The sequence below is a fragment of the Thamnophis sirtalis genome, unplaced genomic scaffold (genome assembly GCF_051295495.1).
Source record: "Thamnophis sirtalis isolate CommonGarterSnake01/CBP01778 unplaced genomic scaffold, rThaSir2_p1.2 scaffold_2, whole genome shotgun sequence".
NCBI lineage: Eukaryota > Metazoa > Chordata > Lepidosauria > Squamata > Natricidae > Thamnophis > Thamnophis sirtalis.
In genome coordinates, this window is record NW_028261382.1 from 44,431,602 (window position 1) to 44,573,938 (window position 142,337).

At 44.8% G+C, this 142,337-nt stretch overlaps 5 protein-coding genes across 7 annotated transcripts; 4 read left to right on the forward strand and 1 right to left on the reverse strand.

Annotated features, from left to right (window-relative positions):
* The first annotated feature begins 3,784 nt into the window (after window positions 1-3,784).
* On the forward strand, window positions 3,785-33,749 carry ATL3 (atlastin GTPase 3). Its single transcript, XM_087705245.1, has 13 exons — window positions 3,785-3,865; window positions 16,918-17,135; window positions 19,049-19,192; window positions 20,301-20,405; window positions 22,115-22,165; window positions 22,401-22,457; window positions 23,744-23,836; window positions 24,085-24,223; window positions 25,120-25,247; window positions 27,283-27,339; window positions 29,269-29,340; window positions 30,244-30,689; window positions 31,360-33,749. Exons 2-13 carry the CDS (start codon window positions 16,929-16,931, stop codon window positions 31,427-31,429), a joined length of 1,569 nt encoding a protein of 522 aa, XP_087561371.1. The 5' UTR covers window positions 3,785-3,865; window positions 16,918-16,928; the 3' UTR covers window positions 31,430-33,749.
* A 3,005-nt stretch (window positions 33,750-36,754) lies between these two features.
* LOC106550446 (uncharacterized) lies at window positions 36,755-57,513 on the forward strand. The gene is made up of 10 exons (XM_087703442.1): window positions 36,755-36,763; window positions 39,488-39,550; window positions 40,356-40,397; window positions 41,784-42,018; window positions 42,915-43,156; window positions 43,733-43,795; window positions 54,527-54,679; window positions 55,470-55,572; window positions 56,543-56,811; window positions 57,445-57,513. The coding sequence occupies exons 1-10, from the start codon at window positions 36,755-36,757 to the stop codon at window positions 57,511-57,513; spliced, it is 1,248 nt and encodes a 415-aa protein (XP_087559568.1).
* Window positions 57,514-60,764: 3,251 nt separating this feature from the next.
* Window positions 60,765-80,639, forward strand: LOC148048720 (phospholipase A and acyltransferase 3-like). Of its 3 annotated transcripts, none has more exons than XM_087705247.1 (5): window positions 60,765-60,895; window positions 66,721-66,809; window positions 74,133-74,235; window positions 75,958-76,226; window positions 78,234-78,359. In XM_087705247.1, exons 2-5 carry the CDS (start codon window positions 66,753-66,755, stop codon window positions 78,333-78,335), a joined length of 531 nt encoding a protein of 176 aa, XP_087561373.1. In that variant the 5' UTR covers window positions 60,765-60,895; window positions 66,721-66,752; the 3' UTR covers window positions 78,336-78,359. The 3 variants fall into 3 exon arrangements, with proteins under 3 accessions (XP_087561373.1, XP_087561372.1, XP_087561374.1); XM_087705246.1 differs by lacking the exon at window positions 60,765-60,895 and adding an exon at window positions 62,456-63,095 and having other exon boundaries at window positions 78,234-80,639; XM_087705248.1 differs by lacking the exons at window positions 60,765-60,895; window positions 66,721-66,809 and adding an exon at window positions 67,566-67,758.
* A 12,811-nt stretch (window positions 80,640-93,450) lies between these two features.
* LOC106544348 (uncharacterized) lies at window positions 93,451-109,460 on the forward strand. Its single transcript, XM_087705249.1, has 6 exons — window positions 93,451-93,555; window positions 97,476-97,578; window positions 99,032-99,300; window positions 105,772-105,874; window positions 107,688-107,956; window positions 109,178-109,460. The coding sequence occupies exons 1-6, from the start codon at window positions 93,493-93,495 to the stop codon at window positions 109,274-109,276; spliced, it is 906 nt and encodes a 301-aa protein (XP_087561375.1). The 5' UTR covers window positions 93,451-93,492; the 3' UTR covers window positions 109,277-109,460.
* A 31,840-nt stretch (window positions 109,461-141,300) lies between these two features.
* Window positions 141,301-142,242, reverse strand: LOC106544358 (olfactory receptor 6N2-like). Its single transcript, XM_014060609.2, has one exon. The coding sequence runs from the start codon at window positions 142,240-142,242 to the stop codon at window positions 141,301-141,303; it is 942 nt and encodes a 313-aa protein (XP_013916084.2).
* Window positions 142,243-142,337: the final 95 nt, after the last annotated feature.

Sequence of the window (142,337 nt, forward strand, 5' to 3'; positions counted from 1 at the left end):
TGGGTAGAGTGCAGTACTGCAGGCCACTTCAGCTGACTGCTATCTGCAGTTTGGCTGTTCAAATCTCACCGGCTCAGGGTTGACTCAGCCTTCCATCCTTCCGAGGTGGGTAAAATGAGGACCCAGATTGTGGGGGCGATATGCTGACTCTGTAAACTGCTTAGAGAGGGCTGAAAGCCCTATGAAGCGGTATATAAGTCTAACTGCTATTGCTATTGCTATTGCTAAGGCTAATTCTGCCCACAGTCAGGAGTGACTGCCCCCCCCACCTTTAAATGAATTGCCAAAACAATTACTGGATATTTTCTGCAAATGGAACCATCCTGTATGTACTCTATGGACCTGCAAAATATAGCTCCCCCCACCCCACTATAATTAAGTCAACACTGGTGTTTTAGGATTCCCACAGTCAATCCCTGCCTGCATTTTTGTGAATGACGCAATTCCAACAGCAAAAAAAACAACACGCTCCAAACCACATGTCCACTAGAGGGCAGCAAAGAGGCAAAAAACCCAGCTTTTGCTGCCATAGAGATGTACAGGTAGTCCTTGCTTAACGACCGATCGTTTTATGACCATTCAAAGTTGTGACAGCCATAGAACAGAAAGTGGCTATTGAAATTCTCTTCAAATAGCCAGAGGAATGTGTTGCATTTCTGAATGGCTTAGGGAAAGTTTGAAGAAAACTGGGCTGTTCTTTCACCCAGAACTCTACGGCAACATTTTGGATGGGTCCGAATGCCATCACTCTGTTTAACAACTAATTCCCACAACACTGTCAAATAATTCACTAAGTCTGCATTACTATTCTTCTTCTCTTCCTTCCTAGTATCTCTCTCCCCACTTATGACTATAACCATGATGTTTGTATCTTTAAATTTTATATTGTTTTATTTGCTTCCTAATATAATTTGATTGCTTACGAGTAACCTATGACTGTCATTAAGTGCTGTATCTTATGATTCTTGATGAATGTATTCTATTTTATTTTCCTTTATGTACAATTGCTTATGCACCAAAGACAAATTCCTTGTGTGTCCAATCACAGTTGGCCAACAAATTATTCTATTCTATTCTATTCAATATTGTATTGTATTGTGTCCTGACCCCCCCTCTGTACGGTGAGTCATGCTGACACAAGATTACTGCTAGCCAATTTATTTACAGAAATTAACATACTTTGACAGCAACCCAGACTTCCACAGATAAGAAATACACACAAGAGCTTCTCCAGCTTTAGTATAACGGTTGTGTCCTGCAAAAGGTCTCCTCCCAAAGTCTCTTCTTATATACACTCTTGGGAGGAGCCTAATCACAACCACCTGGCCCCAATCATCTTCTATATCTCCGTAGTTGCTGCCGGCGCTTATCTGCCCGTCTTTACCTGGCGTCCGGGACAAACTCCCTTTGGCTTTCACTGCTGCTCCATGCCTCAGGCGCCTTCTGGTGGCCAACCAGCCTCTCTGGTCCCTGCTTGGAGTCTGAACCCTGTCCAGGGTCCTCTACATCTTCCAGAGCTGACTCATAGGGTCCCTCGCTATCAGAGTCTGTTGGCAGCTCCAACGGCTTCTGCTGGGCCACAACAGTATTGTATTGTATTATACAATACAATAGCAGAGTTGGAAGGGACCTTGGAGGTCTTCTAGTTCAACCCCCTGCCTAGGCAGGAAACCCTACACCACTTCAGAGAAATGGCTATCCGGCATCTTCTTAAAGACTTCCAGTATTGGGGCATTCACAACTTCTGGAGGCAATTTCTATTCCACTGATTAATTGTTCTCACTGTCAGGAAATTTCTCCTCGGTTCTAAGTTGCTTCTCTCCTTGATTAGTTTCCACCCATTGCTTCTTGTTCTACCCTCAGGTGCTTTGTAGAATAGCTTGACTCCCTCTTCTTTGGGGCAGCCCCTGAGATATTGGAAGACTGCTATCATGTCTCCCCTGGTCCTTCTTTTCATTAAACTGGACATACCCAGTTCCTGCAATCGTTCTTCATATGAAATAGAAATAGGTACAAAAATTGAATTAGTCTAATGAGGATATATTTTTTTCTTTCATTCAAATCCCTGCAGCTTTGTTGGCAAGGTTCTAGTCTATCCTATCCTATTTAATATTCTATTCTATTCTATTCTGTTCTTTTCAATATTCTAATCTATTCTATTCTTCTAATCCCGCCATGGGCCAGTCATATTCTCTCAGCCTTAGGAAGCATGCAATGACAAACTATTTCTGAAAAACCTTGCCAACAAATCCAGCAGGGATTTGAACGGAAGAAAAAATATCCTTATTAGACTAATTCAATTTTCTGCACCATATTCTATTTCTATTTCACCCCTGCATAAACTGAAAATTAAGGAAAGGGGCTATGTTTACATAAATCCATGAAACTTCCCCCCCCCCCACACACACACACTACCAAATGGAATGAGGTGATGATGAAAACCCAGCCAGAAAGTGGCTATTGAAATTCTCTTCAAATAGCCAGAGGAATGCGTTGCATTTCTGAATGGCTTAGGGAGAGTTTGAAGAAAACTGGGCTGTTCTTTCACCCAGAACTCTACGGCAAAGTCTAAAAAGTTTTTTTTTTAAGAGACTGGGCGCCTTTGAAACACGCCAAACCTGTTTCTTATAAAGCATTATGAAATGCAAGAAGCAAGACAAGGATAGTCAGCTTCCCAAATTCTACAGCTGGGATATCGTAGTTTCCAAAACAAACTTCTTTTTGTTTACTATAGGTGGTGGTGGGGGGGGGGGGGAGAAATCCCCTATTTGCATATGTTTGGATTTCAGCTTTGCATCTTTAATGACCATCAAAGTTCCATTTGCAAAAGAAATGTAGGTGCAAATATAAGGGATTTAATTATATATTATTGCACAACCCATTTGTCTGAAGTGGTATAGGGCTCCCTGCCTAAGCAGGGGGTTGGACTAGAAGATCTCCAAGGTCCCTTCCAACTCTGTTATTTCTATTCTATTCCTATTCTCTATTCTATTCTATTCTATTCTATTCTTGACTCTATATTCTATTCTATTTGCTTCTTTTTTTACTCTATATTCTATTCTATTCTCTCTCTTTTTATTCTATATTCTATTCTATTCTTTTTGCTTCTTTTTTACTCTATATTCTATTCTATTCTCTCTTTTTTTACTCTATATTCTATTCTATTCTATTCTTTTTGCTTCTTTTTTACTCTATATTCTATTCTCTTTTTTTACTCTATATTCTATTATATTCTTTATATTTTACTCTATTCTCTTTTACTCTATTCTTTCTTTATTCTCTTTTTTACTTTCTATTCTATTCTACTATTCTATTCTATTCTATTATGAATCCTAGTCTAAACTGGAGGTAATCCACTGATTCACTGATCAATTGATTGAATGATGGGAGGGGGGGGCTGCTACCCCTCCTCCTCCTCACTCCACGCTTCCCTTCCCATTGGGAAAAGCATCCTTAGGAAAAAAAAGGCCTCCAAACGCAGCGACTCTTATTCCCTTGCAGGCTTCATGCCCATTGCAAGAAGGCGGGACTCCATCTCCCGAAATGCCCTGCGCCAGAGCCAGCCCGGGGAATTAAAAAAACCGCCTTCTCGCGCGTCCTCTCGGGAGTTGTAGTTCTCACCGCCTCACCCCCCCAGCATGAGCGTCCCCAGGCGGACCACATTTCCCGGCGTGCCTCTGGCGAGGAGCTCTTTCTCCCCTGCTCTCCTCCTGCCTTCTTTCTCCCCGCGTGGTGCCGGCTCCGCCTTTGGCTGGCATGGCCATGGGGCGGGAAGAAGGGCGGGCGGGAGGCGGCGGCTGCAGCTCGGTGTCATTCCTTCGGCTGCGGCGTTAGCATCGGGGGCTCATCAGGCTGGAGCTGGCCGGTAGGGACCCTTCCTCTGGTTGCAGTGGGCAGCCTCTCTATTGCACCTTCCTTGTTTTTGGGGGTGGGATGGGGGGGAAAGAAATGCAAGCCCCCCCCTTTTCCCATGGGGGGGGGGAGAAGCGGTTGGAAAGATGCCCCCTAGTGAGTATGCAAGGTGCTCAGCCACCCCCACCCCTAATCCCCAGCCCAGGGACAGTAGAGGGAGACCCACACGCCCCTCCCCATTTCCCAATGCAATATTCAAAGCAAAGAATGCAACAGCTGGCCTTGTGCCAAGTGGGTTGGGGATGATGGGCTTTGGGGGCCCAAGCATCTGGAGGGGGGCCCCTATTGCTTCTTGGGGGGCTGGAAGAGTTCCCTTGCAATGCATCAATTTTTGGGAGGGGGGAGCTGTCTAGATTATCATTCCTTCCTTTAATTGCAACATTTCTGCTTCGTTGTTGTTGTTGAGGTTTGCAAGAAGAGGCACACAACTACAGCTGATCCACAGGAATCACCTAATGCTCATTTGGGGTGTGTGTGTGAGTGAGAGTGAGAAGGGGAGGTGAGGAAAGGCAGGTTGTTTTGCAAACTCAGCCATCTTGTGCTACTGGGAAAGAAATGCCACGCCAAGGGTTCAAGCCATCCACCCCCTTATCGCTCTTACCTGGCTGAGATTCCAGATGGCAAATTGCTCCGTTATCATGATTTCAAGGAAGGAAATCAGACATGGATCCCAGAGGAGGCAGTGCAATTTCTCTTTGTGTGTGTGTGTGTGTGCATTTTTCCATCTTCCTTTGATGTGGGCCTTGTGGCATTTATTTTAAAAAAGAAAGAAAAGAAACAGAACGGGATTATTATTGCATTGGGGATAAGTATCTGCTCCAATTTAAGGAATATGTCCAAACACCTGAACCGGTTTTCCCACATGTTTCTTCATCCGGGGTCTGGTTTCAGTTGTAGGATCGGGTTGAAATCAGTTGGCAAAACTTTCTGTGGCTAAGCGCCACACTGAATTTTTGCCTCGTTTTATCATCTTCCTGGCCACTGTTGTTAAGCGAATCACTGCAGTTGTTAAGTTGATCACACGGTTGTTAAGCGAATCTTGCTTGTCGGGAGGACGCAAATGGGGATCGCGTGGCTTCTGAGCCATGGGCCAAGTATTTGAATTTCGATCGGCTGCCGAAGTGTGGAAAAACGGTCATAAGTAATCTTTTTCCCCAGTGCTGTTGTAACTTTGAACATTATTATTTCATTAACCGTCATTAAAATGATGGTTGTAAATCAAGGACTACCTGTAGTTCTGAAGTCAGCTTGGTCCTCTCCAAATTGGGACCCTCCGAATGGAGTGTGTAGCGAGCATTGTCTTGACGGTGGCTTGAACGGATGGGAAAAATAGAAAATTAATATAGATTATAAATTGTTTCAACTTCTGCCTTCAAAACAACACTATAGAGCACTACACACCAGAACAACTAGACACAAGGACAGTTATTTCCCTGAATGCCATCACTGCTTAACAACTAATTCCCACAACACTGTCGAATAATTTACTAAGACTGTATAACTATTATTATTCTCCTCTTCCTTCCTAGTATCTGTCTCTCCCCACTTATGACTATAACCGTGTTGCTTGTATCTTTCAATTTATATTGTTTTAATTTGCTTCCTAATACGATTTGATAGCTCATTAGCAACCTTGACTATCACTAAGTGTTGCATCTTTTTATTCTTGATGAATGTATTTTATTTTTTCTTTATGTACGCTGAGATCCTGTGCACCACAGACAAATTCCTTGTGTCAATAAAGAATTCTATTCTTTCTCACCAGCTCAAATGTTTGGGTTTTGATGGATTATGTAATTAGGTGTCTTGTTTCAACCGCCTAAAACCTAATTTCAAAGCTGTACTTAAAATTCTATTTTATCTCCCTCGGTATTTCTCAACCTTAGCTACTTCTGGGAGTTGAAGTCCACGTAACTTAAAATTAGCCACCACTGAGAACCGTTGATCTAGACTGACTTGAGCTACCTTTGAAATGTTTTATGGAGCCCAGCGCCTTAGCTGGTTGTAATTTGAGACTTTTATTTCTTGCAAGGAGAATAAAACACTAGTGATTCATGACGGACAAAGGCTTCAATGTTCCCTTCGAGATCAGAAAGAGAAATACCTCTCGATCTCCCCACATTTTTTTTTGAGGAACCAAAACTTTGTCCATGCAAGGAGCTGCAGTCCCATCTCAAGCCATCTTGAGAAATCAGCAAGGCTTTTCCTGTGTGTGGCCTTCTCAGCTTGACCACAGAGGTGTGGTCAAAGAATGTGTATGTTTCTCCCCCATCCTCCAAATCTTTCTGTCCTCAAGCCACGTTAAGGTCCACCCTAGGGAGTGGCCAAGAAAAGCCATGCTTTGCCTCATTAGAAAGCCGTTTCTTGGATCCTATCATTTTTGGCGTGGAGCCTACATGGATAGGGACACTCTACCTCTAAAGCCCAGTTTATTTATTCTATGTCCCAACTGCTGTTGAAGATAGCTGCACCCATGGATGCTGAGATGGGCCACTCCTTTTTTTTCAATGCATGGTGTGGATGATTCTGTCTGTTTTGGATTTATTTATTTTTATAGTTATAATGTACACCGAAGACGGCGTTTAATTGCATTGTGCGATGTGCAATGACAATAAACTAAACCAAACTTTTTGCAAGGAATAACAAGCCCACCGGCACAAAAATTAACAGAATAACAGAGTTGGGAGGGATTTTGGAGGCTGCCTATCAAACAAAAGATTTTATTTCAGGCAAGCGGTTGCCCAATCTCTTCTTAAAAACTTCCAGCGTTGCAGCAACCCAGAACTTCTGGTGGCAAGTAGTTTCGCTGATTAATTGTTCTAACTGTCAGGAAATTTCTCCTTAATTCCAGGTTGCGTCTCTCCTTCATTGGTTTCCACCCATTGCTTCTTGTCCTGCAGAGAACAGTTCGACTCCCTCTTCTTTGGGGCAGCCCCTCAAATATTGCAAGATTACTACAGTATCGAGCCACCCCCCCATTAAACTAGCCATATTCCCAGTTCCTGCAACCGTTCTTCGTGTGTTTTAGCCTCCGGCCCCCTAATCCTCTTGGTTGATCTTCTCCGCGCTCTTTCCAGAATCTCAACATCTTTGTTTTAATAACGTTGGCGAGCAAAACTGGATGCAGCATTCCAAGCAGGAGTCTTAACCCAAGGCATTATTACAAAAGGCGGCATTAACACTTCACGTGATCCTGATTCTATCCCTCTGTTTGTTTCCTAACTCTGCTTGCAAGCTGGGTTAAAAAGGTCCCGCCGGTTTCTCGAATGCTGGTGGAGCAAATGAAAATAGTACGGAATTGTTGTTGTTGTTTTTGTTGCTTCAAGGAAAACTCCACGTTTGCTGGAGTTTTTCTTTCTGCTCCACCATGTAAAACAGGACAGGGAGTGGTCTTGATGAGGTCTGACTCACTGTATCCAGAGGCTGGCGCTGGCAGGAGTCTGTGGTATGTGAGTGGATTGTGCTTTTTGGCTCGGTTTGTGTGTCTCTGTGTGTGTGTGTATGCCTTCTTCCTTTCACGGGACTTTCAAAGGAGTGTGCAAAGGCCCTTCCCAAAGTTTCCACAAAACAATTTCTTGAGGGAGGTCTGGATTCCCAACGGCCGATGCCATGTCTGCTTCCATATATATATATATATTTAAAGGAGGAGAGGGAAAAAAAGGAGAATTTTCTCAAAATTTGGCCTCTTTCCCAGCTCTTGGTGTTCCGGAAAACTGAAAGGAAGGAGAGGCATTTTAATTCGGTAGAAGTGATTTTAAAAGCCTTGTGCCCTGTTTAGAGGAATGGTGCCCTCTGGTTTGAGAGCCCACCACTCCTAAACCCAATTCTTCTCCTGCCTTATCCGTTGTTGACGGTCTTTTGTGTTCTCCTTCCGCTTTAAAAAAATATTACTCGATTAAGTCCTCTATTTAGGACTACGACTGAACCTCACGTTTGTTGCTAAGCGAGGCAGCTGCTAAGTGAGTTTTTACGACCTTCCTTGCCACAATTTGTCAAGCGAATCAATCTCAGTTCAGTTTGTGGAAGAGTTGTTAAGTGAATCTCTTGATATGACCTATATGACATGCATGCCATAGGCTCACTGTTCTGACCCCCCCCCCTCGTCCCACACCAAAACACTCCAAGCCAAAGATACTTTACGGAATTTATTCACAGACAGACAGGTCCTTGGCAGCAATCCAACACAGATAAGCCTCGGCAGCAATCCAGCCTGCCAGGCTCACAGTACTGTTCTCCAACATTAGTTCATGCATTGACTTCTGCAAAAGGGGCGTGTGCACAAGCAGTCCTTTTATAGTCTGGAGAGGAGCCTAATGACCACCAGCTGAGTGCAATTACCTCCTGTAACTGCGCAACTGTTCCTGACGCCTAGTAGCTCTTCGATGGCGTACATCCAGGAACAACTCGCTACTGGCATCCAGCTCACTCTCCCTTGTCTCCTCCCCACTGGTCCAAGGCTCAGGTGCCTCCTGGTGGTGTTGGAACCCTGTCCAGGGTCCTCCAGAGCCGACTTATAGGGCCCCTCGCGGTCGGAGTCTGGTCGCAGGTCCAACGGCTCCTGCTGGGCCACAACAGCTCGCCATCATGGGCCTATAGAGTTTCCCGCTTAAACAGCCAGTTGGACACTCGAAGATCTTCAAGGTCCCTTCCAAGTCTGTTTCTTCTGTTATCAAGTCCGTCTATTTAACTCTGGTCATCATCTTCTTCTTCCATACACGTTTCCCGGCGTTAGGCACCTCTGAACTAAATCTTTGCCAAACCTGGCCAAAATAAGGATTATTTGAGCTTAGCCATGCGTATCTCGAATGACCTTAGTTAACAAATGGAGAGAACGTGGGCCAGAACTGCTTCACGAAGCCAGAAGGTTCAGTCTGTTCTAACCCAGGTTTCCTTTAAAAAGCAAGAAGCAAAACCCCTTTTATTTACATGACTGTGAATTCCTTTCATTCACAGTCAGCGAGGCTTGGCAAACAGCCTTTCAGAGGAATCTTTATCCACACGAACCTTATCTCGCTTGGAGAGCTGCCAGATAACTAGCTTCCAAACGCAGGGCAAGGCCACACTTAGTCTCTTATAGTCACAAATGCAACTTTCCACTCTTGAAAGGACCGAAGAGACGAATTGTCTCCTGCAAACTCCACTCCCCGTTTGCTCCTCTTTTGTCTCCTCTGGGAGGGGCCAATCACCTCCAAGGTGTGTGGCTTTACTCCCAAGTCGACTCTGCTTTCTGAGTTGTTCTTGTCTTTTGGCTGCTCTGCGCATGCACACACTGGGAACAGGCTCCACCTGTTCCTCTGCCTCGCTGCTGTCTATCTCCTTCTCTGCCTCCGACGCTGAGCCCTCGTCCGAGCTTTCCCCAGACTCCAGGACTGGCCCATGTTCCTCCCCAACCTCCTCACTATCCAAATCTGTCCGAATCAACAGGGTCGACCAATGAAGTGACTACGTTAGTTGATTCCTGGATGGATGGATGGATGGATGGATGAAATGGACGGAAATATTTTGGGCTTGGCCCACATTTTGAATGTTGGAACGAGTTGTTGCTGGTTGAGTTATCTCTTTGATGGCGGTTACACAACCTCGAGAATAGATTTTATCGAGTTAGAACAGGTGTCGTTGCAACCAGAAGTAACATAGGGGAGAGCTTCCTTGAAATCGGACACCCCCTAAAGAGCTAAAATTGCCACGTTCCACCTTCCCAGCTCTGGAGGTGCAAGATTTTCGCAAAAAAACCCAAAACACCCTGGGCTTTCCTTCTGCACAACCTCATTGTTTCTGGTTGTGAAATGAGAAGCCCAGGCAGGCAACTGGAGCTATTAGCGAGGATGAAATATTGATGTTCCAATAAAATGGTTTGTAGGTACAATTTGTACCTACAATTTGCGATGATGAAAACAGCTTTCATTTTGAAGATGGATAAAACATTTTTTTTTAAAAATGAAAAACACTTTATTTATTTTTTTGCACAATTATCCCCACTGAATTTACGCTCCGGCTTCACGCTTTTCGCAAACAGCCCTGCCTTCCATTGAGGATCTGTGTCGCACGTAGTCCTCGACGTACGACCCCAATGGAGCCCGGCATTTCCGTTGCTCAGCGAAACATTTGTTTCAAGTGAGTTTTGCTCCATTTTACGACCATTCCTTGCCACGGCTGTTCAGTGAACCACTGCAGCTGTTCACTTACTAAACCTGGTTGTTAAGTGAATCGGGCTTTCCCCGTCGACTTGGCTTGTCGCAAAAGGGGATCACACGACCCCAGGGTAGTGGGGGGGGACACTGCATCCGTCATAAATAGCAATAGCAGTTAGACTTATATACGGCTTCATAGGGCTTTCAGCCCTCTCTAAGCGGTTTACAGAGTCAGCATATCGCCCCCAACAACAATCCGGGTCCTCATTTTACCCACCTCGGAAGGATGGAAGGCTGAGTCAACCTTGAGCCGGTGAGATTAGAACCGCTGAACTGCAGAACTGCAGTCAGCTGAAGTAGCCTGCAGTGCTGCATTTAACCACTGCGCCACCTCGGCTCTAAATGTGAACCAGTTGTCGAGCGTCCGAATTTTAATCACGCGACTGAGGGGGAAGGCGCAACGGTTGTAGGTGTGAAAAACAGTGGCTTTTTTCAGGGATGCTGTAGCTTCGAACCGTCACTAAATGAGCTGTTTTAAGTCGAGGACTCCCTGTACTGCACAAACCAGAAGGGGGGCTGAGAAAATATCTACAGACCTCTCGCATCCTGGACATGAATCTATTTCAACTCCTTTCTATAGAGCATCGCATGACAAAATAACCAGCTATAAAGATTTCCCCCCCATGCTATCACTCTGCTAAACACTTAATTCCTGCAGCATTATCTCATTTCTCTTTTTTTCCCCCTCGTTGCTCCTACTATCTTCTTGTATTAGTTTCTTAATGATTTATCAATTGTTTGTAACTTACGATTAATGATTGTAACTGTGATTTATGTCTTATATCTTGCTATTTATATGTACCCTGTGTTGTGGCCTGCCAGCAGATTCGGACAGTGAGGAGGGTTGGGGAGGAACCTGGACCAGTCCTGGAGTCTGGGGAAGGCTCGGATGAGGGCTCTGGGTCGGAAGCACAGAGGGGGCCAGGGCCGTATGCCAGTTATCAGCTGCCTTCGGAGTCAGACATCAGTGAGGCAGAAGAACAACTGGAGCCTGTTCCCAGAGTGCACATGTGCAGAGCTGCCAGAAGACAAGAACAGCTGAGAAATCAGGGTTGACTTGGGAGTAAAGCCACAGGTGAATGGCCCCTCCCATAGGACATAAAAGAGGAGTGAAAGGGGAGTGGAGTTTGCAGGAGACCATTAGTTCGCTTCATTGGTTCGTGACTCTCCGAGCCTCCTGGCCAAGTTGTGCAGAGATCAGCCTGGCAGCTCTCCAAGCCAGATAAGGTCTGTGACTATAAAGTGGGCTTTTTCAGGAAACAATTCATTCATTAAGATTCGTTTCAGGAGTGTGAAGATCTGTCCGTGAACCTCAGAGACTCTGTGCCCAAGTCTTTCCTTGCATTTGGACAATATTGACATGGCAGCTTTCCAAGATAGATAAGGTCTGTGGTCATAAATACGCCTTTGAAAGACTGTTTGCCAGGCCTTGGCTGAATGTGAATGAGAGGAATTCACATTCGTCTAATAAAAGGGATTTTGTCTGGACCAGGAATCGGCTTCGTGCTTTTGAGGGGAGCCTAGGTCAGAATACCCTGTGTGTTTATGCACCGAAGACAAATTGCTTGCGGGTCCAATCACCTTTGGCCAATAAAGAATTCTATCTCACACTATTATTTCCTTTACGATTGGAACAGCAGCCCCAGTAGGTGCAGAATACTCCTCCTTTTGCGCCCTGCTGCTAAGGGGGGGGGGGAATATCAATTGAATTTGCTCCCGTGAGAATTCATGCTTGGGAGAGGAACGGCTGGAAGGATGCAAACCATCTCAGCGATTGTGCTTTTCCTGGAACTCCGTCTCCGTTGCCACGGCAACGGACCGCTGGCAACACTTTGGAGCATCTAAGGATGGGATCGGCCTTCGAATGGATGCCCTCCTGAGCGTGAATTCCCCCAGTAGAAGAAGGAACGGGTGGAGGGGGGGGGAGCAGATTGGGAGACCGTATTTACGAACGACGATTGTACAATTTTGATAGAATCTAGATCACGTGAAGCGTTAATACCACTTTATAAGGCCTTGGTAAGGCCAATCCTGCATCCAGTTTTGGTCGCCGTGATGTAAAAAAAAGACGTTGAGACTCTAGAAAGAGTGCAGAGAAGAGCAACAAAGAGAATTAGGGGACTGGAGGCTAAAACATATGAAGAACGGTTGCAGGAACTGGGTATGTCTCGTTTAATGAAGAGAAGGACTAGGGGAGACATGATAGCAGTCTTCCAATATCTCAGGGGTTGCCCCAAAGAAGAGGGAGTCAAGCTATTCTCCAAAGCACCTGAAAGAAGCAACGGTTGGAAAATAATCAAGGAGACCTGGAATTAAGGAGAAATTTCTGGACAGTGAGAACAATGAACCTGTGGAACCGTTTGCCACCAGAACTTGTGGCCCACAACCATAGAGCGTGCACCCAGAGCGGCCACTGCCAAAAGACTCGGTTTGGAAGCCGCGGAAAAAGCCAGACTGGGATGGTGGCGGAGGTGCCCTGGCGCTGTAATGAGAGCTGGGCCATGCTTGGTGAGGCTGTGAGGCAGGTGAGCGAGAGCGGAACAGCCGCTCGCGCAACCCCCCTCTCCCGCCGTGCAGAGCGCCATTCACTGGCATATGGAAGGCGCCAAGCCGCTGGAGATGGGTGGCGGCGAACAGGCGCTCACGCGGCTTGGCGATACCCCTAGGTCAGTGAATGGCGTTGTGCCTGGCTGGAAAGGGGGTTTGCCGGGTGGCTGCTCGTGAGTGTGGTCGCTTCATGGCTGTTTTTTTGCGCTGCTGTGGCAGCGCAACACAGCCATTTGCCCATTAGGCTGTGCCCGGCTCTTTGGGAGCCCGCTCGCAAGAGAGCAGCCGCACGGCAACCCCAAAACAATAAACCCTCCCCCCATAATAAAGCCCAAGCCATATTTTGTAGGTAAAAAGAAAATAACACTGTGTAGTATTTTCAGAGAAACACGGTAGGTAGGCAGGTAGGTAGGTAGGGAGGGAGGGAGGGAGGGAGGGAGGGAGGGAGAGAGAGAGAGAAGAATTGGTTGATGCATAGATAAATAAATGATAGAGATAGAGATAGATTAATAAATATAGATAGATAGATAGATAGATAGATAGATAGATAGATAGATAGATAGATAGATAGATAATTGGTTGATGCATAAATAAATAAATGATAGAGATAGATATGAAGATAGATAATTGGTTGATGCATAAATAAATAAATGATAAAGATAGAGATAGATTAATAAATATAGATGATAGATAGAGATAGATAGATAGATAGATAGATAGATAGATAGATAGATAGATAGATAGATAGATAGATAATTGGTTGATGCATAAATAAATGATAGAGATAGATATGAAGATAGATAATTGGTTGATGCATAAATAAATAAATGATAGAGATAGATATGAAGATAGATAATTGGTTGATGCATAAATAAATAAATGATAGAGATAGATTAATAAATATAGATGATAGATAGATAGATAATTGGTTGATGCATAAATAAATAAATGATAGAGATAGATATGAAGATAGATAATTGGTTGATGCACAGATAAATGATAGAGAAAGAGATAGATTAATATAGATGACAGATAGATAATAGAGAGAGAGAGAGATAATTGGTTGATGCATAGATAAATAATTGATAGAGATAGAGATAGATTAATATAGATAGATAGATAGATAGATAGATAGATAGATAGATAGATAGATAGATAGATAGATAGATAGATAGATATAACTCCAGGGCCTTGCTATATAAATATCTCTTAATTGGTTTTTCAGGAATGCAGAAGATTGAACTGAATGCATTATAAAAAGAAAATCAATAAAGTACGCTTATTATGGTCTGTTGCACGCTCTTAGTGGCTCATCACAAAATTGTTTTTCTCCAAAATGCTTGCAAACGTTTTGAGACTGGCCAGATCCCCACAATGTAAATATCAACATTATTTACATTGTAAAACGTTGTGTAGTTACAAAAGAAAGCCCAGAAAGTAATTTCAGCAAGCTCAAACAATCCCAGGTGTTTTATATAAGTTGTGGTTTTTTGGGGCGGTGGTGGGGAAGAAATCACGACGTTGAAATGTCCTTGTTTGGCCAAGCAAGGATTCATGTTTGGGAATGTAAAAGGTTTAGACATGGAAATAATATCACAGTGGAAGAATTTGAACAGTCACTAAACAAACTCTCGTAAAGGTAAAGGTTCCCCTTGCACATATGTGCTAGCCATTCCCTACTCTAGGGGGCGGTGCTCATCTCCGTTTTGAAGCCAGAGAGCCAGCGCTGTCAGAAGACGTCTCCGGGGTCATGTGGCCGGCATGACTCAACGCCGAAGGCCCAGGGAACGCTTTTCCCTTCCCACCAAAGGTGGTTCCTGTTTTTCTACTTGCATTTTTTACCTGCTTCCGAACTGCTAGGTTGGCAGAAGCTGGGAGAAGTAGCGGGAGCTCACTCCGTTACGGGGAGCTAGGGATTCGAACCGCCGAACTGCATACCAGGTGTTTTGACAAAACACTTAATCATTCCCCTGGCTCAGCTGATAAGGGAGGAGAGCTTGTGGCTTAGAGGTTAACATAATTGCCTAACATGTAAAAACAGCCCAAGTTCGAATCCCAGTTAAGGGTATGGCTAGCTGTTGAGAGCTAAATAGCTTGAAATAGATCTATACTAGTCTCCCTTCATTTATTTATCGGCAAAAATGGAACACAGAATGATTATTTTTCTGCCTGGAAGGCTCCTGGAGTGGGGGGTGGTGGTTTTTAATAATGCCTTTTAATTTTTTATTTTATTTTTTCATTTCTGTAAGCCGCCCGGAGTCCTCTGGGATTGGGCGGCATAGAAATCCAATGAATGAATGAATGAATGAATGAATGAATGAATGAATGGGTTGAAAGGCAAAAGGGAAGCAGTTTGCTCCCTCCCATATTTGGGCATCACACACACACACACACCAATGTACCTTCGTTTCTCCCCTTGAAAAAGCTCTTTATACTGTTCAAATTCTGGAATAAATAGTTATACGCCAATTGCCAAGCATTTGAATTATTAATCACGTGACCACAGAGATGGTCCCAGGGGTGAAAAATTAGCATCCTGAGTTGGTTTTTTTCAGTGCCATTGTCCTTTTCGTCACTAAACGAACTGTCGTTAAGTTGAGGACTACTTATACGTGTATTGGTGAATGTTGCCCATCCTTTTCTTTTTCTTTCTTTCTTTCTTTCTTTCTTTCTTTCTTTCTTTCTTTCTTTCTTTCTTTCTCTCTCTCTCTCTCTTTCTTTCTTTCTGAAAATTTTGAAGAACAAACTTTTACAAATATTTGCTTCCCTCTCCCCCCTTCTCCCCCCAAACCACCCCCAACCTTCCCCCCCCCCCGGATTTCCCAGAACCAATACAAGGTATAAATCTTTTAACAAAAACATTCTAAAATAGACTTAAAAAGAGATTAATATCATCATTCATTTGAGCTTTAACTCCTCCTTTCTAGGCTTGCTCTAAACAACTTATATCATTCCTAGTTTCTTTCTAAGCTATCTGAAATTTCTTAGTCTCATATTTATTTTGAGTATAATCAACCCATCTTCTCCACTCCGGTTTATATCTCTCGTTTGTATGTTCCTTGAGATATGCAGATATTTTAGCCATCTCAGCTAAGTTTGTTACTTTCAGTGTCCATTTTTGAATAGTAGGCAAATCTTCCTTCTTCCAGTATTGCGCCACCAACAGTCTAGCTGCGGTTATTAAATGCAAAATCAGGTTAATCTCTACAACTGTACAATCAGTAATTATGCCTAACAAAAATAACTGAGGGGTATTATCCTTTTTTTGAGAATGTTTTGCATAATCCACCATATTTTTATCCAAATTGCTTTAGCCTTTTTACAAGTCCACCATATATGAAAGTAAGTAGCATCAGCACAATCTCTCCAGCATTTAGGTTGTAAGTTCAGATACATAGAGGCCAGTTTTTTAGGATCTAAAAGCATCTTATATGTACTCAATGTAGAGATATTTTAGACTGTGATTGTCAAAAAGTTATACCATGTATGGGCTCTGGGAAGTCGGGGGGGGGAGGGAAGGGAGGTGTGGATCTAGGGGGAGGGGGGAAGGGGGCAAATATAATATGTGTTAAATTTTAAAGCATGATTGCACTTGTATACTGTGGCTTTTTAATGTTAGTGTCAAAACAGAACAAACTGAATATATTGGAAGGTAATAGAAGTATACCGAAGGGAGGAGCTGAGTGAAAGAAGAAGGAGGGTGGAGAGGGTGAGAGAGAGGAGGAGGAGAAGGAAGGGAGGGAATGGATTAAGAGAGGGAGTGATAGGGTTAGGGTTAGATGGAGGGGGAGGGGAAGTAGGTGTAGAAGGGTATGAGAGAAGGAAGAATGAAAGTTGGAGGGGGTTGAAAGAGGGTGTATGGTGGGCTAAGGCGGTATATTGGGTTTGTATTGTAGGGGGCATTTTCTATAAAAGTGAGGGCTGTGTTTATTACCCAATGTTATATGCCTCGGTTATGCACAGTAAACATGTGATTGTATAGAATGAAATGGAAATAAAAAAGACTTGTGGACGAAAAAAAAAATAAAAATGAAAGAGAATATAAAGCATCTTATAAAAGTTTTCTCTCAAATTTTGGGCTTGTGTAAACATTACATTTCTCACCCAGGTCTTTTCCCATGTATCCAACATTATTGGTTCTTCACAATTTTGGGCCCGCTTTATCGTACAGTCTTTGACTAATTCTGTTTCCGAATCCATTTCTATTAATGCATTATGTAGTCTCTTCATATGCATTGAACCTTTCTTTCTTTCTTGACCTCAACAGGAGGAGATGCCATGGTGGGAACCAAGCCGGGTCCGGTCCAGATCGTCCTGGTTCACAAAGAAGAACATTCCTTTGAGTTGGACGAGAAGGCCTTGAGCCAAGTCCTCCTTCAAGATGCCATCCGTGACCTTGACGTGGTGGTCGTGTCGGTGGCGGGCGCTTTCCGCAAGGGAAAGTCCTTTCTGCTGGACTTCCTTCTGCGTTACCTCTACACGCAGGTAAGATTGGCTTCCCCTTCGCACGCAGGAGCAATGCCATATTTTGGCTGTCTTGCAGGATGAGCATTATATATCTTCGGTGCCCTCGTTGTCGTTGTTAATTCCTGATTGCTACGCACACCTGCCATCCCTGATTGGAAGCATCCTGTGGTTGCCCGCCAGCAGAGCTGGCAGCAGAGTCGGAGAGTGAGGAGGGTTGGGGAGGAACCTGGGCCAGTCCTGGAGTCTGGGGAAGGCTCTGAGGAGGGCTCTGTGTCGGAGGCAGAGAGGGGGCCAGGGCCGTGTGCCAGTTATCAGCTGCCTTCGGAGTCAGAAATCAGTGGGGCAGAAGAACAGCTGGAGCCTGTTCCCAGTGCGCGCATGCGCAGAGTTGCCAGATGAAGGAAGAGCAGGGGTCGACTTGGGAGCAAGGCCACAGGTGGACGGTGAATGGCCCCTCCCGGAGGGAATAAAAGAGGAGCGAAAGGGGAGTGGAGTTTGCAGGAGAGAATTAGTTCGCTTAATTGGTTCGTGACTCTCCGAGACTCCTGGCCAAGTTTTGCAGATATCGGCCTGGCCGCTCTCCAAGCCAGATAAGGACTGGGGGATTCTGGGAATTGAAGCCCACCTATCTTAAAGAATATTGGCTGGGGAATTTCGGGAGTTGAAGTCCACACACCTTAAAAGTTGCCAAGGTTGGGAAACACCTAGAGAGAAAGAACAAACTGTGTTTGAATCCCGATGCCGTTGCCTATTTTCTGCAATTCAGCAAAGGGGGGAGCCACTTTCCAGTTAGAAAGTGCGACTTTTAGCAAGCCTTGGCTTGCCGCTGGTTCCTTCGCAATCATTTTATACCAGGGTTGCGTAAGAGCTTTCTGTTAATACAAAGCTGCTATTTTGCTCCCATGACTAACAGTAAGAACTCAGGGATCAGCGACTGGGATCCAAATCTTATTTTTCATTTCTTTCTGATCCTGCCTCTTGCGGCCCCAAAGATATACACAAATCGTATTTATCACTCCGAGATTTCTGCCAAGTAACTTGCTCATTTGATCGAAGGTTCTGGTTTGCCTCCCCCTCATCCACATTTCCTTCCCCATCCAATCTTATTTTCATCTTATGGAGTCCTGAAAAAAGTTTTTCCCCTCCAAGTTTTTTTTAATTTTTTTTATAAATATATCAAATCAATGCGTGAACCATGTGGCACCCGGGCGCCTTACAATATAAACAAAACAAATTAAGTTAATCATAATTATTACATTCAATCAACTTACATATTTCTAATAATAGTACTCATCTATTTTTAGGTTGCAATCTGTCATTGATTATTATTCCATGTTTTCTCTTGTTATTACTTTTATTTTATTACGTAAAAGTGTAATAGCAATAGCAATAGCAGTTAGACTTATATACCGCTTCATAGGGCTTTCAGCCCTCCCTAAGCGGTTTACAGAGTCAGCATATTGTCCCCAACAACAATCCGGGTCCTCATTTTACCCATCTCGGAAGGATGGAAGGCTGAGTCAACCTTGAGCCTGGTGAGATTTGAACCGCTGAACTGCAGATAACAGTCAGCTGAAGTGGCCTGCAGTACTGCACCCTAACCACTGCGCCCCCCCTTCTCTTATTTTTAAAAGTTTTTAAACTCCTTTTTTATTTTTTGTAATAAAAAAAAAGAGATTTTTCTCCACCTCCAAGAGAAAAAAAAAAATCTTATCTCAGGGAAGAGAAAATTTTTTTCCCATTGAACCAACAAACTTCGGGGGTGGATTCAGATTTCAGCGCTACGCTGCCCTGGGACGATGGGAGTTGTAGTCCCTTTGGTCTGGGACATCCTATTTCAGAAAATCTGCCCGGAGGGATAATAATCAAAGGGAATTTTGAGTCTTGGAGGTTTTGGAGACCTAATTTTGACAGTTTTTTCCCCCCTACAGAAAGAAGACATCAACAATGATTGGCTGGGGATGGAGAATGATCCCTTGACGGGATTTTCGTGGCGGGGGGGCTCCGATCCCGAGACCACCGGCATTCAGATCTGGAGCGAAGTCTTCATCGTGATGAAGCCCAACGGGAAGAAGGTAAGAAAAAGCAGGAATGGTTACGGAGGGGAAAAAGGAAATGCCATCTTGCAGAAATAGAACGGAGCATCAGGGTAGCATGTCCCCTGGACAAAACAGAGTCACAGAATTGGAAGGGACCGTGGAGGTCTTCTAGTCTAACCCCCCCTGCTCAAGCAGAAGACCCTCTGCCATTTCAGACAATTTTACTGTCCGGTCTCTTCTTCAAAACCTCCAGGGATGGAGCGCCCACATCCTCTGGAGGGAAGTTGTCAGGAAGTTTCTCCTTAATTTCCAGGTTGCACGTGATTCTGCCGGTGTGCCGGTTTTCATTTTTAACGTAGTAAATTGTTGAAAAATGCAACCTGTATGAACCAAAGCAATTTTTGAGATCCTCCGTTGTTTTTTTAAAAATGGGAAGGGGATTTGAAGACCAAGCATTTTAAAAGGACACGCTTTTGTTAATGTATTTGATGCATCTGCTACAAAAAATCACTTTGTCTCGATGAGAGGAAACGATATTTGAAAATTGGAAAAGATATTTGACCTCAGGAAGGACATTTAGGGTTGTCTCCCACCCACCCCCCTCTGACAGAGAATCCCCTTACTCAGCTAATTCTGTAGATGGGACCGATTGGCCCAAGCTGTTGAGGACACGTGATGACCAATTCAGAATTTGAGATGCACGAAAGTCTTTTGTAACCAACTGATACACTTTCTACAGTATGTAAAAAAGGAAGATTTTACGTGTTGTGTTTGTTTTGGAAATTAAAAATAAAAAAACTTTATAAAAAAAAAAGAATTTGAATTGGATAAATAATAAATGAATAAATGTACCATACCAATAGTAGATTTTTTTCAATGTGGTGGAAGTTACAAGCAGGAGAGAAGAGTTAGTTTCATCTCAAGAGTTCAGAGCAGACGGAATAGTTTCAGTGTCGATTCTCAGCACAGACTCAGATCTGTTTAAGCCCGCATTGGTTGACGGTTGCTATGTCTATTCATTGGCTGACCTTGTTCCCATGTCTCTCCCAGTCATGAATATTCTGACAACCTTCCTCTTGAAAATTCAAGATCTGTATTCCAACAATAAATGGTAAATATTCACAAATTTGCCTCTTGCTTGCAGGTCGCTGTTGTGCTGATGGACACCCAGGGGGCCTTTGACAGTCAGTCCACCGTCAAAGACTGCGCCACCATTTTTGCCCTCAGCACCATGACCAGCTCCGTTCAGGTGAGCAGCCGTCCGTTCCCTTGTTAGGAAGTCTCACTGTTTGCAGCTGGCCATGATTGGCAAATGAGGAAAACTAGCCTGGGGTCCCACCAGTGTGGGAAGTTAGCGGAAGGTCTCGCTGCCCCTGGAGACTCAGATGTCTGTCTGCCTGCCTGTATGTCTTCATCATCTGTTGGTCTGTCTGTTCATCTGTGTGATCTCTTTACCAATCTATTATCTATCTAGCCATCTCTCTCTCTTTCTCTCTCTCTCTCCCTCCTTCCATCACCTGTTGCTCTGTCCATCTATATCTATCTCTGTCTGTCATATATCATGTCTCTCTGTCTGTCTATCCATTTTTATCTTAATCTTTCCATCCATAATCTATCCATGCTATATGTCTACCTATCATCTACCTACCTAGCTACCTACATCTATATTCATCTATCAATCTATCATTATCTATATCTATCTATCTATCTATCTATCTATCTATCTATCTATCTATCTATCTATCTATCTATCTATCTATCTATCTATCCATTCATCTATTCATTTTAATCTTAATCTTTCCGTTCATAATCCACCCTATATATCTGTTTATCATATCATCTATATCACATCTATCTATCTATCTATCTATCTATCTATCTATCTATCTATCTATCTATCTATCTATCTATCTATCTATTCATCTATTCATTTTAATCTTAATCTTTCCGTTCATAATCCACCCTATATGTCTGTTTATCATATCATCTATCTATCTATCTATCTATCTATCTATCTATCTATCTATCTATCTATCTATCTATCTATCTATCTATCATATATCTAGCTATCCAATATCATCTGTCTGACTACTATCTATCTATCCATCCATCCATCCATCCATCCATCCAATATCATCTGCCTATATCTATCTATCTATCTATCTATCTATCTATCTATCTATCTATCTATCTATCTATCTATCTATCTATCTATCTATCTATCTATCTATCTATCTTTCTAATCAATATCATCTGTCTGTCTATCATCTATCTATCCATCCATCCATCCAATATCATCTGTCTGTCTATCATCTATCTATCCATCCATCCATCCATCCATCCATCCATCCATCCATCCATCCATCCAATATCATCTGTCTATCATCTATCTATCTATCTATCTATCCATCCATCCATCCATCCATCCATCCATCCAATATCGTCTGTCTGTCTGTCTGTCTGTCTATCTATCTATCTATCTATCTATCTATCTATCTATCTATCTATCTATCTATCTATCATCTATCTATCTATCTATCTTCTATATCTGTCTGTCTGTCTGTCTTATCTATCTAATCAATATCATCTGTCTGTCTGTCATCTATCTATCTTCTATATCTGTCTGTCTATTGATTTATCTATCTATGTATGAATCAATCAATCAATGAATCAAATTCTTTCCATCCACTCAACCGTTTTATATATGCCCATCTCACATACGTACATGATTCTGGACAGCTTGCAAGATTAAAACAAAATGCCTAAAACCCAGAAGCATCGTCAGCCTACAATCATTAAGACAATACAGATAGTTTTTGATTCACAACCACAATTGAGGCTGGGACTTTAATCGCTAAGTAATGTGGTTGTTAAGCAAGTTATGCCCAATTTTGCGGCCCTTTTTCATGCTGCGGTTGCTAAGCAAATAATTGTGTACACCATTTCTTTCCTTTCCAGATTTACAACTTGTCCCAAAACATCCAAGAAGATGACCTCCAGCAGCTGCAGGTTGGCAGGAGTGTGGGATCTTTTCATGCTACTGGCCCTCAGCTGAGTATTTACTGGCCGGATGCCCTTCCTGTCGCCAATGCGGAACTTTGTTCAGCAGATATTTTCTCATAGTGCCCAGAACGATAGGATCGAACGCCCTGCCTCTTGATTGTGAGGCAAGAGCGCCACCTGGTGGCCATGCCGCCACTCCATGCAACTGGTCCTCAGTGTTGCTTTCTTTCTCTTTCCGCAGCTCTTTACCGAATACGGGCGTCTGGCCATGGACGAAATCTTTCTCAAGCCATTCCAGGTATGCATTCGGTCAGTTGGGAGTGAGGGGAGGGAGTCTGCCTGGACAATCTCGGGCTCCCATTTATAATTCACCTGTGGAACTCACAGCCCCAGGGTGGAAAAAATAAAAACTTTGAATCCAAGGCAAAATGAGCATGAGGCTCTTCTCCAGGGAGTCCTTCTTCCTTCTCATCAGGTGGAACAAAGTCTTTGAGTTTCCTCTTCAGGATCTGTCCTTCTAAAGAGCAGCCAGGGTGGATCTCCTCTAGGACTGACTGGTTGGATGGCCTTGCAGTCCAAGGGACTCGCGGGAGATAGATAGATAGATAGATAGATAGATAGATGATAGATAGATAGATAGATAGATAGATAGATAGATAGATAGATAGATAGACAGACAGACAGACAGACAGACAGACAGACAGACAGACAGACAGACGATAGATAGATAGATAATAGATAGATAGATAATAGATAGATGGATGGATGGATGGACGGACGGACGGACGGATGATAGGTAGGTAGGTAGGTAAGGGACTCAATACAGGAGTCTTCTCCAGCACCCGAGTTCAAAGGCCTCCGTTCTTTGGTGCTCAGCCTTCCTTATGCTCCAACCTTCACAGCCATCCATTGCCACTGGGGAAACCTTGACTAGATGCACTTTTGATTGGCAGGCTGATGTCTCTGCTTTTTAGGATGCTGTCTAGATTCACCATCACTTTCCTCCCCAGGATCAAGCCTCTTTTAATTCCTTGGCTGCACTCCCCATCTGCGGTGATCTTGGAGGCCAGGAAAATAAAATCTGTCCCTCCATTTCTTCCCCATTTATTTGCCGGGAATTGAGCGGGTCAGATGCCATGATCTTAGTTTTCCTTCCCACTCTCACGGCCTTCCGAAAGGCTACCAAAACCTGGCTATTCCGGCAGGCCTGGGGCTCTTGACCTCATGAAATGAGGTCCAGCCCCTCCTAGATGGAGTGCATGAAGTGATTTTTTAATCTGTTTTTTTTCTCTATTTTTAAAAATTCTTTATTCTTTTTAAATATGTATTCTGTAAGCCGCCCTGAGTCCTTCAGGATTGGCCGGCCTATAAATTTATTAAACCTTAAACCTTTTCTTAATGCCAATTTTTGCACTCTCCTCCTTCCCCCACATCAAGGGGCTCTTCACTTTCTGCCATTTGGGTGATATCATCTGCGTATCTGATATTTCTCCGGGCAATCTTAATTCCAATTTTTGATTCGTCTAGCCCCCGTTTATCTCGGGGTGCAGAGTTTTAATCTGAGCCTCTTCTCTCTCAACGCAGACGCTGATGTTCCTGGTGCGAGATTGGAGTTTCCCATACGAGTATGACTACGGCTTGGACGGGGGCATGAGTTTCCTGGATAAACGCCTGGAGGTGAAGCAAAATAGAAACAACGATGAAAACCCCAGAAATTCTGCGCTAGTGTCGAGTTCAGTGTTTCTCAACCTTGTCAACTTGAAGATGTCTGGACTTCAACTCCCAGAATTCCCCAGCCAGCGAATGCTGGCTGGGGAATTCTGGGAGTTGAAGTCCAGACATCTTCAAGTTGACAAGGTTGAGAAACACTGGTCTAGTTGGTGTTGAATCCATCCTCTGAATTCTCTTCCCTTTTATGCCCCAAGGTGAAATCTCACCAGCACGAAGAGATCCAGAACGTTCGCAAACATATCCACTCCTGCTTCACCAACGTCAACTGTTTCCTCTTACCTCACCCGGGACTCAAAGTGGCCACCAGCCCAAATTTTGATGGCCGTCTGAACGGTAAGGTTTGGAATCTCTGTGTTCTGACCGAGGCTTCCCGAGAGCCTGAAGCCAACTCCTTGTCCCGACAAAAGCCCCTTTTATCCATTGACGGTGAATTCTGCTCCTTCACATCCAACAAAGTCTTTCAAGGGAGGATTTACGGTCACAGACCTTATCTGGCTTGGAGAGCTGCCAGGCTGATATTTGCAAAACTTAGCCAGGAGTCTCGGAGGGTCACGAACCAATGAAGTGAACTAATTGTCTCTCCTGCAAACTCCACTCCCTTTTCGCTCCTCTTTTATTCCCTCTGGGAGGGGCCATTCACCGTCCACCTGTGGCCTTACTCCCGAGTCGACCCCTGTTCTTTAGCTCTTCCCTTCTCCTGGCAAGTCTGTGCATGCATCTAATTTTCCCTTGCCAGCATATTTTGCCCTGTCTCCTAAAAGGCTTTCCCGCATAGCATTACACTCATGAATGCTATGCAATATTGTAGTTGGACATGGTGGCTCTGTGGCTAAGATGCTGAGCTTGTCGATCAGAAAGGTCGGTAGTTCTGCGGTTCGAATCCCTAGTGCGCTCCCATGACTTGACCCAGCTTCTGCCAACCTAGCAGTTCGAAAGCAGGTAAAAAATGCGAGCAGGAGAAAAGGAACCACCTTTGGTGGGAAGGGAACAGTCATGCCACTGGCTCTTCGGCTTTGAAACGGAGATGAGCACTGCCCCCTAGAGTCGGGAACGACTAGACTAGCACAGATGTGCGAGTACCTTTTATATTGTAGGTGATGCTATTACTTACAGTAATAAATGTCTTGCCTGTGTTTTATAAGGCCATAAAACAATTCACAGGGGGAAAAAGAACTCCATTCTCATTGCATTCTTCCTCTTTTACCTTTCTCCTTCCCTTTTTTGCGCAGACATCTCCAACGAATTCAAGGACCAGCTGAAGCAGTTGATTCCGTTTGTCCTGGATCCTAGTCAGCTCTTAGAAAAGGAGATCAACGGCTCGAAAGTAACTTGCCGAGGCCTCTTGGAGTATTTCAAGGTATGTTTCATCACACTCTTTCTTTCACCGAGATCAAAGTCAATATATAAATAAATAAATAAAAGATATTGAGACTTGCTTGGCCTGGCAGTCTGATTTAATTAGTGTATTTGTTTAAAATGTTTCTAAGTAACTTTTAAAAAAATATTTTAATTCAAACATCATCTTCCATTAAGCAATGTGTGTCGTCTGGGTACATATACTTTGTGCAAATATTTTATACAGTAACAATTACAACTTACAGCCATATTTATTATTTTATCTATTCTGAACTTAATCCTAATATATGCCATACCTAACACCGTAGCAATCCTCTTCTTGACTTAAATAACTTTGTTAAAACATTTTCTCTCTTTCACTCTTCTTGCTTTTTTTCCTCTTTTCATATTTATTCTCTAACCATGGATAAAATAATGGCCATGTATTATAATAATCAGATTGGTCCTTCTCTTTAATTTCAGGTGTTCACCTATTCATTTCTGCACATTCTTAATATTTTCCTAATCGCGTTCTCATCCATAGGGATATCTTCATATTTTCAATTTTTGCGCAAATACAATCCTAGCTGCAGTTATTAGTAACTCTGAGCTGCAGTCTGATCTGCTTTGATTTGGATTTGGGGCAGGTCTGCACAGAACTGAGGAGAAAAAAGGCCAAGAGTTTGCTAGAATTTTAAGAAAGCAGGCATTCGGAAGTCACGTGTTTTTAAGAGTTAGCCTCTGGTTCCTAAATGGCTCATCTCAAATCCTAGGGTGGGGGGGTGGGAGGACAAGGTGGAGAATCCCTGGACAGGTGAAGTTTCCAGAATTCAAAAAATCTTTTCCTTCTGCAAAGTCCTGAGTCAGGCACCAGTAGGAACTAAGCTTTTCAGATTTCTTTCTTTCTTTCTTTCTTTCTTTCTTTCTTTCTTTCTTTCTTTCTTTCTTTCTTTCTTTCTTCTTTCCTTCCTTCCTTCCTTCTTTTTTTCTTCCTTCTTTCCTTCCTCCTGCCCTCCTTCCATCCCTCCCTCCCTCCTTCCATCCCTCCCTCCCTCCCTTTTGCTTTCCTTCCTTCCTTCCTTCCTTCCTTCCTTCCTTCTTTCTTCCTTCCTTCTATCCTTCCTTCCTCCCTCCCTCCTTCCATCCCTCCCTCCCTCCTTCCATCCCTCCCTCCCTCCCTTTTGCTTTCCTTCCTTCCTTCTTCCCTCCCTCCCTACCTCCCTCCCTTCCTTCCATCCCTCCTTCCCTCGCTTTTGCTTTCTTTCCTTCCTTCCTTCTTCCCTCTCTTCCTCCCTCCATCCCTCCCTCCCTTCCTCCCATCCCTCCCTCGCTTTTGCTTTCCTTTCTTCCTCCCTCCCTCCCTCTCTTCCTCCCTCCCTCCCTCCCTCCTTCCATCCCTCCCTCCCTCCCTTTTGCTTTCTTTCCTTCCTTCCCTCCCTTCCTTCCTGTTTAGTTGCAAATCTGATTTATTGATCTCATCGGCAGCTAAGGCAGCTAGTCCTCGACTTACAACAGTTCACTTAGTGACCATTCTGAGTTACGACAGCTCTTTCAAAAAAGTGACTTGGCACCGTTTTTCACACTTAACAACCATTGCAGCACCCCCATGGGTCACCAAAATTGAAGCATCCCCACGGCCACGTGGTCGAAATTCAAATGCTTGGCAACTGGCATGTATTTAAGACGGTTCCGATGTTCCCCCCGGGGGTGTGTGTGTGTGTTTCACGTCATCCCCCTTTGGCAACAGCAAAGTCTGTGGAGGGGGGGGTAGCCAGATTCACTTAACAACCGGGGTGACTGTCTTAACCACTGCAGTGATTCACTTAGCAACTGTGGCGAGAGAAGTCGTAAAATGGAACAAAACGTAACAAAGGCCACGCTTTGGGACAGAAATCTGGGGCTCCGACGTTGAGCTCAGCCCCTCTTTAGCACAGAAGATGCTTTGCTTCTTACTGGATTGAGGACGCAGAAATATTTTTAAGGTTGGAAGGAAAAACCATGTAAACGAATGAATTCACAGCCGTATAATAATTGTTCGTTAATGTCCTTCATTCCAGGCTTATATCAAGATCTACCAGGGGGAAGATTTGCCACACCCAAAATCCATGTTGCTGGTGAGTTTCGCCCGACCCAAGCGCCCCCCAAAGAGCCCGAGGCAGAGTCCCGGTCCTCACAGAACCCCTTTTATTAAATTGATGTGAATTCCTCTCATTCACATTCGGCAAAGGCCTGGCAAACAGTCTTTCAAAGGCGTATTTATGACCACAGACCTTATCTAGCTTGGAAAGCTGCCATGTCAATATTTTCCCAAATGTGGGGCTGTGCAAGGAAAGACTCTGGGCACAGAGTCTCTGAGATTCACAGACAGATCTTCACACTCCTGAAATGAATCTAATGACCGAATGAACAAATTGTTTCTTGCAAAAGCCCCCTCCCCTTTTGCTCCTCTTTTTATGTCCTCTGGGAGAGGCCATTCACTGTCCACCTGTGGCCTTACTCCCAAGTCGACCCCTGTTCTTTAGCTCTTCCCTTCGTCTGGCTGCTCTGTGCATGCGCACACTGGGAACAGGCTCCAGCTGTTCTTCTGCCCCACTGATGTCTGACTCCGAAGGCAGCTGATAACTGTCAGATGGCCCTGTCCCCCTCTCTGCCTCCGACACAGAGCCCTCCTCAGAGCCTTCCCCAGACTCCGGGACTGGCTCACATTCCTCCCCAACCCTCCTCACTGTCCGACTCTGCTGCCAGCTCCACTGGCGGGCCACAACAAGAGTTTAAATCACTGACTTCTTGTTTCAATTCAGGGTGGTGATTGCAGGTAGTCCTTGATTTACGACAGTCCATTTAGTGGCTGAAGTTAACAACACTGAAAAAAGCAGCTTGTGGCCGTTTTTCACACTTACGACCTTTATAGCATCCCCCCTTGTCACGTGATCAAAATTCTGACATTTGGCAACTAACTCGTATTTACGACGGTCGCAGCGCCGCTGCATCGTGTGATCCCCTTTTTGCGACAAGTAAAATCAGTGGGGGAAGCCCCAGATTCCATTAACATCCCACATGCTCCTAACTTAACTGAAGTGATTGGCTTAACAATGGTGGCAAGAAGGGTCGTTAACTGGGGCAAATCCACTTAAGTGTCTCGCCTAGCAACAGAAATTTTGGTCGTAAGTCGAGTAGTAACTATTGCCTCGACAAAGCCTGCAGAGCTGGCTCCAGTCGCAATATTGAATAAAATTACAGCACTGTACAGAAAAAAGGGGGGAGGGAATGCGGTGGCTCAGTGGCTAAAACACTTGAGTTTGTCGATCAGAAAGGTTGGCAGTTCGGCAGTTCGAATCCCTAGCGCCACATAACGGAGTGAGCTCCCGTTCCTTGTCCCAGCTTCTGCCAACCTAGCAGTTCGAAAGCACGTTAGAAAAGTAGAAACCTTTGGTGGGAAGGGAACAGCCTTCCGTAGGCCTTCGGCGTTGAGTCATTCCGGCCACATGACCACGGAGACGTCTTCGGACAGCACTGGCTCTTCGGCTTTGAAACGGAGATGAGCAGCGCCCCCTAGAGTCAGGCACGACTAGCACATAATGTGCCGGGGGAAACTTTACCTTACAGGGGAAAAAAAAACACGGCATTAAACCTCCAAATTACATAAGTGTAATTATGAACCATTATGGCACAAAATATATAGACAGAGATACCGAATAAATGGGAGAAATTATAATAGTCTTTGCTGGGAAAGGATAACAGTAGTAAAAATGAACGTTTTGCTTAAGTTTTTATTTCTTTTTCAAATGATACCAATATTTTTTTTAAAAGATGCAAATATGGAAGAATGGTAGAAAGGCATTGATAACTTTAATAATGATGGAAACGTGAGAAAAGGTTTGGGTAAGAAATGTAAAATTTATGCAAGCTTAACAAAGCCTCCAAATGCAACCTGCCAATTACCCCCCTCCCCCCCCCTTTTTTTTTACAGTTTTCCTAACTCTTAGCAGAGGGTGGAAAAACTCAACCGGTTTGTTTCTGAAGTTGTTTTTCCTCCTTTTCAGGCCACAGCTGAAGCCAACAATCTGGCTGCTGTCGCTTCGGCCAAAGACCTGTATTACAGCAGCATGGAAAAGGTGAGGGGGGGCGGGGGGGCATTTACCCACCTGCATGGGCTGCCCAAGAGTTGTTCTTGATTCCTGCTGACTGTATAGAGAATGTTGTTGAAGGGGGGGGGGGGGTTGGAGCCAAGAAATGTTTTCACATTGTTTCCGTGTTTCCAAGGCCGGAAAAAAGGCAAATGGGCCAAAGTCACCCAGATGGTTTTCATGCCTAAGGCGAGACTAGAACTCCCAGTCTCCTGTTGATTGGCCCAAAGTCATGGAACTGGTTTTCATGCCTAAGGCGGGACTAGAACTCACTGTCTCCTGGTGATTGGCCCAAAGTCACTCAGTCAGCTTTCATGCCTAAGGAGGGACTAGAACTCACCATCTCCTGGTGATTGGCCCAAAGTCACCCAGTCAGCTTTCATGCCTAAGGAGGGACTAGAACTCACCATCTCATGGTGATAGGTCCAAAGTCTCCCACTGGCTTTCATGCCTAAGGCAGGACTAGAACTCACCGTCTCCTGGCGATTGGTCCAAAGTCTCCCACTAGCTTTCATGCCTAAGGCAGGACTAGAACTCCTGGCGATTGGCCCAAAGTCTCCCACTGGCTTTTATGCCTAAAGTGGAACTAGAACTCACTGTCTCCTGGTGATTGGCCAAAAGTCACCCAGCCGGCTTTCATGCCTAAGGCAGGACTAGAATTCATAATCTCGCAATGATTGGCCGAAATGCACCCGGCTGGAACTAGAACTCACTCTTTCCTGGGGATTGGCCAAAGTCACACTAATTGGTTTTCATGCCTAAGGCAGGACTAGAACTCACAATCGCCCAGTTTCTAGCCTGCCGCTTAGAACCAACCACCGAACCGGCTCTCCCAGCCCTCTTTACTGAGCCCGGTAGCTAAACCGGCCGCTTCCTCCCTTCCCCCTCCAGATCTGCGGCGGAGACAAACCTTATGTGGCCCCCGAATTGCTGGAGGCGAAGCACCAGGAGCAGAACTCGCGGGCTCTGGAGCACTTCCGCCGCATCAAGAAGATGGGCGGCCGGGAGTTCAGCCAACGTTACGAGGACGAGTTGATGCAGGAGCTGAGCGACCTCTTTGCAGACCTGGCCAAGCATAACCAGAGCAAGAACATCTTCAACACTTTCCGGACGCCCGCCATCCTCTTCGGGATCATCGTGGTGCTCTACGTGACCTCGGGGGTCACCGACCACATTGGACTGAGCTTGATTGCCCAGTTGTGCAACTTAATAGTGGGGCTGTTGCTCCTTTCCCTGCTAGCCTGGGGCTACATCCGCTACTCGGGCGAATACCGCGAACTGGGCATTGTGATTGACAACACGGCGGAGTTCGTGATGCAGAAGATACGGGCTATACGGTAGGTATTTGGCTTAGTCAAACAGGGGGAGGGGGAATGGAGGGGGACAACCGGCTCAAGGTTGGCTCAGCCTTCCGTCCTTCTGAGGTGGGTCAAATGAGGACCCAGATTGTTGGGGGCAAAAGGCCGACTCTGTAAACCACTTAGAGAGGGCTGTAAAAGCACTGTGAAGCGGGATATAAGTGCTATTGCAATTGCCCTTCCTTCTTCGCTCTCTCCCTCTCTCTCTCACTCCCTCACCCTTCCTTCTTCTCTCCTTCCCTCCCTCCATCACTCTTCCTTCCTCCCCTTCCTTCTTCCCTCCCTCCCTTCATCAACCTACCTACCTACCTTCCTTCCTTCCTTCCTTCCTTCCTTCCTTCCTTCCTTCCTTCCTTCCTTCCTTCCTTCTCTTCCCAGGGGTTAGAATACAGTGTTGCAGGATAATTCTGCCCACTGCCAGCAGTTTGATTCTGATTGGCTCAAGGTTGACTCAACCTTCCATCCTTCCAATGTCGGTCAAATGAGGACCCAGATCGTTTGGGGGCCAAGAGGCTGACTCTGCTGAATTGTGATCTTAAGTGTGAGGACTATCGGGGGGGGGGGGGGGAACCACGAAGTGATTAGCTCTTGGGTGTGAAATTTCCCCCTAACCTGAGCATCTTCTCACCTGTGGGCTTACCTTCTCCAGGTCTCCTGTCCACGCAGCCCCCTCCAGAGAGCAGCCCCCGTCCCCACCACCGCAGAAGAAGTCTCAGTGAACCAGGCGAACTCCCAAAACATCATTCTTGATGGTGGAAACCGTCGGCTTTCCGATCCAGGAATCGCTTCTGCAGAGCTTCTTCATAGACAGCTTTTAAGTCGGGGGGGGGGGGGGATCTCTGCTCCATTCTTCCCGCTCACCTTCCTTTGATGGACCCCCCCCCTTCCTCTGGGTTTTTTTCTTTTTTTCATTTCCCCTCCCCTCCCTTCAAGAAAGAAACCTTCTGCACTTTAAATGGGGAAACGAAACAGCCGCTCGAAAACCAGTTCCATGCCAGCCAGTGCCTTCCGTGACGAAAAGGAAAAAAAAAAAATCAACCCCACTGTCGTTTCAGCTGCCGGCGTTCGTTTTTCGAGGTTTGTCGGTTGTACCAAGGAGAAGATGCCAACTCCCCTTCCCCTACTCCCACCCCAAAAAAAGCTTCCCCCGGCCCTCCCCAGGCATCGACCTCGGAGTGCCTAAATTACCCAGCTTTTCTTTTTGGTGAAAGTTTGGCCAAACTTCGAAAGAATTCTGCTGAAGGGCCCCGGCGGGCCTAGCCAAATCGTTCAAAGAAAATTAGGAAAGCTATTTTATTTCCAGTGCCTTTTCAAAACTGGACGGTGCCTGCTTCGACACCGAGAGGGATCGCGTCCAGCTAGCAGCTCCACTGCCTTAGAAAGACGTCTCAGGAAGCTCGGAATTGGAGGGAGAAACGAGAGGCCGTTGGCGCGTTAAACATCTCCCGCATCGCCGCCAGTGTCTCTGTATCTCTCTCTCTCTCTTTCGGTACGACGTGGTGTCCGCTTCGTTTTGGTTCTTGTAATTCACCTTGTACCGCCGGGACGTCGAAATGTGAGGGGGGGATTTCCTTAGAGGTCCCGTTTGGATCTCTTTGGGATCTCCGTCCAGATCGGGGGTGAGCCGTGCGGGACGTCGGGAGTTTTCCAGGGGTAGTCAAGACATTGTTCCTTGAATGCGGTGCCGGCGTTTGCATCTGTATATACCCCACTCTTAGGTTTACTGGGTTGAGACGTAACCAGTAGCGTTGCCCTTACTTACTGGTATGGAGAATTCACCCTCCCCCCTCCTTTTCCTCCCCTGCTTTTCCCAAGCTTGTGAGGGTGAATGGCCTTGGTCTCCTCTCTGTCTCTGAAGGCTGTTTCCCCATTCTCAGCCACGCTGTTTATCGTCCGACTGTTTCTCCTTCTTCGTCGCCCACCAAATCAACCTTGGGATGATTCATAAAAAACTCCGTAGCAGGGTATGTGCCCCACAGCTGGCAAACTTGTCCAAAGTTCAGGGCGCCTCTGGGACCCTCTTGTTTCCTCCCCCCGTCTCCTGCTCGGAAACCCTTATATAGGCCTCGCACCAAAAATTATTATTACTCCAAGCTTTGAATCATTCTAGCCTCCCTCGATCACTACGGCTTCTCCAGAGGGTGAGGATAGCTTTATGCATTCTTCAAGGTGCCTTTGTTTTCCTTTTTAACCTTTTTTTGCCTTATTTTTGCTGCTGGAGTCTCGCTTGATCGCAAAGCACGAAGGTTAAGTCTTTTGGGCCATTAGAAGGCAAGGAGCAAAAACTCGGTAGAGTTCTTTCCTGGCTTATGCTCACGATCGCCCTCTGGTGGCCATTCCTTTCACAGCAAGTCTTATTTTCACAAGAGGTTTTTTGTCGTTGCTGCATTCTACCTCTTCTTTTTGTTTTGTGTTGTTTGGAATTGTCACCCCCCACAACATCCCAGGCCTCTAAGCTCCCAAATGCAGCTTTGTTTTCTCTGGGGAAGAGAAAAGTCTCTGATCTCTCAAATGCCAACTTTTTCAACGTTGGGGTTTTGCGCCTAGAATGAGCTAGTTTAGGTGATTCTTTATTTTGTACCTGACACAGCTGAGTGTGGAATCTAAAGTGTGGTAGGAAGACGCGGATCCTTCTCCTGGACTGCGCTGGGAAACCGTACGGAGAAAATGCCGGGCCGGGTTTTCTTTCAAAGGGTTGAGTGGAAAATGGAGAGCCGTGTTCGTGTTCGAGGGGACAATTCCCAGAATTCCCTTTGGCCGTGGCTCCTTGGAATTCTGGGAGTTGCAGTCCAAGACACCCAGAGAGATATGTGTAGAGTGGGGGGGGGGAAAGGGAGTGGATGCTTCTCCCCCGGCTGTTTCCGCCTTTCGCTGTTTTCAGAACTCTTTTTGACAACTTTGTCGGTCACAAAAGTTCCCCCCCCTGTGGACCAATGTGGTCAGGATGTTGATGCTGAATTATATTTATAAAGCACAAAAAGAAAGCATTCCACTTTGCAACTGCGAAAATAAAAGACTGGTATACTGAAATGGTGCGAAGGGTGTGTGCGTGTGCATTTATTTGGTGGTCTGTGTCATTTTCTGAAAATCTCATTCCTGCACAGAATAGTCCTAGTGGACGGTACGAAGTGACAGCGGCAGCGAAAAAACCTTATGACTTCTGTTCTTCAGACTAATGACCATTGCAGCTTCCCCGTGTCACCTGATCAAAATTCAGACACTGACTCATATTTATGACGGTTGCTGTGTCCTGGGGTCATGTGATCACCTTTTGTGACCTGACAAGCAAAGTCAATGGGGAAGCCAGATTCACTTAGCAACGGGCAAGAAAGGTTGTTGTGAGTTGGGAAGTCGTGTCCCACCCATCGCCACCCCATGGACAATGTTCCTCCAGGCCTTCCTGTCCTCTCCCATCCTCTGGAGTCCATTGAAGCTCACGCCAACTGCTTGGGTGACTCCATCCAGCCTCCCCCTTCTCTGCCATCCCCTTCTTCTTCTTCTTTTGCCCTCCATCGTTCCCAGCATGAGGCTCTTCTCCAGGGAGTCCTTCTTCCTTCTCATCAGGTGGCCAAACTCTTTGAGTTTCCTCTTCAGGATCTGGCCTTCTAAAGAGCAGCCAGGGTTGATCTCCTCTAGGACTGACTGGTTGGATGGCCTTGCAATCCAAGGGACTCATGGGAGTCTTTTCCAGCACCAAAGTTCAAAGGCCTCCATTCTTTGGTGCTCAGCCTTCCTTATTGTCCAACTGTACCAAAAGGCAGAAAGGTTGTAAAGGGGGGCAAAACTCACAACAAATGTCTCACTTAGCAACATGAATGTGGAGCTCAATTGTGGTCATAAGTCTAGGACTACCTGTACAATTCTCTCCCCATTCCTTTACAGCCTGAAAAACTAGCAAAGGTCCCTTCTGAGCCTCTTTCTCCATCCATTGTGCAGCTGAGGGCTAAGCTGCCTCTTATCTCTCTGTTGCCTAAAGCTACATTAATAGAATATAGCACATCTGAAAGTACAAATCTCCCACTGTCTCCTTTACAGCCCGAGAAACTAGGGAGGGTCCCTTCTGAGCCTCTTTCTCCATCCATTGTGCAGCTGTGAGCTCAGCTGCCTTTTATCTGCCTGATCCTGGGGGCAGCATCTCTTCACCTGCTCTCTTTGCCACCTGTTTGCCAAGGTCATTCCCACCTGCCCAAGCAGCTGAAGGTTGCACCCAGTGAATATTTTTCTTTTCTTCCCCGTAACAACTGCACAGGACAGAGAAAAAGGCCACGAATTTACTGGAATTTAAGAAGCAGGCATTTTTGAAGTCGTGTGGAAGTCATCAGAGAATTAGCTAATGGTTCCCAAATGGGGCATCTCAAGTCCACGGGAGGGAGGGGTAGGAGGAAAATCCCTGGACATGAGTCACTGTGTCGTTTCTGTGCCTGTTTACCAAGAAAAGATAAGCTATATTGATCCTTCAAAACTTCCTGCAAAACTTCCCTCCGCCGGAGGATCCCTTATCTGACTGTCCCCGTGGAAGCATCCCTGCCTGGTCTCCAAGTTTATTCCCACCTGCCATGACGGGTTCTTACCCAAACATCCGAAGTTGCACCCTGGGAATATTGCTCTTTTCTTCCCGTCACAACCTTGAAGAGGAGAGAAAGAGAAAAAGGCCCAGGATTAACCAGAGTTTGGGAAACAGGTGTTTTGCAAGCCGTGTGTCTTAAGGACACCAAAGTCGCGTGTTCTGCTTCTCCAATGGGCCAACTCAATATTGTGGGAGGACTCCCTGGTGAGTCCTGGGTTCGTTTCCGTGGTTGTTCACCAAAATGGAGAGAAGCTTTCTTGATCTTCCAAAGTTCAAAGTCTTTTTCTCAACAAAACAAAAGTCCCGATTGAGGCAACAACATGAACAGTTGTTGTTGTTGTTGTTGTTGGTTTCACCAAGAGAAGGTAAGACTCTCTACTTCTCACCAGTCTTAAGTCTGGGGAGCCCACCTGGCCTAGCCTACCACAGTCTTCTTATGATCTAGATCTGCGGTCCCCAACCTTGGCAACTTTAAGACTCGGGGACTTCAACTCCCAGGATTCCCCAGCCAACATGGCTGGCTGAGGGACTTTGGGAGTTGAAGTCCACAGGTTTTAAAGTTGCCAAGGTTGGAGGCACCTGATTGCGATAAAGAATGGCAATGAAAATGGGCCACTTTTAACAATCTCAACCCAACAGATCACATAGATCCAGCAAAAAAACGCCCAAGAATGCAGCTGCCTTGGAAAATATGGATCCCACTGGAATAAAATCAGGATACCCACAAGTCCTCAACTTACATCAGTTCTCTTAGTGAACGTTCAAAGTTAACAATGGCACTGAAAAAAGTGACATGATCATTTTTCACACTTATGACTGTTACAGTATTTAGTCATTTAGTTATTTATATGTTTGCTGATGCTTTATATCAACTTATATTTGTATATCAGTGATTGTCTGTGGAGATTCTCCATCATCCAGGTCATGTTTTCCCAAAGGTGCTTTTTCAGGAAGCAGCTGGACTTGTATTTTCTTTGAAGATGTTTCGTTTCTCAATCTGAGAAGCTTCTTCAGCTCTTCCCCACCATCCAGTCAGAGCCAAAGAAGCTTCTGGGATGGGAATGAAACATCTTCAAAGAAGAAACAAGTCCAGTTGCCTCCTGAAAAAGCACCTTTGGTATATCAGCGATCGCGTGATGTCTGCAGATGCCATGTGCTAAACAAAGCAATAAAACCAGCAAAATGAGGGGTTAGCATCAGGAAGGACATTTCTAATAAATCCAAAGCGAAAGGGAAGAAAAAGCTGGTTTCGGTCTCTTATCTGTATATTTCGATAGTGAATATCTTCAAGGCCACTTCCGTTTGGGGCGTCGTGATCAAAGTCCGTACTGTTGTTGCTCTCTTTTCATTTTCTGTCTACACCTTAGTTGCGTTCAGACAGGACCCCTCAAAACAGGTCAGGAATTTTGTTGCTCCAGATTCCTGGGACGAAACAAAGCCATAGCCAAAGAAAGATACGACAAGCAAAACATTCAGGATGGGACATGTAAGTGAACAGGACAGACACCTGGGATGGAGAGCAAAATCAAAAAGTATTTGGAAGGGAAACGGTGTGTGTTGGCTTATGTGTGTGTTTGTGTAAGTGTTTATGCTGGTTTGGAGGTATAAAGCAAAAAGTTTAACCTTGCAGCACCATCAAGATTCAGCAATTTTATAGAAGTCTCTCTATTGCCTTTTAACTGGAGATAGGAGGTTGTGGAGATTCTCGGTCATCCAGGCAAAGGCTCTTTTTCAAAAGACAACCGGACTTTGTGTTTCCATGCAGCTGTTTCACTTCTCAACCAAGAAGCTTCTTCAGTTCTGACTGAACGGTGGAGGATGGGAGGATTTGTATTCCATGCAGTCATCTTGTTTGTTAGCACTCGTTCTGATGAGCAGATGGCTGCAAGGAATATAAATATAAATCCTTCCATCCTCCACCATTCTTGGATGAGAAGGGAAACGTCTTCAGGGAAAAACAAAGTTCGGTTGCCGTTTGAAAAAGCACTTTTGGGGCAACCGTCAACCATCCTGGAGGACTGAGAATCTGTGTAGACTAATTGAGGGCAGGTTCAACAGGAGGAGGTGGACGGATATCCAGAGAAACTGATGCTATCATAACTGTTAAGGTGGCATTAGGCTATTTGTGAGGGTTTCTCAACCCTTTTAACAAGACTTTCCATTCCCGTTTTAGTTAATCAACTGCCATAAATCAGAAGTTTAAATCAGAGAGCCGAGGTGGTGCAGTGGTTAAATGCAGCACTGCAGGCTACTTCAGCTGACTGCAGTTCTGCAGTTCGGCTGTTCAAATCTCACCGGCTCAAGGTTGACTCAGCCTTCCATCCTTCCGAGGTGGGTAAAATGAGGACCCAGATTGTTGTTGGGGGCAATATGCTGACTCTGTAAACCGCTTAGAGAGGGCTGAAAGCCCCATGAAGCGGTATATAAGTCTAAAAAAACAAAGAAGTTGGGAAAGCAGGAGACAAACAAGAGACCTAGCCAAATCCAACTGATATGTTTTAAGCAGCTGTGTACCATCAACATAAAATGAAGCTTGCTCAGAAGCTGAAATACACCAAGCAAATGAAATGAAGAGTGGGAAGAAAAGGAGAGAGGCGAGGGATAGGAGGGAGGGTAGGAGGGGGGAAGAGGAGGAGAGAAAGAAGGAGTGGAAGAGGAGAGAGGGCTAGGAGAGATGAAGGGGAAGTAGAGAAGGGAAGGATAACAGAGGGAAGAAAGGGGGTAGGGAGGAGGAAGGGAGCGGGAGAAGAGGGTGAAGGTGTATGGAGAGCAGAAGAGCCAATAATTGTTTTTGGGAATTGATGGTAAGATGAATTGATGTAAACATTTAGTAATACAATACGATGCTGGCTATGTAATTGTTGCAGAAAATGACAGGCTTTAGACTTCTCAGGATACAGGAAAAGTTTATATGGCAGCCAGGTTCAGAAAGCGAGCCCGTGGCTTAGCATTGCAAGTTCTGAACAACCTTCATTATCGAAGCACACGTTCTTATACATTCTCAAAAGCATTGCAACACGGAAACACTTAACACATTTCTTAGTGGTTACCTTGAGGAGAGAAAGCCTTATAAGGAGATGAGGGTCTTACTTCTCCTTTTGTTTCAGGTATGGCTTACGTGTTATTAACGAACTTTAATTGAACCTTGTGGTTTGGACTTTTGACATAGGTTTTCTTCCTGTTCTTTTGCAAGCTCCAACTCTGTCTATGTAGCTTTTTAATATAGATTTAAAGGGGTCCCGAGAGGCTGTCCAGCCTGACCCAGTAGGTTTCACACTTAATGTCCAAATCTCACTTTATGTCCTACTTTAACATAGTGTACATGTTTTGAAATTTTTCATATGTTATGAAAATGAAAAAATAAAAAACTTTATTTAAAAAAAACAAGACTTCCCATTCCCAGAATTCCCCAGCCATCAGCCATCAGCCATCAGCCATCAGCCAAGAATGGATGGACTTCAACTCCCAGTATGGTGGCTGGAGAATTTTTATTCATTTATTCATTACAATTTTTTCTCCTGCCTTTTAAAAATTTTGTAAGTAGCTCAAGGCAGCAAACATGCATCCGTTTTGCATGTTCTTAGTGCAAAGAGATCCCATGACTGGCCACAGACACCGAGTGAAGGATGCTCTGTCATGTTCTGGTTTCTGACATTTTCTAATCAGTCAATGTTCTGGTTTCTGCCAACGACAGCCCCTTGTCCCAAAACATCCAGGAAGTTGATCCCCAGCAGCTGCAGGAAGGCAGGAATCCCCCCCCCCCCAAAGTGTGATCTCTTGACACAACTGATGTTCATTGTTGCTTTCTGTCTCTTTGGAAATGGCGAAAGGTAGAAGCAGGCGAATGTTTTGTACGTGAAATGCTTAAAGGTTTGCCAAATTTTGATTCAGATGGAAAACTCTTGGTCCCATGTCTTTTTTTGAAACAATCAGTTGAGCACCTGGCCTCCCAGAGGTCTGGATGCTCCCTCACTGGAGGTAATTTGGCCGGGATCGTATAAGGTTTCATGCCTGAGCAGGGGGTTGGACTAGAAGACCTCCAAGGTCCCTTCCAGATGTAGGATTCCATAAAGAGTGCTGTGGTACCTTCTAGACTGGGGTATCTCATGCAACCGTAGACCATTCAGGACATTTCTTCTAATCAGATAATATGTCCTTTCCTTGCACTGATGAAAAATCTTTGCTGATCCTCTTTCTCTTCCAATTGCAGGTCTGGGATAAGGCCTTGGTAGCAAAGGAAGCAGCTGTGTTTGCCGTGCAGTGGCCCTTTAAGGTATGCATTTATTTTGTCTCTTTGGGGAGGGTCCTTTCTATTAAAGGCTCATAGCTATAGAAGCATTTCCTCAATCTATGATTGGAATTGAGCATGGAGTTACAGTTGTTAAGCAGGTCGCTTTGTGACGATGGCACCTGTTTTGGTTGGAGCCATTAAGCAAATGCCATAGTCGTTAAACGAGTTAGTTTCTTTGCTGAAGGCAAAGATGTGGAGACTCTAGAAAGAGTGCAGAGAAGAGCAACAAAGAGGATTAGGTGACTGGAGGGTCAAACATATGAGGAACGGTTGCAGGAACTGGGTAGGTCTAGTTTAATAAAAAGGACCAGGGGAGACACGATAGCAGTGTCCTGATATCTCGGGGGCTGCCCCAAAGAAGAGGGAGTCAAACTATTCTCCAAAGCACCTGAGGGCAGGACAAGAAGCAATGGGTGGAAACTAATCAAGGAGAGAAGCAACTTAGAACTGAGGAAAAATTTCCTGACAGTTGGAACATTAAATCAGTGGAACAGAATTTGCCTCCAGAAGTTGTGAATGCTCCAACACTGGAAGTCTTTAAGAAGATGCTGGATACCCATTTGTCTGAAATGGTATAGGGTTTCCTGCCTAGGCAAGGGGTTGGACTAGAAGACCTCCAAGGTCCCTTCCAGACGTAGGATTCCATAAAGAGTGCTGTGGTACCTTCTAGACTGGGGTATCTCATGCAACCGTAGACCATTCAGGACGTTTCTTCTAATCAGATAATATGTCCTTTCCTTGCACTGATGAAAAATCTTTGCTGATCCTCTTTCTCTTCCAATTGCAGGTCCTGCCTAAGGCCTTGTCAGCTCTGATGTGGCCCTGGAAGGTATGCATTTATTTTGTCTCTTTGGGGAGGGTCCTTTCAATTAAAGGCTCATAGTTATACAAGCATTTCCTCAATCTATGATTGGAATTGAGCATGGAATTACAGTTGTTAAGCAGGTCGCCTTGTGACGATGGCACCTGTTTTGGTTGCAGCCATTAAGCAAATGCCATAGTCGTTAAACGAGTTAGTTTCTTTGCTGAAGGCCGGAAACATTGTAAGCATCATGTGAAAAAAGTAAGGTTCTACATTTGGGCAAGAAAAACGAAATGCACAGGTACAGTATATGTGGTGACTTCCTCAATAGTAGTAACTGTGAGAGGGATCTTGGAGTCCTAGTGGACAACCATTTAAAGAGGAGCCAGCCGTGTGCAGCAGCTGCCAAAAAAGCCAACACAATTCTAGGCTAAATAAACAGAGCGATAGAATCAAGATCCCGTGTAGTGTTAATACCACTTTAAAAGGCTTTGGTAAGGCCACACTTGGAATACGGCATCCAGTTTTGGTCGCCACAATGTAAAAAAGATGTGGAGACTCTAGAAAGAGTGCAGAGAAGAGCAACAAAGAGGATTAGGTGACTGGAGGGTCAAACATATGAGGAACGGTTGCAGGAATTAAGTATGTCTAGTTTAATAAAAAGGACCAGGGGAGACACGATAGCAGTGTACCGATATCTCAGGGGCTGCCCCAAAGAAGAGGAAGTCAAACTATTCTCCAAAGCACCTGAGGGCAGGACAAGAAGCAATGGGTGGAAACTAATCAAGGAGAGAAGCAACTTAGAACTGAGGAGAAATTTCCTGACAGTTGGAACAATTAATCAGTGGAACAGAAGTTTCCTCCAGAAGTTGTGAATGCTCCAACACCGGAAGTCTTTAAGAAGATGCTGGATACCCATTTGTCTGAAATGGTATAGGGTTTCCTGCCTAGGCAGGGGGTTGGACTAGAAGACCTCCAAGGTCCCTTCCAACTCTGCTATTGTATTGTATTGTATGTTTGCATGTTCTTCCATGGCTGGCCACAGACACAGAGTGAAGATGCTCTGTCATGTTCTGGTTTCTGCCAACGACAGCCCCTTGTCCCCAAACATCCAGGAAGTTGATCCCCAGCAGCTGCAGGAAGGCAGGAATCCCCCCCAAAGTGTGATCTCTTCACACAACTGATGTTCATTGTTGCTTTCTGTCTCTTTGGAAATGGCGAAAGGTAGAAGCAGGCGAATGTTTTGTATGTGAAATGCTTAAAGGTTTGCCAAATTTTGATTCAGATGGAAAACTCTTGGTCCCATGTCTTTTTTTGAAACAATCAGTTGAGCAGCTGGCCTCCCAGAGGTCTGGATGCTCCCTCACTGGAGGCAATTTGGCCGGGATCGTATGAGGTGTCATGCCTGAGTAGGGGGTTGGACTAGAAGACCTCCAAGGTCCCTTCCAACTCAGTTATTCTTGGGAAATTATTCTTGTCTGTGTGGCAGAGGGGGCTGATCTAATTGCTTCCTCTCCTTTCAAACTGGTCTTCCTTTCCTCACAGGTGGATCCAAAGCCTGGGGATTTGATCGAGATCTTCCGACCGGGATACCAACACTGGGCAGTCTACGTGGGTTCAGGCTACGTCGTCCATCTGGCTCTGCCAGGTAAGGAACAAACTCTGGGTTGGGTTTGCCAGATGACAAAGACTAAACACCATCTTGATGTGGGCATTTGGGCCTCAATTCTAGAATGGGGGCAATGAGTTAGGATAGGCCTGACCCTCCATGCTGGCTGAGCTGCCAGGAGCATCTGAAAGGCAGGAGAGAGCCAGAAAATTATCCACCTCAAACTCTATCGCAGGATATATTCTGTGTGATACAGCAGCATTTTGGGATATTTCAGTGCTCCTATACAGGTAAACTTATAAACTTCCACTTAGCAGACTTTCAAAGTTACACCAGCCCTGAAAAAAAAAGACTTATGACCGATCCTTGCACTTATGACCATCGCGGCATCCACATAGTCATGTGATCAAAATTTGGGCGCTTGTCAACTGGCAGGTGCTTAAAATGCTTCTGGCATCCCAGGGTCACCTGATGCCATTTTGCAACCTTCCTCACTGGCCTCCGAGAGGCCAAGTCAAAGGAAGAAGCAGGATTCGCTTAGCGGGCTTGGTATTCACTTAACAACCATTGGAGGGGGGCAATGTTTGTAAAATTAGGGGTGGCTCACTTAACAACCACCTCATTTAACAATGGAAATCCTGGTCCAAACTGTGGTTGTAAATTGAGAACTACCTGCAGTGGGTAATGAAACATCTCCAAGAAAACCGCCAAATTCAGAGAGCACCAAGGATCTCCTATCCTCCTCCTCTTCTCCACAATCCCCATCCCCTTCTAGCACTGATTATGTTCCCTAGTTGGGTCATGAAACGTCTGCAAGAAAACCACCAAGCTCAGAGAGCACCAAGGACTCCACAGTTCAAACCTGAGCTACAAATATTTTCTTTTATGGGTTTGATTTTCTGGGTGTGGTCTTTTTCCTTCTTAACATGAACCAGGTGACTCCAAATCCAAGGGTGGCAAAGCTATGGTGAAGAAGGAACGGCTATCCGATGTGGCAGGGAGCAATAACTACCGTGTCAACAACAAGCATGACTCCGAATATCCTGTCCGGAGCCGAAAGGAGATTGTCTCAAAGGCAGAGATGTGGGTGGGCAAAAAAATGGAATACAACCTCTTCACGCAAAATTGTGAGCATTTTGCCACTCATATGCGCTACAAAGTGGCCCGTTCTGATCAAGTAAGTGCGGTCTTTGTAGATTTAGACAGATTTCTTGTAGTCCCTGTCTCAGGATGATCAAAATATTGAAAAATAACATTGCCCTGTTTTCGTGAGTGATGGGAAGGTCATCTCACTAGGACAGGGGTTCTCAACCTTCCCAAAGCAACAACCCCTTTAATACAGTTGCTCATGTTGTGGTGACCCCCAACCATAAAATTGGTGTCTCGGTTCCTAAGACCATCGAAAATATGTGTTTTCCGATGGTCTTAGGCGACCCCTGTGAAATTTCTTGAGAGTGAGAAGAATTCATCAGTGGAACTGCTTGCCACCAGAGGTTGTGGGTGCTCCAACACTGGAGGTCTTCAAGAAGAGAAAGCCATTTGTGTAGGATGGTATAAAATCTCCAGCTCGAGCAGGGGGCTGGACTAGAAGACCTCCAAGGTCCCTTCCAGACGTAGGATTCCATAAAGAGTGCTATGGTACCTTCTAGACTGGGGTATCTCATGCAACCATAGACCATTCAGGACGTTTCTTCTAATCAGATAATATGTCCTTTCCTTGCACTGATGAAAAATCTTTCTCTTCCAATTGCAGGTCTGGGAGAAGGCCTTGTTAGCAATGGGAGGAGCTGCGGCTGCCATGATGGTGTCCATGAAGGTATGCATTTATTTTGTCTCTTTGGGGAGGGTCCTTTCTTTTTTTTTAATAAAGATTTTTATTAACAAACATGTAAAACACACACCCACACAAATTAGACATACACTACATTTATACAATACAGTAAGTAAGTAAGTAAGTAAGTAAGTAAGTAAAATCTTTATTACGGTCAAAGACCAGCAATACACATTAGTTTTTACACTATGTTAAAAAATACTAACATTAAAATATAATTAAAAAGTATTGACATTAAAAGTGGATAATAACATAATGGTCCAAAGCAGGACGTGCAGTCAGGGGGGGCAGGGGAGGCGGGGCCTCACCAGTGTCATGAGGAAAAGAAAAGAAAAATTAAAAGGAAAAAGGCTAAGGCAGTTGCTGCCAGAGTCACAGTGGATGACTCTGAGCCTGCTTAGCGCTAACTGCAGGGGGAGGCAAGAGAACTACGGGCCTGCATTGCATAAGGAATTTTTTGCCTTTTAACCCTTGCAAGGGTTAAAAGGCGAAAAATTCCTTATGCAAAGGAGGAACGTGGTTCTCTGCCTCCTGATCTCGCAGCAGCAACTCTTGCCTAAGTTGCCTTTTTATTTTTACATTTTTTACATTTTCATCATGGGCAGACAAGAGGAGAGTTGAAATCCTCTGTGACAGAGCTGGAAAAGGTATGGAGGGAGGGGGGAATTCAAAATTATTGTAATTTAATTTGTAATTTTTTATTGCGAGTAATTTGTGTTTGTGTGTGTGTGCGTGTGCATGTGTTTCTTTCTTCACTTCACTCAAACAAACTCTCTCTCAATTTGAGAGAGAGTTTGTTTGAGAAGAGAGGGGCAGCCCTCCCCCCCACTGGGAACCCCGTCCTGCTCCCTTGTCCATTTCCTCCTCCTCCTCCTCTCCCCTTTCTTTGCCGGCTGCCGCCTCGGCCCCTCCCTGCCTCCTCCGTCCCGGTCGCTGTGTCTGACAGGTGTCTCACATTTATGTCCGCCATAAACGCGAGACTCCTGGCTTGTTGGACACAGCGGCGGGATCGGAGGAGGCGGGGGTGAGGCGGCGGAGCGCGGCAGCGGCAGGGATGTTCTCGCCACTGTGTTCGACAGGCGTCTCACATTTATGGCGGACATAAATAGCAATAGCAGTAGACTTATATACCGCTTCATAGGCCTTTCAGGCCTCTCTAAGCGGTTTACAGAGAGTCAGCATATTGCCCCCAACAATCTGGGTCCTCATTTTACCCACCTCGGAAGGATGGAAGGCTGAGTCAACCCTGAGCCGGTGAGATTTGAACCGCTGACCTGCTGATCTAGCAGTAGCCTGCAGTGCTGCATTTAACCACTGCGCCACCTTGGCGGTGAGACGCCTGTTGGACACAGTGGCGGGGACGTTGCTTCTCGCCGCTGCCGCGCTCTTGCCTCAGCAACCATAATCCTCACCACACGTCACTGGTCCAAAGATTGTTAAAAGTATATCCAGATAATTGGTACAAGATGGTACTATGTCAACAACAAACATGACTCCAAATATCCTGTCCGGAGCCCAGAGGAGATTGTCTCTAGGGCAGAGATGCTGGTGGGCAAATAAATGGAATACAACCTCTTCACGAAAAATTGTGAGCATTTTGCCACTTTCCTGCGCTACAACGTGGCCCCTTGTGTTCAAGTAAGTGTGGTCTTTGTAGATTTAGACAGATTTCTTGTAGTCCCTGTCTCAGGATGATCAAAATATTGAAAAATAATATTGCCCTGTTTTTGTGAGTGATGAGAAGGTCATCTCACTAGGACAGTGGTTCTCAACCTTCCCAAAGCCGCGACCCTTTAATTCAGTTGCCCATAAAATTGGTGTCTCGATTCCTAAGACCATTGAAAATATGTGTTTTCCGATGGTCTTAGGCGACCCCTGTGAAAGGGTCGTTGGACCCCCAAAGGGCTCCCGACCCACAGGTTGAGAAGCACTGCACTAGGCGCTCTATGGCTGTGTTGGAACTAGAACTCCCAGAATTCCATTGCCTTCTAGACTGGGGTATCTCATGCAACCGTAGACCATTCAGGACGTTTCTTCTAATCAGATAATATGTCCTTTCCTTGCACTGATGAAAAATCTTTGCTGATCCTCTTTCTCTTCCAATTGCAGGAACTATCTAAGGCCTTGTGAGCAATGTAAGCAGCTGTGTCTGCCGTGCTGGGGCCCTTGAAGGTATGCATTTATTTTGTCTCTTTGGGGAGGGTCCTTTCTATTAAAGGCTCATAGCTATACAAGCATTTCCTCAATCTATGATTGGAATTGAGCATGGAGTTACAGTTGTTAAGCAGGTCGCCTTGTGATGATGGCACCTGTTTTGGTTGCAGCCATTAAGCAAATGCCATAGTCGATAAACAAGTTAGTTTCTGGAAAAAATATCAAAAAACCGGTTTTATGCAAGTCGAGGATAATTTACTAAAACTAATTAGAGATCAAAGTCCAATGCATATAAAGAGACTATATAATGCATTAATAGAAATGGATTCAGAAACAGAATTAGTTAAAGACTGTACGATAAAGTGGGCTCAAAATTTTGAAGAACCAATAATGTTGGATACTGTCAGCCTCCGCTTTGCTACTGCTTCGGCTGCCATTGAAACGGGGAGGGGGGTATGGTATTTGGGTGGGGAATCACTGTTGTACTGGAGGAAGTTTCTAGACTCTGAACTGACCACCTTACTGCGCATGTGGAGGAAGAGTGTTTCCCGCCAAGGCCAACGGTCCAGCATTCCATCCTGGTGATGCCTTTCGAAGTTATCTCACACCTGACATTTGGGAGAATTATGATTGGACTGTGCACGGGATGCCAAGGGGAGGGGAATGAATTATACAATATATTATTCACTTTCGCGCCTAATTAACCAGACTTAGCTTAACTTCGCTTTTATTCATTTATAATTAGTAAAAGTACACTTGATTTCAACCAATGGAGTCCTGTGGTTTTCTTTCCTGATTTTTGAATGAAGAAGGGCTGACAATTAAGCTAAGTCTCATTTCCACCCCACCCGGAGCTACAACCTACCGAGTGGGGGTGTCCTCACAAGAAGAAAAGAAATGTCTCTGCATGTGAGTGACCAAGAAGAAGATGAGGGGGCGATGGCAGGACCATCTTTAACTGAAAGACTGGCTGGGCTAAGGGTGGAAGAGCCTACTGTTCGTCCCAGATGGACTTTGGGTGTGGGACAAAAAGAGGAGTCGGAGGAGTTGGATGCTGGAGTCACGAGAAGGAGACCAAAGAAAAAGTCAGCGGATTGGGGTGACGCTGGGGAAGAGGATTACAAGCTGTCCCATGCCATGAGACTCCTCGAGGAAGCTTGGTCTGAATGCAAAAGCCGTGAAAGAGCAGCAGAAAGGGAGCAGGCTGAAGATCTTGAGCAAAGGTACTTGATGCATAGGTTAAGGGAGGGTGAAGAAGCTGAGGGGGATTGGGCGCAAGAAAACCCAGAACCAGCCTCCCCCCCCAGCTAGGGCCGCTCAAAGAGTAGGGGGGGGGCAGACGACGCCGAATGGCAAAAGTCCCTCCCTTAACTGTAAAATACGAGGGTGACCCTAAAACCTTAGGGCTTTTTATCATTCAGGTCTGGAATTATATGGAAATCTATGGACCTGATTTAGAGTCTGATTAAATGAAAGTTCGGATGGTGTTAATGTCCTTAGAAAAAAAAGCGACTGAACAAATACAATTCCCCCCTCCTGAGGAATTTTAATGACTTTATGGCAGCTGATGACCCGCTGATCGAGAGACGTGGGCGGGTGAAATTTATGGCCCTGAAACAGGGAAATAGATCGGTAGCAGATTATGTCCAGGAGTTTCAACAGTTGTCAGCCTATATGAGAGGGTGGTCAGAAGATGCTTTACTGGATCAGTTTGCTAAGGGATTGAATGAAAAAATATACCAGCATTATGTAAACAGACACATCCCCCGCCGGGTGACTGCTTGGTATGAACACGCGGCAGATGTTGAGTTGGATTTGGCCAGACTTCAATGCATGAAAGATGAAAAAGCAGACAAATCCCCCCCAGCAACTCCAAAAGCCCCCCTCTGCCCCAGGAGTGAGGGGAAAGGGAGTTTCACCAGCAAAACCAAGCCTTTCACGTTCTTCCACTGCGGAAAGGAAGGCCATCGCACCATGAATTGCCGCGTAAAATTGCCTCAGACCGCTCCACCCCCTCCCCGCAAAGAGGGAAGAGCAAGTAAGCCCCGGGCAGGAAAAGAGAGGCTGCGTGCGCCGCTGAAAATGTTCCCCAGCTTTTCCAGCCGGAGGAGGAGGGAGGCGTTAGCTCCAGCTTGTCTGACGAATCAGATGAGGAACGATCTCATCACTGGGTAAGTTCCAAAGGGGGGCCCATGGTTATCCCAATTGAACTACGAGTGCCACCTTCTGGCGCAGCTGAAAAAGCTCTCCTGGATTCGGGCTGTTCTCTCTGTATGATAAGTCCTGAGATGGTGGAAAAACTTGGCTTGAAATTGAGGACTTTGAAAACCCCTATTGTTTTTTGCCAAATTGATGGTTCTATTGTGGGCGGGGGTCCTGCTCATTTTTCTACTGAGCCCTTAGAGATGAAAATGGGGACCCATCAAGAATTAATCACTTTTATTGTGGCACCTGGAATGGACCGGCCCCTTATTTTGGGACTCCCCTCGCTTCGTAAATGGAACCCTCTCATTAACTGGAGAATGGGGTGGTTACGCATTCGCACTAGCACACCCCCTGAACGGGAGATTGAAACTCCAGACTCTGCTGATTCTAACCCCGCATTGGCAGCCAGGGGGCAGGAGAGGATCGAAGAGGAGGAGAAAATTCCGAAAGAATATTGGGATCTAAGGGGAGTGTTTAGTGAGAAATCTTCTGATAAACTCCCTCCCCCCACAGACCCACTGATTGCACCATTGATATTTTGCCCGGGGTGAAGCTTCCCAAGCCCCAGATATATTCAATGTCCCCTAGGGAAATGGAGGAGATGAGAAGATTCATTGACAAAAATTTGGAAAGGGGTTTTATTGAGCCAGCTAGACCCAAGGTAGCGGCTCCTGTACTGTTCAGAGAAAAGAAAGATGGCTCTCTCAGATTATGTGTGAATTTCAAAAACTTGAACTGCATCTCTGCCCAGAATCTGTACCCATTACCACTGATGAAGGACATGCTGGCCCAACTGGGGAAGGGCCGCATTTTCACTAAACTAGACTTGAGAGAAGCATACTATAGAGTCCGTATTAAGGAGGGAGACGAGTGGAAAACAGCTTTCAACTGCCCCCTTGGCTGTTTCCAATTTCGTGTGATGCCATTTGGCCTACAGGGGGCGCCTGAGGTCTTCATGCAGTTGATTAATGAGGTGTTACATGACCATCTTTACAAAGGCGTTATCGTATATTTAGATGATATCCTTATTTACACGGAAACACGTGAGGAACACGTAAAGCTGGTTCGTACTGTACTGAAGAAACTTCGGGCCGCAGAGCTTTACACCAAATTGTCCAAATGTGAATTCCATCAGGAGAAGGTTGACTACCTGGGCTATCGTATCTCCTACGTGGGTGTTGAGATGGACCCCGCTAAAGTAAAAGCGGTCACTGAGTCGGAGGCCCCTCGTACACGCAAGCAGTTGCAAAACTTTTTGGGATTTGCCAATTTCTATCTCCAGTTCATCCCTTCTTTTGTTAAGATAGCTCTTCCCATAACTTGGACTTGGACTTAATCTTCATAAATGTCAACGTCCACAAGGCAGTGACCGTTGCATTGTGAAGGCCAGGGGCAGGACGTCATGTTACATTATCCGTGTGTTGTCCTGCCACTGGATTCTCAGCTTGTTTCACGGTTCCGTCGCCACGGGAACCAACACTCCACATTTATCCGGGCTTGTGACCGGCTATGGTTTCCCATAGGCTGGGTTCTTCCCATAACTAACCTATTGAAGTCCCAAAGGTGGGCTGAAACCCAAGCCTAGCAAGCCGTTGGATTGGACCATGGAATGTCAGCTGCCTTTGAGAAGTTAAAACGGCTTTTTGCCGGTGAACCGGTCCTCAAGCACTCGGACATGGACGCGCCTTTTGTGGTTCAGGCTGATGCCAGTGATGTGGCGGTGGGGGCCGCCTTGCTTCAGGCCAATGATCAAGGTAACTTACAACCCTGCGCATACACCTCTCACAAACTGACTGACACGGAGAGACGTTGGGCTATTTGGGAGAAGGAAGCGTTTGCTGTTCGTTGGGCTTTAGACACATGGCGCCATTTTCTGGAGGGCGCCAAGCACCCGTTCGAGGTGTGGACTGACCATAAAAATTTGGAAGCTTTGAGAACTCCCAGAAACTCTCTCCTAAACAGATGCGCTGGGCTCAGCATTTCAATCGTTTTAATTTCACCCTGGAAATACATTCCGGGGGGGAGAATTTTATGGCTGATGCTTTATCCAGGCTTCCTCAGTACAACTGTTCTAAACTCAGCGTGGTCCCAGCCTGTCATTCCCACGGCGAGCCTCGCTGCTCCAGTTGTTACTAGGAGTCAAGCCGTTCTAAGGTGGAGATGTCCCAGGATTTTCTTTCCAATCTCAAGAATGCCCTCCCTAATGATGATTGGTTCCAGCAGCACGTAAATGAATGTACTATGAGGGATGATTTGCCCTGGATTGGGGCAAAGCTTTACGTTCCTGCGTCTCTTTGATTAATTGTTCTTCAGCGAGCCCATGATTCTCGGATGGCAGGGCATTTTGGGTTCGTTAAAACCCTCCACCTCGTCAAGAGACAGTTTTGGTGGCCTTCTTTGAAAAAGAACATTGAGCATTATGTTGCTAGTTGTCCCGTTTGTGCGGCTGCTAAACGCCCGCCGGGGAAGCCGCAGGGACTGCTCCAGACTGTAGCTCACCCTGTCGCCCCTTGGAAGGAAATCTCTATGGACTTCGTCATTGAACTTCCTGAGAGTCAGGGACACACTGTCATCTGGGTGGTTACCGACTTGTTCTCCAAGCAAGTCCATTTCATCCCTTGCTCCAAGATTCCTTCTGCTAAGACTCTTGCTAAGATGTTCATCTCCCACATTTACCGCTTACATGGGGTCCCCGACCGCATCATTTCGGATAGAGGTGTGCAGTTCACCTCCGTTTTCTGGAAGGAGTTTCTGAAGCGGATTGGCTCCGTCCAGGGCTTAATCTCCGCCCACCACCCTCAGACTAATGGGGCTTGTGAGAGAATGAATTCTGTTCTGGAACAATATTTACGTTGTTTCATCAACTACCAGCAAGATGATTGGGTGGATTTATTGCCGCACGCGGAAGTGGCTTATAATAATTCTGTGCATAGCAGCACTGGTTTCACCCCTTTCCGTGTGGTGTTTGGCCAAGATTTTGTGCCAATTCCTGAGGTTCCTCGTGAACAGCCCCAGGTGTCGTCCCTGTCCAAGTGGAGTGATCTCCTTCGACACGTTTGGCCTTTAGCTCTCCAAACTTTGGACACTGCGCATCACGCCCCATAAGAAACAGGCTGATAAGAAACGGACTAAGCCGTATGATTACAAAGTTGGTGATCGGGTTTATTTGTCCACCAAGTTTCTTCAGACTCCACAAAAGTCAAAGAAGTTGGGGCCTAAATATGTTGGCCCATTTCCTATTGTCAAGGTCATCAATCCTGTTTCTCTTCGACTGCAGCTGCCTAAACACCTCAACCGAGTTTATCCTGTTTTCCATGTTAACCTCATTAAGCCTGTTTGCACTTCATCATTACGTCCACCTCTTCCTCCACCGCCCGCTCCACTTTTGATTGACGGTGAACAACATTTCGAGGTTCGCGAAATTTTGGACTCTCGTAGAGGCCGGAATCGTGTCCATTACCTGGTGGTTTGGAAGCATTTTCCCCCCTCTCCCGCCGAGTGGGTGGACGGGTCCCATGTTCGGGGCCCTCAGTTACTCCGCAAGTTCTATTCTGCTTATCCTGATAAACCTTGATTTGGCTGCTTTCCTGATGGATTTTTTTTTCTTTCTCTTCTCTCTTTTCTCTATCTTTTCCTCTCCCCTTCCCCCCCTTTTTTTTGTGTCTTGTTGTTAATCTGTTTGTTTGTGCTTTCTCGTTTCTGCAGGTCTGACCGCCTTTTTCTGGAGGGGAGCCGAATATCAGCCTCCGCTTTGCTACTGCTTCGGCTGCCATTGAAACGGGGAGGGAGGGTATGGTATTTGGGAGGGGAATCATTGTTGTGCTGGAGGAAGTTTCTAGACTCTGAACTGACCACCTTACTGCGCATGTGGATGAGGAGTGTTTCCCGCCAAGGCCAACGGTCCAGCATTCCATCCTGGTGATGCCTTTCGAAGTTATCTCACACCTGACATTTGGGAGAATTATGATTGGACTGTGCACGGGATGCCAAGGGGAGGGGAATGGATTATACAATATATTATTCGCTTTCGCGCCTAATTAACCAGACTTAGATTAGTTTCGCTTCTATTCATTTATAATAAGTAAAAGTACACTTGATTTCAACCAATGGAGTCCTGTGGTTTTCTTTCCTGATTTTTGAATGAAGAAGGGCTGACAGATACATGGGAAAAGATCTGGGTAAGAAATATAAAATTTACACAAGCCCAAAATTTGAGAGAAAACTTTTATAAGATGTTTTATAGATGGCATTTAGATCCTAAAAAACTGGCCTCTATGTATCCGAACTTACAACCTAAATGCTGGAGATGTGATTGTGCTGATGCTACTTACTTTCATATGTGGTGGACTTGTAAAAAGAAGTATCAATCCTTCCGTTCCCCATCCTCCATTCAGAGCTGAAGAAGCTTCTTGGATGAGAAGAGAAACGTCTTCAAAAGAAAAAAACAAGAAAGTCCAGTTGCCTCCTGAAAAAGCACCTTTGGGGTATATCAGGGATGAAATGACGTCCGTAGATGCCACGTGGTAAATAATAAAAACAAATCAATTATGTATGCGTTTATTTTGTGTGGGGAGCTACTACCTCTAGAGGTAATTCTCGACTTACCACCGGAATTGAGCTGAATGTGGTTGAGCTGAAGTTGTGGCGGTCACTGGATGCGGAAGTTGTTAGGCGAATACCACAGTTAATAAATGAGAACAGTTTCCGTAAAGAGTGGTGGTTTTTTGCTGGAAACTAGCAAAAAACACCAGAAATTGTGTCAGCCAAACCCAGAAGTGTGAGAATCGTTCTGTGTTTTTGAAGAATAAAAAATGGGCCGTCTCAAGGTACAGTCACCCAAATTCATTCCCACGCTTGGTTATCAAAAAAGGAGAACTCCCTGGGCTTCCCCAGAGTTCAAAAAGTCTCTTTTTCTCCCCCTCCAAGGCAAAACTTTTGCCAGACCAATCCTCGAATACAGCCCGTCTGCCTGGAAGCCACACTGCATATTGGACATTAATGCAATCGAACGAGTCCAGAGGTATTTCACGAGAAGAGTCCTCCACTCCTCTGCTCACAACAGAATCCCTAAGGCCACCAGGCTCCAAATTTTGGTCTTGGACAACCTGGAACTACACTGCCTGAGGTCTCACCAAGTGTAGTACACAAAATTGTCTGCTACAATGTCCTACCTGTCAATGACTACTTCAGTCCGGACTACTGTCCGGTTCCACCACAAAACCGCATTCGACTAAACCGCGCTCGACGAAACCGCGTAGCTGACGTCATCAACAGGGCGACAACAGCGCGGAGACAGAAGCACGCTGTAAACGCTAAACCTAAAATTAACCCCTAAACCTAACCCTAACCCTAACCCTAAAGCTAACCCTAAACCTAACCCTTACCTTAAGTTGAATCGGCTTGCTTTCAAAGCGCTATTTAAAGCGCCCTTATTTCTCCGCGCTGGCTGTTGTCGCCCTGTTGATGACGTCAGCGACGCGGTTTAATCGGGCGCGGCTTAGTCAAGCGCGGTTTTGACGGGTCACGCAATGTCCTACCTGTCAATGACTACTTCAGCTTCAACCACAATAATACACAGGCAAACAATCGATACAAACTCAAGGTAAACCGCTCCAAACTCGATTGCAGAAAATTCGACTTCAGCAACAGAGTGGTCAACGCCTGGAATGCTCTACCCGACTCCATTGTTACGTCCTCAAACCCCCCACAGCTTTAATCCATGTCTATACTTCTACCTGTTATCTCATACATGTTGACAAACTAACTAACTAACTAAAATAACTAAATAAAGAGTTCTGAGCGAGGCACCAGCCATCTGGTTTAAGTGTTTTAAAAGGCTTCAATTGTAATAGAGGTTTTTGAACGGTGAGCCTCCTAGACTGAAATGGGAGGCTGTAGAAATAAAAATTAAATAAAATCAATAGCTCGTCTTTCCTGCCCCCCCCTTTTTTTCTCGTTTGACAGTTCAGAGGGGCATTTCCAGGAATTCAGAACTGGAAGTTGCAAAACTGCATAAATATGACCAACAAAACATCCTGGACAGGAGAAGTAAACGAACGAGACAGACGGCTTAAGATGGAGAGCGAAAGTTTAAAAGCATTTGAAGTGGAAATGTGTGTGTGTGTGTGTGTGTTTGTGCAGGTATTGCGGTGTGTTTTATGACCCTTTGGGTGGTGGATTGTACTTTCCAGTGTGAACTTTGTCCCAATTCCTTAATTTTTATGTCTTAGTCCAGAGGGTCATTTCCAGGAATTCAGAACTGAAAGTTGCTTTTGGCTGGGTGGAAGTTACACATCATCAGAGCATCAAAATGTTGCCATTTTGGGACTGTTTTGGCAAAGTCTGCGTTTGTGTTAGCTCTACTTTCACTTTTGGTGTGCACCGTTAGTTTCCTTCAGAAAAGGATCTCCTCGGGATCTCTTCAAAACTCCCAGCTTTTCTACCGCTCAGGAATTTCCTCGCTGTCAAAACTGCATAAATATGACCAACAAAACATCCTGGACAGGAGAGGTAAACGAACGAGAGAGAAGCCTTAAGATGGAGAGCAAAAGCAAAAAGCATTTGAAGTGGAAGCTGTGTCTCTTTGTGTGTGTGTTTGTGTGTTTGTGCAGATATTGGGGTATGCTTTATGACCCTTTGGGTGCTGTATTGTACTTTCCAGAGTGAAGTTTGTCCCAATTCCTTAATCTTTATGTCTTATGTATCTCGGAGACAGGATGTCAAATGTTGGTTGCGTTTGAGAGTTTAGAAGGTGTATGTTATCCATCTGTTTTCCTGCAATTATCAAGCTTTGCGGGATGACTTTATGCACATTAATTGGTTGCAAGAAAGAGAAACGTTGACGGCAGGTTTAATTGGCGGAGGTGGATTGAGATGGAAACTGACCAAGGAGAGGAGCAACCTCAAATTAAGAGCGACATTTCTTGACTGTGAGAACAATGAATCGCTGGAACGGCTTCCTCCAGAGGTTACACATGCTCCATCCCTGGGGGATTTTGAGAAGAGGTTGGATAGCTACTTGTCTGAAATTGTATTGGGTCTCCTGCTCAAGCAGAGGGTTGGACTAGAAGACCTCCAAGGTCCCTTCCAACTCTTGTTGTTCTGTTGACCTTCTGATTCTATGGTAGGTTTCACCACAACTTTATGCATTTTTTTTCCCCAACCTCCCGCCTCGTTGCATGATGGCTTGTAATCTTGGGTTCTTCTTTAACACCAGTTTATTAGAGATACTGGCAGGCTGGGTGTGTCGCAGGGACAGCTGGCTTCTCTCCACTGCAACCAGGCCTTCCTTTCCTTGTAGGTGGACCTGAATCCTGGGGACTTGATTGAGATCTTCCGGACGGGATACCAGCACTGGGCAGTCTACGTGGGGTTGGGCAACGTTGTCCATCTGGCTCCACCAAGTAAGGAACCCGGGAGGGGGGGGTGTTGGACCCTCAATTCCCCACCTGAATGTTTGTATCTGACCTGCGATATTAATTCGGGGCAATGATTTGGGATAGGCCTTCGGTTGTGGCTGAGCTGCTACGAACTTCTGAAGAGCAGGACCAGGGCAGAAAATTAAGTACCTCAACTTTATTGCAATATATAGCAACAGCCCTTAGACTTATATACCGCTTCACGGTGCTTTTACAGCCCTTTGTAAAGCGGTTTACAGAGTCAGCCCCTTGCCCCCAACAATCTGGGTCTTCGTTTGACCCACCTCTGATCCAAAGTTGAGGATTAACTGTAGTGGGAAATGAAAACTCTACAAGAAAACAACCAAAATGAGATCTCATAGTCGTCATTGTTGTCGTTGTCATAGTCGTCGTCATCCTCCTCCTCCTCACCACCACCACAATCCCCATTCCCTTCTAGAACTGAAGATGTTACCTAGTTGGGTAATGAAATGTTTGGAAGAAAACAACCAAGCTCAGATAGCATCAAAGAATTCACAATATTCTTCCTCTTCCTCCTCCTCCTCCTCCTCCTCCTCCTCCTCCTCCTCCTCCTCCTCCTCCTCCTCTTCCTCTCCACAATCCCCATTCCCTTCTACCACTGATAATATAACCTACTTGGGTCATGAAATATTTGGAAGAAAACAACCAAGCTCAGATACCATCAAAGAATTCATAATATTCCTCCTCCTCCTCCTCCTCCTCCTCCTCCTCCTCCTCCTCCTCCTCCTCCTCCTCCTCCTCCTCCTCCTCCTCCTCCTCCTCCTCCTCCGCAAACCCTTCTCCCTTCTACCACTGATTGGGTCTGCCAGACAACAACCAAGCCCTGAGAAACCCTCTCCAGTTCAACCCTGCACAAATTCTCTTCTCCGGGTAGGGATTTCTGGGCACGGACTCCTTCCTGACCAGCAACTACACCGTCCCTTTCCTTCTGCAGGCGAATGTGCAGGAGCGGGAGCTGCCAGCTCCAAGTCACTCTTCGCCAATAGAGCATTGGTGAAGAAGGAGCCGCTGTTGGACGTAGTGGGGGGCAATCGCTACCGCGTGAGCAACAAGCATGACAAGATATATAGTGTCCGGACCTCAGATCAGATTGTCTGTCTCGCAAATGACCTGGAGGGCAAAACAATAAAATATAAAATCACCAGCCAGAATTGTGAGCATTTCTCCAACTTCCTGCGCTACAATGTGCCTTGCAGTGATCAAGTGAGTGTGGATTTAGAGAGATTTCATCTCTGGGGATATTCTTCTTACCTGGCAGGGGAGACACCTTGATCACAGCAATAACGAGCATTGCTACGTTCTCCTGAGTGACGAGAAGGTGCTCTATGGTTATGTTGGGACTAGAACCCCCACAATTCCATTGGCTCTAGTATCTGGGGAATTCTGGGAGTTGCAGTCCAACTAGCCCATTGGGGGGGGGGTGTTGACTTATTTCCAGAAGTATTTCAGGGCAGGAGAAGAAGTAAAAGATGGGAGATAATTAAAGAGAGATCCAACCTGGAATTAAGGGGAAATTTCCTGAGAGTGAGAAGAATTCATAAGTGGAACTGCTTGCCACCAGAAGTTGTGGGTGCTCCATCACTGGAAGTCTGCAAGAGGAGAAAGTCATTTGTGTAGGATGGTATAAAGTCTCTTGCTCGAGCAGGGGGCTGGACTAGAAGACCTCCAAGGTCCCTTCCAGACGTAGGATTCCATGAAGAGTGCTATGGTACCTTCTAGACTGGGGTATCTCATGCAACCGTAGACCATTCAGGATGTTTCTTCTAATCTGATAATATGTCCTTTCCTTGCACTGATGAAAAATGTTTGCTGATCCTCTTTCTCTTCCAATTGCAGGTCTTCAATGCGGTCAGGCTAGCAATTAAAACAGTTTTGACTGCTGCGGCTCTCATACTAATCTTATGAGGATGAAGTAAGGAGAAGTTTACCCTGGCTTCAACAAGCAGTCTCCAAGAATTCACTTTCTCCAATATGTAGTTTGCCTTCTCTCTCTCTCTCTCTCTCTCTTTCTCTCTCTCTCTCTCTCTGTCTCTCTCTCTGTCTGTCTCTGTCCCTGTCTCTCTCTCTCTGTCTCTCTGTCTCTTTGTCTCTTTGTCTCTCTCTCTCTGTCTCTTTGTCTCTCTGTCTCTTTGTCTCTCTGTCTCTGTCTCTCTGTCTCTTTGTCTCTCCTTCTCTGTCTCTTTGTCTCTCTGTCTCTTTGTCTCTCTGTCTCTTTGTCTCTTTGTCTCTCTCTCTCTGTCTCTGTCTCTCTGTCTCTTTGTCTCTTTGTCTCTCCTTCTCTGTCTCTGTCTCTCTGTCTCTTTGTCTCTCTCTCTCTGTCTCTCTGTCTCTTTGTCTCTCTCTCTCTGTCTCTTTGTCTCTCTGTCTCTTTGTCTCTCTCTCTCTGTCTCTTTGTCTCTCTGTCTCTTTGTCTCTCTCTGTCTCTTTGTCTCTCTGTCTCTTTGTCTCTCTCTCTCTGTCTCTCTCTCTGTCTCTGTCTCTGTCTCTTTGTGTCTCTCTCTGTCTCCCTCTTTGTCTCTCTGTCTCTTTCTCTTTCTCTCTCTCTGTCTCTGTCTCCGTCTCTTTGTCTCTCTCTCCGTCTCTCTCTCTCTCTGTCTCTCTCTGCCTCTCTCTCTGTCTCTCTCTTTGTCTCTCTGTCTCTTTCTCTCTCTCTCTCTCTCTCATTCTCTCTCTCTGTCTCCGTCTGTCTGTCTGTCTGTCTGTCTCTCTCTCTCTCTCTGTCTCGTCTCTGTCTCTCTCTCTCTCTGTCAGCCTCTGCTTTGCTGCTTGATTTCAGCTGCCATTGAAACGGGGAGGGGGGCATGGTATTTGGTGGGGAAGTATTCAGTACAGGAGTGACTGTGAAAAGGGAGTTGTTCTCACCATCTACTGTGCATGCTGCAGATAGAGGACTTGCCGCCAAGGCCAACTGTCCGGCATAGCAACCTGATGAAGCTTTTTGAAGTTGTCTCCCACATGACACCTGTGGGATGTGCGGATTGGACTATGGGATGGGGTTACCAGGGGGAGGGGGTTGGGTCACATATTGATATCTATGATTACGGGTTCTTTTGCTTTAGATCTTGCTTTGCTTAGCTGCTATCTACTCATGACCAGTAAAAGTACTCTTAATTCTGCAAAATGGAGTTGAATTGATTCTTTCTTGGTTTCTGCGGAAGGCCGCCTTGACATTAAGCAAGATCTCAGTTTCATGCTCATCCGCTCCGGTGCTTTGTCTGACTCCGACAGAGAGGCGGGACGCGTCCCACCTCAATGTCGGACAACGCACCATGCCGGCCAAAAGCCTCTTTCTTGAAAGCGGCCAAAAGCCTCTTTCTTGAAAGCGGCCAAAAGCCGCTTTCCTTCTTTTTGCCTCACCAGCCATAAACCTCACCGCACGTCACTGGAGTCAAGCTATTCTCCAAAGCACCTGAAGGCAGGACAAGAAGCAATGGGTGGAAACTAATCAAGGAGAGAAGCAATTTAGAACTGAGGAGAAATTTCCTGACAGTCAGAACAATTAATCAGTGGAACAGAAATTGCCTCCAGAAGTTGTGAATGCTCCAACACTGGAAGTTTTCAAGAAGATGTTGGATAACCATTTGTCTGATGTTTTGTTGGTCATATTTATGTCAGTTCTGAATTCCTGGAAATGACCCTCTGGACTGTCAAAGGAAAAAAGTTCAAAGTTTACCGCTTAGAGAGGGCTGAAAGCCCTATGAAGCGGTATATAAGTCTAATTAATAAATAAAGTGGTGAAGGGTTTCCTGCCTAGGCAGGGGGTTGGGCTAGAAGACCTCCAAGGTCCCTTCCAACTCTGCTATTGTAAGAAAAATACAACCTGTCCTTGGTAAGGCTCAACATAGACTTCCTTTCCTTAGAGTCCTGCAGGAAAATCAGGTGGAAGAACGGCCCGATGACCTCTTTCTATCGGTCAACGCTAGGAAGTGTCCCCACATACTGCATCACAGTATGATAAGCTGGTTCAACAGCTGCCGACAGGAAGGCACTGCGGCGGGTGATAAAGTTCACCCAAGGTGATTCTGACGCTTGGTTATCAAAAAAGGGGAACTTCCTGGTCTTCCCCAGAGTTTAAAAAGTTTATTTTCTCCCCACCCCACCCCCCCGCCGCGCTCCGAGGCAAGAGTTCTGAGTGAAGCACAGGCATGAAATCCATCCGGTTTAAGTGTTTTAAAAGGCTTCAATCGTAATAGAGGTTTTTGAACGGTGAGCCTCCCAGACTGAGATGGGAGGCTGTAGAAATAAAAATAAAATAAAATAAAATAAAATAAAATCAATAGCTCAGCTTTCCTGCCCCACCCCCCCTTTTTTTTCTGGTTTGACAGTCAAGAGGGTCATTTCTAGGAATTCAGAACTGAAAGTTGCTTTTTGGCCTGGTGGAAGTTACACATCATCAGAGCATCGAAAACGCTGCCATTTGGGGACAGTTCTGGCAAATAAAAGTTCACCGCCTGATGTAAACAGAGTGCCTGGTGCAATTTCTTCCATACTTCCTTGGGTCATGTTTCCACTTGGTAGCTGGCTGGGGCTGTGAAAATGGCCAAGCTCAGCTTGGGGGCGAGCAGTGCGGTGTGCGTGTGTGTGTGTGTGTGTGTGTGTGTGTGTGTGTGTGTGTGAGAGAGAGAGAGAGAGAGAGAGAGAGAGAGAGAGTGTAGGAGTGCATGTGGGGTGGGGCGCACTTTGTATTATGGGTGCCGGGCATGCATCTGCTCGCATTTTTGCCACCCAACAAACATAAAGGCTAGCCATCACCACTTGTATAGACTCTGCTGCCATAATCAGGGTTGGACTAGAAGACCTCCAGGGTGGCGCAGTGGTTAAAATGCAGCACTGCAGGCTACTGCTAGATCAGCAGGTCAGCGGTTCAAATCTCACCGGCTCAGGGTTGACTCAGCCTTCCATCCTTCCGAGGTGGGTAAAATGAGGACCCAGATTGTTGGGGGCAATATGCTGACTCTCTGTAAACCGCTTAGAGAGGCCTGGAAGGCCTATGAAGCGGTATATAAGTCTACTGCTATTGCTATTGCTATTACTGCTATCCCTTCCCAAGCCTATAAATACTGCGTTGCCACGCAGAGGTTAACCAGATGTGGAGCAATGTTTCTCCAGGAGGGGGCAGCAACGCCACCCCGGAACTCCTAGTTGCTTTTAGAAGCTGGGGGGAAAAATGGCTTGCAGAGGGAGGAGCGAATCCGCCTTTGACGGGTCCCTCCTCCCTGCAAGCTTTAATCAGCTGATGTGTCAAAATCCCAGCTGAACTTGCTGGTTGGCTTCAGCCGGAGAAAAGGTTTGCCTCCTTTTATTATTATTTATGGGGTTCTGTGCCGAATAAGGTGACTAATTCAGTGCAATTCCCTGTTCTGCTTTCTCAGTTCTTCTGGAGAGGCAGCAGAGCAAACGTGGCGATTTATTTTGAAGGGGACGGGGGGGGGGGGAGGGAGAAAGCAAAGCAAGCCCCCCCCCTTTTTTCCCCAGCATTTGATTTTCCACTAGTCATCAAAGTTCTAAAATAAGACCTCTGTGGTTCCCCCTCCTCTCTAAGTGACAAAAAGAAAGAGGGGGGAAAAAACCCCAGCAAGCAACAGGCCTTGGTGGCTGAATTTTAGCTTCACTTGTAGTCGGCATTTGGCATCCTCTTACTGTGTGTTTGTGTGTGTTTTTGTGTGTGTCTGTGTGTGGTTGTCTGTGGTTAATCATTTTCGATTCCTCCAAGTGTATTTGTTGTTGTTGTTTCTGGGTGCTGCTTTTATTTTTGTGGGTGTGTTGTTATTTTACTTTTTTTTTTAAACAGTATTTATCCAGATCGCTAGAGGTCTCATACTTTAGGCAGGAGGCTGGACTAGAAGACCTCCAAGGTCCCTTCTGGTCCTATGATACTTTTCTATTCTATTCTATTCTAATTCTAATTCTAATTTTTTATTCTCTATTCTACTCTATTCTACTTTATTTTACTCTATTCTATTTTTTCTATTTTCTATTATATGCTATGTTCTATTATTTTCTATTATTTTCTATATTCTATTCTTTTCTATTCTAATTCTATATTCTTTTCTATTTTAATTCTATATTCTTTTCTATTCGAATTCTATATTCTTTTCTATTTTCTACTCTTTTCTATATTCTATTTTATTCTAATTCTATATTCTTTTCTTTTCTTTTCTAATTCTATATTCTTTTCTATTTTCTATTCTAATCTATATTCTTTTCTATTCTAATTCTATGTTATTTTCTTTTCTATTCTAATTCTATATTCTTTTCTATTCTAATTCTATATTCTTTTCTATTCTAATTCTATATTCTTTTCTATTCTAATTCTATATTCTTTTCTATTCTAATTCTATATTCTTTTCTATTTTCTATTCTTTTCTATATTCTATTCTATTCTATTCTAATTCTATATTCTTTTCTATTCTAATTCTATATTCTTTTCTTTTCTAATTCTATATTCTTTTCTATTTTCTATTCTTTTCTATTATATCCTATATCCTATCCTATCCTAACCTATCCTATCCTATCCTATCCTATCCTATCCTATCCTATCCTATCCTATCCTATCCTATCCTATCCTATCCTATTCATTATTTCCAGCAGCTCTTGACTTCACTGGTTTAATTTCTGTCCACCACATAGCAACTAAGGACAGAGGTCAAAGCCGCCCTCCTTCCCTGGACCTCTTTTAAAAGGCTTGGGGTGGGGTGGGGGCAGCTACCCTGGTCCAATCCAGGGATGCCAAGCCAAAGGGAGGGACAGTGTGTGGGGGGTCATAAGACCCCGTTGCCAGGAGATGGCCCCTGTCATAATCTATTCAGGGCCCTCAGCAGCTGGCAGGCTAGGGGACAGGAGACCCATCCTGGCTCGTGCTATGTCTGACTTCTTTGTTTGGTTCTGTGATCGCGGATCCTGCCAGAACGTTGCCCACCCACCCAAGACCCTGCCCGCCCAGGGGGGCACCATGAAGGCGTCAACTTCCGTCCACCTCAGGCTGCCGACAGGCAAGAAACAGGCCTTAAATAAGCCACCGGTCCTGGAAGGCTCAAAAGAACCCAAGCCCTCCGCCAAAGGCCCCCAAGGCAGGTCGCCCCCCGCTCCCAAAGAGCCCCCCTTGAAGAAGGACGCTGGCAAGCCCACGCAGCACCCCAAATTAGTCGGGAAGAAGCTATGTTGGACGGAGGAGAACGAAACGAAAGCGGCGGCTTGCCCACAAGGCAACGCCAAGCAAAAGAACAGCAAGTCCTTGATGGGCCCGGCCCAAGTTTCTGGGGGACATGGACCCCAAAGTTTGAGCGTTCCTGAGAAGCAGCTACCGAGACCTCCCAATGCCGCGATGAGAGCAGCGCGGAGTGGCCTCCTCCACGCGCCTCATGTCAACGCCAAGGGAGACCAGCCAGGGATGCCCGCCAAGGCAGCTTCTGGGGTAGTCAAGACGAGCAGCACGGCGGTGTTGAAAAAAAGCAAAAAATTGCACAATCAGGCTTTGCTTTCCAAAGGTACGGAGCTCTGGATGACTCGTGCAAGCGAGCACACCTGTGCTACCTGCCAATTCAGCCCCCCCCCCACTGCCCCATTGAGATTGGGGTGAACTGCGGAGTGGATAAGAACATCACCCTGCATTTGAGACAGACGAATAGAATAGAGAAAATAATAGAAAACAGGGAAAAAAATAGAATGTAGAATAGACTAGAAAATAATAGAAAATAGAACGGAATAGAATATAGAAAATAGGAAAAATAGAATAGAATAGAATAGAAAATAATAGAATATAGAATAGAATAGAATATAGGAAATAGGAAAAATAGAATAGAATAGAATAGAAAATAATAGAATATAGAATAGAATAGAATATAGAAAATAGGAAAAATAGAATAGAATAGAAAATAATAGAAAATAGAATGGAATAGAATAGAGAAAATAGGAAAAATAGAATAGAATAGAATAGAAAATAATAGAATATAGAATAGAATAGAATATAGAAAATAGGAAAAATAGAATAGAATAGAAAATAATAGAAAATAGAATGGAATAGAATATAGAAAATAGAAAAAAATAGAATAGAATATAGAATAGACTAGAAAATAATAGAAAATAGAATAGAATATAAAAATAATAGAAAATGGAATAGAATATAGAATAGACTAGAAAATAATAGAAAATAGAATAGAATATAAAAATAATAGAAAATGGAATAGAATAGAATATAGAATATAAGAAAATAGAATAGAATATAAAAATAATAGAAAATAGAATAGAATATAGAAAACAATAGAAAATAGAAAAAGAATAGAATAGAATAAAATATAGAGTATAATAGAAAATAGAAAAAATAGAAAAAATAGAATATAGAAAATAGAAAATAGAAAAAAATAGAACAGAATAGAATATAGAGTATTAAAGAAAATAATAGAAAATAGAATAGAATAGAATAGAATTATTTATTGGCCAAGTGTGATTGGACACATAAAGAATTTGTCTTTGGTGCATTATGCTCTCAGTGTACTTAAAAAGACAAGATACATTTGTCAAGAATCATAAGGTACAGCACTTAATGAAAGTCACAGGGTACAAATAGGCAATCAGGAAAAAATCAATATTGGTATAAATCGTAAGGATACAAACAATGAAGTTTATAGTCCTGCAGTCATAAGTGGGAGGAGATGGGTGATAGGAATGATGAGAAGGCTAATAGTAATAGCAATACAGTCTTAGTAAATTATTTGACAGTGGTGAGGGAATTAGTTGTTTAGCAGAGTGATGGCTTTTGGGGGGAAAAACCGTCCTTGTGTCTAGATGTCTTGGTGTGCAGTGCCCTATAGCATCGTTTTGAGGGTTTTATATATTTGCAAAGGGGCTTCTTGGCCCACCCGAATTAATTCAATAAACATTTATTAAGGGGGAGGGTTGAGGGTTGTTTTTTTTTTTTTAAAAAGGGTACAGAATTAAGTGAACCATATACAGGTAGTCCTCAATTTACGACCCCAATTGAGCCCAGAATTTATGCTGCTAAGTGAGGAATTTGCTAAGTGAGTTTTGCCCCGTTTTACGAATTTTCTTGCCCAGTTGTTAAGCGAATCACTGCAATGGTTAGTGATGCGGTTGTGAATTGAACCTGGCTTTGCTAACAATTAAACCAGTGGAACAACTTGCCACCAGAAGTTGTGGGCGCTCCAAGACTGGAAGTGTTTAAGAAGAGATGGGATAACCATTTGCCTGAAGTGGTATAAGGTTTCCTGCCTAGGCAGGGGGGTCGGACTAGAAGACCTCCAAGGTCCCTTCCAACTCTGTTATTCTATTCTATTCTGGTCGGAAGGTCGCAAAAGGAGATCACATGCACTGTGGCCGTCATAAATATGACTCAGTTGCCCAAGCCTCTAAATCTTGATCACTTCACCTAAGGAGTGGTGCAACAGTCGTAAATGTGAAAAACCCGTCGTAAGTCCCTTTTTTTCAACGCTGTTGCAAGTTTGAATGGTTACTAAATGAACTGTTGTAGTTGAGACTGCCTGTATTGGTTATATGTGGTAGGACAGAAAGTAATTGGTCCATTAATAAAAGGCATTGGGAACAAAGAGAAAACACGGATTCTGGATCATATTCCCCAAGGGGCAAATTTATGAATTACGTGACTATTCTCCAGCTGAATTTGTTATCTGTCTTAAAACTTGAGAGTGTATTCAGAGGCTTTCAGAATAGGCTCCCGATTGTTTATTCCCTTAGAAAAGATAAGTTCTTGCATACAAAAAGAAAAAAATGCCCTTGCCTAAGAGGGAAAAAAAGATATATATTTTTTGATTAGGCAAGCCATATTAAAAATACTAATATCGTATTTATCTTTTTAAATGCTAATAATGAAGCCTTAAATTCCAGCTAACAGCCGCAGGCCAACAGAAGCATTTTTGCTTTTGCTTTAAAAAAAACAAACTGTTTTATTGGTTGTTTTGTTTAAAAAGAAAAGAGTCGAAATACTGGCAGATTCAGCACCTTTTTCATTCGTCTTCCTTTTCGGCTCTGGGATGTTTTTTTTTCTCTTTTAATCTAGCCGTCTTCCTGTGGTTTTTTTAAGCTATTTTTTCTGCAGCCAGTGTTTAAATATTGTTATGGTTAGGTTTCTATTTGCTTTGAGCTCCTTGGTGTTATGAGTACAGAACTGAAAACATTTGGAAAAAAACCTCTGTTACAAAAGGTTTGCTAACAGGTATCTTCTTTTACTTGCCTGGAGAATTATAATAAATAATAATTTGTTAAACTTGTATGCTTGCCTAACTTTCCATAACTCTGGGTGGCCCACAATAATCAAATCATGGTTTGTTGGCTTTGACCCAAAAGTGCTGTTTTGGCTCACCAGCGGATCTGGTAGGAGATTTGGAGAGTGAGGAGGGTTGGGGAGGAACCTGGGCCAGTCCTGGAGTCTGGGGAAGGCTCTGAGGAGGGCTCTGTGTCGGAGGCAGAGAGGGGGCCAGGGCCGTCTGACAGTTCTCAGCTGCCTTCGGAGTCAGACAACAATGAGGCAGAAGAACAGGTGGAGCCTGTTCCCAGTGTGCCCATGCGCAATGTTGCCAGGCGAAGGGAACAGCTAAAGAACAAGGGTCGACTTGGGAGTAAGGCCACAGGTGGACGATGAATGGCCCCTCCCAGAAGAAATAAAAGAGGAGCGAAACGGGAGTTGAGTTTGCAGGAGATCATTAGTTCGCTTCATTGGTTCGTGACCCTCCGAGGCTCCTGGCCAAGTTTTGCAGAGATTGGCCTGGCAGCTCTCCAAGCCAGATAAGGTCTGTGACTATAAATCCTCCCTTGAAAGACTTTGCTAGATGTGAAGGAGCAGAATTCACCGTCAATTAATGAAATTGTTTTTTTGTCGGGAGTTTGCTTCGTGCTCTTGGGAAGCCTCGCTCAGAACAAGCGCTTAGGATCCCGGGAAATATTTTACTTTTCGTTTATACCTTTCAAACTGTGTCTTTTGCAATCGCTGTTTTGTCTCCTTTGTTTTTAGGATTCTGGAAACTATTCTGAAACAAAGCTTTAAAACTGGATAGCGGGGCTCGAACGGGATACGGGTTCAAACGGATGCATGTCTTCCTGGCTTGTCAGGAGGACTGACATGTTGGTTTGATGTTTCAGGTTGTGTGCGCACAGTAGCAACACATGGTGACATGGAGCACAAGAAAAATGCGATTCCTAAAACCATCAAAGCAAAGCTTTTCAGTCTGGTAAGTTATAAAATTGAATAAATGCGTCCAGAAAGAACGTGTAAGCTACTGAACTGCATCCTTTTTATAGCCATTTGCAACCAAAGGGGTCCACATTATTTCATTATGCTGGTCTGTAACTGTACAGGCGACCCCTGACTTATGACGACAATTGAGTCCAACATTTCTGTTGCTAAGTGAGACGTTTGCCAAGTGAGCTTTGTCCCATTTTTACCTCCTTCCTTGCCGCGGTTGTTAAGGCAATCACTGCAGTTGTTAAGTTAGTGGCACAATTGTTGAAGCAAATTGACTTTGCTTGTCCGACGGCCACAATTAACACACGCCACAACCATGGGATTCCCTTAACGACTGCACGAGTCACTTCGCCCCAGTGATTCACTTAACAACCATGTCCAAAGCCCATCGAATCGGGTGTGAATCCCTTAACCATTGCTTGGCTGAGCAATGGAAATCCTACTTCCAATTGTGGCCGTAAGCCGAGGACTATATATATATAAGCCAAATAGAAACTGGCTGGCTTTTTATTTTTTGGGGGCAGGCTAAAACTTCTAATCCAAGGGCTAACAGGAGGAAAGGAATCTTGGTTGCGTTTCCTGGTTAATGGGAGGACACGGCTGAGCATTGTTGCTCTGGGAGCTGATATTTGATACCCCCACACTCATGGCACGGACATTTCTCTTGAGGTCACCGCCACGCAATTGGCGGTGGCTCACTGACCAAGAGGTCCTTCATTGGACGGCATAATTTTTTCCGCGTGATGCTCATCAGAGCGGACTCAGTTCTCCCACTTCCACTTTCCATCCTGTTCATTCCAGACTGTTAGGTCTGTTCAGGCAGCTTCCAAAGGGACAGTATTTGTGTGAGGTTTTGTGCGTCTGTGTGTCCAGTGTTGGTGAAAAAGTCAAAGCGCACAGATACGAAGCAGTGACAGATCTCCAGCATGGACGAGGTAAGTGAGCAGGAGAGAGAGAGAGGGTGGCGTTAAAATTGTGCAAACGTTCATAAATTGCGGACCTGCTTTGCACGGTGTGTGTTTGTGTGTGTTTGTGTGAAACTACTCTTGTTGAAATATATTTATCCACATTCAACCGGGGGGGGGGGGGGGACATGTATGCTTTTTTAAAAAATGCCTTTTTAATGCAGTTTTTCCCCCCCTTGTCAGCTTTTCTCTTTGCTCGGCTCTTGTTTTCTTTTGAAGTTTGTCTTTTAACTTTGGGAATAAAATAAAAGTTTCATGAGAAAAAAAGGAAATTGCACAAATACTTTTGTAAGCAGGGTTTGCCGACTTAGAGCGGTTACACCCAAAACATTCCATTTTGCCTGGGAGAATTTTAACTTTCGGTTTCTCAGTCAAATAATCAATTGTGATTTTAAAAAGTAACTTTTTACCCAGCGAGTTACTTCATTTATGAAACTTTACTCTTCAAATGTTTTATTTTCATTTTCAATTTCAATTCATACAGTCACTTATATACTGTGCAAAACCGGGGCCATATAGCATTGAACAATAACCACAGACATCCTTGTCAAAAATACTCCCCCAAATACAAGCCCAATATACCACTTCAACCCTCCATACACCCTTTCTTTCACCCCCCTCCAACTTTCCTTTCTCCCCTCCAACATTCCCCTCTCCTACTTCCCCTCTCCCTCTATCATTCCTTTCTCCCAATACACTCCCTCCCTTCCACCTCACCCTCCTTCCGATCCTCTCTCCCACCCTCTCTACCCCTCTTTCTTCTTTCCCTCTACTCCTCCCTTCGGTGTATTTCTACTATATCAATATATTCAGCTTCTTATTTTTACACTAGCATTAAAAATGCAACAGTATACAAGTGCAATCATGTTACTTTAAAATCTGGCACATACTATATTTCCCCCCTCCCCCCTATAACCCCACCTCCCTTCCCCCCTCCCGACTTCCCAGAGCCCGTACACGGTATAGCTTTTTATCAAACACAATCTAAAATATATTAAAACCAACGAAATTAAAGAAAAAAGAAGAAAAAAAAGAAAGAAAAAAAATGAGGGGGTTCATTTATGAAACTTAAAGTTGTCTGATACTACAGTGGACACAAATTTGGGTAGCTTAGTTTAAAAAAAAAATTGAAAAGGTACTGGTAACTATTTTCTGTGTTCTAATCATTTAAAATTGCATTTTAAGGAAGCTGCGGGGAAAGCAATGTTTGGGATCATATGAACATAATTTGAAAATATAGTTCCTAGGGATTTTTGTCTTGTATGCCAGTGTGTCCCCGTGAGGTTTTGGGCAGGTGTCATAAACATCTGTGTTTTTGCTTTGCTGGAAATGTGGAATAAGATTCTGTATTTTGCTTCGTTGGCAGTCTAGAAAATTACCTTTGTTGATTGTGTTATGTTGTAGGTAGGGGAAGTGAAGAAGGAACAGTTGAGCTCATACAAAGCGAGTCGAATCAAGACAGCATTCACACAACATAGGTTTTGGTTAGATGGGTTAGTTAGATTTGTTTGAAGTAAAGACTTGGGTAAATGGGTTAGATCTGGTCAAGCAACATGGATTAACTTACTACCACTCAGTGTAATGCCTAACCCCCCAAATGGCAAGACTTTAGAAACCAAACGAAAGGTGTTGTGTGAATGCAGCCACTTCTTCCCACAGATTCAGGGCCCTTTGCAGGCAAGGAAATTGCAGTAAGAGAGAACTAGAAGCAAGAATAGAAGAACAGCATTGGAAGGGGGTCTTGGAGGTCTTCTAGTCCAACCTCTTGCTTAGGCAGGAAACCCTACACCACTTCAGACAAATGGTTATCCAACACCTTCTTTAAAACTTCCAGTGTTGGAACATTCACAACTTCTGGAGGCAAGCTGTTCCACTGGTTAATTGTTCTGACTGTCAGGAAATTTCTCCTTAGTTCTAAGTTGCTTCTCTCCTTGATTAGTTTCCACCCATTGCTTCTTGTTCTACCCTCAGGTGCCTTGGAGAATAGCTTGACTCCCTCTTCTTTGTGGCATCCCCTGAGATATTGGAAGACTGCTATCATGTCTCCCCTAGTCCTTCTTTTCATTAAACTAGACAGCCCCAGTTCCTGCAACCGTTCTTCCTATGTTTTAGCCTCCAGTCCCCTCATCCTCTTTGTTGCTCTTCTCTGCCCTCTTTCTAGAGTCTCCATATTTTTTTCACATCAAAACTGAATGCAGTCTTCTAAGTGTGGCCTTCCCAAGGCATTACAAAGTGGCATTAAACACGTTGGTCTTGATTCTATGTTTGTGTGTCTCTGCGCACAGCTCTTTGCAGCATGAATCAGTTTCTTGAGGTTGCATTTGGTACTTGGGTATCTGAATCTCTTCTTCTTCTTCTTCTTCTTCTTCTTCTTCTTCTTCTTCTTCTTCTTCTTCTTCTTCTTCTTCTTCTTCTTCCCCTCCTCCTCCTCCTTCCTTTTCTTCTTCTTCTTCTTTTTCTTCTTCTTCTTCTTCTTCTTCTTCTTCTTCTTCTTCTTCTTCTTCTTCTTCTTCTTCTTCTTCTTCTTCTTCTTCCCCTCCTCCACCTCCTCCTTCCTCCTTCCTCCTCCTCCTCCTCCTCCTCCTCCTCCTCCTCCTCCTCTTCTTCTTCTTCTTCTTCTTCTTCTTCTTCTTCTTCTTCTTCTTCTTCCTCTTCCTCTTCTCCCCCTCCCCTATCCGTCATCGGACGTTGGCCATCCTTTTGGCCATCCTATTTTGGTCAACAGCCGCACGGAAAATTGCTGCTGAGTTTAGTCCAAACTGGTCCCTTCGATTTTGAAGCCATGATGATGTTGTTGTTGTTGTTGTTGTTGTTGTTCCTCTTCCTCTTCCTCTTCCTCTTCCTCTTCCTCTTCCTCCTCCTCCTCCTCCTCCTCCTCCTCCTCCTCCTCCTCCTCCTCCTCCTCCTCCTCCTCCTCTTCTTCTTCTTCTTCTTCTTCTTCTTCTTCTTCTTCTTCTTCTTCCTCCTGGACGTCCTTTGCCTTCAATCTTTCCCTGGAGGATTAAGCAAAAGATCTGGATCTTTGGGCCTTTCAAAATCCTGCTTTGTGGGCACAATTTGGCCTGTCATTTATTGAAGTATTTGTGTGTTTGTGTCTCTGTGTACGTGTGAATTAGCTGGCTGAGAGATCAAAGTTTCATCGTTTTTTTTTCAGTTTCACTATGTAATGTTTGAGAGTGGCTATCAGATGGACTCTGAACTATAGAAGAGAACCTTCTCTAAATAACTATGGAGCTGCTCAACCATTCAGGTCATGGTTGCCCTTTTTCAAAAGGAAACTGGACTTTTGTGGGGGGGGGGGAGTTCCCCTACTTTGAAAACATTTCGCTTCTCATCCAAGAACCAAAGAAGCTTCTTGCCACAGTTGTTATGCGAATCACTGCAGTAGTTAAGTTAGTGACACGGTTGTTACGTGAATCTGACTTGCTTGTTGGAAAGTCACAAAAGAATCACTTGACCTCACAACACTGCAACCGTCATAACTGTGAGTCATCTGCCAAGAGTCTGAATTTTTGATCACACACAAAAATGGTCCTGTCACTTTTTTCAATGCCATTGTAACTTTGAATGGTCAATAGAATAGAATAGAATAGAATAGAATAGCAGAGTTGGAAGGGACCTTGGAGGTCTTCTAGTCCAGCCCCTTGCTCAAACAGTAACCCTTCACCACTTCAGACAAACCGATATCCAACATCTTCTTAAAGACTTCCAGTGTTGGAGCATTCACAACTTCTGGAGGCAAGTTGTTCCACTGGTTAATTGTTCTGTCAGGAAATTTCTCCTTAGTTCTAGGTTGCTTCTCTCCTTGATTAGTTTCCACCCATTGCTTCTTGTTCTACCTTCGGGCACCTTGGAGATTAGTTTGACTCCCTCTTCTTTGTGGCAACCCCTGAGATATTGGAAGACTGCTATCATGTTTCCCCTAGTCCTTCTTTTCATTAAACTAGACATCCCCAGTTCCTGCAACCGTTCTTCATATGTTTTAGTCTCCAGTCCCCTGATCCTCATTGTTGCTCTTCTCTGCACTCTTTCTAGAGTCTCCACATCTTTTCTACATCGTGGTGACCAAAACTGGATGCCGTATTCCAAGTGTGGCCTTACCAAGGCCTTATAAAGTGGTATTAACCCTTCACGTGATCTTGATTGTATCTCTCTGTTGATGCAGCCTAGAATTGTGTTGGCTTTTTTGGCAGCTGCTGCACACGGCTGGCTCCTATTTAAATGGTTGTCCACTAGGACACCAAGATCTAAAGTGACCCGTTGTAAGTCGACAACTACTTGTAACAAAGATTGCCCAACATTTTAGGGAGTGGAGCAGGAATATTTGTATGCATGCGTTCAAGTATCTCCTTGAGGTTAGTTTTTGACATTATTTTCCTTCATTAAACAAAAACGCCCCGAGCATCGGATTTATAATTGATTGCTCAAACATTTTCAAAACACTCACCTTTAGCTGCAATTGGGGAATCTCATTCTGTATAACTAATATGATGTGCTCCTTCGGATTAGCTGGTTGTAAATAATGAATTGCTGGGAAAAAACTAATCAATAAGGAGAAAGATCCCTCCAGGACACGAGAGAAGCTCTGGAATTGATTCAGCATCTGTAATAACAAGCACAACAAGAGGCACAATGATTGCCTGTTGCATACGGGGGTTGTGCGGCTGGGGGGGTGGGAGAAACATTTCTTACAGATAAGCACCTCTCGGGCTGCACAAATCCTTTAAGAACACTTAAGACCATTCAAGAGAAGGTTAGAACAAATTGCTGATAATAGGAACACGTTCTGTGTTTTATAGGGAGTGGGGGGGGGAATCTGCAAAGTGTGTAAAGGGCAAGGAAAATATCGCAAACAACGGAACAATAATTTGCAATGCTAAGGAACAATGGGTTTTCAATGAATCTCCATCAGTGGCCAAACAGCAGGGCTTTCTTTCTTTTTTTAAAAATAAAAGAAACATTTGTTCGCTGTTCTGGAATGCCCTTTCTTTAGCCTGGATTATCCGGTGACTGAATTTTTTTGTGTGTGTGTTTTCTAGCTCTTATAGATATTCCGTCCTTTTCTCAAATTTGCCTTAGCTGGAAGGTTTATTATTTTTAAAGCGCTGGTTTTCCCTCTGCTTTGCATTCGTGGGTTTTCTTTGGTCTGTGTAGGAGAAAAGGAGGCAGAGGTGGGGGAGGCGGAGGCAAGCAAGTCATTAGCCTAGAGCGGTGTGCAGAGTGCTGGAAGCCCAAAGACCAGCTAGATGACACAATGCCTGTTTTGGGGGCATTTTCTGTCCATTTTTCGGGCTTTTTTCAAGCCAGTTTTTGGGGGCATTTTCAGGTCAATTTCAGGCCATTTTTCACACCATTTTTCACACCATTTTTGGCCATTTTCAGGCCATTTTTGGGGGGCTGTTTTCAGGCCATTTTGGGGGCATTTTCAGGCTGCTTTTCAGGCCGTTTTTGACCAATTTTTTTGGCTGTTTTCAGGCCATTTTCCAGCACTCTGGACCCCTGATAAAGACTAGCTGGCTGGCACACATGCTCGCAGAGAGGGCTCTGCGTGCATCATTTCGCCATCATGGGCCTAGAGTTCATGGCATTCCCATAAATAGTCTTAACTCCAACCTTTCTTCATTTCCGTTGACCCTTATCTAGCACCAGTTTAGTCCTGAACGTTAGTTTTCTAGTCACAGTGGCAGAGTTGGAAAGGACCTTGGAGGTCATCTAGTCCAACCCCCCGCTGCTTCAGGAGAATGATATCATTTTTGAACCGTTTCTCCTATTTCTTAAAAGCCTCCAGTGATGGAGCACCAGTGGTGGGATTCAAATAATTTAACAACCGGTTCTCTGCCTTAATGACCAGCTGGGTAGGTGGGGCTCAGTGGTCATGTGACCAGGTGGGCGTGGCTAACTCAACGTCACTCACGTCGATGGGCGCTTTGCCTTAGCTGTTACAATGGTAATAAGGGTTAACCGGAGAGGCAGTTTCTCTAAGCAGGGCAATAAAGATTAGGCTAGAAACAACACCAGAATGTTTCCTTCCTGCCTTCCTTACAGGATTAGCCCTGTAAAGTGGAAAAAAACCCAAATGGGATTTCTTCCAACAACCGGTTCTCCTGATTGGTTGGAAAGTTAATAACCGGTTCTCCCAAATAGGTGCGAACTGGCTGAATCCCACCACTGTGGAGCCATTTCTGAAGGCTCCACTGGTTAATCGTTCTCACTGTTAGGAATTTTCTTCCTTCATTCTAGGATGATTCTCTCCTTGGTTAGTTTACCAAGCAATGAACCTCCTTCGCTGGAAATTGAGGCGTGATCCTGATTCTTCATTCCTGATGATCTTCTTTTATTTACAGGTTGATCTGGAGCTTGGGGACTTGATAGAAATCTTCCGGCTGGCTTACCAGCATTGGGCGATCTACGTGGGGAATGGTTACGTGATCCATCTCGCTCCCCCAAGTAAGGAAGGCTCTCTTGGACTGGGCAAACATCCAGCTCGGTTGGCTCCTCTGCATTTTAACCACAATTCTTTTTTTAAAAATATATTTTTATTCTTTTTAAACAACGCATACAAAAACAAAGCAAGAGAGGAAAAAAAGAACTACTTTCCTCCATTTCATCAAGCATGTCGTTTGGTTACAAGTTTTTGTGCATCAATTCTTAAATTTAGGATTAACATCACTGGTTTACATTATACATAGCCAAATGTTTCGCTGTCATTGAGCATTGTACACTTAGATTACCATTAATATTATTTCATTTGTAACAATCCTTATTTCCTTAAATTCATAATTATCTATCAAATAACAGTAAGTCTTTGAACTATTATAGTATCACCTATCTCTAAAGAGAAAAAGCGAAGATTGGGACAAAGAATTCCCATTGGTTTATAATAAAACATTCATATTTTCAATTGACCATAATGTCTCCAATCGTCCAGACTTCCAAGAATGACTGGGCAAATGTCCAGCTCGGTTGGCTCCTCTGCATTTTAACCACAATTCTAACCCTGGGAAATGTAGCAATGTTGGCCACAAAATATAGGTAGTCCTTGATTTACAAGCATTTGATTAGCAACCATTCGAAATTACACCGGCACGGAAAAAATGGATTTCTGTTGTAAGTCAGTGCAGTTAAAAAGCAGCCATCCTGTGACTTGTAGTATACTCATTTTTTTTTTAAAAAAAATGCAGGTTTATTTAGTTGTATCCGGCCTTTATTTATTTTTTTACAAATAACTCAAGGTGGGAAACATATCCAACATACCTTCCTTCTCCTATTTTCCCTGCAACAACAACCTTGTGAGGTGGGTTGGGCTAAGAGGGACTAGCTCAAAGTAACCTAGCTGGCTTTCATGGCTTAAGGTGGGACTAGAACTCACTGTCTCCTGGTGATTGTCCCAAAGTCACCCAGCTGGCTTTCATGCTCAAGGTGGAAGTAGAATTTATTGTTTCCTAGGGATTGGCCAAAGTCACACCAATTGGTTTTCATGCCTGAGGCAGGACTAGAACTCACTGTCTCCTGGTGATTGGCCAGGTGTTATCCAGCCGGCTTTCATGACTGAGGCGGGACTAGAATTCACCGCCTCCTGGTGATTGGCCCAAAGTCACCCAGCTGGCTTTCATACTTAAGGTAGGACTAGAACTCACCGTCTCCTGGTGATTGGCCCAAAGTCACCCAGCTGGCTTTCATACTTAAGGTGGGACTAGAACTCACCGCCTTCTGGTGATTGGCCCAAAGTCACCCAGCTGGCTTTCATACTTAAGGTGGGACTAGAACTCACAGAGTCACGGTGATTGGCCGTAAGTCCCCCAGTTGGCTAAGGTGGGGCTAGAACTCACCGTCTCCCAGTTTCTGGCTTGGTGCCTTTGAACACATTCAAGGGTATCTCACTTTGGCAACTTTAAAACACGTGGAGTTCCTTTCCCAGAATTCATAGCGAAGAGCGTATTTATTCCTGAGAATTAAGTCCACCTATCAGAAGGATGTCCAGGGAACATCTAAGCTAATATCTAGGGCAGGTTTATCCAAAACCGTGGCAACTTTAAGACCTGTGGACTTCAACTCCCAGAATCCCCCAGCCAGCCAAGCTGGCTGGGGAATTCTGGGAGTTGAAGTCCACAAGCCCACCCTACTGGCTCTCCATGAATGACTCTCCTACTCTTTCTTTCCGCGCTCAAGGTGAACTGGCTGGAGCGGGTTGTGCCAGCCTGATGTCCACTCTCACCAACAAGGCCCTGGTGAAGAAGGAGCGTCTCATGGAAGTGGTGGGCCACGACCGATACCGGGTCAACAACAAACACGATTGCAAATACACCCCGCTGCCCGTCAACAAGATTGTCAGGCTGGCTGAAGAGAAAGTGGGCCAAGAACTGGAGTACAAAATCACCAGCGAGAACTGTGAGCACTTCGTCACCGAACTTCGCTACGGCGTGGCCAGGAGCGATCAAGTAAGGGGTTTTCCTTTGAGTTTTTCCGGACAAAACTGGGCTTTGGGAGAATCTTCGTGTGTTTAATGCCTCCTGTTAACTTTGTTGAGCTTGCCATACGAGGCATCTAATGACCGTGTTTCCCTGACGGGGTCTTAGATTACTTTTTGCTCCCATTAGGGCCGGGATGGTGAACTTATCACCAAAATGGCACATGGAGCCATGTTCCTCTTCCGGGTTTCTGGCACACATGCGCATGTGATGACCTGCTCACCTTTTGGTGTGTGGCAGGAAGAGCTGGTCTTCTATTTTCCCGGTGTGAGCATGCGTGCCCGCCAGCAGATTGGCACATGCGCAGCAGTGACCGGAAGATTTGGTGGCCGGTGTGCATGAGCGCACCAGAAACCAGAAGTTTATTTTTCAGCGAGCGCATGTCCTCTGGGCAGCTCCTCTTTCTGGTTGCGGTCCAGATGAGCACGCGAGCGAAGGGCTCTCTTTTTGGCACTCGGTGCCGAAAAGATTCTCCATCACTGCATTAGGACTTAGTTTCTGGTTACTTCTTATTTGTGTGTGTGTGTGGGGGGGAAAATGCAGTACTAAGTGCGTCTGTCTGGCTGATGACCTTAATTGGGGTTTAACCTGGAACTAAAGAAAAACTTCCTAACAGTGAGGCAGTGGTAGGTTTCAAATTTTTTTAGAACCTCTTCTGTAGGTGTGGCCTGCTTTGTGGGAGTGGCTTGCCAGCCATGTGACTAGGTGGGAGAGGCTTGCTGGCTATGTGACCAGGTGGGAGTGGCTTGCCGGCCATGTGACTGGGTGGGCGTGGCCAACTTGTAAAATGTAGTGAAACTCACTTAACAACGCTCTTGCTTAGCAGCCAAAATGTTGGCTCAGAAACTCTGGCATTTGAAGCACGCAAGTCTTAAAGCTGTCAAGTTACAACACCCTTGCACCCCTAACCCTTTAGAAAAAAAAAACCCCAGGGGTGTTCAAAATTGACAGCTTTAAGACTTGTGGACTTCAACTCCCAGAATTCCTCCTCTTGCTCTTCATCTTGATGATGTGCAGATGGGGGGGGGGAGGGAGCTGGAACCGGTTCTAAACCGCACTGTAGATTTGTGGAACCTCTTTTATAGAAGAGCTTAGAACTGGCAGGAACCCACCCCTGCAATGAGGACAATTAATCAGTGGAACAGCTTGCCACCAGGCATTTTTGCGCTCTGTCATTGGAGGTTTTTAAAAGATATTGGACAGCCATTTGTCTGGAATGATATAGTCTCTGCTTGAGCAGGGGGCTGGACTAGAAGACCTCCAAGGTCCCTTCCAACTCTATTATTCTGTATTCTGTAAAATACATGGTGGCAAAGTGTACTTTCTCAAGTGCGAATAAGTCACTTTTTTCAGTGATGTTATAACTGTGAACCAGAGGTGGGTTCCTACCAGTTCGCACCTGTTCGGTAGAACCGGTTCGTCAAATCTACCGAACCGGTTAGAAGAGGTTCCACCAGTGGACCCGGAAAGCAGGCCACACCTACAGAAGAGGTTCCAAAATTTTTTGAAACCCACCACTGGTCCTTGGATATGATTATTCTACACTATCGTGCTCATATTTACAAAACTCAGGGCCTCTGTGAAAGGTAAGGATGACTACTGCGTTTGTGGTGCAATCAGAACATTGCGTGTGTTGAAGTTGTTTTAACGCAAACCAAAGATGCCTTTTAAAAAAACAAGTTAGCATCATATTCTTATGCCTGCCGGTGCTGTGTGGGAGGTAATTTAAGGTGGTTCTGACAAGTGTCGTCGGCATCTTCATATCCGGTCACATGGGTGACAAGCCACTCCCATCCGGTCACATGGGCGGCAAGCCACTCCCACAAAGGAGGCCACACCCACAGAGTAGGTTCGAACAATTTTTGAAACCCACCACTGCTGTGAACGGTCACTAAACGAGCTATTATAGTAAGAGGGAGGCGACCCGTATAGTCCGTATGATTCTGACGATTCAAATATTTTCTTTCCCCCTTGCAGGTCCGAGATTTCTTCGTGGGGGCAACCATCGCGGGCCTGGCTGGCTTGTTTGTTGGAGTGGGCACCGCCATGGTTAGGAGGAAAAAGCAGCAGAACCAATAATGAGGAAAAAGCAGATTTCTCAGAGCTCTCCGTCTCCTGGGCATTTGTGCATGTGTGTGTGTGTGTGTGTGTGTGTGTGCTAAGTTTCTAAAAATTTGAGATACGATCACCGTGAGGAAAAAAAAAGTTATTTGCAGCCATCTCTCCAAATCCCATCTTAACGCCCAGGAAGGAGCCTAATGTCCACAGCTATATTCAGCCCGCGGTGGCTCAGGGGCTAAGACGCTGAGCTTGTCGATCGGAAAGGTCGGCAGTTTGGCGGTTCGAATCCCCAGCGCCGCGTAACGGAGTGAGCTCCTTGCCCCAGCTTCTGCCAACCTAGCAGTTCGAAAGCAGGTGAAAAATGCAAGTAGAAAAATAGGAGCCACCTTTGGTGGGAAGGGAACGGCGTTCTGTGCGCCTTCAGTGTTGAGTCATGCCGGCCACATGACCACGGAGACGTCTTCGGACAGCGCTGGCTTTGAAACGGAGATGAGCACCGCCCCCTAGAGTTGGGAACGGCTAGCACAGATGTGAGAGGGGAAACTTTGCCTTTTATGTACAGGTTGCAGATGGTATGACTATCTAACTCTTCACTTAATCCCGGGTGAATGGATTTTGCCTTCCTCCAGGAAAGGCTGACATTAACCAACTTTTTGATCAGATTAAAGCTTGCAACTGGCCTCCCCAGATTCTGGGACTAAGCTTCAGACAGATGGTGGAGGCAGTGGTGGTTTGAAGGTCAACGAATTAGGCCGAGCGCAGTTAAAGTCTGATTTAATTTCCATGTGCAATGCAATGTATTTTATTTTCACCGAATTAACCGATCTCCACTACGCTTCTGCTTTGTGTTTTAAAAACACAAGCCAACAAATTCTGGAGAATTAAGGCTTTGGGAAGGACTAGATGTGGTTTTTAAGCTTCAGGATGTCGGCCCTGGCCAAGAGAGCTGTAGATCGTACAAGAAGTCCTCGACTTACAACGGTTCGCTTAGTGACCGTTCGAAGTTACAACGGCACTGAAAAAAGCGACTTAGGTCAGGGCCATTTCTCACAGGTACGACCGTTGCAGCATCCCCCGTGGTCACGGGATCAAAATTCAGACGCTTGGCCACTGACTCATATTTACGACGGTTGCAGTGTCCCCTTTGTCACGGGGTCCTGTTTTGCAACCCCCCTGACACACAGAGTCAACGGGGGAAGGCAGACTCACTTAACAACCGTGTGACTAACTTAACAGCTGCAGCGATTCGCTTCACAGCTTTGGCAAGAAAGGTCGTAAAACGGGGCAAAACCCCCTCAACCGATCGTCTCACTTAGCAACGGGAAATTTTGGGTCCAATTCCTGTCGTTAAGTCGGGGACCACCTGTACTATGTAGAGATCCTTTGAGAGGTGAATATCCTCCAAATATATTACAAATGCATTTTTCAGGGTGTGGAAGCTGTTAATTGATATATATATATATATACTGTATATATATACTCTATATATATCAGTGGTGGGATTCAGCCGGTTCGCACCTATTCGGGAGAACCGGTTGGTAACTTTCTAAGTAGTTCAGAGAACTGGTTGTTGGAAGAAATCTCCTTTTGTTTTTTCCCCACTTTACATAATCCTGTAAGGAAGGCAGGAAGGAAACATTCTGGGGTTGTTTCTAGCCTAATCTTTATTGCCCTGCTTACAGAAACTGCCTCTCCGGTTAACCCCTATTACATTGCAACAGCTAAGGCGAAGCGCCCATCGATGTGAGTGACCTTGAGTTAGCCACGCCCACCCCATCACATGACCACCGAGCCCCACCTACCCAAATGGTCATTAGGGCAGAGAACCGGTTGTTAAATTATTTGAATCCCACCACTGATATATATATATATCTACCAAAGTTTCATGGAAGTCCTTTTGGGGAGTTTCACAGAACAGAGCTTGGAAAACCAGGCATTGGGTTACAATTTCCCTTCTTCGGCAAATGGAGTCCCCCCCCCCCCCGATATGGCACTCAGAAAGGGGTTTCCAGTATCCCCCCCCATGTGAGCTCTCTCTCTCTAACTGCAGTTTCCAATGTTTTCACGTAACTTTTAGCACCATTCCAACCCCCCCCCCCCCCCGAATGCATGAGCGGAACTAAAGCCTGGCGGGTGTTACTCCCAGTGAAATTAGTGCCGGAGTGATTTTTCCACCATTATTAGTTATTTAGCTTGGGAGAACGGCTACTCATGGGGCTAATAATAATGTACACATTTTGAATAAATTTAAATATAAATGTATATTTAATTTAAATGCAATGATGTAAGCTTAGTAAATAAATAAAGCTTGCTTGGTCTTTTTTTTCCCAACTCCCCCGTGTGGCTGAAATGAAAATCCTTATATACACACGAACACACACACACACACACACATGCTGTATATACACACATATACATACTGTTGTTGCAAAGTCATATCCGACCCATCGGGACCCCATGGAGAACGTTCCTCCAGGCCTTCCTGTCCTCTATCATCCTCTGGAGCCCATTGAAGCTCAGGCCGACTGCTTCGGTGACTCCATCCAGCCACCTCCTTCTCTGCCGTCCCATTCTTCTTCTTTTGCCCTCCATCGTTCCCAGCATGAGGCTCTTCTCCAGGGAGTCCTTCTTCCTTCTCATCAGGTGGCCAAAGTCTTTGAGTTTCCTCTTCAGGATCCGGCCTTCTAAAGAGCAGTCAGAGTGGATCTCCTCCAGGACTGACCGGTTGGATGGCCTTGCTGTCCAAGGGACTCAATGCAGGAGTCTTCTCCAGCACCAGAGTTCAAAGGCCTCCGTTCTTCAGCCTTCCTTGTGGTCCAACCTTCACAGCCATCCATTGCCACTGGGGAAACCAGAGCCTTGACTAGACGCACTTTTGATTGGCAGGGTGATGTCTCTGCTTTTTAGGATGCTGTCTAGATTTGCCATCGCTTTCCTCCCCAGGAGCAAGCCTCTTTTAATTCCTTGGCTGCAGTCCCCATGTGCCCTGATCTTGGAGCCCAGGAAAATAAAATCTGACACTCTCTCCATTTCTTCCCCATCTATTTGCCAGCAATTGAGAGGGCTGGATGCCATGATCTTAGTTTTCCTAACGTTGAGTTTCAAGGCAACTTTTGCACACTCCTTTCTTCCCCCACCTCAAGAGCTCTGACTTTGCAACTAACAACAACACACATGCACAGACACCATATGCACACAGATATATACATTAAATACACACACACACCTTTCTGTTTTGCATTTCAGACAATTCCACCGTTCCCTGCAGGGCAACGTAAAACCTTGGAAAAAAAAAAAAACATTTCAGAGTCAGTCGCTTTTTAATTGATAGCTAGAAAATACAAGGCAAAAACCAGTGATTAAAAACAACAACAACAACGCACTGCTGCCCTCGAGAGCATAAGGACACATCCCATTTCCGTGCTAAAAAAAACAGTGATTAAAAATAAACCTGCCTCTTTCATGGTAAGGTGAAAGAAGGGTTTTATTTATTTTTTTAATAAAAAAAAAGCAACCACCAAATTGCTCTTTTTAATACATGATTTATACTCCAGACGAGGAAACAACATGCCAATAAAAGCTTTGAGTTGATTTTTCTGAAGGAGCCGTGAGTGATGAACAGTGTGTGTGCGTGTTCTTAGTCACAGGGCTTAAAGTCTGGAAGGTCTGAAGGAGCCACTTTTCCATCACTTTGCAAAGGAAAACAAAAAAAGAGAACCGGGGTTTAATCTGGGCCACGACATCTTTCATTTGCTCTGCAAGAGCATGACTAGAAGTTGGATGAAAAGACGCAGGCAGTGGTGGGATTCAATTTTTTTTACTACTGGTCCTGTGGGCGTGGCTTGGTGGGCGTGGCAGGGGAAGGATACTGCTAAATCTCCCTTCCCTACTCCAGGGGAGGGATACAGCAAAATCTCCCTTCTCTCCCTACTCCAGGGGAAGGATACTGCAAAATCTCCCTTCCCTTCCCAGTCCAGGGTAAGGATACTGCAAAATCTCCCTTCCCTCCCCTGTCCGGGGTAAGGATACTGCAAAATCTCCCCTCCCTCCCCACTCCAGGGGAAGGATACTGCAAAATCTCTCCTCCCCACTCCAGGGTAAGGATACTGCAAAATCTCCCTTCCCTCCCCACTCCAGGGGAAGGATACTGCAAAATCTCCCCTCCCTCCCCACTCCAGGGGAAGGATACTGCAAAATCTCTCCTCCCCACTCCAGGGTAAGGATACTGCAAAATCTCCCTCCCCTCCCCAGTCCAGGGGAAGGATACTGCCAAATCTCCCTTTCCTCCCCACTCCAGGGGAAGGATACTGCAAAATCTCCCTTCCCTCCCCAGTCCAGGGGAAGGATACTGCAAAATCTCCCCTCCCTACTCCAGGGGAAGGATAATGCAAAATCTCCCTTCCCTCCCCACTCCAGGGGAAGGATACTGCAAAATATCCCTTCCCTCCCCACTGACAACTCTGCACATGCGCACACTGGGAAGAGGCTCCAGCTGTTCTTCTGCCTCACTGATGTCTGACTCTGAAGGCAGCTGATAACTGGCATATGACTCTGTCCCCCTCTCTGCCTCCGACACAGAGCCCTCATCCAAGCCTTCCCCAGACTCCAGGACTGGCCCAGGTTCCTCCCCAACCCTCCTCAATGTCCGAGTCTGCTGCCAGCTCCACTGGCCATTGGCAGGCCACAACACACAGTTAGCCACGATCAGCCTGAAATAATTTAAATACACAGCTCAGATCTTGTTCCCAGTGACTGACAAGGAGTTTGACCCTGTGGGAATTTCGCTGCATTTTCGGCTGATTTTAATTGGGAAAGTGTCTTACTTGTAAAAAAAGAGAAACTGTCAGTGTCATCCAGAGATGGATGGAACCACAGCCAAGGATCAAAGGCAGATAAAAAGGCACTTCTGTGGAAGTATCGAATTCTCTGGTTTCAGAAGATGACAGGGGATTAACTCTGCTGTGTGAACCAGGTTCATTGAGCAGCTAGTCCTCTGTGACTGATGTTCCTTTCAGCCCGATGCGTCTTCCAAGCTGGCTTAACCAGGATCACATTTCCAGCGTGATCCTCTCTGGTCTGAAAAAGCCCCCCTCCCCGTGAGAAACGAGCTTTTGAAGGACCTTGTTGAGAAAAGTGATTTACGGAAAATCAAAACAAAGACACTAGTAATAGGAGCCAATGAGTTCCCCCTAGGAGTGCCCTGGAAGAAATGCCCTATAGATTTGGTCTTAGCCATTGTAAAGGTAAATGTAAAAGTTCCCCTCGCATATATGTGCTGGCCGTTCCAGACTCTAGGGGGCGGTGCTCATCTCTGTTATTGAAGCATCTATGTCTCTTCCTGTCTGCCACTTATTGAAGCAGCCATGTCTCTTCCTGTCTGCAACTTATGGAAGCATCTATGTCTCTTCTTCCGGTCTGCCACTTATTGAAGCATCTGTATCTCTTCTTCCGGTCTGCCACTTATTGAAGCATCTGTGTCTCTTCTTCTGGTCTGCAACTTATTGAAGCATCTGTGTCTCTTCTTCCGGTCTGCCACTTATTGAAGCATCTATGTCTCTTCCTGTCTGCAACTTATTGAAGCAGCCATGTCTCTTCCTGTCTGCAACTTATGGAAGCATCTGTGTCTCTTCTTCTGGTCTGCCACTTATTGAAGCATCTGTGTCTCTTCCTGTCTGCAACTTATTGAAGCACCTGTGTCTCTTCTTCCTGTCTGCAACTTATTGAAGCATCTGTGTCTCCTTCCTGTCTGCAACTTATTGAGGCAGCCATGTCTCTTCCTGTCTGCAACTTATTAAAGCAGCTATGCCTCTTCGTCGTGTCTGTAACTTATTAAAGCAGCTGTGTCTCTTCCTGTCTGCAATGTATTGAAGCAGCTGTGTCTTTTCCTTTGTGCAACTTATTGAAGTAGCTGTGTCTCTTTCTATCTGCAACTTATTAAAACAGCTATGTCTCTTCCTGGTCGTAAGTTGAGGACTACTTGTAGATGTCTCTTTTCTTCTCCACAGCTCCGATGTCTGTCTTTATCAACAGCCCATTGTTGTATGACAACAGGACAAATCTTAATTTTGTTCTTGGCCTCAGTTACCTTTTATTTTGTTCTCTGGGCTTGGCTGGCCTGCTCTCTGCTCCTGCCTCTGAGACGAAAACCACCTGGCAGGATGTGAGAATTAAAAGCCAAATACCAGGCGGGCACATTTCGATGCTCACTTAATGTTGCCAGGTTGCTCCAACATTTCCCAATCTAATATTCTCCAGAAATCTTGCAAAAGGTCAGGATATTTTGCAGACAACGTGTTTGATTGAGAATAACATTCGTTTCTTGTTCGGTGCCAGCTGCAAAGATTTATAGATGGGGAAAAAATTCAGAGCATGGGAATCATGCTTTCGTTTCTTGGGGGTTATCAGGAACATCAGGACATGTCCCCCATTTCCCTTCCCTTGGGGAGGGGGGTATATTAGTCTCCACCCCTACTTGCAAAATCCTATTTTCCTTACTGTCAGCGTTCCAAATAGTATCCAAAAGTAAATCAGAATCCAAGGCAAAGTATTGCTCAAAGTTCCAATTTATTAAGAGAGCCATGTTGGCACATCTGGGGAAACCCGTATCTGAAAGCTTCCCGGTTTTCCCCACCTAGTTGAAAGTTCAAGATCTTGCTCCCCATACGGTCCAATCTCCCACTGTCATGCTGGTAGTTCCACCCATCCAGTTCCGGTCAGGTGCAGAGGTGCAAAGTCAAAGGATGACCTTGGCTTTCTAGAAAGAATGTTGTTATGGCTACATAGCATCTAACTCCTTAAAATTCCTCCTCCCATTTCCCCACAATAGAAAAGGCATAGTAGAATAATAAAAAGTGTAGCAGGCCAAAGATCCAAATGAAAAGATGGCTGCAGGCCAGACATTTGCTATAAATCTTCACCATACCCACAGAGAGAGACTCACAATTAGCTGATTTCACATTTGAACGACTCCATCCCAATTGTGCTTCGAAATGCTGATTGTCTCTGGAGTCAGAATAAAGAAAACAGAGATTCTTTCCCTGTCTGGGATATTTTACATCTGAGCTCATCTTCTCTTTTCGAAGGAAGATTTGAAAAAAAACACCCTCGAGGTTTTGTTATTTGCAATCTGAATCCAGCTCAGGAGACTTCAGCAAGTGTCTCTGTTATTCTCCAGCTTTAATGATAATTTTCAGGGATCATTTATTTCTGGTGTGTGTTTTCCCCCCATTGTTTTTCCTCTAGATCAATGTTTCTCAACTGTGATAATTTTAAAATATGTGGATTTCAACTTCCAGAATCCCACAGGCTAGCTAGCTGGGGAATTCTGGGAGTTGACATCCATCCCTCTTAAAACCTGCTGGCTGGGGGATTGTGGAGTTGAAGTCCATTCATCTTAAAAGCATGCTGCATGGGGAATTCTGGGATTGAAGCTGACCCATCTTAAAACACACTAGCTGGGGAATTCTGGGAGTTGAAGTCCACCCATCTTTTCTAATATAAATGTGTTTTTATTTTCCATTTTCATTTTCGTACAGTCACATATATACTGTGCATAACCGGGGCCATATAATATTAAACAATAAACACAGCCATTCCTCTTGTCAACAATACCCCCCAAAATAGAAACCCAATGTACCTCTTCGACCCTCCATACACCCTTTCTTTCACCCCCCTCCAACTTTCCATCTTCCTTAAGTCCACCCATCTTAAAGCATGCTGGCTGGGGAATTCTGGGAGTTGAAGTTCACCCATCTTAAAGCATGTTGGCTGGGGAATTCTGGGAGTTGAAGTTCACCCATCTTAAAGCATGTTGGCTGGGGAATTCTGGGAGTTGAAATCCATTCCTCTTAAAGCATATTGGCTGGGGAATTCTGGGAGTTGAAGTTCACCCATCTTAAAGCATGCTGGCTGGGGAATTCTGGGAGTTGAAGTCCACCCATCTTAAAGCATGCTGGCTGGGGAATTCTGGGAATTAAAATCTACACATTTTAAAGTTGCTCAGGTTGAAAAACACTGCTCTGCATCATGCATTTTAAAACTCGGCTATTGTAAAGCAGAAACCTCGGTCAAACTGGATTTCTGAATTAGAAGAAGAAGAGAAATGGCAAACGAGGTCACCAAAACATGGTTTTAATTTTATTTTCCCATGTAACCATGGGAACGTTTAATATACCAACAGCTGGCGTAGAGGTAGGGAAGAGAGAAAAAATGATTTGGTTTAAAAAAAAATGCCTACCAACCTGCCTTCCATTGAGGACCTGCACACTGCTTGAGTCAAAAAGAGGGCTGAGAAAATATCTACAGATTCCTCACATCCTGGACATAAATTATTTCAACTCCTACCCTCCTACCCTATACGACGCTATAGGGCACTGCACACCAAGACAACTAGACAGAAGAACAGTTTTTCCACGGATGCCATCACTCTGCTAAACAACTAATTCCCACAACACTGTCAAATAATTTACTAAGGCTGTATTACTATTATTATTCTCTTCCTTCCTAGTATCTCTCTCTCTCCCCACTTATGACTATAACCATGTTGCTTGTATCTTTCAATTTATATTTGTCTCCTAGTACGATTTGATAGCGTATTATTAACCTTGACTATCACTAAGGGTTGCATCTTTTTATTCTCGATGAATGTATTTTATTCTCCTTATGGACACTGAGAGCCTATGCGCCAAAGACAAATTCCTTGGGTGTCCAGTCACATTTGGCCAATAAAGAATTCTTACTGGATTTCTTACTGTTTTTTTTTAACCTGTCCTCAAATCCATCCTCAAAAGGGGGATTTCAGAACATGCTTTGGGGGGGGGGAATCTTCTATTTCGTGATTTCGTGGCCCCCCAAATTTGCATTCTGCGATGCAACAAGATGTTGACTCCAGTCCTCTCTTATAGCTTGTCACTATTTTTTTTAAAAAAATAAATAAAACACTACCTTGTTTAGATGTACCATATTACAGTACATTTCAAGTTATTATAGGGCTTATGTGTTCATTATCACTCTTGCAGCTCCCTTTCATTTTTAAAAATTAAATTTGTGAGATGCCCAGAGGGGTTTTGTTTGAAAAGAGAAAGGACAAGGCTGTTTTCAAATGTCTGGCTGCAAACTTGAATTCATAAATAAGACATTACATAATGGGCTTTATAGCTAGCAAGAGATTAATGCTCATCCCATTTCCTCCCCCCTCTGTTTTTTGTGGAAGGGTTGTGAATAAATCACCATCTAGGTATAACAGAAGGCGCAGACATCCAGAGCAAAAGTGTGGCGCAAATCCATGCCAGCAGGGATACTACATGGATACTACACAGCCTAGGCTTCCCCGAAAAGCACGAGGTAGATTCCTGGTCCCAACAAAAACCCTTTTATTAAACAAATGTGAATTCCTCTCATTCACATTCAGCAAAGGCCTGGCAAACAGTCTTTCAAAGGAGTATTTATGACCACAGACCTTATCTATCTTGGAAAGCTGCCATGTAAATATTTTCCCAAATGAGGTGCTGTGCAAGGAAAGGCTGGGCACAGAGCCTCTGAGATTCACGGACAGATCTCCACACTTCTGAAACGAATCGAACAACCGAATGAATGAATGGTTTCCTGCAAAAGCCCCCTCCCCTTTCTCTCCTCTTTTAGGTTCTCGGAGGAGCCAATCACCTTTCAACTGTGGCTTTACTCCCAAGTCGACCCTGAATTCTGAGTTGTTCTTTTCTTCTGGCAGCTCTGCGCATGGGCACACTGGGAACAGGCTCCAGCTGTTTCTCTGCCTCACCGCTGTCTAGTTCAGTGGGTCAGTGGGTTGGACTAGAAAACCTCCAAAGTCCCTTCCAGGTCTATTCTAAATTTTTGTATAAATTCGGCTGTATTTGGATCAGAAAGCACCTCTCTTAACTCATTAGCTCCGAGTCTTCCAAAGGGTTTGTCTGCAATTCCTTGCCAGTCCTTGAAACTTTCTCACTCTCTCTCTCCCCTATCAACTAAACTGCCCTTGGGGAATCTGTGCTTGTTAGTCACAATCTACTACAGGCATTTAGTGACCATTCAAAGTTCACTTTTAAGAAAAGAGACTTGTGACTCATCCGTGCGATTATAATCATCGCAGTATCCTCGCAATCACGTGGTTAAAATTTGGGCATTGGGAAACTATCCTTACATTTGCCACGGCTGCAACATATTCTAAGCTGCCCAGAGTTGTTAAGAGGCCAGATGGACGACAGATACATTTCATAATCAATAAAATTAGACATCCTGGGCTGATGTGATCAACCCATTCTGACCTTCCCACCTGGCTTCTGAAAAGCAAAGCCAGGTGAGGGAGCCAGGCTCATTTAACAACTGTGTGATTCACTTACCGACTGCAAGGGACACAGGAGGAATGGGATTATATTCTGCCACTGGCATAAAACCACCTGGGATATGGGAGCTGTGTCCAGGGTCTTCCAAATAATCTGCAAAATAATAGCAATAGCACTTAAACTTATATACCACTTCACAGTGCTTTACAGCCCTTTCTAAGCAGCTTACAGAGTCAGTCTATTTGCCCCCCAACAACCTGGGTCCTCCTGCCCTCAAAACGATGCTATAGAGCAGTGTTTCTCAACCTTGGCAACTTGAAGATGTCCGGACTTCAACTCCCAGAATACCCCAGCCAGCATTCGCTGGCTGGGGAATTCTGGGAGTTGAAGTCCAGACATCTTCAAGTTGCCAAGGTTGAGAAACACTGCTATAGAGCACTGCACACCAAGACAACTAGACACAAGGATAGTTTTTCCCCAAACGTCATCACTCTGCTAAACAACTAATCCCCTCACCACTGTCAAACTATTCACTAAGGCTGCATTACTATTACTATTAGCCTTTACGTCATTCCTATGACCCATCATCACCTCCCGTTTACGACTGAATAGCTGTAACTTTGCTGCTTGTACGCTTACAATTTATATTGATATTGATTGTTTCCTAATTGCTTATTTGAACCCTGTGACTATCATTAAGTGTCCTACCTTATGATTCATAACTAGTCTTTTTATGTCCACTGAGAGCATCTGCACCAAAGATAAATTCCTTGTGTGTCTAATCACACTTGGCCAATAAAGAATTCTATTCTATTCTATTCTATTCTATTCTATTCTATTCTATTCTATTCCATTCCATTCCATTCCATTCCATTCCATTCCTTTCCTTTCCTTTCCTTTCCTTTCCTTTCCTTTCCTTTCCTTTCCTTTCCTTTCCTTTCCTTTCCTTTCCTTTCCTTTCCTTTCCATTCTTTTCTATCGACCTTGGAAGGACCGGAAGGCTGAGTCAATCTTGTGGTGGTCATGATTGAACTGTTGGCAGTCTGCAGAGTTAGCCTGGGTTACTAACCACTGGGAAGGAAGGAAGGAAGATAGCAATAGCCTGTAGACTTATATACCACTTCACAGTACTTCACAGCCCTCTTTACAGAGTCAGCCTATTTGGCCCCAACAATCTGGGCCCTCGTTTTACCGACCTCAGAAGGACGAAAGGCTGAGTCAACCTTGAGCCCGGTGAGATTTGAAATTTTGCCAAATTGCAGGCAGCCGGCAGTCAGCAGAAGTTAGCCTGCAGTACTGCACTCTAACCACTGCGCCACCGTGGCTCATAATAATAATAATAATAGAATCACCAAATTAACCACCTGCTTTTTTTTTTTTTTTAAAGTCTCCATTGAGAAACTTTGCCCAGAAGTTGGAGGGTAGGTGGGTGGGGGTGAGTGGGTGGGTGGGATGACCCAGCTTGAGAAACCCCTCAATCCGCAACCCCTACCTTCACCCAACCCATTCACTTGCATAGACATCAGAGTCTTTCTTGGTTACTTGGTAACAGGTGAGGTGGCAGCATCTGTCCTATTAGGTCACTCTAAGCACCAAGTAGGAAATGGGAGGTGAATTCATTTGCCACAGGAAAAAAAGTGAGCGCCCATTGCAGGTACTGGGGGGGCGGGTGGGAGGGAGGGAGGGAAGGTGGCTGGATGGGTATCTCTCCTTTCCCTTCCGCTCTGCTTGATCCAGGCTGGGGTCTAGGGTGAAATTGGATCGGGGCCAGCCAGGAGAGCAAGGTGGGGTGCCATTTGGGGAGGGGCTGCCTTAAATATTTTCTTCCTTGCTTTAGGGACCTCTCGTTGTCCATCTCTTCTCTCTTGATTTGGGGTTCTGATCATTAAAAGGAAAGTCAGAAGACCCCAATTCCAGTTGGCCACTTTGGAGATTCAGTGACAACATGGCCAAATTTCAATGACTTCCTCCCTCCCTCCCTCTTCCCTCCTCCCTGTCCCTTCTTCCTTCCCTGCATTTCCTTCCTTCCTTCCTTCCTTCCTTCCTTCCTTCCTTCCTTCCTTCCTTCCTTCCTTCCTTCCTTCCCTCCCTCCCTCCCTCCCTCCCTCCCTCCCTCCCTCCCCCTCTTCTGCCTTCCATCCTTCAGGTTTTTCCTTGTTTTCTTGTCTCCTTCCCCCCATCCCGCCCTCCCTCCTTGTCCCTCCTTCCCTCCCTCCATTCGTCTCTCCTTCCTTCCCTCTTCCCTCCCTGTCCCTTCTTCTTCCCTGCATTTCCTTCCTTCCTTCCCTCCCTCCCTCTTCTGCCTTCCATCCTTCAGGTTTTTCCTTGTTTTCTTGTCTCCTTCCCCCCATCCCGCCCTCCCTCCTTGTCCCTCCTTCCCTCCCTCCATCCGTCTCTCCTTCCTTCCCTCTTCCCTCCCTGTCCCTTCTTCCTTCCCTGCATTTCCTTCCTTCCTTCCCTCCCTCCCTTCCTCCCTCTTCTGCCTTCCATCCTTCAGGTTTTTCCTTCTTTTCTTGTCTCCTTCCCCCACCCCTCCCTCCTTGTCCCTACTTCCCTCCCTTCATCCGTCTCTCCTTCCTTCCCTCCAGGTTTTTCCTTCTCTCCTTCCCCCATCCCTCCTTCCTTCCTTCCCTCCAGGTTTTCCTTTCCTTCCTTCCTTCCTTCCCTCCCTCCTTCTCCCTCCTTCCTTCCCTCCAGGTCTTTCTTTCCTTCCTTTCTCCCTCCCTCTCCCATTCTGAGGGTTGAAGCCCACCCATCTTAAAGCATGGTGGCTGGGGGATTCTACGTATTGAAGTCCACCCTTCTGAAACAGGCCAAGGAACACAATCAAAAAAATGTTTAAGGCACAGAATGATGGGCCAGGATTCCTAACTCTTCCACCCAAGCAGGGAACCCTTTCCCCTAGAAAGAGAGGGGCAGGGAGAGACGGAGATAAAACCCTTTGCTCCCTTACATTTATGAACTTTGCACAGGCCAAAAGATCGGTCTCAGCTCCGAGGGGTTTTCCTGTCTGAATTTCAGTGGAAGAGAGAGAGAGAGAGTCAGTGGGGGAAGCCAGGAGAGAGAGAGAGAAAACTAATCAGGGCGAAGGGAAAAATGCATATTAATTGGGGCGATTAATCATTTTGTGCCAACATTTAAATTTAAATGCTTTTTTGCAAAATCAGGGGATCTCGACGGGAGAGAGACTTTTTTTTAAATTTGCTGGCAAAAATTGCTTTCGCAAACAAATGCCATCATTCACACTTCCCTTCATCTGATATTTCATCCCCTTTAAAAAAAAAAGGAACAAACAAACAAAACACTTTAAAAGCTTTGTGTCGAAATGGGGAAAAAAAAGGCATTTGATTTGCCCTAATTTTGAGCAGCCCTGCTGTGAGATTCTAAGGGCAGGGACAGCTCAGGCCTGTTGTGAAAAAAGCTTTATCCGGGGTCTGCTAAAAACCAACAACAACAACCCTGCAGGGTAGGCCAAGTGCTGGCCCCTTGAGCAAACAATGGTTCAACCACAGGCTTTTAGTGATTTCACGGCTGAGGTAACACTGTGTGGGAGATAAACTCCTAAGTTTGGTCTTGGCCCACATTGAGAGTTTCCAGTCTTTGAATGTTTGGGTTGCCTGCTTGACTTGTGTGAGTCCTTATTGAGGGGGGGGGGGAGAAGCAGATTCTCATAGTCTCTTTTTCAGCCTCCCCCCCCCACCGCATTTTTCAGATGGTTTCTTCCCCTGAGAAAGTGGCTTCTGGTTGAGTCTGCTTTAGTCTTTGGGGGACAGCAAGAGGGAAGGTACTGGGCGGGGTGGGGTGGAGGTGGGGTGCGACTGTGGCTGGGTAGGCCTGGAAGGTCCACTTTTGGGGGTTGAATGGGGGTTTTTTTTGGGGGGGGGAAGAAATCCAGGGATTCTGTAGGTGGGTAGAGAGAGGGTTGTGCCAAGGAAGAGGGAAGGTTTCTTTATCCCCGCAGGCATTATGCCATCCTGCTTCCATGGGCATTCGCACCCCAATCTTCATCATCATCATCATCATCATCTTATTTTATTTTATCCTGTTTTTATCATTTGTATAAATCTCTCAGGACAGTGAACAGCTGGCTGTCATGCTTAAGGTGGGAGTAGAATGCCTAATGATATTATTGTTATTGTTATTGTTATTCCTCCTCCTCTTTATTCTCCTCCTCCTCCTCCTCCTCCTTCTTCTTCCTCTTCTCCCATCCCCTCCCCCTCCTATCTCCTCCTCCTCTTTATCCTCCTCCTCCTCCTTCCTCTTCCTCTTCTCCCCTCCCCTCCTCCGATCTCCTCCTCCTCTTTATCCTCCTCCTCCTCCTCTTTCTTCTTCTTCTTCTTCTTCTTCTTCTTCTTCTTCTTCTTCTTCTTCTTCTTCTTCTTCTTCCTCTTCTTCTCTTCCTCCTCTTCCTTCTCCTCCTCCTCCTCCTTTTCCTTCTCCCTTCACCCCTCCTCCTCTTCCTCTCCACAATCCACGCACTCCCTTCTAGCACTGATGAGGTCCCCTAGTTGGGTCATGAAACGTCTTCAACAAAACAACCAAGCTCAGAGAATATCAAGGACTCTACATTCCTCCTCCTCCTCCTCTCCCCCTTCCCATTTTCCTCTTTCTCCTTCCTCCTCCTCCATTTCCCCCCCCCAAAAAAAACCGCTAAGAAAAACTCAAGGCGGCAGGGCGAGATTCGGAGGGAAGCAACCGGGATTAACCAAGGAGGGCTGAGAAAGGGACCTTGGCCAACATGGGTCCACCCCAATCTGTGCTGAAGGGCGCCGGGGAAGTTTTCACTAAAGAAGCAGGAATTAATCTTCTATTTTGTTTTCCCCTCTTCTAGATATGCCCATAGGAAGTCGGCACTGAGAAAACACATCCTAGCCAAGATGAACGAGGAGGAACAAAACCACTCATCCCTTTTAATCAGGGTTAAAGGCCCAGCCGAAATGGTAAATGGGGGAGGGGGGGGACAAGAAAGGGAGAAGAGGGGGGAGGGCAGCAGGAGGGGAGGGTGCAAAAGAGGGAAAGAAGCGGTCAATTTTGTTTGAAAAGGGCCAGATAGATGGTTCCACCACAAAATCGCGGAGGACAAAATCGCGCTCGACGAAAGCGCGCATTTGACGTCATCACAGCGCGACGAAAACATCGCGCTGTGATCGAAAAATGTAAAAATAAAGCTAAAACCTTCCCCTAACCCCCCCAAACCTAACCCTAAACCTAACCCTAAACCTAACCCTTAACCTAACCCTAAATCTAACCCTAAACCTAACCGTTAACGTAACGAAAAACCTAATGCTAACCCTTAACCTAACGCTAAACCTAACGCTAACGCTCTAAACCTGACCCTAACCCTTAACCTAACCCTTACCTTTATGTGAATCGGCTTGCTTTAATTTTAATTTTATTTCAATTTTTAATTTTTTTTGTCGCGCTGTGATGATGTCACATGCGCGCTTTCGTCGAGCGCGATTTTGTCCTCCGCGCTTTTGACGGGTCACGAGATATATTTCCCTTCATGGTATTGGATCTGGGTACTTGAGAGACCGCCTACTGCCAATTACCTCCACTAGACCGATACAATCGCATCGATTAGGCCTCCTCCGAATTCCATCAGCCAGCCAGTGTAGACTGGCAACTACCCGGAGGAGAGCCTTCTCGGTGGCTGCTCCGACCCTCTGGAACGAGCTCCCCGTGGAGATTCGAACCCTCACCACCCTCCAGACCTTCCGCGCCGCTCTTAAAATCTGGCTGTCCCGGCTGGCCTGGGGTTAAAGACTCTAACCACTACTCGAATTGTATGACTGTTGTGTTCTTAAATGAGGTAGTGTTTTCATGTTGTAAATTGTTTGTCCTTCCCCCCCAGCTTTGAACTGTGAGCCGCCCTGAGTCCCCCCAGGGAAAAGGGCGGCATACAAATAAAGCGAAACTGAAACTGAAACCTTTCCTTCCAGCTGCTGAGCAGATGTTTCCGCATTGCTAGTGGCTGGCATCTGAACAGAAACATTGAGATGAAGTGCAGCAGGACAAACGCTCAAAATTTGCTGTTTTCTGCCTCTGATCCGATCTCTGATTTTCAGCCTAGGAAGCCATCCGCTTTCATGGATTCTTTAGCAACAGCAAATGAAATGGAATATTCTTTTTCCCCCTTCCATTTACACGGCCCTCCCTCCTCCCCATGACCTTGTTGGCCTCAATTAGCTCTCATCCTCAGTCTTCCTCATCTGTAAAATGGGAACACGGCAACTTTTGGCACGTTTTTGTCAGTCTATCTGGGTTTGTGTGCAGGTGTGTTTATTTTCGGAGGCAGAAATTGCATTTTGCTGGCTTAATGCAATGCGTTTGTCCCCCTCCTGCCTCTAATTTGCAACTGCCTGGAGTTGGTAGATTTTTGTGGCTATAGTAATAGGTCTGTCATTATGTCACTTTGTAAGGCCTCGGTAAGGCCACACTTGGAATGTTGCATCCAGTTTTGGTTGCCACGATGTAAAAAAAGATGTGGAGACTCCAGAAAGAGTGTAGAGAAGAGCAACAAAGATAATTAGGGGGACTGGAGGCTAAAACATATGAAGAACAGTTGCAGGAACTGGGTATGTCTAGTTTAATGAAGAGGGATGTGGTGGCTCAGTGGCTAAGACACTGAGCTTGTTGATCAGAAAGGTCAGCAGTTCGGCGGTTCGAATCCCCAGCGCCACGTAATGGAGTGAGCTCCCGTGACTTGTCCCAGCTTCTGCCAACCTAGCAGTTCGAAAGAACGTAAAAAATGCAAGTAGGAAAATAGGGACCACCTTTGGTGGGAAGGGAACACCGTTCTGTGCCCCTTTGGCGTTGAGTCATGCCGGCCACATGACCACGGAGACGTCTTCAGACAGTGCTGGCTCTCCAGCTTTGAAACAGATGAGCACCGCCCCCTAGAGTCGGGAACGACTAGCACATATGTGCGAGTTTACCTAGTTTAATGAAAAGAAGAACTAGGGGTGACATGATAGCAGGGTTCCAATATTGGAGGGGCTGCCCCAAAGAAGAGGGGGTCGACCTGTTCTCCAAAGCACCTGAAGGCAGAACAAGAAGCAATGGGTGGAAACTAATCAAGGAGAGAAGCAACCTAGAACTAAGGAGAACAATCAGTGGAACGACTTGCCTCCAGAAGTTATAAATGCTCCAACACTGGAAGTTTTTAAGAAGAGATTGGGCCACCATTTGTCTGAAATGGCATAGGGTCTCCTGCTTGAGCAAGGGGGTTGGACTAGAAGACCTCCAAGGTCCCTTCCAACTCTGTTATTCCGTTATTGTAGATCTCCAAACATCTGTTATCATTGTTGGATTTAAGAGAGGCTTAGATGTACGCTTCCAGGTTGTCACTGAATGATTGCGGTGGCATAAATCAATCCCTCTCTCTCAGCATAGTCTATCTGTCAGGACTATTGAGAGCATAATTTTTGGTTACTCAATGTTTCTGTTCAGATGCCAGCCACTAGTAGTAGTAGTGGTGGTGGTGGTGGTGATGTGTGTGTGTGTGTGTGTGCGCGCGTGCGCATCTTGTCTTTTCCTGCAGTAAACCCGATGACCAGCAGGTGATGCTACCGCACCATAGAAAAACTCCCGGTGTGAATTTCGCCTGTATTTTTTGGAAGGTGGCTGTCTCTTTAAAAACGACGGTTGCAAAGAAATAGAGGTTTATTGGGCAAGGTGCACCCCATATGTGCAGCAATGTTTGGCATGCAGAGAAGGTAGGCAACAAACAGCTGGGAAAAAAGAGAGGAACCAGCTAGAAGGGTGGTGGTGCGGAAGATGAATTTCGCCAGATGAGAACAAAGTAAAACCACATTTCCACACCTTGTGTTGTCGTTGCTAGTTGCAAAGTGGTATCCGACCCATCGCGGATGGATAATGGAGGAATGTTCCTCCAGGCCTTCCTGTCCTCTCCCATCCTCTGGAGTCCAATGAAGCTCAGGCCGACTGCTTCGGTGACTCCATCCAGCCCCCTCCTTCTCTGCCGTCCCCTTCTTCTTCTTCTTCTGCCCTCCATCGTTCCCAGCATGAAGCTCTTCTCTCTCTCTCTTCTTCCTTCTCATTAGATGGCCAAAGTCTTTGAGTTTCCTCTTCAGGATCTGGCCTTCTAAAGAGCAGCCAGGGTGGATCTCCTCTAGGACTGACCGGTTGGATGGCCTTGCAGTCCAAGGGATTCACAGGAGTCTTCTCCAGTACGAGAGTTCAAAGGCCTCAGTTCTTTGGCGCTCAGCCTTCCTTATAGTCCAACCTTCACAGCCATCCGTTGCAACTGGGGAAACCATCGCCTTGACTAGACACACTTTTGATTGGCAGGGCGATGTCTCTGCTTTTTAGGATGCTGTCTAGATTTGCCATCGCTTTCCTCCCCAGGAGCAAGCCTCTTTTAATTCCTTGGCTGCAGTCCCCATCTGCGGTGACCTTGGAGGCCAGGAAAATAAAATCGGTCCCTACCTCCATTTCCTCCCCATCCATTTGCCGGGAATGGAGAGGGCTGGATGCTGTGATCTTAAGTTTTCTTGATGTTGAGTTTCAAATCAACTTTGGCAGTCTCCTCCTCCTTCACCCACGCCAGGAGGCTCTTTAGTTCCTCTTTGCTTTCGGCCATTAGAGTGGTATCATCTTGGGATGTGATGTCGATTGTCCACTATGCCTGGACTTCGTTTTTTTTGCCTCAAACTGCGGTGAGACAACAAAGTCCAGTGGCCTCTTGAAAAAGCCCCCTTGGGTCTGTCTGGTCCCAATTACAGTTGTAAGTCGAGAACCACAATTGAACTCGCTAACGCCTCTTTTGGTCTACCTGCAGGAAGAGGGGAGGAGAGGGTAGTGATGGCCACTGAGTTTAGACCTTTGTGTCTTCCAGGAGGAATTAAAGCCAGGAGACATTATTGAGATATTCCGTTCTTCTTGCCAGCACTGGGCCCTTTACGTAGGGGATCAGCAAGCGGTCCATTTGGTAACTGAATGTAAGTATTTTAATCCCTGGAGGTGGGTAAGGGGATGGCTTTTTGCTCCCTCGTCTGGGAGAACAGTTAACCAGTGGGACGGCTTCCCTCCAGAAGTTGTGGGCCTTCCATCACTGGAGGTTTTCAAGAAGACATTGGACAGCCATATGTCTGGAATGGGCATAGGGTCTCTGTTCTGACCACCCCCCTCTGCCCACACCAAAGCACTCCAAGCCAAAGATACTTTACGGAATTTATTCACAGACAGATAGGTCCTTGGCAGCAATCCAGCACAGACAAGCCTCGGCAGCAATCCAGCCTGCCAAGCTAACACTACAGTTCTCCAACATTAGTTAATGTGTTGACTTCTGCAAAATGGGTGTGTGCACAAGCAGTCCTTTTATAGTCTGGAGAGGAGCCTAATTACCACCAGCTGAGTGCAATTACATCCTGTAACGGCGCAACTGTTCCTGACGCCTATTAGCTATTCGGTGCCGGGCATCTAGGAACAACTCCCTTGGCTCCTCCCCACTGCTGACGTCTGGATCACACTCCCTTGTCTCCTCCCCACTGGTCCAAGGCTCAGGCGCCTCCTGGTGGCCAACCAGCCTCTCTGTGCCCTGCTCGGAGTCGGAACCCTGTCCAGGGTCCTCCACATCCTCCAAAGCGACTCATAGGGCCCCTCGCTGTCGGAGTCTGGTGGCAGCTCCAACAGCTCCTGCTGGGCAACAACAGGTCTCCTATTCGAGCAGGAGGTTGGACTAGAAGACCTCCAAGATACCTCCCAACTCTGTTGTTTGGTATTCTGTATGGCTCAGTGGCTAAGACGCTGAGCTTGTTGATCAGAAATAGATCCATAGCAAGCAACATTCCAGGGCAATTGGATTCCTCAAAAAGTTAGCTTTTTTGGAAATATCATATTTGCCCAGATCTGGTGGAAATTGACTCTGAGGGTTCTCGCCGTTTTCACCTAATTAAAACTAATCCTTTTTACACTTTCTCAAAACAGTCAGTTACGTGGTCCAATCATGACTCCCTCAGGTAAAATCACTCCTCTTTCCAAGGGCCAGGTGTGAGAATGACCTTGGTTCTGAAGAGAAAGTGTTTTGCTTTGGCTGCAACGTCTCAACTATCTCCATTCCCCTCTCACCCCTAGTGTGGCAGCACAGAAAGCTCCAAGATGGGTTTGGTCAGGTCCCAGAAGTGGTATTCAGCAGGTTCTGACCAGTTCTGAAGAACTGGTAGAGGAAATTTTGAGTAGTTCGAAGAACCCACAAATACCACCTCTGGCTGGCCCTGCCCCCATCTATTCTCTGCCTCCCGAGTCCCAGCTGATCGGGAGGGAATGGGGATTTTGCAGTAACCTTCCCCAGCCACGCCCACCAAGCCACACCCACAGAACCAGTAGTAAACATTTCTGAATCCCACCATTGGTCAGATCACCTTCAGGGTTGACATTGTTCTTGTTTTCCAGGCGAACATTTTGCCGATGGCTCTCCCAACCCCTTGGCCCTTTTATCCGAGAGAGTTTGCGTAAAGAAGGACTGGCTGGAAGATGTAGTCCGGAAGGACAGGTACCGAGTGAATAATAAGCATGACAAGACCCACCCACCGCTACCCCTCTCCAAGATCCTGTGGCAGACGGAAGAATTGGTCGGAAAGGAGATGCCGTACAGCCTGAGCAGCCAAAACTGTGAAAATTTTGTTATGGAGCTGCGTTATGGACCGGAAATGAGTGAACAGGTGTGTGTGGCCTTGTGTGTGAAACATGTGGGGTGGGGAGTTAGGCTGCGCATACGGAAGGGAAGGGAAGTTTGGGCAATTTGTAAGTTTGGGTTTTGTGTGGTAGTGGGGTGTTTGGTTACAGGAGCCTTTCCTCATTTCAATGCTCTTCACGTTTGGCAGAATACAAGATCATTCCTCCTTTCCTTCCCTTCCCTTCAATTCCCTTCCCTTCCTTCTATCTTCCTTTCCTTTCCTTTCCTTCCCCTCCCTTCCCTTCCCTTCCTTTCCCTCCCTTTCCTTTCCTTTCCTTTCCTTCCCCTCCCTTCCCTTCCCTTCCTTTCCCTCCCTTTCCTTTCCTTTCCTTTCCTTCCCTTCCCTTCCTTCTATCTTCCTTCTCTTCCTTCTTTCCTTCCCTTCCCTTCCTTTTCCCTTCCTTCTATCTTCCTTCCCCTCCCTTCCTTCTATCTTCCTTTCCTTCCCTTCCCCTCCCTTCCCTTCCCTCCCTTTCCTTCCTTCTATTTTCCTTCCCTTCCTTCTACCTTTCTTTCCTTTCTTTTCCTCTCCTCCCCTTCTCTTCCTTCTATCTTCCTTTCCTTTCCTTTCCTTTCCTTTCCTTCCTTCCTTCCTTCCTTCCCTCCCTCCCTATGTTGAAAGCTAGCTAGGAGGGCCACAAATGATGATCACATAACCCTCAGACACAGCAAACCATCCTAAATGCATGCCAGTTGCTAAGCGGCCAGAGTTTAACCGCACAGCCACAGGGAGGCTGCCAGGGTCATAAATATGAGGAGACTTTTTTTTTCAATGCTGTTGCAGCTTCAGTCACTAAACCAATGGTTGTAAGTCGAGGACTGCCTGCAGGGAAACATCGTAAGACAGCCTGAAGAGAGCAATCCCTTGCATACTTATGACGACCCGCTATTTAAGTCAACGGGTTTTATTCTAAGCGGTGCAATCTCATAGACGTTTATTCGCAAGCAATTACCTCTAAGCTTAATGGGACTTTATCCTTGGATAAATTTCAGAGGGCGCCCCCAAAACGGAGCAAGCACCTCTTAAGCAAGCTATACCTGCAGTTTTGGTAGAAAGGGAGACTTTCCTGCCAGCCTGCAAAAGAGATCTAAAATTAAACCAACATTGCTGCTTTTATTTACAAAGAGCGCTGAAATATCACAAGCTAATCGATGGATCAATTTTTATGATGCATGTACCAATTAACGAATCTATCGCGCTGGTCAGGCTAGCATGCAGTAACGGGGAGGAAAGATTTAACCCTTGTGACTCCAGTCTATGGAAAAGGCATGCTTAAGTCTGGAAAAATATAACCAGCAACGTGGCAAAAACTGTCGTCAGCCAGTGAGGTTGTCTGTCCTTTGCAGATTTTTTCCTTTGTTGTCTTGTTATTGTGAGTTGGGAAGTCATATCCGACCCATCGCGACCCCATGGAGAACATTCCTCCAGGGCTTCCTGTCCTCTACCATCCTCTGGAGTCCATTCAAGCTCAGGCCAACTGCTTCGGGGACTCCATCCAGGGACCTCCTTCTCTGCCGTCCCCTTCTTCTTCTTCTGCCCTCCATCGTTCCCAGCATGAGGCTCTTCTCCAGGGAGTCCTTCTTCCTTCTCATCAGGTGGCCAAAGTCTTTGAGTTTCCTCTTCAAGATCTGGCCTTCTAAAGAGCAGCCAGGGTGGATCTCCTCTAGGACTGACCAGTTGGATGGCCTTGCAGTCCAAGGGACTTGCAGGATGGATAGATAGAAAGATGGATAGATAGATAGATAGATAGATAGATAGATAGATAGATAGATAGATAGATAGATACATAGAGTAATTGTTGTTGGTTGCTAAGTCATGTCTGACCCATCGCGACCCCATGGACAATGTTCCTCCAGGCCTTCCTATCCTCTCCCATCCTCTGGAGCCCATTGAAGCTCATGCCGACTGCTTCGGGGACTCCATCCAGGGACCTCCTTCTCTGCTGTCCCCTTCTTCTTTTGCCCTCCATCCTTCCCAGCATGAGGCTCTTCTCCAGGGAGTCCTTCTTCCTTCTCATCAGGTGGCCAAAGTCTTTGAGTTTCCTCTCCAGGATCTGGCCTTCTAAAGAGCAGCCAGGGTTGATCTCCTCTAGGACTGACCGGTTGGGTGGTCTTGCAGTCCAAGGGACTCAATGCAGGAGTCTTCTCCAGCACCTATACCGGTAGTCTGTGAGTTACAACCACAATTGACCATAAATTTTACATTGTTAAGCGAGTCATTTGTCATGTCAGCTTTGCCCCGTTTTATGACCTTTCTCGCCACCGTTGTTAAGTGAGTCACTGCAGTTGATAGGGACACGGCCGTTAAGTGAATCTGGCTCCCCCCCCCACTGACTTGGCTTGCCAGAAGGGGATTAATGACCCCGGGGAAGCTGCACTGGTCATAAATATGAAGCAGATGCCCTCTGAATTTTGATCACGAGAGCATGGAGAAGCTGCGAAAGTTGTAAAAATTGTATTAAGCCGCGTTTTTCAGCGCTGTTGAACGGTCACTAAATGAACCATTGTAAATTGAGGACTACCATCCCTGCTCACTCCAAAAATTTTTTTGCTAACGACTGTTTCCCCCCCCCCTCTTCTTGAAATATGCTGTCCACTTGAGTTTCGGAAGGTGGTAATCTGGCAAGGAAATTCAGAATTTGATTTGCAGCCAGGAGCTGAGCCACAGAAGGTCCCAAATGAGGCAGAGCATTGCTATTTAGTATTAAATATTAAAAAAAAAAAATGTTTTATTCTCCTTTACGGTTCAGGGAGAGCTTTCAGGCCAGCCGAGCAGAATAAAGAATACAGAGAGTCCTCAACTTATAATCACAACTCAGCCTCATGTCCATTCCCGGAACTTTCTTTTGGCTCCGTTTTATGGCCTTTCTTGCCACAGTCGTTAAGTGAACCACTGCCGTTGTTCAGTTTGTCACGTGGTTGTTCAGCGAATCCTGCTTTCCCATCGACTTTGCTTGTCAATGAGATCACATGACCCCGGGACACTGCAACCGTCGTAAATACGAGTCAGTTGCCAAGGGTCCAAACTTTGATCACATTATCACGGGGATGCTACAATGGTCATAAGTGTGAAAAACGATCACAAGCCAATTTTTTTCCAGTGCCATTGTAACTTCGAACCGTCACTAAATGAACTGTAAATTGTGGATCAGAACTGGGACCAGATTTTTGTTATTGTTGCTAAGCAAGGGAGTTGTTAAATGAATCATGTCTGACTTCACAACCTTTTCTTGCCACGGTTGTTAAGCGAATCACTGCAGTTCTTAAAAGAATCATGAGGTCCTAAAGCCACTTTCCTCGTTAACTTTGCTTTGCCAGAAGTTGATTGGAAAGGTCACAAATGTTAGGTGAGTTTTGCCCTATTTTATGACTTTCCTGGCCACAGTCGTTAAGAGAATCACTGCAGTTGGTAAGTTAGGAACACGGTTGTTAAGTGAATCTGGCTTCCCCATTGACTTTGCTTGTCAGGAGGTCTCAAAAAAGGGGGATTATATGTCCCAGGGACGCTGCAACCCTTATAAATATGAACCAGTGGCCAAGCATCTGAATTTCGATTGTGTGACCATGGGGATGCTGCAACGGTCGTAACTGTGAAACACAGCCATAAGTCGCTTTTTTCAGTGCCATTGTGTTGTGACTTTGAATGGCCATTAAACGAACGGTCTACAGGACATTATTAAAAATACATCTTGTTTACAAATGTTATTTTTAACAAAGGATGATATGATTAAAAGAATCAGAGACAGAAATAAGAGAAAAGGGGGATATTAGTGTATACACTTTTATATAATAAAATAAGAGCAATAATAAGAGGAAAAAAAATGAGAATCTGAAATTGTCTATCCATCCTTCCTTCCTCCCCTCCAGGTTTTTCCTTTCCTCCTTTCCTTCTTTTCTTCCCTCCATCCCTCAGTCCCTCCTTGTCCCTTCTTCCTTCCCTTCCTCTCTGTCTATCCATCCTTCCTCCCCTCCAGGTTTTTCCTTTCATCCTTTCCTCCTTTTCTTCCCTCCATCCCTCACTCCCTCCTTGTCCCTTCTTCCTTCCCTCCCTCTCTGTCTATCCATCCTTCCTTCCCTCCAGGTTTTTCCTTTCCTCCTTTCCTTCTTTTCTTTCCTTCACCCCTCACTCCCTCCTTGTCCCTTCTTCCTTCCCTCCCTCTCTGTCTATCCATCCTTCCTTCCCTCCAGGTTTTTCCTTTCCTCCTTTCCTTCTTTTCTTTCCTCCACCCCTCACTCCCTCCTTGTCCTTTCTTCCTTCCCGAACGTCCCCTCCTTCCCAAAAGCAACACCACCACTTCTTGTTATTTGATGGCTTCCAGATCTCTGGTGCTGAAACGAACCTGCCTGGACTAAATTAAGAGTCCTTTCCGCTGGGTGAAGAAGGGGATCTTGTCATCCCCACCTCCCCAGGGCTCTAAGCATTTGTGAATGCTCCTTTTAAAAGCCGTTGATTTGATTTTAAAGGCAGATAACAGGAGGTTTTTTTCCCCCCCGGAAAAAAAGGTTTGCTTGCTTCCCCGTGGGGAGGTGCTTGGATAAGTCAATACAACACAGTGGGAAGTGCCACAAAAATGTGGTAATGTGGAGTGGCTGTGCTCAGAAACCCCACCGGGCAATGAGCTATATGCCCTCTTTTGGACTGTCTATTTCATTACCTTGCCCAGACAACAGTTTAATGGAGATGGTACTCATCTTTTTGGAGCCATTAGCGTCTGAGTTGGTGGCTTGGGGTTAGGAGAACATCAGACCTGCTCTTCTGGGCGTGTCGTTGCTCCAGAATCCGTGGTTGAACCTCAGAAGTTAGTGGCACAGAACCTGTTCCATACTGAAGACCAAAGTTGGACTTTGCATTGTCACTTTGCGTGGTCTGTGCTTCCAATAATATTTTTATTTATTTATTTATTAGACTTATATACCGCTTCATAGGGCTTTCAGCCCTCTCTAAGCGGTTTACAGATTTTTTTTTAGCAAATTGAGTCAGCAACTTGCCCCCACAGTCTGGGTCCTCATTTCACCCACCTCGGAAGGATGGAAGGCTGAGTCGACCTTGAGCCGGTGAGATTTGAACTGCTGAACTGCAGATCACAGTCAGCTGAGGTGGCCTGCAGTACTGCACCCTAATTACTGCGCCACCTCGGCTCTGTCAATATGTCATTCTCCAGGCGTAGAGTCAAGGAATTGTGGAATTGGAATCCACCCCAGGCCACATTTCCACCTTCTGGAGGAAAACTAAGTCAACCACTTATGAAGGTTGGCTGTCCACCTTCTTTTTAGAAGATTCCAGGGCTGCAGGATTCACCACCTCTACAAATGCAGAGCGTTCCAACAGGAAATCAACATCCTTCTTCCATCGAAACCAAATCTATTGTGCTCTGACCGAGGCTTCCCAAGAGCATGAAGCAAACCCCTTGTCCCAAGATTGATATCTATAAGATCTCCTGCCTTGAGCTGGTGGGGTTTGTTTAGAAGACCCCCGCAAGGTCCCTTCCAGGCCCCTGGTTCTAGGTCCATGATGGGAAACCTACGGCACGCATGGCAGAGGTGGCACACACTGCCTTCTCTGTGGGCACGCCTGCTGTCACCAGCTGCTCTTCTGGTTTCTGGCAGCTGGTCGTCTTGGGCACCGGAGCACCGGAAGATGGCCTGAAAATGCCCCCCCTTCAAATAGCCCAAAACAGGCTTTTGGGGGGCATTTTTAAGGTCTGAAAATGGCCTGAAAATGGCTTGAAAAAATGCTCCCCAAAATGGCCAAAAATGGCCCTTTTTTTGGTCCATTTTGTGGGCCAAAAATAGCCTGAAAACGCCCCCAAAACAGCCAGAAAATGGCCCCCAAAATGGCCAAAACCAGGTCCATTTTTGAGCTATTTCCAGGCCATTTTTGGGGGCACTTTTTTTGGGCACAAATGTCCTGAAAATATCCTGAAAACAATCTGAAAATGGCTCAGAAAATGACCCCAAAATGGCCAAAATCAGGCCTTTTGGGGGGCTGTTTCCAGGCCCTTTTTGGGCCAAAAATGGCCTGAAAACAGCCTGAAAATAGCAATAGCAGTTAGACATATACTGCTTCATAGGGCTTTCAGCCCTCTCTAAACAGTTTACAGAGTCAGCATATCGCTTCCACAGTCTGGGTCCTCATTTTACCCACCTCGGAAGGATGGAAGGCTGAGTCAACCTTGAGCCGGTGAGATTTGAACCGCCGAACTACAGCTAACAGTCAGCTGAAGTGGCTGCAGTACTGCACTCTAACCACTGCGCCGCCTCGGCTCTAAATCCCCAAAACGGCCTGAAAACAGCCCTAAAACAGCCAAAAAGCAGGCATATGCATACTGGGCCAGCTGATCTTCGGTTTCTGGTGCTCTGGCACGCATGCAGGCGTGTTCCAGCTTGAGCACCAGGTTCCCCATCCCTGTTCTAGGTTCTACGTTCTACTCTCCTGTTTCTTTTTTCTCCCTTACAGGAAGAAATTAAACCGGGAGACTTGATTGAGATTTTCCGATCTTGCTATCAACACTGGGGTATCTACGTCGGAGAGGGCAAGGTCGTCCATTTAGCCCCCGAATGTGAGTTTCCATGGGAACCAACAGGCCCAGCGTGAGGGTACTCGGGACTCCGCCGGCAGATCAAGTAATAAATAACCATCATTATCTCCGTGGGGCGCCCACCGAGACCTGGGGGCTGAGCGCTCAGGGGGTGGAGTTGGCCCAACAGGCTTTAACTAGGTTAGTTAGAGTCCCGGTGACTGCCTTCTCGCCAAGGGAGGTTGCTCGGTGCCAGCCATCCTTAGTTTCCATTTCAAGCTATTGTGAAAAGCAGGGAAAAGGGGCTAATCCACTAACCGAATTAAAGTCCGCTGCTGCGCAGCCAAAGGAGCGTTTCTCCTTCACGTTTAATTCACCTCCCCGGATAATTTTCCCTGGCCTTGTTTGCAGCTCAGCCCGGTTACTTCACACTGTATTAGCCTAGATGAAAAGGGGTTTTAAGAGAGCTTGTAGTCCAACACGCCTCCGAATATTGTTCTATCTTTTTCCATTGTTACATTCCTCGTTTTACTTTTCGTAATCATGTTTTATCGGGTTGTAAGCCGAGGAGGGACGCCGTGGCTCAGGGGATAAGACACCGAGCTTGTCGATCAGAAAGGTCGGCAGTTCGGCGGTTCGAATCCCCAGTGCCGCGTAATGGAGTGAGCCCCCGTGACTTGTCCCAGCTTCTGCCAACCTAGCAGTTTGAAAAAATGCAAGTAGGAAAATAGGAGCCACCTTTGGTGGGAAGGGAACAGCGTTCCGTGGGCCTTCGGCGTTGAGTCATGCCGGCCACATGACCACGGAGACGTCTTTGGAACAGCGCTGGCTCTTCGGCTTTGAAAGGGAGATGAGCAGCGCCCTCTAGAGTCAGGAACGACTTGCACATATATGTGAGGGGAGCCTTTACCTTTTTACCTTTAAGCTGAGGAGGAGTGGCTGTGAGATGGGTAGCAGGTATATTGAGAAAATGAATGAATGAATCAAAGGAATATCCAGCCTCTGCGTTAAATGATGTAATGAATGCAGAATCATCTCATTGAAGCCCAAATATTGGTGGTGGTTTTTTTTTTAAATTTTTTTTTTAAAGAAACTGAAAAGGTTAAAAGTTTAAGATGCTCCGTGAGATTGGGTGTTTTCTTGCAGACATTTCTGCGAACTAGATAACACTGGTTCTAGTCTAGTCTTAGCACTGATGAAGTTTCCTAGTTGGGTCATTAACCGTCTGCAAAAAAACACCCAAGCTCAGAGAAAATTAAGGACCTCACAATCCTCCTCCTCCTCCTCCTCCTCCTCCTCCTCCTCCTCCTCCTCCTCCTCCTCCTCCTCCTCCTCCTCCTCTTCTCCACAATCCCCATTCTCTTTTAGCACCGATAATATAACCTAGTTGGGTCATGAAATGTTTGGAAGAAAACAACCAAGCTCAGAGAGCATCAAAGACTATAATCTTCTTCTTCCTCCTCCTCCTCCTCTTCCTCCTCCTCCATTTTCATCATGTCATGAAATTTCAAGGCCAGAGAGCACCAAGGACATCCTCTAGTCCTTCCCCCCCCTCCTCCTGTTCCTTCTTCCTCCCTCCCTCCCTCCCTCCTAGCATTGATGATGTTCCCTAGTTGGGTCATGAAACATCTGCAAGAAAACCACCAAGCCCAGAGAGCACCAAAGACCCCCTTCATTTCAACCCTGAGCTGCAAATATCCTCCTACAAGATGTTCGGACGTCCCCTCCCGGCGTTCTCAAGCAGTGGCCAAGGTGGAGCAGCAGCGGTCCATTGGAGGGGACATTGCAAGCGTCTGTTGCAAAACCGGGGTACAATGTGCCGTGTGAATTCAACCCCTTTCCTTCTTCTGGGCAGGTGACCGCCTTGCGAATGGGGCCGCCAGCGTACTGGCGGTCTTGTCTGACCGAGCGTACGTTAAGAAAGACTGGCTGGAAACGGTGGTACGGAACGACCAATACCGAGTGAACAACAAACACGACCACACATATCCCCCCCTGCCCCTAACGAAGACCCTCGAGCGGGCAGAAGAGCTGGTGGGCAGAGAGATGCCCTACAACCTGACCAGCCACAACTGCGAACACTTTGTCATGGAGTTGCGATATGGCATTGCAATGAGTGACCAGGTACGGGGGGAAAGTGTGTATGGGTAGTCTTTGATTTTACAGCCTCAATGGGGATCAGGATTTCCGTTGCTAAGCGAGGCAGTTGTTATAACGAGGGGGAGGGGCTGATTTTATGACCGCCTTCGGCCTGCTTGTTAAGCTGCCTATTTACGTAAATCATGCCATGGTTAAGTGAATTTATTTATTTAAAACACTGATATTGCTTTCTATTCACACTTGGCGACTCAAGGCGGCTTACAAGACAGACAGATAAATAGACAGACAGACAGACAGACAGACAGACAGACAGACAGACAGACAGATAGATAGATAGAGCCAAGGTGGCGCAGTGGTTAGAGTGCAGTACTGCAGACTACTTCAGCTGATTGCTAGCTGCAGTTTGGCAGTTGAAATCTCACTGGCTCAAGGTTGACTCAGCCTTCCATCCTCCCGATGTGGGTAAAATGAGGACCCGGATTGTTGGGGGAAAGAGGCTGACTCTGTAAACCGCTTAGAGAGGGCTATAAAAGCACTATGAAGTGGTATATAAGTCTAATTGCTGTTGCTAGTCCTTCCTTCCTTCCTTCCTTCCTTCCTTCCTTCCTGTCTAATTTCCAGAGGAATGATATTCCAGAGGGAGGAAGCAATATTCTTTGGTGCTTCTGCTATGAAAGAACGCAGAGAATTCCTGATTGGTCTGTTTCCCCCACCCCCACCCCAGCACGAGGCTCTTAGGAGCATGTCAGAGTTTTGGCAATGTGACTATTATTATGAGATAAACCCAGGGGCAAAACACAGTACCCAGCACACAGAACCTTTAGACAATTAATAGTGGTTCATATAAAAATATATACAGACATACACATGGTAGATACATCCCTTACCACTCAGCTACGGACACATGGGGAGAAATGAGATACACGACGAGAGGGAGAGAGAGAGAGAGAGAGAGAGAGGGAGAGGAAGAGAGAGAGAGAGAGAGAGAGACCCTCTAATGGCCACCTATATATAGACCCCCTTAAAAGGGTAAAATACTTGTGTGGACCCCAGAGTCTTAAACTGGTTATACCAATATTGCTGAATCATCCTCATTGCATCGGCTTACAGCTTACAACCTTACATCAGCCGGCAGCTATTAAATCCTCATTACCTGGCAGCCTCATTACCCAGCCCTCCGCCTGTAAAATGGGCGCAGCCGCGTGATGCGCTTTTCACCTACCCTCCTCCCTCCTTTCTTCGCAGGTCACTGAAGCCATTGCTGTGGGAACAATTGGCATGATGGGCGTGGCGGCCGCCATGATCCGATCCGCGGCCAAATGGCGCAAGCACTACAATGAATAGCTGGTTGGGGAGGGGGCGGAGGCCTCCATGGCAGGATCTTTACCAGCTCTGGGGGTGTTTGGACTGCCTAGTGTCTTTTATTTGCCATATTGTTTTCAGACCACCAGACCAAAAATTAATCAGATTTCGTGGCAGAAAGCCACCACCCGCATCGTGCTTGGAGCCAATAAAACTCTCTTGAGGACTTACGGTTTCTGTTTCGGTGAGGAAGGAGGACAACATTTTAGATTGGGCGGCTGAATATATTGCTTTTTGGGGTGCGTTTAGCACCCCAAAAGAAACTGAACTCAAGGGCCCTATGGGTAATGAATAGAGTAGAGTAGAGTAGAATAGAATAGAATAGAATAGAATAGAATGCTGAATAGAACAGGAGATAATAGATAATGGAATGGAATGGAATTGAATGGAATAGAATAGAATAGAACAGAATTCATAATACAATAGGAATAGAGAACAGAACAGAACAGAATAAAATAGAATAGAATAGAATAGAATGCAGAATAGAACAGGAGATAATAGATAATGGAATGGAATGGAATAGAGTAGAATGGAAGGGACCTTGGAGGTCTTCTAATCCAACCCCCTGTTTAGGCAGGAAATCTTACACCACTTCAGACAAATGGATATCCAACATCTTCTTTATAACTTCCATTGTTAGAGCATTCACAACTTCTGGAGGCAATTTCTGTTCCAGTGGTTAATTGTTCTAACTGTCAGGAAATTTCTCCTCGGTTCTAAGTTGCTTCTCTCGTTGATTAGTTTCCACCATTGCTTCTTGTTCTACCCTCAGGTCCTTGGAAAATAGTTTGACTCTCTCTTCTTTGGGGCAACCCCTGAGATATTGGAAGATGCGATCATGTCTCCTCTAGTCCTTCTTTTCATTCAACTAGACATACCCATTTCCAGTGACTGTTGTTCCCAAGGCAACAACAATTTTCTGTTGTCGTCGTTGTTAGTTGCGAAGTCATGTCCGACCCATAGTGACCCCATGGGCAATGTTCCTCCAGGCCTTCTTGTCCTCTTCCATCCTCTGGAGTCCATTAAAGCTCACGCCGACTGCCATCCAGCCACCTCCTTCTCTGCCGTCCCCTTCTTCTTCTTTTGCCCTCCATCGTTCCCAGCATGAGGTTCTTCTTCCTTCTCATTAGGTGGCCAAAGTCTTTGAGTTTCCTCTTCAGGATCTGGCCTTCTAAAGAGCAGCCAGGGTGGATCTCCTCTAGGACTGACCGGTTGGATGGCCTTGCAGTCCAAGGGACTCGCAGGAGATAGATAGATAGATAGATAGATAGATAGATAGATAGATAGATAGATAGATAGATAGATAGATAGATAGATAGATAGATAGATGATAGATAGAAAGATAGAGATAGAAGATAGATAGATAGATAGATAGATAGATAGATAGATAGATAGATAGATAGATAGATAGATAGATAATTATATAGGTAGGTATATAGGTAAGTTGATAGATAGGTAGGCAGTCTGTCAGGCAGATAGATAGAAGAAGTCCCCTTATTCTTCTTTTGCCCTCCATCGTTCTCAGCATGAGGCTCTTCTCCAGGGAGTCCTTCCTTCTCATTAGGTGGCAAAAGTCTTTGAGTTTCCTCTTCAGGATCTGACCTTCTAAAGCCAAGGTTGATCTCCTCCAGGACTGACCGGTTGGATGGCCTTGCAGTCCAAGGGACTCAATGCAGGAGTCTTTTCCAGCACCAGAGTTCAAAGGCCTCTGTTCTTTGGCGCTCAGCCTTCCTTATGGCCCAACCTTCCCAGCCATCCGTTGCAACTGGGGAAAACCAATGTTTCCCCCAGTTGCAATTGCAATGGCTTTCCACCTTCCCCAATTCTCCCCGAAATTGTGTGTCTTGTTTTATGACCGTCTTGCTTTCCAAGCTGCTCTCACACTTCAGCCTTTGCTGTTGGGGAACAGCTTGGGAAGCTGGCTTGAATGCTGGCAAACTTGTGAAAGGCAAGAAGAATAAGATGGCAAGAAAGCCCCCCCCCCCCCCCCAATCCTGCTTCCAGGTGATCCCATCTCTAAAAGCCACATCCCTTCGGGAAAGCTCGCTACCTTCCCTCTCCTCTTTGCACAACCTTTATTTCGGCAGAAATTGGAACACCCTTGTTTTGTCTCTGGAAAATCCCAGGAGCAGCACTTGACGATTTCCATTTCTGGGGACATAAATTTAAATAGATCGGCTTATTACCTTGCAGGAAGAAGAGATGGTAGAAGCAGCTTTTTCCCTGCCCTTAAACAGCTCTCTATACATTACTCTTTTTATGGCTGGAGATAATGAGATTGTAGAGATGCTGGGCAGAAGCGGGACTGAGAAGGATGACTACAGGATGGCTTTAAAAGTCAGCTTGGCTAGGCTATTTCCTGAGTTGGGGAAGGGGGTGGGGCAAGCGAGGAAGTCAGGGTGGGCCAGGAAGGCAGCTGAGAAATCAGCCTGAAAAAGAGTTTCTGACCAGCCCTTCTGAAAACTGCAGTAGAAATAAATGAGAAAATATTCTGAGAAGTTATTATCAACACCGTTGATAAGACAGTGAGGAAGTTGGGGAGGAACCTGGGCCAGTCCCGGAGTCTGGGGAAGGCTCCGATGAGGGCTCTGTGTCGGAGGCAGAAGGGGGGGGGGGCAGAGCCGTCAGACAGTTATCAGCTGCCTTCAGAGTCAGGCATCAGTGAGGCAGAAGAACAGCTGGAGCCTGTTCCCAGGGTGCGCATGCACAGACTTGCCAGACGAAGGGAACAGTGAAAGAACAGGGGTCGACTTGGGAGGAAGGCCACAGGTGGACAGTGAATGGCCCCTCCCAGAGGGAATAAAAGAGGAGCGAAAGGGGAGTGGAGTTTGCAGGAGAACATTCATTCGCTTAATTGGTTCGTGACTCTCCGAGACCCCTGGCCAAGTTTTGCAGATATCAGCCTGGCAGCTCTCCAAGCCAGAGAAGGTCTGTGACCATAAATCCTCCTTTGAAAGACTTTTCTGGCTGTGAATGAGCAGAATTCACTGTATATTAATAAAAGGATTTTTTTGCTGGGACAAGGAATTTTTTTCATGCTCTTGGGAAGCCTCGGTCAGAACAAACACAGATTCAAAAAGCATCTTGAGTTTTTGGACAAATGTGAACTTTGCAAGTGTCTTAGAAGCTCCCACATCCAATGGGGGACATGGATAGGTAAAAAAAAGCACATTTTGGGGTCAATTGGTGAATTTCCCCCTTGCTGTTTTGCCTTCTAAAAAGCTGTTTTAGCTACCTGTGGGATCTGCAACATTAAACTACGGAGCGATTATGTTCTTTCTTTATTGTGTTTTTATTTGCCTCAATTCTGGCCAAAGTAGCTCATGTTGACTAACATTATAAATCAATATGAAAATCACATCCCATTTAAAATCATAACAATTTCTACCCAGCCCTAAAAGGCAACAAATGACAGATAACCACAGTAAGCCGACCGCAGGAATCGTATACATGATTATAAAATCACCAGGCAACAATTTTTTAAAAATACAGCGCCTAATAAGATGGGGGGAAGTGTTTGGGTATAAAAATAGATATTTAACATCTCCTTAATGCAACACCCAAGGAGGGAGCGTTACAAAAAAAAAAGCTTGCTATTGTATTAGCACACTTCCTGCTTAACTCACAAAGTATCAACGGCGCTTTTCTGGAGTTATCTTCGCTTCCACATCCAGGGTACTCCGTGGAGGGGCATACTGTGTGAATGGAATCCCAATTTGGTAGAGAGCTTAGCTCCGACTAGACGTGGAGGTGGAATAACTCACCCAAGGGTGAATCTAAGCCAAATGTAGGCTAAGTGTAAGTTGGTTGGAGAAAGAACATCAAGCATCGGCTTGAGTTGGACAGCCTGAGGCTTCGACCTGAGTTCCTGTTGAACTTCACCTCCTGACCACCTCACCAAGGTGGAGGAAAGTTGTAGCGCAAGGCTTACCAAAGGGCTACAACCTATGCATTGTAGTTGCCTCCTTGGACTTTGTCAGAATAACAGAGTTGCAAGGGACCTTGGAGGTCTTCTAGGAAACGTCCTCACAAGGAGGAGTGTCATGAGGTGGGGGTACCCAAAATATAACTTTAAAAAAGCCAACCATGATATCATAGCTGCCGCCTTATCATCTCTTGATTGGCAAATTCTGTTCTCTGCCTGTAATACTACTGAAGACCATTATAATACTTCCTTGCTTGAAGTCAAAACTATATGTACCATTAATAACCCCCACAAAAACAAAAAACAAATTACCATATTTTTTCGGAGTATAAGACGCTCTGGAATATAAGACAAACCTTAGTTTTTGGGGAGGAAAAGAAGAAGAAAAATTCTGCCCCTGCCTACTAGAATCAATGGCAGGGGTGAAATCCAGCAGGTTCTGACAGGTTCTGGAGAACCAGTAGCGGAGAATTTGAGTAGTTCAGAGAACCAGCTGGACCCACAGTGGCGTGGTAATAGAGATTTTGCAGTATCCTTCCCCTGCCACGCCTACCAAAGCCACACTCACCAAGCCACACCACGCCCACCAAGCCACGCCCACAGAACTGGTAGTAAAAAAAATTGAATTTCACTACTAATCCATGGTATTCAGCTGGCTAGCTTCCTGACTTCGAACACATGTTAACAAGGCCAGCCAATGAATAGGCATCGCAACTAAGTCAGCCAATGTGGGCTATTCAGACTCTGAAACAGTATTTGCCGTGTGAGCAACAAGGAGACAGGAAGGAGCCTCCTGGCTTAGCTGAAAACTGAAAGTGAAACTGCTAGTGTTTTGCTTGTATTTACTGCTACCTTGGAAAACCTGCTTCTGGTCTTGTATTGTATATTATTATTATTTTGAATCCTGCTTACTTCTGTGTGCATTCTGAATGTGATTGCTAATGCAAACTATGACCAACCAGGTCAGCTTCAGAACTTATTGCAGCCTGATTGATTAGCGGGTAAATTGGACTGCTGGAATACCCTTCAATCAGCTGTTCCAGGCTGCAAGGATTCCCACAGACCATTGCTGCCTCCATGCCTTGTGTTTTGGGCCTCTGGTGGGGGGTGGGTAGGGCTACATTCGGTGTATAAGATGCACCCAAATTTTCACCCTCTTTTTTAGGGGGAAAAAGTGTGTCTTATACTCCAAAAAAATACAGTGCCTGTTGTGGTCCAGCAGGAGCCGTTGGAGCTGCCACCAGACTCCGACAGCAAGGGGCCCTATGAGTCGGCCCTGGAGGATGTGGAGGACCCTGGACAGGGTTCCAACTCCGAGCAGGGCAAAGAGAGACTGATTGGCCACCAGGTGGCGCCTGAGCCTTGGATCAGTGGGGAAGAGACAAGAGAGAGTGATCCAGAAACCACCTGTGAGTTGTTCCGGGATGCACGCCATCGAAGGGCTACTCGGCATCAAGAACAACTACGTAATTACAGGAGGTAATTACGCTCAGCTGATGGTCGTTAGGCTCCTCTCCACACTATAAAAGAGACTGCTTGTGCCACGCCCTTCTTGCAGAAGTCAACGCTTGGACTAAAGAGAAACGAACTTGGCAGGCTGGATTGCTGCCAGAGTTTGTTTGCATTGCTGCCAAGGTTTGTCGGACTTGCTGCCAAAGTCCTTATCTGTTTGTTTATTTGGCTTTCAGCCACCGAGAGTCTGGCCTGGTTATTAAAAGACATTCCATTTTACGCTTGTCTCGGCTTTCGTTACTGGACGGAGGAGTTGGTCAGAACAGGTGCCCATAACAATAAGGAAGCTTCAATCAAAAAAAAAATCTCTTTGGCAAATATAAGGTCTCACCCCTGTGAGAAGGACCTGGGGCTTTTTCTGAGTCTAGACTTAGACACGATTTCTGGGCTGGGGAAATTTAATCAGGACTGATGGAAGGATTTTTCCTTTCATTTTTAAATCGTTCAATAGTAACTTCAGGCCTCCTTGAAGCCCAGCAGGTGAAGGAACAGCTTACAACATCTGGCTTCCCTTGCATAAATCTTCTTTCTCGCTTTGAAAAGGTGGCTTTTCAGGCAGGTCAAATCAAACGTGGGGGCAGCCTTTGGAAATAAAGGTGGCAATCTTGCTATCTAGATGCTCTCTGCATTGTTTGAACCTTCCCTGTCATTATAAGGTCTTTGCTGGCCTGAAGTTAGCATCAATTCACAAGATTGCTGTTGACCTACGAAGGTGTATATAACCTTGAGCCCTCTGGAAATGTCTTGGCTCAGCCTTCAATGCAGAATCCCGTGTTCAATTCTTAACCTTTGAAGCTTAAAGGGAGAAGAAAGTAGGGTGCAATTTGCTACAAGTACCCATAACTATACTTGGAGATTAAATAGTCGTTCTAGGGTAGTTATCCTTTCTGGTGAAAAGCTTCCTGGCTAGCATCACCGGCAATACCCCTACTCTACAAAGCGACCTTGACTATGTGTCTGAATGGTCGTGCAATTGGCAACTCCAAATCTCGACTAATAAATGCTCTGCTCTACACATTGGCAATAAAAATCAGAACACCAAATATAAGTGGGCGGAAACGACCTAGCAGAGGACCCCCACTCTGTCAAGGACCTAGGAATACTCATCTCCTAAGACCCAGAGCCCACTGTAACAGCATTGCCAAAAAGGCATTAAGAGTTGTTAACCTAATTTTGCGAAGCTTCTTCTCCGGTAACATTGCATTGCTAACTAGGGCATACAAATCCTTTGCCAGACCAATCCCTGAATACAGCTCATCTGCCTGGAATCCACACTGCATATCGGACACTAATGCAATCGAGCCAGTCCAGAGGTATTTCACGAGAAGAGTCCTCCAATCCTCTGCTCACAACAGAATCCCTTATGCCCACCAGGCTCGAAATTTTGGGCTTGGACAATCTGGAAGTGCACCACCTGCGGTATGATCTAAAGTACACAGTATTTTACACAAAATTACAGTGCACAAAATTGTCTGCTACAACGTCCTACCTGTCAATGACTTCTTCAGCTTCGACCTCAATAACACACGGGCAAACAATGGATACAAACTCAAGGTAAACTGTTCCAAACTCAGTTGCAGAAAATGTGACTTCTGCAACAGAGTGGTCAATGCCTGGAATGCTCTACCTGACTCTGTTGTTACATCCTCAAACCCCCCACAGCTTCAACCTCAAACTGTCCACCGTGGACCTCACCCCATTCCTAAGAGGTCCGTAAAGAGGGCGTGCATAAGTGCACCAGCGTGCCTACTGTCCCTGTCCTACTCATTTCTTTCGTTCATGTCCATGTTTATATTTATACTTACTATCTTGTACATGTTTGAAAAACTAATAAATACAAATACAAAAATATAAAAACAGTGGAGGGAAAAGCATGTTTTAGCGGAATCGTGTACTTGTAGACCACATGTCCAAGGAGTCCCAGTAGATGACCCTCAAAGTAGTAGTAGCAACGAATCCATTACTGAGAAGAAGGTAATGTAGGGGAGAGGAGAAACTTCCTAACAGTGAGGATAATCCATTACTGAGAAGAAGGTAAGGTAGGTGAGAGGAGAAACTTCCTAACAATGAGGACAATCCATTACTGAGAAGAAAGTAAGGTAGGTGAGAGGAGAAACTTCCTAACAATGAGGACAATCCATTACTGAGAAGAAGGTAAGGTAGGTGAGAGGAGTAACTTCCTAACAGGGAGGACAATTAACCACTGCTGGTCTTAGAAGTTGAGGACACTCCATCACTGGAGGCTTTCAAGAAAAGAGTGGACAGCCATTTGTCTGAAATGGGCATAGGTTCTCCTGCTTGGACTAGAAGACCTCCAAGGTCCCTTCCAATTCTGTCATTCTGTCACTAGAGCAGCTCTTTCATAGCTCATGCTGTAGACCAATTTTCAGAGTTTCCAACAGTTTTGAGGTTCATCTATCGGGAGGGCCATCTAGTTGAAGAAAATCTGGGCTGGGTGGAATTATCAGCCTCACTTGCCAGCACTCATATACTTTTTTAAAAGCTTCTTCTGCTGTCCATGGACCAGGTAGGTCAACAGTCAAGATAATGGAGAGATTGTTCCTCAAAACAGGGCAGTTGAAGAATGACTGCCATTATTAGAAAGAGGTTGTTTGGCTAATCTTGGAGGAATTGCAGTGGGAAAAATAAGAGCTATTTGTTCTGACCGAGACTCACCGAGACCATGAAGCAAACTCCTGGTCCCGACAAAAAATCCTTTTGTAAATTTGCTGTGAATTCTGCTCATTCACATCCAGCAAAGTCTTTCAAGGGAGGATTTACAGTCACAGACCTTATCTGCCTTGGGGAGCTGCAAAACTTGGCAAGGAGCCTCAGAGAGTCATGAGCCAATGAATTGAACTAATTGTCCCCTGCAAACTCCACTCCCCTTTTGCTCCTCTTTTATTCTAATGGGAGGGGCCATTAACCATCCACCTGTGGCCTTACTCCCAAGTCGACCTCTGTTCTTTACCAGTTTCCTTCATCTGGCAAGTCTGCGCATGCGCACACAGGGAACAGGCTCCAGCTGTTCTTCTGCCTGATATCCAACTCCAAAGGCAGCTGATAACTGGCATACGGCTCTGGCCCCCTCTCTGCTTCCGACACAGAGCCCTCCTCAGAGACTTCCCCAGACTCCAGGACTGGCCCATGTTCCTCCCCAACCCTCCTCACTGTCCGAATCTGCTGCCAGCTCTGCTGGCTGCTGTTTGGCTACAAAACTATCTTGAACTGAGGAAGAAATGGAGAGCATCCTCAAGGTCTTGTATTACCTGAGAAGACATCAAGATCATCCTTGTGACATAGAAAAGACAAGTGGACCAAAGCAACAAACAGAATGTTGCTTTCCCCCTTTTCATCTGATTTTGATCCTGGTGATAATGTCTCCTTTCTTCCTTGCTTGGCTATTGCCCATCCCAGGACAAACTTCACACAGTTTCTTTTTTCTTTTGGTAAGTCACTCTTTGTGACAAATTGGAAGCTTCTCCAAACACTCCAGGTATGCATTTTTGTTGGCAAATACCAGCCATATATCAAAATTAACATTTATCCAACATCTTCCCCTGGAAAGCTACCTTTGGCCACTTATTATATATATATATTTGCAGTCGTATCACTTCTGTGAATCCAGAGGATTTGATAAACACTCAATTAATCTCAACTCACCTGGAACCACGGTTTAAAAACCCAATTGCTTCCACTTCCTGTTCCATAATTCCTGCCACTGGCATCACAATCTCTTCTCTCCGTGATATTTATGAATGTTTGCTGATGTTTGCAGTCATCTTGGCTCAATCAATTCGCCAACATTAACCTACAGCATGAAGATTCCTGCTGAAATTATAATTGGTTCCGAACTAAGATATACCAGCCCTATCTTTAATTACTTCCTAACATATCTGTTGCCTTGGCAACCTTGCTTGTGTGTTCCGTTTTACCTGCAGCATGGACACTGAGGCCGTGCCTTCAATCATGTCTTGATTATTCGGTTTCCACGGCAACAAGCAGCTCCTTGCAGGAATTGGTGGTATCCATTTGGTTGTTTGGTTACGGGCAAACCGCACTGTATTAGACCCTCAAATACCGTCTTGCCTGACTTCCTGACAGATTTTAGGATTGTCAGCTGCGTTTATTAGGTCTCGGGGTAAGTCTTGATCGCAGGACTTGAAAATCATTGGATTGAGCAGAACAGAACCAAGTTTTCAAACCGAATCACCAAGTTTCAATACCTCGGATGTAATCAGATGCTTTGCAATTGATCCAAAGATCCAGCAAACTTTTGTCAGTACGATCAATATTTTGTTGTTTTGCAGAATCCATTTGATTTCGCAAATCAGATTATCCAAATCGAGAGACAAAGCTTAAGTGATTCATGTACTTTAGAGGTTGTTACTCCAAGTCCATTCATCACTGGCTTACTCAACTATCTTGGATTTCCTTTTTTTGTGGATATGCTATACATCATGCAGAAAGGAAGACTAGCTTAGAAAAAAGAAGAAATGCCTATAAATGCATTTTCTCAACACCACCCTATTTTTTTTAAATTAAAAGCTAGGTGAGAACATTGCAATTAGCCGTTTGTGAGATTTTCCTAGTTAGTTAGAGATTAGGAAGAATCTTTATGCAAATAAACATTTACTCTATAAATCGGATTTAATTATTAGATAGGTAAAGGTTCCCCTCACATATATGTGCTAGTCGTTCCCGACTCTAGGGGGCAGTGCTCATCTCTGTGTTAAAGCCGAAGAACCAGCGATGTCTGGAGACGTCTCCGTGGTCATGTGGCCGGCATGACCAAACGCTGAAGGTGCACTCTGTTAACTTATATTGTATCTTATCCTATAACTATTGTATTTTACCCTACTCTTCTTTTAAATTGTTTGTATAGCATTTTATTGGTGATATGTGTTTCAACCTTGTGTTTTGATATGGCCTATAGGCTAATCCATAAAGCCATAATCTAATCTGTATTGACTTTCAATTCAATTAAAATACAAATAAAACAAAATTAAGGCTCACCTCATCCCTACCCACGCGTGCTTTTGAGTGCAATTCAAGCCAAAAATTACCTCTCGGGGGGGTGGGAAAATTAGCACATTACAGTTTCAAAATAGGTGTAGACAGGAAGTAGGAGGAAGTAAACTGTGAAAAGAACTGGACAGCAGGCCTGATTTCAGCACCATGGACAGCAAATAAAGCAACCAGACCTGAGTCATATATCAATAAATCCATCTTCTCGCAGAGGGATTCTGCATGGTGCACCAATAAAATGTTAAAAACATAAAACATAAATAACAGAGAATGACTACTGTAGAGTACAGAAGGGAATGGAAAGGCAGTGTCTCTTCATTAGAGGTGGCCTTCTATTTAACAAGAGCTCTGGCTGCTGGAACCTGTGAAGTCTCTAGCCGAAATAGAATTTTGAAACCTGCTCCTACCTAGTTAATATATGTTTACATTGTGATGCATTTTCACTGTGGTTTTTCTTGTACTATCCTCAGTTCTATATGAATACCAAATAAAAATCCTCCTCTCTCTCTTTTCCTCCTCCTCCTCTTCCTCCTCCTCCTCCTCCTCCTCCTCCTCCTCCTCCTCCTCCTCCTCCTCCTCCTCCTTTAGTAGAGAATGTCGAGCATCACAATTCAACAATTCACAAATGTTTTGTTTGGTTGTTGTTGTTGTTGTTGTTCTTCTTCTTCTTCTTCTTCTTCTTCTTCTTCTTCTTCTTCTTCTTCTTCTTCTTCTTCTTCTTCTCCTCCTCCTCCTCCTCCTCCTCCTCCTCCTCCTCCACCTCCTCCTCCTCCTCCTCCATTAATAGAGAATGTTGAGCATCATAATTCAACAATTCACAAAAGTTTTGTTTGTTTGTTTGTTTGTTGTTGTTGTTGTTGTTGTTCTTCTCCTCCTCCTCCTCCTCCTCCTCCTCCTCCTCCTCCCTCTCCTCTTCTTCCTCCTCCTCCTCCATTAGTAGAGAATGTTGAGCATCACAATTCAACAACTCACAAACATTTTGTATAGAGATCCCACCTTCTACTGAGTTTATCTCCCCTGCAATGATAGGTTTTCCCCACCCCCACTTGATCACGCGCTTACTTCTTAGTACCAGTATAATTTACAGCACAGGTCCCTATGTGTGTCTACTCAGAGTAAGTCTGTTTGATATAGCTGAAGTTGACTTCTAGGCTGTCCAAGAATTGCAACTTCATTGATTAATTCACACAGTATGTTTCTCCTGCCTGAGTAAAAATAATCACTCATTTATTTATTTATTTATTTATTTAATAATATTCATAAGGTTTCAAAGCCGAAGAGCCAGCACTGTCCGAAGACGTCTCCGTGGTCATGTGGCTGGCGTGACTCAACGCCGAAGGCGCACGGAACGCTGTTCCCTTCCCACCAAAGGTGGCTCCTATTTTCCTACTTGCATTTTTTACCTGCTTTTGAACTGCTAGGTTGGCAGAAGCTGGGACAAGTCACGGGAGCTCATTCCTGTTATGCGGCACTAGGGATTCGAACTGCCGAACTGCGGACCTTTCTGATCAACAAGCTCAGCATTTTAGCCACTGAGCCACCGCATCCCTCTATCGATATCCTAGGCTAGGCCAATTCAATGGAACGGCTCAGAGTTTCAAATGTGAATTGCCACCTTTTATTTCTGGTTTATTTTTGGGGAACTACAGAAGTAATTATGAAGCCATTTGAAATCTGGAAGGCAGCCAAAGAATTTACATGTGTTATTTCTTTCATTGAGGCAGTGATTTTTAACTAAGGTTTTTGGATATTATTGTGAAGGATAAGATAATCAGGGAAAAAGCTTGACTTTATTTTCAGCATCTGTATCTTAAAAAAAAAAAAGACTCATTTTATTTTGCATTCCAGCTTCTGTTTTATTCATGAAAGTCTATAATTTGATACATTAAAAACAACCTATTTAAAGAAAAAGGCTTGGGATAACTCTGGTTACATATGGGTCCTCATAACCTGGATATATTTTCCTTTGAATTTTTGCTGCTGAATTATGTCAAGGGTTACATGGCATTTATGTCCTGATTCTTTTTATTTGCAGCCTCATAAAAGCAAATCGGGCATTGTAAAGAGTAAAAAAAGCCAACACAGTTCTAGGCTGCAGCAATAGAGGGATAGAATCAAGATCCCGTGAAGTGTTAATACCACTTTATAAGGCCTTGGGAAGGCCACACTTGGAATACAGCATCCAGTTTTGGTTGCCACGATGTAAAAAAAGATGTTGAGACTCTAGAAAGAGTGCAGACAAGAGCAACAAAGAGGATTAGGGGACTGGAGGCTAAAACATAGGAAGAACAGTTGCAGGAACTGGGGATGTCTAGTTTAATGAAAAGAAGGACTAAGGGAGACAGGATAGCAGTGTTCCGATATCTCAAGGGCTGCCCCAAAGAAGAGGGAGACAAACTATTCTCCAAGGCACCTGAGGGCAGGACAAGAAGCAATGGGTGGAAACTCATCAAGGAGAGAAGCAACTTAGAACTGAGGAGAAATTTCCTGACAGTTAAAACAATTAATCAGTGGAACAGAAATTGCCTCCAGAAGTTGTGAATGCTCCAACACTGGAAGTTTTTAAGAAGATGCTGGATAACCATTTGTCTGAAGTGGTGTAGGGCTTCCTGCCTAGGCAAGGGGTTGGACTAGAAGACCTCCAAGGTCCCTTCCAACTCTGCTATTCTATTCTATTCTGAATCAAAATGTAGCATTGCCTTATCACAAAACTCTCAAGAAACAGGCGCCCCCACCACAACCCTACTCGAAATTTTGCCAGTGAATTATCAAACGTTAATACGATGGCAAGGAAAATAAAATGAAATATAAGGGATGTGCGAATCAGCCTACATCCAATTCAAATTTGCACTACGACGCCGGGTTAGTTTAATTTAAGCTTCTGAATGGAATCGCCCGATGGAATGTATATGCCTCAAAAATCGTGCATGCCCTCGGTTAATGAAAGATGGTTTTGTATCTCCCATGAATACATCCTACAGTTTTAAAATAAGCTGTTTGGAAGGTGCACATACAGGCTGTTTTTAAAAAATAAAATAAGAAACCCAAATTATGCTTCTAGATTCTAGACTTGTGAATTGGGTGACCTACTTAGACTATATAAAGGCTCAGTCATTTGCATAAAGAACAAAAGAAGCTGGTCCCCCCCCCCCTTTGCCCGATTTGCAGAGAGAGCCTCACAAAAATTTTGAACCCTGGTTCTAATTCAGTCTTCTAAACTTTTTTTTTTTTTTTTAAATTGCTGAGCTCCGTGCAACAGTGCGTTTTATTCCCGGTAACAACTCCTGTTGTTGAAACCACAGAATGATTCAAAGCCAACATCTGCGTGGGGTACTATATCCTTTTTTATTTATTTTTATTTAGAAGGTTTATATAACCGGCCACCTTGTGTAACTGAGGCTTCGCGTGGCCTGCATCAAATAAAAATAAAAATAAAGAGCCGAGGTGGCGCAGTGGTTAGGGTGCAGTACTGCAGGCCACTTCAGCTGACTGTTATCTGCAGTTCAGCGGTTCTAATCTCACCGGCTCAAGGTTGACTCAGCCTTCCATCCTTCCGAGGTGGGTGAAATGAGGACCCAGACTGTGGGGGTGATATGCTGACTCTGTAAACCGCTTAGAGAGGGCTGAAAGCCCTATGAAGCGGTATATAAGTCTAACTGCTATTGCTATTGCTAAATAAAAATAAAATAAAAACCACACCAAAAACTGACGAGGACAGGAAATAAACCATAAAAATAAAGAAATTAAAGAAAACTATACAAAAGCAGAGGGACATGGTGGCTCAGCGGCTAAGACGCTGAGCTCGTCGATCAGAAAGTTCAGCGGTTCGAATCCCTAGTGCCACATAACGGAATGAGCTCCTGTTAACCTGCCCCAGCTTCTGCCAACTTAGCAGTTCGAAAGCCCGTAAAAAATGCAAGTACAGAAATAGAAACCATCTTTGGTGGGAAGGGAACAGCATTTTGTGCACTTGTTGGTGTTTAGTCATGCCAGCCACATGACCACGGAGACGTCTTCGGACAGCGCTGGCTCTTCGAGAAGCAGAGCTAAACTATGTTGGTACTACTGTAAAAACCCTGTAGGGGATTGAGAGCATTGAAAAGTGGAACTCTCTTTATCCTATCTTTCTGGTAGAAAATATGATAAAAAAGACTACATACTTGATTTTGCATGTACTAACTGCAAGGAGAATTGCATTTATGCAACAATGGGAAAATGATGACATTCTGTCCAAGGGGAATGTAATTAAGAAAATATTAGAATTGGACAGATTAATGCTTACTATTAAGGACAAAGAAGAAAATGAATTTTTTTTTTGATATGGGCCATATTCTATCAATGGCTAGATAACAGAAACAGAAGTTAGAAAGGAGGAGATATAAAAAGAAGAAATGGTAAAGCAGAGTTGCTAAAGAAGATGATGATAAGTACCAATGTTATTATACTATTATGTTATTATATTATTAATATGATGGTGATGAATATCACAACAAAGATGTGTAATATGACTATTTAAACATAATTATACCCATCCGACACTCTCAATTCCTGGCAAATAGGGAAGAAATGGAGGTAGTGACAAGATTTTATTTTCCCGGGCTCCAAGATCACCACAGATGGGGACTGCAGACAAGAAATTTAAAAACCCTTGCTCCTGGGGAGGAAAGTGATAGCAAATCTAGACAGCATCCTAAAAAGCAGAGACATCACCCTGCCAATCAAAAGTGTGTCTAGTCAAGGCTCTGGTTTTCCCAGTTGCAATGGAGGGCTGTGAAGGTTGGACCATAAGGAAGGCTGAGCGCCAAAGAATGGAGGCCTTTGAACTCTGGTGCTGGAGAAGACTCCTGCATTGAGTCCCTTGGACTGCAAGGCCATCCAACCGGTCAGTCCTAGAGGAGATCAACCCTGGCTGCTCTTTAAAAGGCCGGATCCTGAAGAGGAAACTCAAAGACTTTGGCCACCTAATGAGAAGGAAGAAGGACTCCCTGGAGAAGAGCCTAAAGCTGGGAACGATGGAGGGCAAAAGAAGAAGAAGGGGACGGCAGAAAAGGAGGTGGATGGACAGAGTCACTGAAGCAGTCAGCGTGAGCTTCAATGGACTCCAGAGGATGGTAGAGGACAGGAAGGCCTGGAGGAACGTTGTCCATGGGGTTCTGATGGGTTGGACACCACTTTGCAACTAACAACAATATCCAGACCACACTCTCTTTGATGAAAATTGAATGTTACATAAATAAAATGCGGGGGTAAAAAAAAGAAAAGGAAAGCGGAACTCTCTCTTGAAGGAAATTGACCTCAAATCTCCTTCATCCGAAGAAGGCGATGGAAGAGACAGAGAGGACTGCAAACAGGAAGTTAGCGAGAGACTCCTGTTTTACTCTTCACCTGTCTCTGACTTCTTCGGGGGGGAAATGTCATGTTCTCAGCTGTCAAGGCCTAGCTTCAACTTGTCATGCTGAATCTAGCTAGTGAGATGCCAAGGATGGGGCTGTGCAGCCTGTGGGCTCAGAAGGGCTTCAGCTAATTCCAGATGTCCTTCAACAGCTCCATGCAAGACGTCAGCTCCAATAAACACTCTGCTAAAAACCTTTTTGTTTTTGTTTGCCCCTTTTCAGAAGTTTCCTTCTCCTGCAGTAAGAGGCTTCTGCTTCTCTATTTTATTCTCAGGATGGTGGAGAACATCTCTCAAACTTCTCCTTTCTTCCCACTCTGGTCCTTGGAGAGAGCAGAAGATGCTGCTGGTGTTGTTTTTGTCTTTGATGGTATCCCTTCCATCATTCAGCAGCAGTTTTGCAGCCCCCTCGACTCAGTCTGAGTAAGGCCCCCTTGATGGAATTCTCTCCTGAAAAATTGGGATTGATTGGGAGTACGGGTAGCCTTGTGGTTTGGAAAGAGGATTGCGAAGTTTGGAAGGAGACATCTGCTTCTTGCCCCTCTCCCATCACACGTAGAGGACTTTGCCATGTCCCAAAGGGGCTTTTTCAAAAGGATTTTCTTTGTTTTTGCTTGAAGATGTCTGGCTTCTCAGCCAAGAATCTTCTTCAATTCTTCAGTACTTCTTTACAGTCACAGACCTTATCTGGCTTGGGGAGCTGCCAAGCCGATATCTGCAAAACTTGGCAAGGAGTCTCGGAGAGTCACTAAGCGAACTCATGGTCTCCTGCAAACTCCACTCCCCTTTCGCTCCTCTTTTATTTCCTCTGGGAGGGGTCCTTCATCCTCCACCTGTGGCCTTCCTCCCAAGTCGACCCCTGTTCTTTAGCTGTTCCCTTCATCTGGCAGGTCTGTGTATGCGCACATTGGTAACAGGCTCCAGCTGTTCTTCTGCCTCACTGATGTCTGACTCCGAAGGCAGCTGATAACTGTCAGACGGCCCTGGCCCCCTCTCTGCCTCCACCACAGAGCCCTCCTCAGAGCCTTCCCCAGACTCCAGGACTGGCCCAGGTTCCTCCCCAACCCTCCTCATTCTCTGAATCTGCTGCCAGCTCTGCTGGCCGCTGGGGGGGGGGGCACAATATGGAGAAGCTTCTTGGATCAAGGAAAAGCAAAGGAAGTCAAGTTGCCTATTGAAAAAGCACCTTTAGGATAACCATGACCTGGATGACTGAGAATCTCCTTAAACATAGACCTTGTTCGTGGTTTTGTTTACCTCCCATTTGGATTACTGCAATGTGTTCCACATGGGGCTGCCCTTGAAGATGAAGAAGTGGCTCAATCAATCAATCAATCAATTAATCCCATCAATCATAACACCACGCTGCACTCAAAGCAGGTTCCCTGCACTGTTTTACTCCATCAAAAAATATTTCAGAGCAAATTCTGGTAGGAAAGAAATGCAGGATGCACAATTATTTCTCGCACTTGTTAAAGTCTCTCTCTCTCTTTTTTCTTTCTACATCTCACTTGGTGCAGGGTATCAGATATTGAAGTGAAAGGATACTGTGAAGAGAATAGTTCCTCCCTATGCTTTAACTCCAACCCCCCCTTGGTTCAGACATTTTTGGTTCGATAAATCGCACCAAAAATAACTGAGAATAAATGGACCTGCTTAACTCTAGGATGGCAGCATTTCCACTGCGATTGCAAATGTCATTTACTGTTAAGTACTCATCCTAATAAAACAAACTATACCAATTATTACCAACACTAGTGAGATCCTAGCTTGCAATGTTTGCGTCCTTTTGTATGAGATACAGCTGAAAAAAGTGAAGTTGCTAAAGAAAAGGATCTATATAGATATAAAAGTGAAATACCACTCACGCAGCTAAGAAAGGATTTTTCGAAATGACCATCAGATCATTAGGGAGATAAAGGGATAAGATAGGAGAGGCTTCTGTGGGGCAAGCCTGAGGGAGAGAAAGGGGAGAGGAGAGGATCCCAATCACATAGTTTCGTAGCAGAGCACAGGTATCTAGCATATATATATATATATATATATGAGAGTCATTGTTTTTGTACAGCTGTGTGACAACAATGAAAGTTTATACTGGATACAGCCACTATAAAATATGTGTTCCCAAGATACATGGTGCCCTCAAGAAAACATTCAGCATTTAGACAAGCCGGGCTCAAACCATATAAAAACATATAAGGCCAGGGGATATATTAATCAGAGAAGGTCATGCCATCATTCAGAGAAATGATGAGGTGCTTTGCTTTTATTTCTGTTTCTGTTTGTTCCTTGTAAAGGCAGCCCTTCAGTGAAGCCATCAAAGTAACATAGGAGGAAACACTAAGAAATGGCCCCTATAAAAAAAACAAACCTGAGTGGTTATAACAGCATTTTAAAAAGTGTAGGGCGGAAAAAGAAAATTATTGCGGAGTAGATTAAAAAGCCTCCAGTCACTTTGAAGTCAACGAGACATTCAAGATCTCATACCCCCACAGCCCTTACTTCTGAGTAAATCTGGAGAGGTTTGGCTTTTTTTTTTTTGAATTTTTATTTTATACACATAAGCACATCAACAGAACACATAAACACATTAACAAAAATAACCACATAACTTAAAAACAACATAGGAACCATACGTTCCATCGTATATCATCCAGCAGTTCCGAATCGGTTTCTTTGCAGATTAGTGTTTTCCCTTCTGTACATTTCTATCTTGCGTTCATAATCTCGTTACTCATTATCCATTTTTATATAAATTTCTTTATTTATTTATACTTAGCTACTTTTGATCAAGTATTATTTACCTATATTGTGCTTTATATTTTTACTGTCATTTATTCTCTTAGATACAGTTCTAGGTATACATTCACATAGTTATTCTTTTTCTTTGCCATTCTTATATTATTATTACTCCATTTAAAAGGATATAAGGTATAATTTGGAATGTATTGTTTACCATCCTTCACACCTGCTATGACACCACCTTATTTTCTCTTTCTTTTCTTTTCTCCCTCCCTTCCTTCTCTACTTCCTTCTTCCTCTCCTTCCCCTTCTTCCTTCCCTTACTTCTCCCCTACTCCTACCCTCTGTCTTCTCCTTCCTACCCTCTCTCCTCTTTTTCTCTCTTCCTCCCTCCTCTCCTTCTCTTTCTCTCCCTCCCACCCACCTCTCCTTACCTCTTTCTTCTTCCCCTACCTCTCCTCCACATCTCACCTTATTTTCTCTTTCTTTTCTTTTCTCCCTCTCTTCCTTCTTTCCTCCTTTCCTTCCCCTTCTTCCTTCCCTTTCTTCTCCCCTACTTATATACCCTCTGTCTTCTCCTTCCTACCCGGAGAGGCTTGGCTTTTATTTGACTGAAATTAGCAATTGTACCGCAGTGCGAAGCTAAACGTTTCTAGGTTATCAAGCTCATTGCAAGGCAAATAGGATGCGAACGCTTATGTCACTATGGGGAGGCTCTGGACTAACCACAAACTTTGTGGGTTGGTTGTGAATGTGATGGCAAAATGGGTCTCTTGTGGGGGGGGGGAGGAATGAGAGAATGGGATTGTGGGGCACCAGGCTGGTCTTTTTCACCAGGTGGTGAAAAAAAAAACCAGAGAGAGCTAACCTAATTTGTTCCATAAGGCTGAGCCGAACTTTCATGGGAAAAATCTTTTCGGTTCAGGTGTCAACTCCAAATTTCCAAATGGAGATAGAAATGGAAGAAGCAATTTTGAATCCTACGCCACAGCCTCAACAGAGAGGAAAACAATTCAGATCAAGGCTTCCCGCTGATTCCCCCCCCCCCTAAATTAGTTCAAATCACAGTCGTTCAAATGATTGAATTTGAACTGGATGGAAAATGGGCAGGTGCTAACTGCAATATGGATTCAAAAAAAAGATGCATTTTAGGTTGCAGCAACCGAAATACAGATAATCCTCAATTTACAGCCATTATTTTTAATGACCGTTACGACGACACTGAAAAAAAATGACCATTTTTCACACTTATGACCATTGCATTATCCCCATTGGTCACGTGATCATAATTCGAATGTTTCAATTTCGATTTTAATAGATTTGTATGCCGCCCAATCCCGAAGGACTCTGGGCGGCTTACATAAAAACAGTTAAAAATATTAAGAAAGATTAAAATACAAGAACAGAAACAAATTAAAAGCAAAACACAACATGCACTCAGTTTTAATGGGGGTGAAGTTCAGTCAAGATCAACAGCCCCAGGCCTGCCGGAACAGCCCGGTCTTAACAGACTTGCGGAAGGCCAAGAGAATGGGGAGGGTCTGGATCTCAGGGGGTAGATTGTTCCAAAGGGCCAGGGCAGTTTGGCAACTGGCTCATATTTATGACGATTGCAGTGTCCCAGGGTCATTTGATCCTCCTTTTACGACCTTCTGACGAGCCAAGTCAGAAGGTCGTAAAAGACCTGTTAAGGTTAGGAACAACCTTGTTCCTAACTTAACAACTGCAGTGATTCCCTTTTACAACTGTGGCAGGAAAGGTTGTAAAATGGATGTGGGTAAAACTCACTTAACAGATGTCTTGCTTAGTTAGCAGCAGGAATTTTTGGCTTAATTGTGGTCGTAAGCCGAAGATTACCCCGTACAGGCTTCAAATAGGAGAAAACAATAGTTTCGACTAACTTTGCTTCCCGCATTGTTGTGTCCTCACCAGCTCAGTAAATAAAGATTCAGATAATTCAGGAAAAAAAAGTTCAGATTTCCTTTGATTCAGATCAAGATTCAGCATGCCATCTCTGGGCAAAATTTTGATTCCGCACTGATCAGAAGACTGGACCTAAGAATGGCCATTTTCCAACTTTATTTTTCTAATGTTTGAAAAATATGGCAAGGAAGCAGCACCAAATTGAAACTTGATAATTTTCTGCTGCAGGATTAGAAACTGTGGGATCTGGCATGATGTGCTGCTTCCGTGGATTAGAAAACTGTCTATTTCTACATGGCCATAAGTTAAAATGCTCTTATTTTATTTTCACATGAGCTCTGTTAATTAAGAAAGAAACGTCCGGGTTTTGGGCAGTTAGCTGTGAATTATTGAGTGCTGGAGGCCAAAAAAAAAGAGAGGAAGACTTACGAACTTCCTGGCCTTTTTTAGTTTTTATGTCTTTATGATCTCTTTAGTTTGATCCAGAAACAAAAGCAATTTTAGATATTTTTTCTTCATTGCAATATATGTTTGTATGTGTGTGTGTATTGCATTTGTCCTGATAAATAAATAAAGGGAGACTAGTATAGATCTATTTCAAACTATTTAGCTCTCATCAGCTAGCCCATACCCTTACTGGGATTTGAACCTGTGCTGTATTTCATATTACATATATGTATTACATATTAGGCAGTTGTATTTGGGCATACCAGGGGGTGTGACATAATACACACATACACACATACACACACACAAATAATAACTCCAGCCATATTTTTTACTGGGAAGATGGTGTGACTATTCTGCTCAGAGGCTCCATTTCAAGCTGATTTAGGAGACCAGCTAAGTGGATCGACACTAGATCTCTGGATCAACCCAGAAACTTGATTCCAATTGCCCAACTGCGTAGCTGATGTCCAGTTCAGTTGGAAGGACTTGGATGCATTCCTAGTTTATTTATTTTAACATGTCCCCTGAATGGGTTTGGAAGTCTGAATTGAACAGCCATGCCAATGGAAGTGGAGCTGCAGATTAAATTGGATTTCAAATCTGAATTTCATCAGGAATTTGGATTTGGGGAGGAAATGGGAGGGGATATCCATGGCCCTTACTAATGGGTTCCAATGCACGCAGAATACTTTCTCTTAGCAGGAAAAATAAAACATATAATATCAAATCAAGCATTTCACACTCAAATATTCTCTTTTTCATCTCCTGGAGCTTCAAATTAGTGAGGAATGGTGAAGTTAACAGAATAACAGAATTGGAAGGGACCTGGGAGGTCTTCTAGTCTGACCCTCTGCTCAAGCAGGAAACCCTAGACCCCGGGTGTCCAAACTTGGGAACTTTAAGACTTGTGGACTATAACTCCCAGAATTCCCCAGCCAGTAAGACTTGTGGACTTCAACTCCCAGAATTCCCTAGCCAGTAAAACTTGTGGACTTCAACTCCCAGAATTCCCCATGCTGGCTGGGGAATTCTGGGAGTTGAAATCCACAAGTCTTAAAGTTCCCAAGTTTGGGGATACCTCTGCCCTAGACCATTTCAGACAAAAAATGCATTCCCCATTCATCTGACCCCAGCAGCAGATGTGAAGTTTATATATAAAATAAACATAAATATTTATATATAATCCCCCTCTCCCTCACTGGATTGCCTGGTCTTTAGGGACCTGTTACACAATTAAGAGGTAACAATCGGTGAATTGGTTCCAAGAAAGCAATTAATCCTCCATGCCAAATTAGATGTGGATTTATTTATCTCTCTGTGTATGTGCACGACTAATTTAAACCAGGTCAGAAGCTGGCATGCTACAAGTAGAACTACTAGGTTTATGAATTTGGCTGCAACAGAATAGAGTGGTGTGTCTTAATTTTGGCTAATTTAATAGCAATAGCAATAGCAATAGCAGTTAGACTTATATACCGCTTCATAGGGCTTTCAGCCCTCTCTAAGCGGTTTACAGAGTCAGCATATCGCCCCCAACAATCTGGGTCCTCATTTCACCCACCTCGGAAGGATGGAAGGCTGAGTCAATGAGCCGGTGAGATTTGAACTGCCGAACTGCAGATAACAGTCAGCTGAAGTAGCCTGCAGTGCTGTACTCTAACCACTGCGCCACTTCGGCTCTCTAGATGGATGGACTTCAACTCCCAGAATTCCCTAGCCAACATGGTGGTCCTTAGTGATTTGGCAGAACAAGAACCAAAATGGGCACCAAATTTTATAATTTTCTTTTAAGATATAAAATGGAGGAAGAGGCGGCAAAGGAGACAATGATTAGCTGGGAAAGAAACTTTGGCCATAGCATTTTTTTTTTTTTGGCTCATTTTGGAAACTCTCAATGCATTTTAGAAATGTTCCCCACCAGTATTTCTCACCTTGGCCGCTGTAAGACGGGTGGACTTCAACTCCCAGAATTCCCCAGCCAACATGGTGGTCCTTACTGGTTTGGCAAAGCAAGAACCTGAGAGAAGTCAAAATGGACAGATTTAACATTTTGTGGCTCATTTGGGAAAGCCTGACTGCATTTTTATAGAAATGTTCAATGTTCCAGCGTTTCCCACCTTGGCAACTTTAAGGTGGGTGGAAGAGCCAAGGTGGCGCAGTGGTTAAATGCAGCACTGCAGGCTACTGCTAGATCAGCAGGTCAGCGGTTCAAATCTCACCGGCTCAGGGTTGACTCAGCCTTCCATCCTTCCGAGGTGGGTAAAATGAGGACCCAGATTGTTGGGGGCAATATGCTGACTCTCTGTAAACCGCTTAGAGAGGCCTGAAAGGCCTATGAAGCGGTATATAAGTCTACTGCTATTGCTATTGACTTCAGCTTCCAGAATCCCCCAGGCAGCAGGCTTTAAAATGAGGGGATTATTATGTACAGATTTAAAAGTGGGATAATGGTGATAATAATAATAGTATCCATGGGGGGGCTGGATAGCTAATAAATTCAAATCATGATGATGTGGATGCTTTCCAAATGGAGGCATGAAACCATGCATGTAAAAATATTGCAGGGTTTCCAGATATCCGCTCTTTGTAGAAAATGGTTGCTTAGCACAGCCATTTCTACACACTTTTCTTATGGGGGTTCTGAGGAAAAGTGGCCACCAATGGAAGAAGCTGTTAAGAAGCATGTGACATTTTGGCGGGAAAGCGAGTCAGCTGGAGATGGATGGACTTCAACTCCCAGAATTCCCCAGCCAATATGGCGGGAAAGTGATGAAAGAAATGTCCTTCTGAGTTCGGCTCCAAGTGGGGAAAAAGACACTGGAGACATGGAGGCTGCTGGGAAAGATGGTTTTAATGGTGAACAGGGCCACATGGATTGAGCCCTGAACAGAAAAGGTGATCACATGCTTCAATGTTGGTGGAGAAGAAGAGAAGGGCTGAGGGAGGGGCTTGCTAGGCTTTTTATAACCTGTTCAGTCCCACCTCTCTGTTTCCTGTTCCTGTGTAAGAAATGTATTCTGATTGGTTGTCAGACTCCCATGGGGCCATGCAGGGGCGACTCTCTAGGCTGCGTTTCGAACCCAGGTTCGGTTGAGCTCTCAGATGCCACGTGGCGAGTTGGGAAAAGGGCCAATATTATCATGCCTTCATCCCATCACCGTGGAGCTGAAGGGGAGAACTCTTTGTTATGTAAAGTGGCCTTCTTAATGGCCCATTGACAAAATGGGGTGGGCGGGGGGGAGGCAGCTACCTGCAGGAAGTTTCTCTTTAAAACGTTTCTCCCTTTCACATCCCAGGGAAATATAACATTCTGCCTTTTGGACATTTCCTAGGATATTTCATTTCTCTGGGAGAGGGCTGGGTGATAACGTTTCCACAAAAGCAAGTCAGCTGGAGAGGCATGTGACATTTTGGCAGGAAAGCCAGTCATGTGGAGAATCTATGAGGCGTTTTGGTGGGAAACTAAACAAAGGATAGCTATAGTACATTATTAATTAACATACATGTATGTTAATTGTATATACTTATACATATACATACACAAAGATAGATAGATAGATAGATAGATAGATAGATAGATAGATAGATAGATAGATAGATAGATAGATAGATGATAGATAGATAGATAGATGATAGATAGATAGATAGATAGATAGATAGATAGATAGATAGATAGATAGATAGATAGATATGGATGGATGGATGATGGATGGATGGATGGATGGATGGATGGATAGATAGATAGATAGATAGATAGATAGATAGATAGATAGATAGATAGATAGATTTATAGATAGTTATGGATGGATGGATGGATGGATGGATGGATGGATGGATGGATGGATGGATGGATAGATAGATAGATGATAGATAGATAGATAGATAGATTTATAGATAGATAGATAGATAGATAGATAGATAGATAGATAGATAGATTTATAGATGGATATGGATGGATGGATGGATGGATGGATGGATAGATAGATAGATATAATATACATATAGATACATATATTCCACAGCCTATTTTTATAATGCCCTTTTTCTGTCATTGACCACGCTGTGCAAACTTTGGAAAGGGGCCCATTTTATATAATTGTTTCAATTGATCGACTACAGTGAAAATGTAACCATTTTAATTAATGCATTAGTTCTGATTAGTTTCTTTGGAAAGCTTTTGTTTCATTTTTCCCTTTTATTAACTTAGTGCTATATAGTCCTTTGTGATTTATTATCCATTTGCATTTATTTTAGAATTCATCCTGACTTTAATCTGTTAGAAAATTGCCTGGGGAAACCCCGTTTTCAAGTCCAGCATATGGATTAATTAATGATGATAACGTTGGTTATAATAATTTGTTTGATTATGTTTCATTTTATTTAATGGTGATATCTACACCTCCCACCTCACCTAAATGACTAATAAGGGGAGATCATCACCATCATAATTATCATCATCATCATCATCATCATCATCATCATCATCTCAATTAAAATTCAAAGACTGTGATGCAAACTTCCCAAAATTATTGCCATGTTAGGAGTTACAGCCATAGAACAATCGCAGAAAATTAGAATTAATTGACCTCCCAAAATTTAATTTACAAAAGAGCAACTTTGCTTAGAACCCTATATATCATGGAGGGGTATTAAGACTTCAGAGGGAAGCTTGGCTTGATCATAAATCACCACCATTTGGTGAGCCTTCTTCAGAAATAACTATAATTGGATAAAAATGCCAAATCCACTCTAAACATCTGGCTGGCTGGGCAGCCAACCACAACAATATCATTATAAAACAAAAAGATTATTCCTCTCACGGTGTGTTTGCCTTACAAACAGTGGCCAAGATAAAAAGGTTGTGCCTTGATTTTCTAAATTATATATATAATTTAGAATATATATATTCAGGAGTGACACCTTTTCCCACCTGGGGGGGTCACCGAAACAAACAAAGGTGTTTGGATTTAGATATTATTATCTTATTTCTGCTCCACGTTGGGTTTTTAATTCTGCGGAAACATCTGGTCTGTGTGTTTTTAAGTTTCCATCAATGCCACAGAGGTCTCTTTAGTGCATAAACAGCCCTTTATGGGCTGAATATTGCATTTTTAAAATATTCCGTAAGCTATTGAGGGACAACTACAGGAACCCATCATGTAAATGATTACATAGGGCTACACAAATACGGATTCGTGTAGCTGACAATAAAATAGCAGAAGGGCTTCCTTTTGTGTTAAAAGAAAGGAATTTTATATCCTTTAATATAAAAGTGCATTATCTGACTCTTTACCGGTGTCATTAGTATTGAGACAGCATCAAAGTGGAAGTGAGCGGGGTTTAATATTCCCTTCTCACTTCTTCAATGGCTGGATAAGAGAAGCAGGTGTCTTAAGAGCAAAGAAATCAGAAAAAGCAAAACAAATCCCAATTAAATCCCATGCAATTGCATTCACATATTCTTATTTTATTTCCCACATCCAACATGGAGCTAGAGGGTTTTGTTAACATCCAAATAAGGAAGAAGAGGGAGTCACAGGAGAATTCAATGATATCGAGTTCATTTATTTCCGAACTCCCATAATCCTTAATTTTCAACCATTCGCTCACTTACGACGGCACTGAAAACAGTGACTTATGATGTAAGGTCCTTGCATTCCTGACAATTAGAACAATTAATCAGTGGAACAACTTGCCTCCAGAAGTTGTGAATGCTCCAACACTGGGTGCATATAACAATACAATGCAATTGAAATCCATTAGGGGAAGGCTTTGTGCTTCAAAGCGGCCTTAATGAGTATTTAACATGTTGAAAGTGTTTGGAACAGTTAGTTATGTACCAATTTTTATGGGGGGTTTATATTAAATGAAACGTTTTACCCCTTTTTATAGGTTTTTAAAAAAAGGTTTTTGTTATATATCTATATCCCTCTATCATATGTCTTTGTCTGTCTGTCTATATCATCTATCTGTCTAATCATCCATCAATTATCTGTCTGTCTGTCCATTTGTCCATCCTCCTGGTCCTGCTTTGATCAAAGTTCCTTGCTAAATCTTCCACTCAAGTCTTCTCCCTCTAATGTACCCTTTTGATTCTGTCCTATCCTAGGATCAGAGGTGGAAAACAACTTGGAGACCGTCCACAGAGGGCCTGGCAAGTCATCCCAAGCCCTGCAAAACATCTGGACTCCTCTGCTCCAAAAATCTTGCATCCGCAAAGTGGAGTTGGTGCATCTGGGAAAGAAGAGGAAGAGGAAGTGAAGAAGGAAGAAGGAAACCACCAGGTTGCGAAATCAACATTGACCAAAAACGGAACGGCTTCCCATCCAACGGCAGAGATCGACGGTGAACTGATGACTTCTCTACCAAGAAGCCTCCAGGTAAGACTTTCATTTATTTATTTAATTTATTTCAGTTTGTCAAACATATACGAGATGACAGGTATAAGGATCAACATGGACATGAACCAAGGAAAATGGGCACAAATAAATGGGGACAGCAGGACAGGGATGGAAGGCACGCTGGTGCGCTTATGCACGCCCCCGTTACGGACCTCTTAGAAATGGGGTGAGGTCCCCAGTAGACATTTTAAAGCTGTGGTGGGTTTGAGGATGTAACAACCAGCGACTTGATTCCTGTGGTTTTCCCATTTCCCAAACCCTCAGTCCGGAGTGCCTGATCTCATTGGGATACTTTGGCTCATTTTTGGGGGAATTCCACGATTTGTAAAAGTGGTATTTATTTATTATTTCGTTTAGTTTGTCAAACGTGTACAAGATAACAGGTATAAATATAAACATGGACACGAACAAGGGAAATGGGTACAAATAAACGGGGACAGTAGGACGGGGACGATAGGCACGCTGGTGCAGCTTATGCACGCCCCGTTTACGGACCTCTTAGGAATGGGGTGAGGGCCACGGTAGACAGTTTGTGGTTGAAGCTGTGGGGGGTTTGAGGACGTAATAACGGAGTCGGGTAGAGCATTCCAGGCGTTGACCACTCTGTTGCTGAAGTCATATTTTCTGCAATCGAGTTTGGAGTGGTTTAGCTTGAGTTTGTATCTATTGTTTGCCCGTGTATTATTGAGGTTGAAGCTGAAGAAGTCGTTGACAGGTAGGACATTGCAGCAAACAATTTTGTGTACTACGCTTAGGTCACACCTTAATCAGTGTAGTTCCGGGTTGTCCAAGCCCAAAATTTCGAGCCTGGTGGCATAAGGGATTCTATGGTGAGCAGAGGAGTGGAGGACTCTTCTCGTCAAATACCTCTGGACTCGCTCAATCATATTAATGTCTGATATACAGTGTGGATTCCAGGCAGACGAGCTGTATTCGAGGATTGGTCTGGCAAAGGTTTTGTATGCCCTAGTCTTCAGTACAATGTTACCGGAGCAGAAGCTTCGCAAAATTAGGTTAACAACTCTTAATGCCTTTTTGGAAATGCTGTTACAGTGAGTTCTGGGGCTTAGGTTGTTTGAGATGAGGACTCCTCATGGCTGAGTGGGGGTTGTCTATGAGATCACTCCCACCCAACTTGTATTTGGTGTTCTGATTTTTGTTGCCGATGTGTAAGACCATTGTTGGTTGAGATTCGGAGTTGCCAATTGTTCAACCATTCTGACACAAAGTCAAGGTCGTTTTGTAAGGCAGCAGCATTGTCAGTGGTGTTGAATAGTTTTACGTCATCAGCGAAGTGGACGCAGCTGCTTGTAATATGATCGCAAAGGATGGAAGATTAAAGATTACCTCCAATAGACCGATCAGATCCCACAGATTAGGCCTCCTCCGAATTCCATCTGTTGGCCAATGCCGACTGGCGACTACCCGGAGGAGAGCCTTCTCTGTGGCTGCTCCGACCCTCTGGAACGAGCTCCCCGTGGAGATTCGAACCCTCACCACCCTCCAGGCCTTCCGCAAAGCCCTTAAAACCTGGCTGTTCCGACAGGCCTGGGGCTAAAGAGCCTTTGCCCCCTCCCTCGAATGGTATGGTTGTTGTGTGCTTTTTAAATTTTGTATTGTTATGTCTTGTCTTTTTTATCCCCCTGTCTGTACCCCCTTCCCTGATTGAATTGTGAGCCGCCCTGAGTCCCCTTCGGGGAAAAGGGTGGCATATAAATGTAATCAATCAATCAATCAATCAATCAAAGTGTATGGCTTTAAAACCACTTTTGTTTGCACAGGAGAGGGAGAGAATAAATAGCTATTGCATCATATCTGTTGGAAAAAACCACCAGTTTTGCTCTCCTAAAATATGTCAGAGTTGTCCATCATTGCATATGCCTACCCGAGCTCTTTCCACCACATCTAGTCATGTGAAGATCTAACATGGATTTCCCTCTTTCCTTCCCTGCTATGTCTTTTAGCTTGTAAGATCAAGAATTAATTTTGCTTTAGCTCTGAACCATCCTGAAAATTTTTGGGATAACAAAAAAGAGAAAAGCACCAGTATATCAAGGAACGTATAAATAATGCATGAAGAATAAATAACCCCAGGATTACAGATCACTTAACTATCATTTCTTGAAGTGTTACCAGTCAGGTTTCGGTAATGTGGTATAAATAATCAACTCAGGGGATTATGGCTAAGTTGGATGCCTTGGAACAATTCGTCAAATGGATTGGATCCAATCCCAGTACGGAAATTTGATTCCAGTTGATCAAATTGCTTGTGAATCCATCTCCTCTCCTGATATCTCCACTTGATTATCAACAGCTTGTGCAAAATAGAGGCAGGATATCCGATAGTAAATGGCACTCAATGTGTCTTAAATGCCTTTGTCGCATTGGTAAAAATCCAGCTAGGAATAACTAGAAACCCTCGAAAAGAGAAGAAAACAAGCGTAAAATGTCAGCTGCCAAAGTTATTTACTCATTGTGAATTCCTGAGAAGGGAGACTTTTCAGAAATGGATAATTGATATAAAAAAAAATAGAATAATTGAAAAGAGTCTGCAGAGATCTCAAAATCTGGAGGATAAGCTTTATTTACATTCATTTACCCTCAGAAAGCACACATTCATACAAGTGTTTGAAGTGGGATTATTTTGCACTGTTATCTCGGGTATAATCTGTCACACATGGAGCCTTGAATTATTAAGCAAATAATAATTCTACACTTTTTCTAAAACATTGAAGGGAATGTTTGCAGAAGCTATTTCAGTTCTTTCTTGGGTGGTTTACTTAGATCTGGTGAAATCAAACGAATATCCTTCATTAGCCTTACTTTCTTTGGAATTATCTCTTTTATTATATTAACTTTTTTTTATAATCGGGAATAGATTTATGTTTTAATAAATCTCTGAATTGAAAACCTTAGCATGTGTCCAGGGAAATTTAGACATGGAAATTGGGCTGTTTTAAGTGTGCCCAATAAAGGATAAATTACAGAAAATAAAGTCTCATTCACTGAATTGTTAGACAGGAAACCTTGTGGATACTACAGAGAATATGAATTCTAAATTAGTTTTAATAGTAACAATACAGCTTGGTATGCGGAGAAAATGTTCATGCATTGGTTGTCCTTGTTTTCCTCTGACTATTTTGAAGAATTTAGTAAATGCCGAATGCTGTGTGTGTGTGTGTCTTCTGTTGGTTGAAATGGATTTACTGCAATGGAGCACTGCAAGCCATCATAGCTTGATGGAATTTGTGTGAGGTTAATCCCTGATTGATGTGTTGCCGCAAGACTTTCATTGCTGACCAATTAGATCTTATGAACAGGATATATAGCCTTGGTCCAGTATGGTTGCAGTAACAGAAATACATCGCAATACACTCCAATGTTTGTGGAGATGGCAATTGCAATAGCATTTAGACTTACACACCGCTTTATAGTGCATTTAAAACCCTCTGTAAGCGGTTTACAGAATCAGCCTCTTGCCGCCCGAAATATGGGTCCTCATTTTATCCAACTCGGAAGGATGGAAGGCTGTCAATCTTTAGGAGGGAGGGAGGAAGGAAGGAAGGAAGGGAGGGCAATAGCAATAGCACATACTTATATACCACTTCACGGTGCTTTAGAGCCCTCGCTAAGCGGTTTATAGAGTCAGCCTCTTCCCCCCCCCCTCAAGAATCTGGTTCCCCAGTTCACCAACCTCAGAAGGACGGAAGGCTGAATCAACTTTGAGCCTGGTGAGATTTGAATCATCAAATTGCAGGTAGCCGGCAGAAGTGGCCTGCAGTACTGCACTCTAACCACTGCGCCACTGTGGCTCCAAGACATATTCTCTGTCATCCAGGTCATGGTTGCCCCAAAGGTGCTTTTTCAAGATGCAACTGGACTGTTTTTGCTTTTCCTTGAAGGCGTTTCGTTTCTCCTCCAAGAAGCTTCTTCAGTTCATCAGTGAAACCAAGGAAGGACAAAGGAAGTCCAGTGGACTCTTGAAAAAAGTACCTTTGGAACAATGCCAAGATATAAGCAATCATGTATCTGTGTGTGCAATCTATATATATAAAAGCGAAATGCCACTCATGCGACATCACATCTCCAGAACGGTAAAGCCTATAAACTTGGAATTTGGCATGTATGTTCCTCATGGCTTCTAGGTGCTTGCTAAGAAAGGATTTTTCAGAATGACCATCAGATCATCAATATTTCTTATACAGAATTAGCATGCATCAATGCTAAGGAGTTAGACATTCTACTCCCCCTCCCCACCTGAAAAGAACTCTGTTCCAACTGCCAGTTGCCTTATATTAACACGCTCTAATGCTAAGGAGTTACACATTCTACATTAATTTTCAAGCTTTAAGTGTCAATGTATCAAGCCCGATTACATAGTTTCGTAGCAAAGCACGGGTCTCCAGCTAGTATAAATATACATACATAGATCTCTTCCCCACTTGTTGTTCTTCAAACCTGGTCATGCCGGTGGAGGTGATAGACCTTGTAATTCAAATAATTGGCCTTTTGTGCTATAACTCTGAATTGTCAATTCGACCTTCGTACTGTCCACCTCATCACCAGCCTTAAGTTTAAACTTCACTGCATATTTCATTGTGGATCACTAAATCTGAAGCCCGTTCCAAGAGATTCAAGGTCTGAGGAGGCTCTTCAGGTGAATTCTCCTCTTTATTGCCCTTAGGATTTCTTTGTTTCGAAGGCTATAAATTATAGGATTGACTAATGGAGTCAGGACGGCGTAGATCACCGCAAAGGCTCTGTCGTACTCTAAGGAGTAGCTCGTCTTCAGTCTCACGTACATGAAAATGATGCTTCCAAAAAAAAGGAGGACTACTGTCAGGTGCGAGGCACAGGTTGAGAAAGCCTTCTCGCGGCTCTCAGCGGTCTGGATCTTCAAGACCGTTTGGATGATCTTGGCATAGGAGACCATGATGAACGAGAAAGTCACCAGAATGATGAAAGCGTTGACCGCAAAGTCAACCAGCACGTTGATTGAAGTGTCCGTACAAGCCAAGCTGAGCAGTGGCGGGAAGTCACAGAAGATATGTTTGATCTGGTTGGGGCCACAAAAGGGCAACTTGGAGACCAGGATGACTTCCGTGATGGGGCACATGAAGCCACAGACCCAGCAGCTGGCGGCCATCTGCGCGCACATCTTGGTTGTCATCACTGAAGGGTATCTCAGGGGCTTACAAATGGCGAGATACCTGTCGTAGGCCATGGCGGTGAGCAAGTAGCATTCGGTGGCTCCAAGGGAGTGGAAAAAGTAGGTTTGAAGGAGGCACCCCGTGAAGGATATGCTTTTCCTTTCACTAACCAGGTTAGCCAGCATCTTAGGAATGGTGGTTGCTGTGTACCAAATCTCCAAGAAGGAAAGGATGCTGATGAAAAAGTACATGGGGGTACGGAGCCGGCAATCTGTATGGATGATCGTGAAAACCAACAGATTGCCAAAGATAGTGAAGAAGTAGACGATGAGGAGCAAAACGAAAAAGAGACTTCGGAGGTGCTGAAGATGTGGGAATCCCACAATGATGAATTCAACAACTTTGGTGTGGTTGTAGCCTTCCATGTTTCCTGTGGCTCCCTCTGTGTAGTGATACCACGTTTCTCCAAAAATAAGACTGGGTCTTATATTATTATTTTTTCCTCCAAAAGATGCACCAG

Bases quoted from the DNA above. Each gene is read 5' to 3' on its own strand.
- ATL3 (XM_087705245.1), top strand. From the start codon at position 16,929: ATGGTGGGAACCAAGCCGGGTCCGGTCCAGATCGTCCTGGTTCACAAA. The intron at 22,458-23,743 runs GTATGCATTCGG...CTCTCAACGCAG, and splicing joins TCTTTCTCAAGCCATTCCAG to ACGCTGATGTTCCTGGTGCG. The intron at 24,224-25,119 runs GTAAGGTTTGGA...TTTTTTGCGCAG, and splicing joins TTTTGATGGCCGTCTGAACG to ACATCTCCAACGAATTCAAG.
- LOC106550446 (XM_087703442.1), top strand. The intron at 43,796-54,526 runs GTATGCATTTAT...CGTTTGTGTTAG, and splicing joins CCATGATGGTGTCCATGAAG to CTCTACTTTCACTTTTGGTG. The intron at 54,680-55,469 runs GTAAACGAACGA...CTTTCCTTGTAG, and splicing joins AAACATCCTGGACAGGAGAG to GTGGACCTGAATCCTGGGGA.
- LOC106544358 (XM_014060609.2), bottom strand. From the start codon at position 142,242: ATGGAAGGCTACAACCACACCAAAGTTGTTGAATTCATCATTGTGGGA.
- LOC148048720 (XM_087705246.1), top strand. From the start codon at position 62,471: ATGTCTGACTTCTTTGTTTGGTTCTGTGATCGCGGATCCTGCCAGAAC. The intron at 66,810-74,132 runs GTAAGTTATAAA...TTTTATTTACAG, and splicing joins AAGCAAAGCTTTTCAGTCTG to GTTGATCTGGAGCTTGGGGA. The intron at 76,227-78,233 runs GTAAGGGGTTTT...TCCCCCTTGCAG, and splicing joins GCGTGGCCAGGAGCGATCAA to GTCCGAGATTTCTTCGTGGG.
- LOC106544348 (XM_087705249.1), top strand. From the start codon at position 93,493: ATGAACGAGGAGGAACAAAACCACTCATCCCTTTTAATCAGGGTTAAA. The intron at 99,301-105,771 runs GTGTGTGTGGCC...TCTCCCTTACAG, and splicing joins GACCGGAAATGAGTGAACAG to GAAGAAATTAAACCGGGAGA. The intron at 105,875-107,687 runs GTGAGTTTCCAT...TCTTCTGGGCAG, and splicing joins CGTCCATTTAGCCCCCGAAT to GTGACCGCCTTGCGAATGGG.